Raw genomic sequence first — 143,161 nt, forward strand, 5'->3', positions numbered from 1 at the left:
GTGTTGTGTGTTATGAATGTTTATCTTTACAAAACAAACTAGTTATTCTGAAAAATAATCACGTAGTGGCGGAATCGCTTGAGCTACGTGATCGTTTTGTATGAATTGTAAACACGTGGTGGCGGAATCGCTTGAGCTGCGTGTATAACATGGTGGCGGAATCGCCTGGATCGTATTACGTGTAATGATTGTTTGACGCCGGGCATTGGTTGGTCCCCTTGTTTATTTTTCTATTATGGATTAGCCATGAATTCATGTCAAGGGTTACACTCGGTGCATGCGCAACCGTTTGTTAACGACCATTCTAGTTTACCCAGAATGAGGTCCGAGAGAGATTGGGAGTTGGGGTATTCCGACCCTTGGAGTGATTAGGGAACGGACCAATGCCATGTTTGTTTAATTATTCTGCTAAGCCACTAGTGTTTGTGGTTTGAATTCTGCATGATATGTGATTGATACTTACAACATTTTCACCGAAATGAAATAGGGTAACTTACCCGAGTTTTCGTAATAAGAAAATACTTAATCCCTTAAAGTGGAAACTTGTAAAAGCTTGGCTTTAAACAGTGTTTACCCTACCTTGAGATACAAGAACGTTCTTCTCCTCTGGTGGATGTTACCTGTTAGGAGGGCTATGTTCTTGTAGCTTTGGGAGCCACTCAGATCGTTTAATATTATTATAAGTTCATGCATATGTTTGGGTATTCTTCGAATGGTTAATGAGTTACCTTGCGAGGGACCGTCAGATCTAACCGGAGGTAGGACGCGCCTCAAGACGAGATAATTGTATCGTCGTGGGTACATGGCTCTACTTCACGACGATACTCTTATAGTCGTCTGGGTAAGTCATAGCATATTCTAAGCGTGTCGTTGTTTGGTTGGGATTTATTATTCGATGCGTATTGAGATCACAAGTTAGCCCGATGGGCGATGATGATGAAGGGAGAGTTACGGAAGCTCTTACCGGGGTATTACGTGGATCCATGTGTACACTGTAGTAGTCAACTGTTCGATAAGGCGCCGCCTGCCTACGTACTAACAAAGGCCCAACGGTTCTTCCTAACCGAATAGTAGGACCCCGACTGAGGGCGTATTCAGTCGTGATCTTGGTAAGCTAGAAGAATTATCTTATTGTATTGCCTTGCTTGATGTGCATAATAATATCCTTGTACTATTTATATCACCTAAACTATTGATTTATTAAAATGTTGATGTGTGTGGTGCGGGTAGGATGTCTAGGTATCCTAATGAGCTGACTTTCGAGTCATCTCACTCCTTCATTTGTTTTTGTGTTCAGGTACTATAGTCCCAGATCGATCTAATCTTGTTTGTGAGCAACTGGTGATGTGAGATCGATTTGTGTTTTTTGTATATTTTGAAGTTATGCATATTATCAGAACGAATAACATATATGTATCACTGTAGTATATAGTAGGTGCGAGATGTTTTGAATTTGTAGTTTGTTTTGTCTTGATATGAGTTTATGTGCATGTATATACGTATGTTTTGGCAGGTTTTACAGGTTCTATAGACTCAATTTACAGAGGAAACTCCGCCGAAATTTAGTCTCGTCTTTTCGACTTTTAGTTCGTTTTAAAAAACTATGATTTCTTATTAGATTTCGCTGCTTCATTTTATTTGTTTGATATCAGAGATAAGTGTGTTGGCTTTGGTTTATTTTAGAAACTCTGTCTAAGCGAGAGTCAGACTTAGTTTCTTTTATAAACTGTCGAGCAAACCGTGACTCGGAACTCGGGGCGTCACAAATGTTATTCATTTGATACAGGTAAGTGATAGAGTTTGATGAAGAAAGTGAACAAGAAGTAAATGTGTTGAAGTAGGTGGTTCTTGATTTAACTCACGGTTGAAGTTCATCGTCTCCATTATATGCATAAGAATTGCATCTAACATCGTTGTAATTGGAAGTACCCTAGCATATCAGATCTGGTTGTTGAATGACTTTGATAGTTGTGAAGATATAGTAGTGTACCTATGTAACAATAATATATTAACAACTTGTTTAGTATTTATCTTAAATGTGTTTAAGTAGATAAATTATGATATGTCCACTTGAATAATGTTTTCTTATTCATAAATAATGTATAATTTATGAACAATTCTCTATAATTCGAAAACATGTTTTGTTTTGTAAATGTAAGAACGATAATTATATGCTGAAATATGAAAATTGTTGAGAATAGTCATCATTATGTATCATTTATGGAAGAAACACTATAAAATATGGTGAAGTATGTATAATGTTTAATAAGAATAATCGTGTAATCGATAAAAACATAACTTTAGATTGAATACGACAACTACTGTTATGTGAAATAATACGTGTAATAAATTACACATAATGTTTGGTAAAGTTATTATATTTTAAAATCTGTATAATATAGTAAATTATGTATAATGTGTAATAAAATTCATCATGTGTTTAATACAAACATAACTTTAGTTTGAATAAGAAGGCTACTTTTACGTGAAATAATATGTTATGTTCAAAAAATTACACGTAATTTCTAGTAAATTACACATCGTTTACATTCCATTACAACAAAATCGTACGGAATATTCTCTGGTTCAAAAATAGTACGACTACCTTGATATGACTAAAACAAATGTTCTAAAAGTCAAAATCTGTAACCTAAAACTACTGAAAAGTAACATAACACATGGAGACAAACATAACATAATCGAAGAAAATGAATTGTAAACACGGATTTAACATTAACATCAAAATCGGTTATGAATCTTAGAGATAGAAAATACTGAATAATGATGAAGATTTGAAAAGACGATACAGAGATGAAACCGATTATGATGAAAATCATGGATAAAGTTAAAGATGATGATGAAAAACATTAAACGGAATGATTAAAGCTTGCTACTTTAACCTTACAAGAAACTGTTGTTCTTAACACTAATACGAACCTGAATCTTTGATGATGAAAATCGAAATAATCGATGGAAGTTTCAGCTGGTCTAATAGATTAGAAGGAGGTTTCGGTTTTAGAGAGAGAAAACTAATAGTTTCGATTTTAAGAAGAGAGAGGATAAAGGTTTCTGTTAATAAGATGGAGACTGGAAACAGAACGTGGGAGGTAAAAAAAGGAAAAATGATATTTGGGGATTTTGATTGAAAAGTATGTTTTGTTTATATAGAAGGTTATTTTAGGTATTATGATTTAATATTAAACCCAGGGATATGCGTTTTCTCTAGAGATGGACCTAAATGGACTAAATTTCCATTATCTTAATAATTTAGTTCATAAACCCATATTAGGATTAGGAATGACTAAAAGTATGTTTAGGGGTAGTTTTTGGACCTTGAGCCTAGAAATTGTTGAAAATATGCTTATTCTCTTTGACTGCACAATCTCAGGGAAGTGCACCTTCAAAGTTTCTCGGACAATCTGGATTGACTGGACTAAGAGCATCTCCAACCCCAACCTGTCTTAGGCCGAAAAAACCACTTTTTCACCCAAAATTTTTGGCCTCAGCTCAGCCTCTAAAATTCAGCTCCAACCCCATTCTCTCTTGAGGCCGAAAATTTGAATTAGAAATTTCCCAATTTACTTAATAAAGTTCAATTAAGAAAACATCGATTACAACTAATAATTGATTAAAAATGTAAAACTACTTAAATACGACTAAACAACACTAGAAAAATTAATTAAAAATAACTAGAAGGGATTTCTTGGGTCTCGTGGTACACCGTTGAACCAAGCGTCTCGCGTCGCTAAAAGCATTCGTTGAGCATGTTCGTCGAGAGACCTAATATCGATCTTCATTAAGTTGATCCCATATTGTCGGTTCTTGTGTTCCTTATCTGCTTGTAGATAATCTTGTTGCACCCGTAGGGTCTCTTGTTGAACCCGTACAGCTTCCGTCAAAGTTATTGATCTCTGTTGGGATTCTTCATCTCTTTTTTTCCAATATCCCTCATTGGGAGTTTTTGAAGCAGTAGAATGTGTGGATGGTTCGCCAACTCTTGCATTTGCTTTGGCTTGTTTACGGCCAATTGGTCTTTCCTCCGATAGATTGGTATTGGAATCTCTTTTTCCGGATGTTGACTCTCCTGCATGTCTGCCATCAACTTGTTGTGTGTCATCAAAATTTTGTAGATATGTAGGAACCTAAACCCTTTTCCTTGGTGATTTTTCTTATACATTTCAAGTGCTCTTTGTAACTGAAATAAACAAAATATAAATTAAGTATATATTATGAAGTGAAAAAATAAAAAAATTAAAAAATTTGAAATAATTACCCGGTCATAATCGTTTTCCCCGCTTTTTGGAACTTTATTTATTATCCTCAAAGTTGATATAAAACTTTGACATTCCGAGTTTATCTCACTGAAACGAGATTTACAACTTTTAAGTGTGTGTTGAAACTTTCCACTCGCATTATATTCATCCGATATTTTTTGCCAAAATACTTTATATTTTTGATTATTTCTAGCAATCGCATCAAATGTGATTTTCAAATAACAATTAGCAAGTAAAATATCTTCATCCGGCTTATACGGTTCCTATTTAGTTGTCTTTGTCGAAGTCGTCCCTCTTTGCGCGCAAGAATCCTCACATACTTCATAATCATCAACTCCTAATTGAGCCGACGGGTAAGTAGAATTAGGGGACAACATTAACTTTGGTTCTCGAATTCGTTGACGTATAATGGATCCATGGGTGAACAAATGAAAAGATAAAAAAAAAATTGAAAGAAAGCGAGATAGAAATGAAATGGAGAGAAAAAAATCTGCAAAAATGAGAGAAAGAAATAAAGATGAAGAAAGTGGGAGATGAATAATGGGTCCAACCGTTGGATTTGCTCCAACAGCTAGGGACAGTTCCCAAGTGACTGTTGGGGACCCAACAGTCACTTGGGAACTCCCTTCAGTCGCTCGTAATGTTAGGGGCGACTGAAGGGGAGGTTCCAGCCTTTGCTCCGCCCGACTGGGCTTGGAGCACCGGGCGGAGGCCATAAATTTGAATTTATGGCCTCCGCCCGGCTGGGGCTGGAGATGCTCTAAATTACTCTAGCGCAACGACTATAGCAAAGAAAAAAAAAAGGTGGGGCGCCTTTAGAGGAACCTTAGTACAAATGGAAGATATGTAAGTCATTACTTACGCTTTACAAGGGTATTTTAGTGATATAAACCTTAAGAACCCTAACCCCTCTCGGCGATCTCATATATATAAGCAATGAACTATAGTTAGGGTTTTCTCTCCATACTCTGAAGACCGCATCTCTCCGTTCCTCCACCCACTTGCAGCCATGGTAGGTTACTCTTTCTCTCCAATCAATTTTCTCTTTCTAAACTTGCTGAGACAAAGCTTGAATTAGTTCTTGGATCACTTTAGGTTAAGTACAGATCTAGGTTTCGTTTACGTTGATATTATCTTTGTTATTTCATACTAACCCGTCTATTACAATAAACTGAGGTTTCTGAAACTATATAGCTATTTCGCACATTTAGGGTTAAGATTCATGTATAGTAAGTTCATCTTGCTCATTTGCTTGAACTTTAGCTAGTTAGGGTTTGTTTTATATCTCATTTCTGATTTGACATGTATTTCATTCATCGAACTTAATAAAACATAAAAGATAAAATGTTGATTAGGTTTGATGATTCCTTGATGTATTAAATCTTTGATACTGCAAAAATGATAATGAAATTTATATGGTTTGATTTGCTATATTTAGTTTGGTGAACTAATTTATGCTCCATTATGTTAGTGTTGATCTTGATTATATCTGCAAGAACCCTAATGCGAGTTATGTTTAGTAATTGAAAGTCGTTTCTATTTTTCCTGTTTTTCAAAAACTGTAATGAAATCTATATATCTGATCTCTTTGCCCTAATTAGTATTGGTTAGTCGCCCCATTTTTGTAAAGTCATGGCGTTGCTTGTTTGAAATGATGACTGTTTTAGATTAACTATGAAGCTTTGCATCTTACGCTCTTTTTTCTCTGACAGATGGTCAGAACTTCATCTGGGTATTCTTCATTAGAGATTTGCGATTCTAGTTTTTCGATTATCTTGTTATGTTTGCTTTCTTTAGATGGGAGAACTTCAACATACTTGAAATACAAAATGTTTCGTTGAATTTGGGTGTTTAATGCGATCCTTACTTTGGTTATGTTAGTTTCACATCCTATCCATATTCGTTAAGAAATTCTACGGGTATTATACAGGTGAACGTACCGAAGACCAAGAAGACTTACTGCAAGAACAAGGAGTGCAAGAAGCACACTTTGCACAAGGTTACCCAATACAAGAAGGGTAAGGACAGTCTTGCTGCACAAGGGAAACGTCGTTATGATCGCAAACAATCTGGTTATGGAGGTCAGACCAAACCCGTCTTCCACAAGAAGGTACAATCTATTGCACATATCATTCTTTAATTTGTGTAGAAATTAGTAAAGAAGGCAGTCATAATGTGATCTGCACATCCTAAACCCTAACATTGCTAATTCTTTGTTTCAGGCCAAGACTACCAAGAAGATTGTTTTAAGGCTGCAATGCCAGAGCTGCAAGCACATGTCCCAGCATGCAATCAAGGTTAGCTTTGGCGTCTAGTTTGCCTTTCTTTTCATTATTTTGTTTATTTTTCGGACAAGTGTTTTGGGGATTCTCTAATGGTTGGTTTTGTGTTGTATTTCCAGCGTTGCAAGCATTTTGAAATTGGTGGAGACAAGAAGGGAAAGGGAACTTCTCTCTTTTAGACAACAGTTGTTTCTTGTTAGGTTTTCATTTCTTACTTGTATTCAGTATTGTGTTGATCTACTCTTTTTGACAGAATTTTGAAGTTGGAAGATACTTATGGTTAAATTGAAGTTAAGGTCTTGACTTTTTGTTAGTTGTTACAAATGTTTGATTGCTACAAGTATAGCTTTTCCAAAGTGGGTACTACATTTCTAAGTTCACTTCATCAGTACAATCTATGAGGTGATTTGGATATCACTAGCCCAGTTTCTCTTCCCCTCTTGGTTAAATTGATCGGTACAAAATACAGTTTGGTTAAATTGATCGGCACAAAATACAATTCAAATTTCCACACGACTTGTTTCCTTCTGATTCACCATTCTCTAAAATCGTACTATTATTCTAACTCTTCAATACTTAGCTATAACCTATGTTCAGATTAGAAGATCCAAGTAACAGGCCATAAGGGTACTGAATGATTAGGCTAGAAATTTACTTTCTTGTAACATTGGTCACAAATTTTTATGATCACATAATACATTCACACTAAACTTTCATCATTATGAAATCACTACAAGTCTACTTTTCTATAAACTATGATCACTATCTGGTAAATCCTCTTATTGTAAAAGCAAATACAAACAGACCGAGTTCAGCAGTAATATTGTGAGCTAAAATTTTCTTCCTAAAGGAAGGGGTCTATCCTCTGATCGTGTTCACTTGCCATAGCCATCCCAGTGCACAAGCATGTTGGGCACATCACCTGCAGAAAAAGAATGGCACAAGGGAAGCCCTAATTAGAAGATGAAGCTCATTGTTTAACAAATCCAAGACAAAAGATATCTGCCTCTTGGCCTTATTCTATGCTGCTGCTAAGTCTTTTTGCAGGTGTAAACGACTAAAATCAGTGTCGCCTCTAATGAGTATGATCCTGGTAATTCGACACTAAAGGGTATGCATTACCCAAAAGACAGAGCCATATATCTATTTTTCTTGTACCAAAATGTTCAAATAAGGTGACAGAATAGTCTGGCCCGTTACCGCCATGAGGAAAAATGGCTGCTACAAAAAAAACGGGATTCTGCTAAAAATATTAAAGAGAGCAAGAATGGGTGCTAGAGAAATGTAAAAACAGTAGGGAAAACCAGTGAGAACGTTATATAGAATTGTAACTTACTAACTTATAACGTACAACCATTATGATAGCCCTTTTTCGTTATTTTTCTTTTACTAAGTCATTAAAAATTATAATGTCCAAAATATGCCTGTAACGGGGAAAATGTTATTATAATGGCCTAATGGGTTATAACAATGATTTGGAAACAAGGAATGTTTCAAATATCGGAATAACACTAACATCCGGGACCATTACAAAAGATATGGTTGCTATCATTATAACTTTCTTAAAATATTTGTACTGCAAGGACAAATGAGAAATACTTTCCATTTCTCAACGGACACTACACATGCACATTTTTCATCTTGAAAGGATAACATGAATGCCCTGAATGATGAGGTACTAGTACTACAGAGATAAATGATTTCGAGCAGTTAAGATAAGTTAGCAATAAGGATCAAAAGAGATAAAACAGTGTTACCTTTCCCGCCCCGGAGCAATTTGGACACCTTTGAGTTGTTGGAGCACTCAAAGGACGATCAGCATCGTTGGATATTGAAATTGGTCGTGCACTCAAACACACACCACTAGCAGAACATCGAGCACAAGCCAAGTATCCTGCAACTCACATCAACATATAACAATGATAACATTCAATTTTAAAATAGGTTAAATTTTGCATTTTTGATATTTCCGAGGTCTACAACAGTTGGGTATGTACATTAATCCTATTGGCGGGCTAAGACTTGCCGATTGTAAATGTATCTAATGATGAGGAGATTTAGAAAGAGAAACAACAGATGAAATAACCTACTCATCCCATTAAGTGACCCTGCCCAACTATTTCTAAGAACTGATGTTTTTCTTCTTTTAATCAGTGTGAGTTTTCTAATTGGTAATGTACATGTTCTTCATCCTACTAGAACCGTAAAAGTTTATATAATATCATACTGTTTAAATGAAGATAAAAGCAACTGAGTTTATAAGTAAATCATTTATACCAGTTCCTTGACAGTACTTGCATCTTTTCTTCTCTTGTTGCTCCACATTGTTGGCTTCGATTACCAACAAAGCTGAAATGACTCCCACTGCTCCACCTGAAAAGGATGCCACAATGGGATCGACCTGACTGAACCATATTTCAAAACCAAAACGAATTTCAGGTGAATTGTATAGGACAAGTCAATAAAAACTAAATGAGAAACAAAATGCAAAGTCCGAATGAAATAAGATATTATACTAAATCATTGAAATAAGATATTATTTTCTGAAATACCTCAATTGTAGTGGCAAATGCAAAGTCCGAATGAAATCTTCATATGACGTGCCCCCAATACCTAGTTTCAGCTCCAGCTGCCATGGAAACAAATCTTGATTTACATCCACAAACATCAATTCAACAATGAACTGTTCGCGTTCTCGCTATATAGCCAAAAGCACAATATCTGAAAGCTCACAGTTGGTGCTAGAAGGCCGCCAAAAATAATAATCCCAGAAATGAAGGAAAAGCTTGTCAAGTAGAGCTGTTTCATTGTCTTTGGTGTCTACACAATGAGAAATTTAAGAAACCCTTAAACTCAAACAGTCTTAAACAAAAGAAAATCTAGAAAAGTAACGTAATTAGAGTTTAGTTGGAGAATCACCCACCATATGAGTAAGAAAAGGAATTGTTGATGGGATCTCAGGCATCTCATTTAGCTCCTCATCACTACTCTCTTCTCTGGCATTCAAACTTTTTAGGCGTTGTTGTATACGTAACCTTCTCACCTGAAAAGAACCATCAAGAGAAAAGCATAAACACCAACTAACCTAAATGAATTGAATCACTCTAAAGATAAGACTACTTAATCGAAATTAGAACACAAAATTTTGGATCTTTAAGAAATTTCACCTCTTCCATGAGTAAAAATATTTTGTTTCGTCGACTCCTTATGTTGTCTTCAATCTCTTTCAGTTGCATCTTACCAAAATCCTGAACAGTCTCTGGTCCTTCTATAATACAGAAGCTGTTGAAAAAATAGTTTAACAAAAGGAGGAACTTTTTGATGGATTTTCAATTAATGTATAACTATAGTCTTCCAAACTACTAATCGAAATCCTACAAGCAAAAAATCTTCTTAGAGCTTAGTATTAAACCTAGTAAATATAGCAATTCCACCTAAAAATAATCTCAATAACCCAAATCCCCAATTTACAGGCTCTGGTCCTAATAATCTCAATAACCCAAATCCCGAATAGTCTCTGGTCCTAATAATCCTGAACAGTCTCTGGCCCTAATAATGTCAATAACCCAAATCCCCAATTTACAATATACCCTCTTCAATAGAACCTCCAATTTCAAACTATCTTCAGAAATCTCATTTCAATTTTCGAAATCATGTTTCAATTAGAAGTATTAAGTAAACTAGTTATTATAGAAATTCCACCTAAAAATAGCTAATAAAAGCCCTAATGGAAATCGAAGTACAAAAGCAATAATCATAATTGATAAAATTAAAGAAACCCTATGAATTGGGAGTTCAAACCTGGAGTTGGGGTTATTATTATCTCCTGGTGGAAGTGAAGCAGATGAATTCTGGTCGGAAGAACAGATGATCCTAGATTCATAATTCTTCTTGAATAACCGGAGATGGTTCGTTTTTCTATTATTAGAAAGAGAATTGCTATGGAAAAGAATTAGGGTTTTAGAGGAATCGAGGTTAGAGAGAGAAATAGATGGAGTTTGAGAGAGAAGAGCGACGGAATTCATCTCTTTTCCGTTACTCTGAATTCCTGAGTGTCACCTGGGTTTGCTTTTATTTCTCTTTATGGATAGTACTTACTACTTAATTGAGTACTTCAATTAGTTGACATGCTTGTGGATTTCCAGTCCTACTTTCTTCAACTACCCTACCCAACCCGACTGTGCCATGCGAGGGGACGGATAAACTCTTGTTTCTCTCACATGCAGTTCAAGCGGGAGATTTAGGAGGCGGATTGAGTATACTTTTTATACATTTCTTTTTCTTTTTCTTTCTTTTCTGTCAGAGTGGCTCGGACCCATGACCCAGAAGGTGGAAGACAAAACTGAGATGAATAATCCCGAGTCATCCGACAACTAAATTGTATATGACGCCAACAATTTGCATTTGTAGAGTACTCTTGTGATATTGCACTGTGACTTGGGCATGTAGAGAGAGATTTTGGGTCACTCCAATTCACCTAATTAGATTACAAGACATTTTAATTAAAAATTTATCATGTTTATCTTTACTCTGTATCTATCTTTACCACCACCACCATTTCTCTCGCTCCATTCTTCTTTCCTGTAAAAATTCATCTCATTCTTTTGGCAAAATATTTTCTTCACTGAAACCTCTTCCTCCGAGAACTAAAGAGTGTATTCACAATTGGTAATATTGAGAACCCAAGTGATAGAGCCGAAAATATTAGTTAGATTTAAGAGAAAAAAATGATTAAGAAACTAAGTTTCAATTGGTACTTATTGAATCTTGATTACATTAAGAAACTAAGTTTGGCACTTATTAGACATAAAACCAGAAAAAAAAAGTTGGCGGTAAATTAGTCTAGCAGAGAAGCAAAATGTGTGTCTGTCTTGGGAGCTGAAGGAGCAGGTTGCTCTTTGTTGTTGTGATGATGATCATCATAGTAGTGAATAATAACTTCCAAGCATCTAGCTTAGTTATTTTCCGTTTAAAAACCATATGCATCACTAAAATCCATATTCAATGATTGAATAGATGCCCATAAAAATGTAAAAACATTACGGTGTCGTTTGGCAACCAAAAGTGTAAGTACTTTTGCTTGTAGTACTTACTTATCGTACATTTGGCAAAAATATTACTTATCGTAGAAAAGTCAAAAAATTAGTTCGGTAATATGATTTACTTTTCTATTTTATTTTTCTCGTAAAGATACTTGATTTTGATTTTATTTAGAATTTTCATGATTAGTTTTTTGGAAGAGGTAGTGGCAATATTGGTGGTAGTTGTGGTGGTGGAGCCTGGGAGGTATGGTGATGGAGCGTGGTGGTGGTTATGATATGGTTGAGATGTGCTAGTGGTGGAGTTCGATGGCGGAGGTATGGTGGCGGCGGTGGTTCTGGTGGTGAAGCTGTGTGGATGGTGGTGGATGTACGAGGATGGTGTTGGTGGAGGATGTACGTCGAAGGTGAAGGATAATGGTGGTTGATGTATAATTGTGGTACTGGAGGTATGGTGGTGGTGGAGGTACGGTGGTGGTGGAGGTACAGTGGTGGTTTAGGTATGGTGGTGGAGGCGCGGTGGTGATGGATGTATGGTGGTGGTGAAGGTATGGTGGTGGTCATGGTTGAGATGCGGTGGTGGTGGTGGTTGAGGTGGTGGATGTGTATGGTTGTGGTGGTACAACGGTGTGGTGGAAGTTTAGTTGTGGTGGTGGTGCGGAGATAAACAAAAAAAATGGTGAAGTAAAATTTATGCATGTGTTGAACAAAAGTTACTTTACTTTAAAGTCAAAAGCTAAAAATCTTAACTTCAAAAGAAAGTCAACTTTTAACTCAAGTGAAGTCGAAAATTTTCACGTTACCAAACTCTTTTTTTTTTTTACTTTTCTACTCAAATAAGCAAAAAAGTAACTTATTATAGTGCGACACCATATAATAGGAATGAAGAAAATTCTAGAAAAATGTTTAAAATATTGTTCGCCTAATTTAAATAATATAGGGGGATTAAGAAAATGGTAGAAAAATGTAAGAAATTTAGTAAACATAATGTAAGTAAGTCAGAAAATATATGACACATTATTATGTTGTTGAACGTCGATTCATCACCTAAGTTGTTTCAATTTAGACGTATTTTTGAGTGTAAGTATATAATTGTGTTTTTAAAATCAATAAAATGCTAGAAAAAGTTTTGAAATTCTGTTATATCTAAGAATGTTGTTGCAATCACTAAGATGCTAGATAAATAATCAAATTTTTATTAACGTACTCTAACTAATTCATAACATATGCCACGCATGTTATGCTAATGAAATCAATAAAATGTTAGACAAATATTAAAAATGTCAGCAAAATAAATATTAGTTTACATTATGTTTTTTTTTTATGAAAACAAGATTGTAGTGATGGAAAATTCAACATCTTTTCTTTCGAAAAAAAGTGATAAAAAGTGTAACATTTAAGTATGTTGTTGGAATTAAATAAATGTTTTAAGAAGATTCCAAATTTAATCAACATTTATATAATTTCATAATTATTTTCAAGACAAAATAGTTTGTAGAGATAGAAACGTTGAGAACATATAATTGAAGGATTTCTTTGGTAGTAAAACGAATGAACATACTATTTGGCAAGAAGAACGACAAAATCATTACAATTCGAACAATCAATCTACAAATACTAAAAACTTAGTAAAAGACTTTAAGATGGACATACCTCACTAATGAATATGTTGATGTCGATGTAAATCGAGGTGGGGATAAAAAGTAAATCACAAAGTCATATTTTAATGAAGTTGTAAGAACATCATGAGAGAGAAGGGAATCTTATTTTTAGGACAAGAACAGATGATTTGGTATGTTAATCTTGACAAATATAAATTTTATAAATAAATATTGACAACAAATTTATCTTGGACCTTAGACGGAAAAAATTCATTTGAAATCCATATACAAGTTAAAAAAATGTATGAGTTATGGTGTGTGATTTGGGGATATCACCCTATCCACTCTCCTCTGTATAACCGCTCTGCTTAACCTTAGAGAGAGAAACAGATCGAGATCTAGTACCCGGCGAAGGGAGTCCCTTCGCCGGAATTTCCTCTTCTATGTAGTTCTTTTCTCTTTTTTTGTTGACTAGTATTTCTTTTCTCTCCAAACTTAGCATTATAGAGTAGTATGAGAGGAGGAGATGGAGATGGTGGTTAGGGTGTCGGCTGACTATGGGATCATTAGATGATTGTTGTTTTGTTGTTTTTTCTCAAGTTCTTCCTTTTTTGGTGATGCTTTCATTTAAGAGAAGTAATCAAGAAATGGTTTTTGAAGGTCTTCATCCAAATTCTGTCAAATGGGTCAAAAAGAGGGAACCCCAATTTTGAATTCCAATCAACAAATTAGAATGGATTCTATTATATATGGGTAATGGTGGTAAGGATTTGGTGAAAGATTGGGTGGTGATTATGAATTAGGGTCATATTTGGATGTATCATCCGAATCTGATAGTGAACTTTTTAGTCAGGAGAAGTTTAGATGGGAGAATGGTAGAGACCCATTTCTGAAGAATGAAATGAGAGAAGATGATGAGTGGTCTGATTCTGTTTTATACTCTGATTTATGTCTACTCAGGCGAGATGCAAATCTTCACCATTCACGCCTCAAAATTACAACTTCTACAACTAGTCAAGCATGTAGCGGTAATATCTTTCAATATTGTCTACTCCTCAAATTTAGACATCATAGAATTTAGATAGGATTCTAAGATCGATCCTGATAGTGATGCGGAGCAAGGGAGAAGAGAGAATTATTAGTTTTCTTTATACTTAGTACAATAAAGGTTATGTTTCTTTGTTGGTCTTTAGGGCCTGTTTTGTTGGTCTTTAGGGCCTTTTTGTTATTTTCGTTGTTTATTCAGGACCGAGTGTTTTGATCATGGACCACCATTGGGAGTTTCTTCATCAACTTACAACTCTCTCTACCGATGTACCGGAATCAGAGGCGCAAACCAGAGTTTTGTACGCCGACGGTTGACGGCGAGAAGAGAAGAAGGTGAAAGAGCATCAGTTATAAAACTACCCTCAGATGGTCAGTGGCGACTGCACCAGAAGCAGCCCACCAGTTAGATCAGACAACTCTAGTAGCACCCCCAAGTGGGCATAACTTGTCTTGTTCGTCCGATTATGGTTGTGTCTTTGTTGTTTAAACTTCATGTTGTAATTCTCATTAGCCTATTGGCCTTTATATGAAGTTTGATTTCCAAAAAAAAAAAAAAAAATGGTGTGTGATTTGGGGAAAAAAATCGGGGTGTAAAGTTTTGGGTGGAAACAAAAAAAATAGAACTTTTTGTTTCTCCCAAACACCAAAATTCTCATATTTTTCAACTTATTCTTCACTCTTCTTCCTTTCCCCACTACCACCATTAACTCCGTCGACCTCCACACAAATTCTGGCAACAACTCCACCATTTCCGACGACGCTTGTATTCTTTCTATTTTCCTCCTCTCTTTCTTTCTCTCTCTTCCCTATCTTCTCTTTATCTTCTTTCTATCTCCGACGAAGGGGCTCCTCCCCTTCGCCGGAGATAGAGAGGACAAAGAGTAAAAGGACAGAGAAGAGAGAGAGAAGACGGAAAGGGATGTCGCCGACCAACGACTTTAAGGGTGTGTTTGGAAAAAGGGTTTTAGGTATTTTGGGTTTTCATCTTTTTCTCACAAAATTTTCTTTCTTTCCCAAAACACCCACCATGAATTACTTATTTTGTGCTAATTATAGGTCTCTTTTGGACAAATTATTATGTAATATACAACACCAAGAAAATTAGTTTGTACTCACACGGAGACTCGGCTGTTGGAGTCGGTATGAATTTGTAACGTACCGAAATATGGGTACATTTGTTACCGAATCAAAAATATTTAGTACATTCGATAAAGAGACGAAAGGGGGAGATTACAGCTATATCATCAAAACCCGTAGGTTAGATTTATTATCGAATCAAAACACAACAAAAACACGACTACAAATAAGATCATACACCATGAATCAATCATCCCAAGTTGAGAAGCTAACAAGTTACAATCTTTGCTTGTTAATACATACTAGACTATTTCAAGAAAAAAAATACATACTAGACTAGTTGTTCATCAATTCAATTAAACAAATCCTGAAATTTCTGAAAAAAACACAACATAAACAGAAGTACAAATAGGATGATGATACACAGTCATGAATCAATCATCCCAACTTTTATCTTCGTTAATTTCACAAAGAATAACAACCAGAGAAACAATGAAAGCATAGTCAATGTTTGGGTAAACAGTAACCATGAAACTGTCTTCTTTCCCCATCACAATACTCTTCTCAACAACACTTTGTTTCTTGTGCATTTGGGCAACAATATTATTAGATTCTCCAGAGTAAATAATACAAGATCTCTCTAACCAGCTTCCTTTAATGGTGAAATCAGGTACATTATGATTTGTATTAACGTATACACACGTATACACAAACACACCCGACCACTTGGGTGTGTCAACACTCACCAACACCCTCATGTATAACAGCCTAAATGAATATATAGAAATCATTTTCAATATCTCTTCTTTACTCATCCTATTCGGTTCATCCCTCTCTCTCCTTCTCGATCTTCACTTCACACACAGACTCGGTTGAGTCTTCATATGGTATTAGAGCATATTCAGTTTTTTTTTAGTACTAATGGCTTCCTCAACTGATCTCTCGGGTTCCAATCCCTCTGGTTCTATCCCTACCAATGGTGCTCAATCATCTCCTTTGTTTGATGTTCACCATTCGGAATCGCCAACAACAATCTTGATCACACCCCTTCTATCGGGAGACAATTATTCTTCTTGGTCTCGTGCCATGAAGATGGCTTTACGTGCCAAAGACAAGTTTGCTTTTGTCGATGGTTCTCTCCCACGTCCAACTTCTCCAAACGATCTCCATTCATGGAATCGTTGTAACGACCTTGTTACTAGCTGGCTAATGAACTCCGTAGAACCGGATATCCGTCAATCGATTCTTTACGATGACAACGCTGCAGAAATATGGCAAAACTTACATGAACGGTTTTATCAAACCAATGCCCCGAAGATTTTTCAACTCAAACGTGCTATTACATCTTTAAGACAAGATGGATCCGACGTTTCCGCATATTTCACACGTTTGAAGTCTCTTCAGGATGAACTTCAGTCATTCATTGTTTTTGAACCATATATGTGTGGTCATGGCAAAACAATGATGGATCGCTTGAATCAAGATCGTGCCATGGAATTTCTCCAAGGTTTACACGATCGTTTCTCCTCCATTCGAAGTCAAATCTTGCTTATGGACCCGTTTCCATCTATATTACGTATACATAGCTTGGTCAAGCAGGAAGAAGTGCAACAAAACATTATGAATGACAATGTTATTACTCCAGAAGGTGCTGCCCTTTCGGTTCATCAATCGACTCATGGACATTTTAATCGATCGGACAAAGTTGACAACATTGAGAAACCACGTACTAAACGTCCACGTCCATTTTGTGAAAACTGTCGTATGCATGGTCATCTAATCACTACTTGCTATAAGATCCACGGATACCCACCTCGTCCTCGACAACACCATACTGCTGCTGCTGTCTACTCGGTTCCAGCCAACAAGGAGGCGCCCCTAGCCACATCTATGTCCCACGAGCAATATGTGAACTTATGCAACTTACTGTCCCAGCAGTCACGGTCCTCTGTAGGCACCCCACCGGTCCAACCTTCAACGTCTTCTCCTGGTCCTTCCACTACCGACCCGCATGTGAACCTTACAGGTAATTATTCTAAACACACTCCCTGGGTTATAGACTCGGGTGCTTCCCGACATATATGTTCGGACTTATCTTTGTTTTCTATTTATTATCTAGCTCCGCCTAATTTCTTTGTCCGATTACCCGACGATAGTCGAGTTCGTGTATCTCACATTGGTTCGGTATCTTTTTCAAGCTCTCTCTCTTTACAACATGTATTACATATTCCATGTTTTAAATTTCATTTACTCTCCATTTCCGAAGTATCTAAATCACTTGATTGTGAAGTGATTTTCAATTCTTCTTCGTGTAACTTTCAGGACCGAATAACGGGACAGAAGATTGGACATGGTGATCAAAGGGACGGCTTATATTTTCTTCACACGGAACCTAGAATTTTGTTTTCTTCGTTATTTAATTGCAATAATATTTCGGATTTATGGCATTGTCGCCTAGGACATCCGAGTTTTTCCCGTTTCAAGTATTTAGTGAATAAAATTCCGTGTATTCCGTTTAATTCATTGAATAAGAATTCTTGCAATGTTTGTCCATTATCAAAGCAAACTAGATTACCATTTCCCATTAGTACGTCTACTTCTTCCAAACCATTTGAACTTATTCATGTTGACCTATGGGGTCCTTTTTCTCTCCCTTCTCTTTCCGGAAGTCGTTTTTTTCTTACCATCGTCGATGATTTTTCTCGATGTACTTGGGTATTTTTTCTTTCCTCTAAATCAGATACTAAAAATTATCTTATGAATTTTTTAAGTTTTATTAAGACTCAATTTGGTTCTTCTATCAATACACTTAAATCCGGTCAAGGAGACATCCATTTTCCTCAAATACAACCAATCCGTTCCGACAATGGAACTGAATTCTTAAATCGTGACATCCAAACTTGGCTCCACGAAAATGGTATTATTCATCAACGATCGTGTCCTTACACCCCCCAACAAAATGGGGTTGTCGAAAGGAAACATCGCCATATTTTGGAAGTTGCCCGCTCACTACGTTTACAAGCAAATCTTCCACTTGATTTTTGGGCCGAATGTATACTAACGACCGTCTATATAATCAACAAATTACCTACACCTCTTCTCGATGGGTTATCCCCACACGAGAAGCTCCTCGGTTCTCCTCCAACCATTTCCCATCTTCGGGTTTTTGGTTGTTTATGTTTCGCCCGTCATCCCTCACCTAAAACTAAACTTGATCCACGTTCGATTCCGGGTATTTTTTTGGGCTACCCTCATGGTCAAAAGGGATACAAAGTATTTTCTATCCAATCACGCAAAATTTTTATATCTCGTGACGTTATTTTTTATGAGGACCGATTCCCCATGTCTACCGTCGGCAGTCCTTCTCCCGACCGGATTCTTGTCCGTCCATTTATTCGAATTTCGGACGACGGTTCTTTCCAATTCAATTCTACTTCTCAATCTCTCTTACATTAGTCGGTCAATATAATGGACCCCTCCACTGACCCGTTGGTCCATATAGGCACCTCGGGAGAACATCACCCATCTTCTAGTTCGGATTCTGTGGGCACCCCCACCACCGAACCCATCTTAGACACCAACGTTAATATTGAATCTCAAGATTCTGGAGGCACCTCACATCAAGAGGTCACTCCCGGTCCAACAGATACACCAGTCCGTTCTACTCGGACTCGTCGACCACCCATCCATTTAAAGGATTATATTTGTACTGCCATCCAATCTCCTACTCCCGAGGTTGATCACCCTTTACCTAATATTATAAATGTAGACTCAATCTCTTCACAACATAAAGCTTTTCTTACTTCGGTAATCTCAAACATCGAACCAAAATCTTATTCTCAAGGCATGACATCTCCTCACTGGCGTGACGCTATGGCAAAGGAAATTTCTGCATTAGAATCTAATAATACCTGGTCCTTGGTACCCCTTCCTCCTGGTAAGAAACCCATAGGCTGCAAATGGGTCTATAAAATCAAACATCGATCTGATGGTTCAATTGAACGGTACAAAGCTCGTTTGGTTGCCAAAGGCTATACTCAGGTCGAAGGCCTTGACTATAATGACACATTTGCCCCTGTAGCTAAACTTGTCTCGGCCCGAGCACTTTTGTCTATCGCAACAATTCGAGGATGGTCTCTCCATCAACTTGATGTCAACAACGCTTTTCTTCAAGGGGATCTTGAAGAAGAGGTATTTATGAAACTTCTGCCTGCATTTTCCAGTCAGGGGGAGACTCGTGTTTGCAAATTAAACAAATCTCTTTATGGTCTCAAGCAGGCCTCTCGTCAATGGTTCGCCAAGTTTTCTTCGGTCTTATACAAAAGGGATTCACCCAGTCCATGGCCGATTATTCTCTTTTCACTTTAAAAAAAAAATCCATTTCTATCTATGTTTTGGTTTATGTTGATGATATCATCATCACTGGATCTAATGAATCTGCAATTTCTGATCTAAAGTCTTTTTTGGATCACACTTTCTCCTTAAAAGATCTGGGTGATTTACAATATTTTCTCGGGATTGAGGTGTCCAGATCTTCCAAGGGAATTTTTTTATGTCAACGTCGTTACACACTTGACATTCTTGAAGATTCCGGTCTCACTGCTTCTCGGCCTTCTTCATTTCCGATGGAACAGAAACTTCCTCTTCGTCCGGACGAAGGTTCTCCTCTTACTGATCCTACCGTTTATCGACGTCTAATTGGTCGTCTCATTTATCTTACGGTAACCAGACCAGACATCATGTATGCGGTTAACACGTTAAGTCAGTTCATGCAAAACCCTCACACGTCACACCTTGATGCTGCACATAGGGTTCTAAGATACCTTAAAGGATCTTTTGGTCATGGTATTTTCTTATCTTCGACAAGTTCACTTCATGTGTCTGGTTATTGTGACTCCGATTGGGCCGGATGTCCCTCCACTCGAAAATCAACCACGAGCTATCTAACAATGCTCGGTAATAGCCCGCTATCCTGGAAATCTAAAAAGCAATCGACAATCGCTAGATCGTCTGCTGAGGTCGAATACAGGGCAATGGCTTCTCTTTCTTGCGAACTTCAATGGTTGAAATTCTTACTCCAGGATCTAGGTGTTGATCACTCTGACCCTATGTCTGTCTACTGCGACAACCGTGCTGCGCTCCACATTGTCGATAATCCAGTATTTCACGAACGAACGAAGCACATTGAAATTGACTGCCACCTTGTTCGGGAGAAGATAAAGAACAACTTAATTGCACCACGATTCACTCCAACGACTGAGCAACTCGCCGACATATTTACAAAACCTTTGGGTGCGGATCAGTTTCAGAAGATCATTCGCAAGTTGGGCATCACTTCGATTTCTGCTCCAACTTGAGGGGGAGTATTAACGTATACACACGTATACAAAAACACACCCGACCACTTGGGTGTGTCAACACTCACCAACACCCTCATGTACTTAGTCAATCAACAAACTCTAGTTGTTAAGATTACTTTAGATTGTATCTTGTTAATATCTTATCATACACTAACCTATATATATACATGTATAACAGCCTAAATGAATATATAGAAATCATTTTCAATATCTCTTCTTTACTCATCCTATTCGGTTCATCCCTCTCTCTCCTTCTCGATCTTCACTTCACACACAGACTCGGTTGAGTCTTCATAATTTGTATTATTAGAAGACATCAAGAACACATCAAGATGAGTCTTCATGCTAGATTTCTTCACACTAAATAATATATCATTAAGGTATTTGGCTTCTCCCCTGGACACTTGCCAACTTCTACGTACAGCCAATCTCTGTAACAAAGGTGGAGTGAGAAAGACAGAAAGAGAGAGAGAGAGCTATACACTATATACTTACCCACCCACTTAAAAATGCTCAAGGAAGTTGATCTATGGATTATATAAAAGTAAAAGTAAAAAAATTGTTACCTTTTGTTGGAAAGAGATGAGAAAGTTATCGGAAGCATCAACAAGGATAAGGGGATCACGGATACTAATCGCAGAGCCTTTGACTTTGAAGATTAGTTTACCATTAACGTCGAGAACAACAAAGGTAGCTTTTCCTAGGGGAACTACTTTTTTCATGATTGTTAGATCTACTGTATAAGGAGCACAGAAATGAGGAGCTATTACTGCTACCTGATTTGGTATTGGTGGATTGCCGGGGTAAGCCATAGGTGCTGCTGGTGGAATGCAAGATGAAGACTGGTGACTGTGCCTGTGGGGCAAAAGTAGTCTTAGAGAGAGACAAATGGAAAGAAAGAGGGGAAGAAAAATGCTTTGTTTCCTAGTTCCCTTTTACATTAAGAGCATATACATTAACAAAGATGTAATTAGAACATCTCCAACGGGACACTCAAACTCTAAAACTTAGAGTTTCACTTAAGATTTATAGATATTTTGTTAAAAAACCTTCTCCAATGGAATACTCTATAATGATGTGCATTAAGGAGAGGTATTCTAGAGATCTCTGTTGGAGACAAAAAAAAAATTAGAGTTTCTTTATATTGACACTTAAAAAAAGAATCTGCATTTCCAATGGACAACTAGGACTTTTAGAGTGTTTGTTACAGTGTCCCTTGGAGATGCTCAAATGTACGTATTGTTAGGTTATGGTGTCTCCTAGTGATGTTAGCGGAATCTCAGACATCTAATATGTCTAACTGATGTAGACGCAGCGGAATAATTAAAGAAGAATAAAATAAACTAAGAATAATTAAAGAAAACTGTAAGATACGATAAAATAAACTTAAATTCTTAATAACTTCAATGGTTTTTCTCTTCAAGGTGAATAATAACATAGACTAGATCTCCTTTTATAAGATAATAAACCTTCCTAGATAGACTCAAACTAGGATTCCTAAAATAATAAACTACTCAAACATAGAAACTTTAAAAATAAAGAAATATCAGATTAAAGTAACTTCTCCTATACTAAATAAACTACTATTATAACCAAATAGGATGTGGGCACGCGTGGACGTGGGCCCACACGTTTATGCGCCTGCATCAGCACCCTGTTCCCCAGAAGGTTCGTCCCGAACCGATTTCGATGAAGAAAACAAGTTGATGCACCCGCAGATGATGAACTTTGACATGGCGATCCGTAATTCCCACTTCGAACGAAGTTTGCACTGGAATGGAAGGATACTAATGTGCAAGTAATCGTCAACCTCGTACCCAAACTCATATGCCAATGATTCTCGCAAAATTAACCTTAGTGAATAAATAATGTTCATCTCGCCATCTTCCCACGGTAGGCACAACCACTTAATCTTCAAGAAAGTGTGAAGTACTATGAGCAAGTGTGAAGTAAGAGTAATTGTAACAAATTTCCAAAATACTTCATCAATAGCCAAAGTATAAGCATAACCATCGCTAACTAAGATATCGATATGGAACCATGTAGTGTAAATATGCCACGCAAAATTGACTTTTCCAAGTTCATCTTCATGTAGTTTATGTACTCTAACGTGATCAATACCTGGAGCCCACAGTTTGTTTTCTTCAATTGATATATGAAACCTAGATGGAAGTTGTTCAATTGGTATGTGAACTTTGACCATTGAGTATAGGTTCATTGTAAGAATTGGGAAATTGATCTTCTTTTTCTTAATTGTTTGAAGAAAATTTGGTAGGAAGAGATTTGATAGAGAAAGCGGCGATGTGGGACATAATTGATTCGGAAAATTCTGGGTTGTTCCTCTTTTTCTTAATTGTTTCTTTTGTTGTTCTTCTTCTTGGTTGTGATGGGTTTTGGTAATTGCTTTTTGTTCTTCTTTTCCTTCACTAAATTCTGGGTTTGTATATGTGTGGTGGAATGTTTGGTTGGAGAAGGGTTCCTATAGAGAATGAGGAGAAAGATGATGTGGAGGTGCTTGTAGTTGTTGTTCCTCATTGTAAACTTGTGGGTGGTTATAAGAGTTGAATTGGGAGAAGCTGAGCTGGTTATGGGTTGAGTGGCCCAGGGTGGTTAATGGTGTTGTAGGGTATGTGGCAGTGGGTGGTGGGTTTTCGAAAAAAGTAGGGTTTGAGGGCTGATGGTCGGGTATGTGATGGTATATTAGCATGGGTTGGCCAATTGTTCCAATGTTTGCGGAAGATTCGAGAAAGAGTGGGTTTGAGAATGGAGGGTAGGGTGCGGTTATGTGGGGGCTAGTAATGTTGTGTGGAGTTCTATTGGTGGTCTGAATTGGTGTAGAAGATGTGGGTGGTATACTGTTGTAGGTAAAGTGGAATGGTGGGGGTGTTGTGGGACATGGGTTGTATATTGTAAAACCAAAGAGTGTGTGTGTAGTTGGATTAGTGGCATAAGTGTTGGAACTTCCTGGGATGTTGAAAGTGTTGGTGGGTACTGTTGGTGGACTAATGGAAGTCGGGTAAGAAGTTGGTTGTTGGGCGGTGGATGGTGGTGGTGTCGGTATAGATGAGGGTTCGGGGTTGCGGTTTTGGTGGTGGGTTTCGAGTGGAATGGTGCTTGGCGAATAATATTGCCAAGGGGTCTGGAATGGGTATGGTTGGGTTATACTTGAGTTGGTAGTAGATTTGTGGTCGTTGAAGGAAAAAGGTGGTGTGGTTGGAGTGGTTGTAGGGTTTATATATGTTAATGGGAAAACCGGTAAGAATGGTGGTGTAGTGTTGATGTGAATCGGTGGGAGGAATGTGGTCGGGTATGGGTTAGTGATAGGTTGACCGAATAGGGGTATTGAAATTGGTGTGGTGGTTGCAACGGTTGAGTTTGTGGTGGTTGGAAGTGGTTGTGGTGATGATGTTTGAATGGAAGTAGTAGATGAAGGAGTGGTGGTAAAAGAGGGAGACTTACATATGCCTTCGAGTTGTTTAGATAACTTCATGATGGAATCATTGACTTGATCGAATTTTTCCATATTTTCCTTTTTGTAATTTTAGAAAGCTTCTTCCAATTTTGTAACCGAGGATAACTTCTTGTTGATGTTGTCCCATTCGGAGGCAAAAGTTGGTGTCTTCTCTTTGATTGTTGGAGTAGGAACGGTAGGATTAACCATTGTGATTGGTTAAAAAAAATGGCTCTGAATACCACTTGATGTAGACGCAGCGGAATAATTAAAGAAGAATAAAATAAACTAAGAATAATTAAAGAAAACTGTAAGAAACGATAAAATAAACTTAAATTCTTAATAACTTCAATGGTTTTTTCTCTTCAAGGTGAATAATAACATAGACTAGATCTCCTTTTATAAGATAATAAACCTTCCTAGATAGACTCATACTAGGATTCCTAAATAATAAACTACTCAAACATAGAAACTTTAAAAATAAAGAAATATCAAATTAAAGTAACTTCTCCTATACTAAATAAACTACTATTATAACCAAATAGGATGTGGGCACGCATGGACGTGGGCCCACACGTTTATGCGCCTGCATCACTAACACTAGTATCCCCGGGATCTCATGCATAAGCTAATAATGTAACTAAGTTAACTAGTTTAGAGATTAGCTTAATCGCTAATTTTTCCTCGAACCTTTCCAATCGTTTTAGAAAACCAAGAGTTCTAATTGTAGCTCCTCTACTTGAGACACCGAGCAATCAACTTGATCTCCCACCTTTTTGTTAGCTAGAACTCCAATGGTGGTTAGATTGAAGAACACTTCTTCTTTGACTAGATAGATAGTTGAGAATTATCTTTCTTTCTCTACTTGACGTTGTAGAGTTAGATAGCTTCTTAAGAATTTTCCGCACCTTATTCAAGTCTTAAATGACATTATATAGAACCCTAAGTTAGAGTCCAACCCTAATTAGGTTTCCTAAAAGCCCCTTTTGAATAAGATTTAGGAAATACATGAAAATAAAAACTAGTTTGTATTTTCTAGTTTCCCTAGTTATGGCCAGCCAAGATATGCCTAAAAGGGCAGATCTGACCGGTCCACTTAAGCTGGTCTTCCAAGCATGGCTGACTCCTATAATGGGCCCAAAAGGCCCTTTAGGTGCCCGACCCAAAATCCCTCTATTCGGGTCTTTTATACTATCTTTGTCCAAACTTCCTTTAGGCCTTTTGTACATATTTATGGGTCTAACCAATGTTTGTATGTCCGATCCCTCTAGTCATATCTTCTGATCAAGTCGACACTCTTTGGTGTAACCTGATGTAGGATCCGGACGAAGTTAGCCGCGAATCACATCGTGATTCGACGATCGTAGTTGGTTTCTAGCTAAACATTATGATCTCGAAATCATTCGAACTTGATGATCTTCTTCATCAATTATCCTATCCGAAAAATTGCTCGCATTGCATCTTTGGTCGAAGGACATCTCCTTTATGTATTTCATTTCATTCCAATTTGGTTGGCCTCGTATTTGTAACCCAATTCAACACTCATATTTGCTTATCATACTACTCCACTAAATTAGCCTCCAAAATCATATCATATTTTCGTTCGTTGACTTTAGCCATAGATTTTATTCTTTTCCTCCCCTATCTTTTAAATGTATTTTTCATTGTCGGTTTGGATTGCCAAGTAACCCTCTCTCGTCTCTCGACTTCACCATTGTTGTTAGATAGTTCTACGAATTTAATGTTATTGTGTAATAAAGAGTGTATTAGCTTCTTTAGATGTAATTTTACCCTTCCTTCCAGAAGTGAAGTTAATCTTTTTATTCAGATGCAGGAGAACACCTTCCATATGAAAAGAGATACGATCCTAAATCAGAACAACAAGAAAAAAATACTTTTTGAAAAAATAAATTTTTAGTCTTAAGCTCCCTGAGATATCTCTAATTGTATAACTCGTCAATATTTGAACGTGGCCAAAACTTCCTAAAAAATTTGGACTTTGGTTAAAAAGAATCGGTCAATTTTTTTTAGTCTTCAGCTCCCTGAGTACTTTTTTAATTTGCAACACCTTGCGATAGCTTTGCAACGCCTTGCGATAGCTTTGCAGCGCCTTTCGACAACTTTGCAGCGTCTTGCGACAGCTTTGCAACGCCTTGCGACTATTTTACAACTGTTTTGCAGTAGTTTTGGAGTGTCTTGCAACACCTTTGCGATGTCTTGCAACACCTTCGTAAAAATATTAGATTTTTAGACAAATAAAATACAAATATTTGGGTTTTCAACAAAAAAAATACATAATTTTGGTTTTTAACAAAAAAAAATCTTAACTTGTCTTTTTAACTGAAAAAAAGTTTAACATTGGGTCTTCGGCCCAATTTCCAATAGAATCAAGTCTTCGTAAGTTCCCGTAATAATTAATTATTTCTTTATAAAAATAACCTTGTCACCTAAATAAAAAACAAGTTTAGATTTTTGCATTGAAGACGCACAAGAATTGAGGATCTCCATATTTACCACATAACAAAGAAAATCTCAAATGGAACTTGACAAATAAGACTAATTGAGATATTGTTGAGTTTTGCATTAGAGATGGTCTAATTATGTCAAACTACAAAGTCTTTGGGTCTCTCATCAAAACGGAAGTCCTAAAGAACTGGCCTTTATAGTGCATATGTCAGTTTGAAGAATTTCTTCACAATTTCAAAATTAGTTCAATATCGATTTTCTTACGAAAATCGATTTTCCCAGTTGGTTTTCCCACGTTACAAAAGGACTCTAAGTTTGAACTATTTGGTAGGAATTGTAAGATTATGGTATCTCCTAGTATTCTAAGGGAATCTCAGACATCTAATGTCTAACACTAGTATCACTGGAATCTCATTGAATAAGCTAAATATGAACGAAGACCAAGAGCTCCAATTGTTGCTCCTCTACTTGAGGCACCCGAGTAATTAACTTGATCTCCCACCTTTAAGTTAGCTAGAATTCCAATGGTGGTTAGATGAAGAACACCTTCTTCTTTAGACTAGATAGATAGTTAGGACTAATTCTCTCTTTCTTTCTCTCCTTGATGTTGAAGAGTTAGAAATCTCTTTGAGAATTCTCCACACCTTATTCAACACTAAGAGGGTCTTATATAGAATTCCTAAGTTAGAGGTCAACCCTAATCAGGTTTCCTAAAAGCCAAAATAAAAGTAGAATAAGGATTTCTTCAAAAACGGAAACCTCTTTCTATTTCTCTTTCTCCTTTACTCTGGTAGGGCAGATCTGGCTGACCCTGTTAGTATGGTCGGTCAAGCATGGGAAAACGATTATGATCGAGCAGTTATCTAAACTTTTAATCCATTTATTTCATTATTTTTTTTATTTCATCGTATAAACTTAAAATAAATTTTGTTTCTTTCAGTTCCATAGACACACAACAAGTGGATGTCCGAAATGTCAGGTGAGACAACATCCTGCAAAACATATTCTAATTCCTATCCTACAGAGGAAAAACCAATTGACAGTAAACAAGCTAAAACAAATGCAAGAGTTTGAGAAAATTCTACAAATTTCATTGCTAAAGACAAAGAAGTCAGTGGTTCTTCAACAGCTCCAACTAAGGGATACTGGTAAGCGAGAGACGAAAAAGGACATCGGAGAGCAATTGTAGTGGATGAAGTTATCGAATTAGAAGGGGAAAGTGCACAGGTACAACTGAGGGATATTGGAAAGCGAGAGACGAAAAAGCACGTCGGAGAGCAATTGTAATGGATGAAGTTGTGGCATTATAACGAGAAAATGCACGGGTACAACAAGAAGCTCTACGGGTTCAACAAGAAAACCTACGAGTACAACAAGAATACAAGAACCAAAAAATGTAACACGCTACAGATTAATATGGGGTTAACTTAATGATAATTAATGTTAGGACTCTCGATGAAGATGGTGCACGATTTCTTATATGGTTGGTCTTCCACAAGACCCAAGAAACCTCTTCTAGTTATTTTTAGTAATCATTGTTATTTAGGGTTTATTAAAGTAAATTTAAATTTTTAAACAAGTAGTTGTAATCAATGTTGTTTAATCGAACTTATTAAGTAAATTGGAAAATTAAAATTTTAAATTTTAGGAGTAAGCATAGACTGACATTGGAGCTATTTTTTAGGTTGAGCTGAGGCGTAGAATTGTAGGTTGCAAAAGTGGTTTTTTTAGACCTAAGAAAGGTTGGGATTGGACTTGCTCTTACTGTATTACATAGGAAAATCATGTAAGAAAATCAATTTTTAGAGTAAAAACGATTTTGCACTGTTTGGTAAAGGCAACTAAGTGGGAAAGTCAATTGTTCGTTGGTAAAAGGTACGAAGAGGTTCATAAATTTTTTCAGTAAAAAGATTATTCGTCTAAATGAGATTCTCATTCTTAGATGACAAAAGTAGAGATGCTTAATTCTTTTATGTCTCTATCACAAAACTCTGAATTTGTTTTATTTAGTTACGGAACATGGTTATTTTTAGAAAGAAAAATTTTGTCATTTTAAAATACTTGAGTACTTGATTTCTATTGGTTCAAATTCAAATACTAAAGAGTTTAACAAATTATACATCATTTTTTTAGAATGACACTCTAGAAAACTTTAAAAGTTGAGTATAGCATTGGAAATTTATTAGTCAGCTTCTCTCTCAATCTCTAATCTCTTCTTCAATGGACAATTCAAGTAGTCATGATTTTGAATTCTTAATTGAATCAGTCTCAAAAATGAAAACCCCAATAAAGAAAATGATTAGTTCTACTCTGTCTCCCTATAATCGTTCCCACACATGAACAAATCCAAATTTCTTGAATCATTCTTCACTTAATTTCTTGTTATTCGTTTATCTAAATAGTTCTTCACCTAAAGAGTTCTTCACAGATGCTGATTAATAATGGTCGCGGCTGGGGCATAAGAAAAAGTCTTTTAAGATATAAAGACTTAGTCAAGCAAAATTGAATTTGGGATCCAAAAACTAAGTCATATTTTCCCTTTAATCTTCGTCTTTTCCTCTCTCATTGTATCTCTCTTACTATTTCTCCATTTTTTTTGTTGAGAGTACTATTTCTCCATTTGGGTGTTGTAGCACCTTTTTGGCAACACACTTATGTCACTTAGAACTGATTAACTTCAGTTTCAGTAAACCAAAGTCCTTATCTTTCCTTCAATCAAAACCCTTTATTTCTTTTGCTTCAAATCTTCAAATTTCTCTTGCAATTTCGATTTAGATATTAATCCCTTCCTAATTGATCATGGTTGAAGCTCTTTTCAGTAGTTGGATTTCCCACTAAAGACAATAACTCAAGTTGTATATTCCTGATTGAAACCCTAATTTCTTCCCCAAAGTTTTCAACTTTTTAGTCTCATTGACCTCATCGTCTTGTAGGTATGGGAGAAATTCGTTCTTTGTCTTTCAACCAGATAATGGTTGAAACTTTCTTAATTGAAAAATTTTACGCTCCAAGACACGATTTCAAACGGTGGATTCCACCTTTAGTATTACCTTTAATAAAGAACATTTTCACAATTCTATAGATTTCAGGGTTTGCTTTATATAGCAAAAATGGTGGAAACAATGAGAGACCGCGAAAGAGAGAGAGAAGCAATGAGAGTGAGTGGAAGAGACAAAGAAAGGAGAGAGAGAAAGATATAGAGGAAGAGATGAAAATTAAGAGGCAAAATATTATTCAGTCAATTGTTTGACTCAAAATAAATAAATCTCTAGATCAAATCTTGTTGACCAAATTCTTTAGAGTTAATTCTTATATGGCCCCCTACTTTGTGACCAGCTTCCTTTATGGCCCCCTTTTTTTTCGTAAATTTAAATATGGCCCCCTATTTTCAAGTAAATGTCGTTACTACCCTTCTTAATTCTAAATTTAAAACATTTAAAAAAAGTTATTTCCACCTCACCCCTCTCTCTCTCCACCTCATCTCTCTCTACAACTCACCCCTCTCTCTCTTTCCAACTCACCTCTCTCTCTCCAACTCACCCCCCTCTCTCTCCAACTCACCTTCATCTTCTCCGATTGAAGTCGCCGGCCGGAGATTTTTCCGGTCGCCGACTTCCAAAAAAAAAAAATTTCTCTCATCTCCTTCTCTCTCTAAATATCCGGCGAAGGGGGTTTCCCTTCGCCGGAGCCGTGAACAGACCAGATCGGTCTATTCACGGCTCCAGCGAAGGGAAACCCCCTTCGCCGGATTTTTAGAGAGAGAGAGAAATAACCGATTTTTTTTTTTTGGGAAGTCGCCGGCCAGAAAAATCTCCGGCCGGCGACTTCAATCGGAGAAGATGAAGGTGAGTTGGAGAGAGAGAGGGGTGAGTTGGAAAGAGAGAGGTGAGTTGGAAAGAGAGGTGATGTGGAGAGAGAGAGTTAACATGGAGAGAGATGTGTGGTGGAGAGGAAATGAGGTGGAATTATAATTTTATTTTTATTTTTAATTTTGAAAAAAGATTTAAAGGAAGGGTAGTTAGGACAATTACATCAAAAAAGGGGGCTATATTTGAATTTACAAAAAAAAAGGGACCATAAAGGAAGCTGGTCACAAAGTAGGGGGCCATATAGGAATTAACTCAATTCTTTATTCAGATTTTTTAAGATGCCCAAAAGTGACCTTAATAATACTTAAATTTGCATAGAAAGCTTCCCTTAATTTAGATTTTTTTTTTTTAGGAAGTCGACTATGATCTACGTTAATCATTACAATTAGCATTGATACATCATAGATGTGATAAGTTCGATAACCGCTCACTCAAACTCAAACAAGACGGGCCTATAACCCGACTAGACAACGACCTAAAACCCAAGTACATTATTTATACCGTAATAATCCCAATTCAAATAACTAAAAATTTCACCTTCTAAACCACTTGACTACTAACTGTTCACACTTAATTTAAATTATTGACACTTTTCTTTCCCCTTTCTTAGCAATTAATTTAGGGACCTAAAGATTTAGAGAGGACCATAAGAGAATTTAGAAAAGCCCGACTTGCCCGAAGTTCGACTTGCCCGAAGCCCGACTAACCCGATACTTTGGTGGGCTTGGGCGGGCTTTGATCATAAGAGAATTTAGAAAAGCCCGCCCGAGTCCGCCCGAGAACCCGAGTGGGCAGAGGAGAAATTTACCCGACCCGCCCGAGCCCGAAACTTAACTACCCGTGAGTACCCATACCCGCCCGATTCCCACCCCTAGTCTGGTTCAAAACCGTGTATTTAGTTTTTTTTTTTTATGAAGAAAATCGTGTATTTAGTTAGTGCAAGGAACTTATAATGAAAATTAAGTTCCAACATTATTTAAGGATAAATCTAAGGCCCAAAAAGGAGTCCAAATAGGAAATCCAACCCAATAGGGAATTATATTTAAAAAAAAACCCAAAATGTTAGATTACCTCTCTATCCCTCCAAAAGAAATTGTTCCCTCTCTTATCCCTCACTCATTTCCCGTCCAACCAGCCTCTCTCTTTCCATCCCTGACTTGATTTGACCCGACCCATGCCACCAGCCTCTCTCTTTCTCTCTCGGTCACCGCGCTCTCTCTCTTCATTCACACCCTTTCTTGATTAGACACAAACCCTCTCCATCTCTCTCTCTTCATTCAAACGATTCCTCTCTCTCCTCTCTATCTCGATCAAACGATTCCTCTCTTCATTCATTTGAAGCTGCCTCTCCGTCTCTCTCTCTATCTCTTTTTCAAGCGAAACGATTTCAGCCATTAACCCCTAGAATCGAAACGTTACCGGCGATTCTCTCTCTCTATCAAAGCTATTTAAGCAACTCGATCTACTCATTTATCTCTCTATTTCGCTCTCTTTCAACGAATCCTGTGTTTCTCTCTCTATTTCGCTTTCTTTCAAACACAGGTACGTCTCTGTTATTCATCTAACTCTTGATCCTCTATCTGTTGTTGGTAAATTATTTGGATTGTTAGAACATTTTTGGGGTTTCTTGTTTTAGATCTTTGTTTGTTGGTACTATTTTAGTGTTGTTGGTACAATTTTAGGGGTGTTCGAAAATTTGGGGGTGTTTTCAAACAATTAGGGTTTATTATTTCAAGTTCAGTACTCTGATCTTGAGTTTGTGATAAAACATTTTGGGTTGTTTTTCAAAAAAGTTTTAGGGTTAAGTTGCTCTACAGTTTGTGATAAAACATTTTGGTTGTTGTTTTGTGATTTCGGAAGCATTTGGGTGTTTATAGTTCTTCATCAAGCTTCTAGGTTAGGTTTGTTCTAACATTTAGGGTTGTGATCCGAAAGTTAGGTTTCCGTGGAGACATTTAGTACTTTGTCTTCGATTTTGGGGGGTCTGTCTTTGTTGATGAAGTGAATGATTTGTTTTATCATTCTGGGTTGTGTTGAAGAAATGTAGGATTATGTTTAGACATTTTGATAGTTGTTTGTGATTTCGGAAGCATGCATCTTCACAGAAAGGTCATTTGGGTGTTTATGAATCTTCATCAAGTTTCTAGGATAGGGTTGTTTTAACATTTAGGGGTGTGATAGGAAAGTTAGGTTTCTGTGGAGGAATTTAGTAATTTGTTTTGGATTTATGGGTGTTTGTCTTTGTTAATGAAATGAATGGTTTGTTTTAACATTCATGGTTGTGTAAAAGAAATTAGTATATGTTTAGACATTTTGGTTGTGTACATACATTTTGTGTTTGTTTGAAACATGTGGGTGTCTAATACAAAACATAACAAATTTTGCAGATTACAAAGATGGTTAAAGCTACAACAAAGAAAGGAGATGGTCCTGAAAAAAGACAACAGACTCCAGTGAGGGCTAGCCCTAGAAAGAGGGCTAGTGAAGAGCCATCATCTGCTGGGCCTAGCAAAAAAGGCAAGAAAGTTGCTAGTCCTAAACAGGCTAAGGTATGTTATTGTATACACATCTTTGACAATGTCCTGTAATTAATGTTTGTGCTCTCACATTTCTTATAATGGTTTGGCATATTTGTTAGTGTGTTGTCATTCTGTAAAATGTTGCTTCAATTAATGATCTGTCATTATTGTGTAGACCATCATTGGCCTAGGCTTTATTGTGTAGACACATTCCAAAATGATCTGCCATTACTTATAGTGATGTAGCATTCAGTGTAGTGTTGAACATTTTGTTGAATGCCCTGACATATTTGTTACTGTTTATGTGAAGCATCGAGGGTATACTTCGAAGACGAGAGAGCCGACGGTGGAGCCTCAACCAACAGAGGCTAGGGAGCAGAAGAAGAAAACTGCTTTAAATTATAAATGTAATTTAAAAGCAGTTTTTAAGGTGGCCCGGGAATCAATGATGGACATTACTGAGGAGCAAAAGAAAATGTTGTTTGCTTCCCCATTCGGGGCATTCTTCAAGGCAGTGACCAGTGGGACATTTCGAAAAGAGAATGTGATGGAGAAGCCGAACAAAGCCATATTTGATCTGCTCAACTGCTTCGACAAACAGAGGCAAGCCTTCAACATCGGAGGGAAGATGATTGAGTTCACTCCCGGAGATGTTGCTTTGCTGTTGGGAGTCCCCATGGAAGGACAAGTTTACGAAGCATTCCTAACAAATGTCACCATAGATGTGGCTAAGGACCAGTTTCTGAGCAAGTATTTCAGAGACTGTATTGTAGAGGGGAAGTCAGCATCGTTTGGGGGCCCGAGCATCGAAAGGGCACTGAGTGTGGCTGCCAGAACAAAGGCTCCTGCCATTGAGTTCTTGAAACTCTGGATCATGTACATGGCAGCAACCTTCCTCTTTGCTTCAGCGGCCGGCTCCTCGGTGGTCGGGAGTTTTTATCACAATCTTCAAACGGAGAGAATGATAAATAGAGTTTCATGGCCGAGAGCTATTCACTCCTACATGATGGAGAGAATCAACAAGCACTGGGAAGACCCGGCCAAAGCTTCAGGCTGCCTGACTCTGCTGCCCGTAAGTATTCCTCATCATGCACTTAAATGTTTCATAATTTCTTATAATGATAAAAGTCAAATTAGTTTGCTCTGACATTCTCTAATATGTTTCATCATTATCTTGGGGGACTTATATAATGCTGAAACATTTTGCAGAATGTTTGAGAATTTTATAATATTTTTTCCCATTCTTTGTGATGATACAGAAAAACACTTCTGACCTATTTGTGTTTAATTTATTTGCAGTATTGGTATTGCGTGCACACCAGGATCCATGAGGACCTGGTAGAAGAAGTAGGGGTAAGTCCTAGAATAGCTCGATGGATGATCGAGCCATTCTTCCTTACAGGACTGGAAGCAGAACTGGATAGCATTTCAGAGGAGCAGGTAATGTGTTTTAACATTTGCTATAATGTCTTTGTGATTTGAATAAATGTTCTAACATAATTGATGTCTGAGTGACATTGTGTGAAATGATGGAGCATTTTCATGAATTTTAACACATTTAATTAAATGTATGCATTTTTTGGAAGGTGTTGAGATAATAACCATTTGTATCCCTCCTTGTAGGTGAAGGTGGAGTTGGTGCCGGAATCTGTTGAGGAGGAAGATTTGTTAAAGTTCACTGAGAGGGTGGTGGTGGAGATGAATGATGAGGAAGTTGAAAAATTGAAGGAGGAAGTTGAGAGGTTGAGAGAAGAGAATGTGTTGGTTAAGAGAGAGAATGAGATGGTTAAGAGAGAGAGAGAGAAGTATTAAGAGAGGAATTGGAGAGGATGAAGAAAGAGAGAGGAGAGAAGAATGATGTTTTGGAATTTGATTTTGGTGTCGGAGGGGAGGTGGATGTTCGAGACGAGGTGATTGGTCGAGATGAGGCGATTGGTGGAGAGGAGGTGGAGGGTGGGCAGGACGTACAAGGTGGAGAGGAGGTGGAGGTTCACGAAAAGGAAGAAAGTGGAGATGGTGGAGATAAGGTAGTGGAGCAGGAAGTAGCACAAAAAAATTCCGAACAAGTAAATGTAGAAGTCCGCAACGAACAAGAAAGTGATGCCGAAGCCTAAACTGGAGAAGCTGAAATAGACAACAAGGGTAAGAAAGCAATTTCTGATGAGTTTGTAAAGGGTCAATCTTCAGGGGATGTGCAAAACCAGGAGCAGACAGAGAGCCAAGTAGCTGGGTCAAGTGAGTAAATGCTCACGCAATTTTTTACTTCTGTTGACATTCTTGTCTTTGCTTGAAAAGAAATTAGAAATGTTGAAGCATATACCAGAATGCTTCAACATTTAAGATAATGTTTTTAAGTCAGTCTACAATGATAAAAGTAATGAATATTGTTTTTTTAGATTTAAGTTGGTTTTATTTCTACTTTTTTTTTAACCAACGTATTAACTTGTGTGGAATCATTCTATCTTCTCTGAAATTCTTACTTAATTGTCAGATGATTGGTATGAACATAAATTGTTCTGCCATCGTTACAAGTTTTTTGATAAACGGTAAGTAAAAGAGTTCTATCGTACTCCCACGATGTCTTTTACCACGACAATTGAAGACTGTCTTTTACCACGAACGACAATAGACTGGTCGGCTAAGTAATAAATAAGAAACAAACAAGTAAGTGTTCTTCTCCCACATAAATACGTAAAATGTTAGAACATCCTTGATAACGTTTATATATATTGATCAAGAATTGGATAATCATTTATGTTAAGATTTGCGGTTCTATCGAATTTTGACTAGTTAAACGTGTGGTGGTGGGAACAGGTGAAAAGCAATTTCCAAGTTTTTTGAATGTAGGTGAAAATGAGACGGAAGAAGTTGACTTTCAGCTGACTTGGCCTTCAGCTTTCTTTTCAGAGGTTTGTGAGGTGGCAAAAGTATATGATAACTATGAGATCGTGGAGAATGAAAGTTTTCTGAAGACGATTTTGTAGATAAGCCAAAGGTTGAAATGGCTGAAGTTGTTGAAAAGAAAGAGAAAAACAAACAAAACTCTTTGGTTAAGAGGGTTAAAACTCAGCCACGACCCGAACTATGACCGAGAAAGCAAAGCAACTCGAGAAAAAAAAACAATTGATGTAGAAGACATTGTAGAGTTGGGAGCCGGAAGGTCAGAAGAGGAGAAAGGTTAGAAGCTTGGAAACTGGAGAAGAAGCCCAGTCTGGAAGAATGTGAAGGAACAAGAAAAGGGTATGTTGGAAGAATTCCTCAGGAAAAGTGACAAAAGGTACGAGTAGGTTACTGTAATGTTCATGCACTGACAGTAATGTTTGAACATTACTGTTTGTGTTGCAGCATTTTTATTCGCTTACTGTAATGCCTTAGCTTTCCCTGAAATGTCCTAACATTAGAAAAGGTGACACTGTTTTTTCCAAATTTTGCAGTACGAAGGTCTGGTTTAGTGACGGGATTAACGACATCTGTGGGAAGCAGCTCAATATGTTGATGATGAATCTCGAATGCGATTCACAAATAATTAACTGGGCGAGTTCCTTCGTCATTAATCACAAGGAATTGAAAGAAAAGAGTGTGCTATACCTCCCATCCGAAATCTATGTAAGTTAAGTGATTAGGATGTTTTCCTATCATCATCTATTATATGAGTGAACATTTTGATAACTTTGTGTTTGTTCTACAGACAATGATAAAGTCTGAGGTAAACCAAGCTTCCATCGAACAAATGCTCAATCGTACGTTGAGTAATAATGCTGGGAAACCGGAAATATTATTTGTGTGTGCACCAATCTGCCAACCAACAACGGGACACACAGCAAGGGGGGGCACTGGACACTCTTGATATATAATGTATTTCTCCATCGGTGGACCCATTATGATTCGATGTCATTTGATAAGAAGATGGCCAAGGAGTGTTTCGAAAATGCCAGGGAGTACGCGGCATATGTGGAGGATGTAATGGAAGAGATGGGATTCACAATGTTTGGAACCCAACAAAAATATGCAGATGTTCTTGGGGAGCCAGAATTCGCTACTCAGAGAGAAAAGTAAGTGTTTTCACTATTTATTTGTTCCAACATTATGATGCATGCTTTAATTTGTTTGAAATAGTTCCAACATTCCGCGAAATGTTGTTCCAAAAACGTTTTATGTTTTCAGACAATTGATAAAAAGACACGTAATTATTATTAATGTAGTCTCATTTCACATTATGTTTCAGTATTGTCTGTGACTGTGGAAACATTATTGGTTATGCTTTAACGTTTCATTTGTGTCTTGAACAGCCCGGATTGCGGTCTCTTTGTAATTTTGAAAATTGAAGAGCTGGTGGAAGACTGCATGACATCAGGACCCAAAGAGCGTACACAAAACCCAGATTGGGTTTCCCTGGCACAAAGGAAGAGGGCTAAGCTCACCCACAACATATTGAAGGAGAATACGATATCTTGGAGGATTGCCCGAGCTTGAAAGTGTGGTTGCCCCGACATGTTTTTTTTGTAAAGGATCTTTTAATCAAAAATGAAGTAGTTGTTCAAGTAACGGGTTATGTTCATTTCACTAAACCCGAAACGACTTCATTATTGATTAGATTACAAACAAATATGGTTTGTAAATTATTTTGGGATGTTAACAACATACAATGATTTTGAATGGGATATTTATGTGCAAACAATATGAAGTAAATTTGAATATATTATTATTTTTCTTCAACAACATATGTGACATGCATTGTCCCCTTAGAGTTTGTTTCAGGGAAGAACATACATAGACATGTTAGAACATTCCTCTTAATGGTGGGACATATTGACAAATGTCTTGGGAAATATGTAATAATGTTCCTTCATTAATGAGAATGTATTCAAAAAACTTCATAATGTTGACACATTGTAAATAATAGCTAGACATGTAAGGATTCATTCACTGAACATTTTGTAGAATGTTAGGATTAATTCACTAGACAAAAAAATATGTACTAAAGACCAAAAGATTTTACTAAAACATTCAACACAATGTAGAGACAGTCTCTTACATGTTGAGACATATCGTTGAATGTTAAAGCATTCAGAAAAATGAGAACTACAGTTGGGTTCGACATGTCGCACTTTTGTGATAAGCGGGTTGGTTGCACCTGCGACATATTCTTTTTTTCCAGGTAACATCTCCGGAACTCTGCAACCGTGTTGTACGTGGTCTGTCGGGTGCCCTTTTAACTAGTGGAGGAAGAGTCTTGGTTAATGGATCAAAAGTATAGGGTTCGTCAAAATTTGGAACGAGGTAAACACAATGTTGGTATGTGTTTCTGTAAGCCTCCACCATCCAGACCGGATCGTAAAAACATGTACTATCACCACGAGTCTTGTTGATGCATAACATTGCATGTTGACACGGAAGCGAATCTACTTGCCAACGCCGACAAGAGCATGTGAGAGTACCAAGATTTACGGAATGGCGTGGAGTCGAATATACTTCATAAATAAGTGGGGCTGCCTCAACGTATCTCCAAGTCTCCGCAACTGTGTATTTCGCTTGTTGCTCCAAGTTAATGGATGGGCAAAGAAATGTATTCCATCCAATAACGGCGTCTCTATGCTTTCTCATCTTGTTCATAATCTTCTGTCTTATGGCATCCAACAATGTTGTAATAGGGAGGACGCGGGTTTTCTTTACCATGTTGTTGAAGCTCTCAGACAGTTGGGAACTGATGGCGCCATACCTGTAAGAAAACATTATAACGAATGTCACAACATTTATCGGATGCTTGCAATAAATCGTCTCGTGTAAGAACAGCACACTAAATGTGGTAACATGTATCCGAGTGACGGAACATTATAAAGAAGGGTTAATTCCGTTTTGGCCCCCGATTTGTGACCAACTCGCCGTTTTGGCCCCAATTTCCTGTTTGGCTCCCACATTTTTTTATAAGCTTCCCCATTCTATCCTTATGGCAATTCTGTAATTTAATTGTTTTTCTTTCTCCTTGTCCACCTCACCAAATCAATTTCCACTTCACATTTGCCCACATAAGCTATCGCCGGAAAATGTTGTCGGAGAAGGTCACCGGCCGACAACTTTTTCCGGCGACCTTCATTTTTTTTATCTTTCTTATTCTTCCCCAATCTTTCTCTCTCTATATTCCATGTCTCTCTCTCTTCCATCTTTCTCTCTCTATCTTCCATCTCTCTCTTTATTTTTTTATCGTCTGGATCTGGGGAAAGAAGCAAGAACAAGAATTTAACAAGAATTAGTAAAAACCCCCTATTCAGGTCACAGTAACAAGATCAACAATTAGTAAAAACCCCCAAAATAAAGAACAAGAATTAGTGTTTCCCTTCGTTTACTTGAATTAGTAAAAACTCCCAAAATTAAGAACAAAAATTGAACGCAAGAACCACAAGAAAGAAGAATTTCAGCTAACCCCACCCAATTCGTGATCGTTCCCTTGACGGAATGTTAGTTTCTATATCAGTTGCCTTAGCTAACCCCACCCAACACAAACAAAGAACTTTCTCTCTCTACCACCTAAAATTGATGTAAATCTCTCTCTTAACAGTAGCACAAACCCCATCTGTGAAGGAGGTGCTTCAAAATTGGGTTTATGTTTATGGAACGGACATGGATTGAAGAAATTGGTTGCTTCAAAATCGGCCTCAAAATCTCTCCCTTCCACCTAAATACTTGATGTTGAATTAACAAAAGAATCAATTGACTGCAATAAACCCATGAAAAAGAGATTCAAACTTTTTTTTTGTATAGGTAAAAGATTCAAACTTTGTCAAACCTTATCTCCAAATCAAACAAAACTAATCAATACCCAAACTCAAAATTTATCAAACTCTAACTCAAATTCAAACAAAATAATCAATACCCAAAATCAAAAAATTCTAATTAATACCTCAAGTGAAGATTCAAAAAATTCAATTTCTTCAATCTTGTTTGTTTCTGAAATCTTTGAGATTTCTAGAGAGAAACCCTAAGGGGATTTTTGTTGTGTTGAAATTGCTACGTTGAGGGGAAATGGATATTCAGAGGAGATGAAGGAAATACATAAGATGGAGAGAAAAAGTTAATGAACAAACTTTCAATTGTTCAAGATTTTGTTGATGGGTTAATGGCGTTTTCGGATATGCGAAATGGAAAAGGGTTTTATTCAAGCCCACTTCTGTTAGCATCAGCTGGATTTCTTTCAGCTCTTATTAGTACTCATAAAAACTGATTGTCTTGCTGAAAACAAAGAGAAGATAGAGGGAGAAAAATAGAAGATAGAGAGAGAAAAGATTGGGGAAGGAGATAGAATAAAAATAAAAATAAAAATAAAAATGAAGGTCGCCGGAAAAAGTTGTCGGCCGGCGACCTTCTCCGGCAATATCTTATGTGGAGAAGGTGACGTGGAAGTTTGAGGTGAGGTGGACAAAGAGAAAGAACATATGAATTAAATTACAAAATTGCCATAAGGGTAGAATGGGGAAGCTTATAAAAAAATGTGGGGGCCAAACAGGAAATTGGGGCAAAAACGAACTGCCGGACACTTATTGGGACCAAAACGGCGAGTTGGTCACAAATCGGGGGCCAAAACGGAATTAACCCTATAAAGAATGCCCTTCCATAACAGAACATATGATTAAATGTGAAAAAATAACTGAGTAAACTTAAAGTGTGCCGGTAACAGGGTTAATGGTGTTTCAACATTTCAACTGAAAAAGAGTAAACAAAATACCTATCCCCTGGGAAAAAGGAATCTGCCCATGATTCCGGATTAAGGGATTGGAAAAACCTCTCCACATTGGTTCCACCCATCTCAACCATTTGTTCAATGGTTGCGTGATACTCGCTCTCGGGTAATGCCCGTGCCGCCGTAAACATAAGACTCTGAAAATAACGTGACTGGCGCGCCCCGTTACGTATTCTCAAGTTCAGATTACATCGTAAGTGCCAAGCACAGAATGAGTGATGAGCGGTGGGAAAAACATTCTTCACGCCTTTTAGAATTCCAGCATGTCTATCCGAAATAAAGGTGTAACGTTTTATCGGATCCACCACTAATTTCAAATTTTGTAGAAACCAATCCCAATTATGATCATTCTCAATGTCCACAACTGCGTAAGTAATGGGGAAAAGACCTAACAAAAAAAAAAAAATACAAAATTAGTTCTGTTGATGCATAAAGCAATATTGCATAAGCATTTTCTGACATGTCCACACATACTTGGGAATGAGGAATGACATCAATAAATGACGCAGCATCTCACTGTATGCCGCGTCATTATAGATCAATAAATGAGCAGGAACATTAGAATGTTAACGTAAGATGTGAAAATGAAAACATACCGTCGTTTCCGTCTTTGGTAACCGCAGCTAAAATGCAGCCATTAAAACGAGTTTTGGCGAATGTTCCATCAATATAGATCACAGGGCGACAGTGTTGAAACCCAAGGATAGATGCGTGAAGGGCAATAAAAACTCGGACAAATCTGTTGGTAGTGGGTTCGATTTGCAAATCAATTATGCTATTGGGATTAGTAGTCGCCAAAGCATCTACGTACCACTTCAACTTTGCATAGGAATCACCCTCTTGCCCAAATACTTTGTCCATGGCTACCTTCTTACCACCGTAAGAAAAGTAATAGCTCAACTCAACACCGTAATCGTCTTAAAACTTTTCTTTAACTTCAGCCGTACTCCAATTTGGGTGTTTTCTGATGTTTTCATCCATTAGGCTGCCAACAAGTTTACTAGACGACTTGGGATCCGCAGGTTTAAGAACAACATCGAGACAATCGTGTTTCGGTTCGTACTCTTTCAACAGAAACACAGATTTACATCCCAATGGTGCAACCCCGTGGACTCTCCAATTACATCCGGGTTTGGAACAAACGGCAGTCACACGACCTGGTTCATTCTTGATATATTTGTAATTGTTCTTGGTTGCAATGGTATATCGACCAAGAACGTGTCGAAAAGCTTTGACACCACCGGGAAATATTTGCCCAATCTCTGTAAATAAGTCGCCCCATGAGTCACATACTAACTTCTTGTCATTATTTTGAGATGTAGAAAGTGACCTTTCAGTTTCCATACTGTAAAATTGAATAAAATGTTATGAAAGTATCATCAAATGTCTTAACAGGTTAACAAATGTATGAACATCTAGTGTAATGTCGCGGCACCAAACAGAATGTACTGACATGCGTGGGAATGTAAAATTAACAAGGAGAATGTTTTACAATTATATGAAATGTGTGAGTTTATGTGAAAATGATAGATAACATTCTACTGAATGTTTCGAATATGTGGTATAATCAGGTGGTCCAAGAAGCAATGTCTGATCATTCTATCAAATGTTGGTCAAAGTGATAATTTCATAGTTATGAAACAAATGTGTTAACACATGATAAAGTACTGGTAACATGTAACCAAATGGTCAAAAATTTTAGTAAATGTTAACAAACTTTAAAGTTGTACCAGAAACCAAAATAATGTACGGACAACGAAAGAACTGTACGGACACTTCAGAAACTAAGCATTAGACAAGAAGGATGAACAAGAGTATAAAATCTCATAAAAAAGAGTTTCATCATCAACAGTTACCTGGATTTATAGGAAAAGAAGATGGTGATTCGAACAAGTTGATGGCTGAAGCAGAGTCTAGAAACGAACAAGTTGATGGCTGAAGAAGATGACTCGATATGATGAATGAAGAGGGTTTGTATCTCGGTTTGTGTCTGTAGGTGATGACTGAACGAAGATGATGAAAATATTAGAGAGAGAAAAGTGAAAACGAAGATGATGATTGAAGAGATGATGACTGTAGAGAGATGAAGGTGGAAAATAGGGTTTGTGTTTCGGTTTAGGTAGAGAGATAAAAGTGAAACGGATTTTGGAAAGAGAAAGTGAATCGGATTTTTGAGAAAGAAAGATATGATTTGTTAGGAGTTGTTAGATATATACAGGAAGGCAAAAGAGGGTTTAGAAGAAAATATAATGTCTTAAAGATACGAATTGGACCCGGATTGAACATTAGGATGTGTATTTAGGTTTGATTTGAAATATTAGTTGTTTTTTGGGTAGGTTAATAATCCCTATTAAGTTTTTTTTGTATTTGGGCCCAAAATTTGGGCCTTTCATCAAAATTGACTTCATGAGAAGAGATTTGGGCTGCACATGTTTATCTTATCTATTCATGTTGTTTGTTATTATTAACTTTGAGTTCAGTATTTTTGTTTGTTATTATTAACTTTGAGTTCAGTATTTTTGCTTGGCTACAGTAGGTAACACTAGTGGTAAAATGATAACTCCTAAAACCAATTTTATTGGCATCCAATCAGAAATATTAAGCCAGAAACAAAAATGACTTTGAGAGCCATCTCTTAATAAATGGTGGTCACAATAAACTTATTTATCAAAAGTAAACAGATTGACAAATATTTAGGCAAAAATCAAAGCGGTTTGTTGTAATAAAACCCAATTTCACTTGACCAAAAACATGAAGATAGTTTTTATATAAATGATACAAATAACTTAAATAGCAAATCAGACTATTCCAAATGCCTCAAATATTTTAAGTTCATGAAGGAAAAATAGATTTCTCTATTTTTCTTTCACACATCTAATTGAATCATCACTTTTGCTATTCTCTCTATCAATATATTACCAACAATTATGAACAAAAATAATCAAAAAAACAAAATGAAAAAAAAAGAAAGAAAAAGATAGCAAGTCAGACTATTCCAAATGCCTCAAGGGTTTAAGTTCATGAAAGAAGAAAAAATTTCCTTCCCTTCACACATCTAATTGAATCATCATTCTTGCTATTATTACTTTCTTCCTCTAAACAAAAAAAACCCTAAAATAGTTTAAGAATATGAAAGAAGAAAACCATTTTCATAGTAAGTTGATTCATGTATCCCAAATCAATTTGAAGCATTTCACACTGTTTATTGGTAATGAATCCCCTTAATAGTAAAACCCCAGAAATAAAGATCAAGATCTAAATTTTGGGATTTCAAAATATGGGAAATCAAAACCAATGTGTACAAAAAAATGCAACTTAAAGAGAGATAAATGGGAGAAGGTTTTCAGAGAGAAACCTCTAAGAAAACCCTAATTTTCAATTTTGCACAGCTATGACTCAAAACGCTTCCATCTATGAAAAAAATTTCTGGAAGGCGATCTTAAGGGCTGCGCTTAATTTAAGTATAAACGATGAACAATAAAGATTATGGAAAAGCAGAAAAGAAACTCAGTAAGAAAGAAAACTGTTGTGAATTGATTTCTAGGGTTTAAACGCGGCAAGGAAGGAGAACCTCTACTCTTTCACAAACCCTAGCAAGAAGGAAGGGTATAAATAGCATTTGCATATTTTGACGATGACAAAAAGGGCCTCCTTAATGTTTTAATTATCGACTTTACCCTTCCTATATCAGGGTAAATTTGAGACGGCCAAATCGCTCATGAGCCTTTTTTTTTTTTTTTGTTGAACTGCTCATTAGCTTAATTTATGAAAAAAAGATTGAACAGGGCATGTGTTCGACGGTTCCGTCACGTACCTACGTCGGAATAATTGGGTAGAGCATTCACCTTTTCGGTGGAATGGTCCGACATTCTTCTTACTATGGTTTTAAGATCGAATCTCGATAGATTATCCTAAGGATTTTTATGTAATGAAAGACAATAATTGAAGTAAAAGTAGCCATAGATAGATTTTCAGTATCTCCATGCGTCTTTATATAACCTTTAGGACCAAAGATATCTTAACAACGGAGGTTATAGTGCTCATTATATTCATGATGCGTTCAAATGTAATGACTTTAGTAGTCTAATGTAAAACAACTGATAATGTGACAACCAATAGATGATAGTCGCAATAAACTTACGAAGTCTTTTTCAGACATAATTGAAGGCAGGGAATGATGTTTTCTGTTAGTTATTTGAGGTGTTTGGTCATTGGAATAGAATCTTGAGAAAAAAATTGAGAGGATACAAGCAGGAGTTAATGCTTTTGCTTGAAGCTCCCATGGGCTCGAGCCACTGGACCAATGGATTTTTTGGGGAAGCAATAATAGGTTAAATCAGCCTCCTCCTCTAGACAGGTTGGAATCCTCCAAATGATTACTTAGCTGACGATAGTCCTGGTTCTTCCAGGTTGGTCGCTAATCCTGTTTCTTATCAATGTAACAGGCTTTGCAGCTATGAAGCAGTTGGATTAGGACCTTGATCCTGGCTCAACCTCGGTCATGGGCCTCGCTGCTGAGCAATTCCAGAAATTGTTCAGTGCAAAACTAGTCGGCTCGCTAAGAGAAGACTTGAAACGATTTCAGTCAATATCATCGATTCATCAAATGTTCATCACTTACACAGGTTTACATCAAGACTACATTTACACATGAGCATATGAAGACTGCTTTTAATAACAAAATATTTGAATAAGTCTGTGTTTTTCTTCATCGTTTATGGATATCTTCCTTTTACAATGATTTGGGAGATATCGAACTGTTGTCATCTCTTATTTTCAGATATTCCTTACCAATCATCGTCGAGGCTAGCATGGTGAAAGCAAAGGACAGTGCATACAAGAATAAAGAAAGATGTGAACTCAATGAACATAGCACCTCTTTCGATCATATCTGCGTGCCTAAGGATAGCAGGAATAGCAATACTTCCCACGGCAGAAGCTCCTGTCAAGAACTTCGCAGCGTCTATCCACCTGCAAGAACAGGGCAAAATCATCAAGACAACTGTGTGTTTTAACAAAAGCGAATGCTACCAAAAACTGGCTCAGTTATGCGTTCTCTACGGTCATCACGTAAGTGAATGCATAGAGGAGAAATCAAGAACAAAACAAGAAATGTGCTTCAATGCTAACTAGCAAGAGTATTAATATGCTATTTGCTCGACAAACACTCCATATCCTCCAGAGTGTACTGATTTGGCGGCAAAAGATACTCGAAAATGTAAATTGTAAGATTAGAGGTGATAGTACATATAGCCAATGCACCGTGGCAATCGAAGTTAAAACCAAATTTCTCTAAACTCACCCTCCACCATCGCGGCTAGTAAGGAAATGAGTGGATCCACCTCCAAAGAACATACAAGGCATAGGAACCACCACATACATGAGGGCTGCAGAATAAAGTAAAATTACATCATCAACAAGTCAATTGACAACATCGAACATGATAAAATCACAAAAGAGCATTATCTTTTAGCTACCTGATAACATTGGCCACCAGTTGCTGTATAGGGCACATGCCTGCATAGAATGAAATGGTTCCAATAATCAGTGGCAACAAAGAAGAACAAATATTTGAACCTCTATCACGTCTAGAAATGGTAAAGCCCCCGTGGTTAATCATCTAAGATGAAAACTAATACTTCACCAAAATAAAGGTTCAAGCGCTTGGTGTTGCTAACAAACCACAAATGCTAATCTTATGGTCAATTGACAAGGAATGTGTTTTCTTTATTCTTCACTTTGACAAGAAAAAATCAAGTGAAATAACAATCAACTGGAATACGAGCGAAAGATATATCATATATACACATCACCACCAAAATTTCTTACTTCAAATGTACCCCTTACTCATGAAAGTCACATTTTATCGCTCGCTTTGAATCTGAGTGAAGTCTTTTTAGCATTTCTTTCCAATCACCCAAATTTTTTTAGCAGTTGGCCATTCGTGTACATGCATTTCCATAATCTGAACTACAGGAATGCAGTAATTCACAATAGCACTATACCCATAAAGATTAAAAATAATACCAATATTTGTAGAAGAATGCTAGCCGAGAACATAAATGCAAGTCCACCCAGCCTGCATTTCAATGAAATAACATTACAATTTTACAAGTGTTTGTCCAAGCTGAAATGATCGTATAATAATAAGAAATCTCCTAACTTACACTGTAGATACGAATACATCACCAAGCAAGAGTCCCAAGCAACAAAAGAAACACGAAATAGTTAGATTAGAATAGCAAGACATCTATGAAACAAACAAGTAAGAGTAGTGCTACACTCCACACTCTGTAAATACATCAAATAATAAGATTACTCCTTAGAAACGTTTGTGGGTAATGAGCATATAAATCACTTGAATTTCCAAGCCCTAACATGGGTTTCTATCAGTGGTAAAGGTTATAGATTTAGGCTAATACCATCTAGCTGCACCTATACGAGTAACAAAGACAATAGAAATTGGCCGCATAAAAGTTTACCTATGCGAACCTCCGAATGATAAGCAGTACATATTCTTAGGGAAATAATATACTAGCAAGCATCTTCCACGGAATCATCTATCCACGTCACAACTTTAAGTAACAAGGGAAAACAAATAATGTGTGAATCATAAGCGCTAATCATGTTTTGCAAAATTGTGTCTTCTTGATCTGGTTGTTTAACACTACACTGAACCAGGAGCTACGTCATTTCTATCCAACTCATCGATCATCACATTAATATCGGTTTAATCCAATTAAGGTGTTCCTCCCAAACATTTCCCAATTTTCCTACTCGACCTCGAATACCAGTTCTTTACTTCTTTACCCTTCAATTCAGACCCAAAAAGGAGAAACTTTGTCCCAGTAAAACCCTAAAGATATTGTTATTATGAACTCCACATACACCTCAAATTTTTGGGCAAAATACCAAATTATACATCAAAATTCATGAAACGCACTAACAATCTCGAATAATTGGATACAAATTTATTAAATAAATAAACTAATAGGAAGATCAAAATGGGAATTTAATCTTGACCTAACTAACTTTTTTTTTTGAAAAAAGGAGATTGATTTTGATGAAGAAACCAAATATTCTATTAGATGTTAATTAATGGAACAAGACAAATAGATCATACCTTCTAACGACATAGCCATGTCTCTGTGTTGAGAGATTATTGAGATCAGAAAGAGTCAGTGAGGAGAAGGGGAAGTCAAGCTTGCTATCCTTTCTTTCTCGTCGGCTCGGTGGAGAGAGAAAGCGAGAGTTTGAGAAGTTAAGATGACCAAAATACCCCACTATGAATTTCATTTTTATCGCTAGTCCCTTGTTATTGGCAGCTGATTTGGGGAAATAATTATAATATCATTAGTATAATAAAATTCTATAGTGTCTGGAATCCAAGGGTCTTCAAAGATGCGAATCGAAGCGCCATTACCCAAAGACCAAAAACAATAATGTTGAAAAATTTCTCTTGTTGCTAACATCGCTTGCCAAGTACAAGAACTATTCGGACCACGATTAACACTCCAAAAATTAGAATTTCGAAGATATTTAGCCTGAAGAAGTTGTGCCCATGTTGATGTGGGTTTGGTGAGGAAATTCCATGTCAGCTTTGCGATTAATGATAAATTTACCATTTCTAGATTCCGAAATCCCTGTCCTCTCTCTAATTTAGGCCGGCAAATAGTTCCCCAATTTATGAAATGAAGTTTATGTTCATCAGGGCCATGTCCCCACCAAAAGTTTCTTTCCAATTTTTCAAGTTTTGATATAACTCCTTTCGGTATAATTGAGGTACCCATAGAATAAATAGGAATAGATGACAAAATAGTCTGAATTGTGATACCTCTTCCTGCTTGAGACATTAACCTTTGTTTCCAACCCGCAAGTTTAATAGAAAATTTTGACTCAAGAAAATCAAACGATGCAATTCGGCGAGGAGATTTTAACAAAAAATTCCCCAAATATTTGTCATCACTTTCCATACGTTGTACCCCCAATGAGTTGATGATGTTTTCCTGTTGAAGATGTGGTATCCCTTTCCCAAAGTGTATTGAAGATTTTTGATAGTTGATCTTTTGCCCAGAAACCAAGGAATACATTGATAAGATGTTCAATAAGTTATTTATATTTTCTTCACTGCAAATACCAAATATGAAGATATCGTCTGCGAATAGTAAGTGTGTCACTAGGGGTGCTCTATGATTTAGACGAATACCTTCATATAAGCCAATGTCAACCATCAGGTGAAATAAATTTGACAACCATTGTGATGTAAGTATAAACAAATAAGGGGATAGTGGACACCCTTGCCGTATCCCTCTAGTCCCTTCGAACACTTTCTGAGGAGACCCATTTAGCAGAATCTGGAAAGAAGTAGAGGTTACACAATTCATGATCAAAGATATAGTATTCTGATTAAGACCCAAATGTTGTAAAGTTGAAAGAAGAAAATCCCAATCAACTTTATCATATGCCTTTGCCATATCTAGTTTGAGGGCGAACATCTTCTTTGAACTATTCTTCATTGAGTGTAACAGTTCTCTAGCCAGTATAATGTTATCAGCAATTTGTCTTGATGGGACAAAAGCCGTTTGAAATTCTGAGATGATTTCGTCTAAGTATGGTCGAATACGTGTTGCCAAAATTTTTGTAACAACCTTATAAACCACATTGCATAAAGCTATTGGGCGGAAATCATTTGGGTATTCCGGACTTTTTGTTTTGGGTATTAAGACCAAATATGTATGATTAAGAGGAGAGGGGATCTGGCTTTCATTAAATATTTTCTTGATAAGAGTAGAGAAATCTTGTTCAATAATCGACCAACATCGTTTATAGAAATCCGGCGGAAAACCATCGGGACCTGGCGCTTTTAGTGATCCCATAGAACCAACAATGGATTTGATTTCATCATTTGATGGAGTCTGGCTGAGAGTATCAATTGCCGAGTTTGGAAGACCCATATATAAGTCACTAATTTCAGTAGGTAGAGAATATACTAATGGATCCTTTGTAAATTGGTCTTGGAAATGGGCAGTCAATAAATCCCCCAACTGTTGCTGATCAGAAGTCCAGTTGCTGTCTAAGATTCGGAGATGTGATATAAAATTCTTTTTTCGACGATTGGACACCGAGGCATGAAACGCCTTGGTGTTTCTATCTCCGTTATGTGCCCATTTTTGCTTTGTTCGTTGTTCCCAATATTGCACATTCATTTTTTCTAAACCTTTTATATCTTGTTGAAGTTGAATATCCAGATTGATTGAAGATGATGTTGGTGGCAGAGATTGCACTCGGAGTAACCTATTTTTCAGACACATTAAACGTTTGCGAATATTACCTATGTTCGCTTTACTCCATTGTTTCAAATTTGTACCTAATATATCCAATTTGGATGTAAAATTTTCATGTGTCGATGTCCATGATTCAATTACCTTATCCATGAATTGGTGATGAGAAGACCATTGGTACTCATATCGGAAAATAGGTTTAGATTTAGGCTGAGAATGCTCCGTATTGAGAAGAATAGGAGCGTGGTCGCTATTATATCGCGGTAGATGGTAAATGCCTGTATACGGAAAGATGGTACACCAGTCAACAGTAGCCATTGCTCTATCAAGCCTTTCTCGGGTATGATTTCTATTCGACTTTTGGTTCGACCAAGTGAAAGCTGGCCCTATATATCCTAAATCTAGCAATCCATTATTATTCATAAATGATTTAAAGAAATCGATAAGTGGTATTCGGAGCGAACCTCCTACTTTCTCATTACGATTACATAGAATATTAAGATCGCCTAAACAACAGTAAGGATTGCTAGAAGATGAAATAATATTAGAAAATGATTCCCAAAAAGCTCTTCTTTGGGCTACAACAGGTGGCCCGTAAATACAATGTAACTCCCATGTGGGGTGTGGACCTGAAGCTTGAATCTGAAGAGTGATAAGGTTTGAAGATTGTCTTTTAATCATGCCATCAATTGAATCTTTCCATATTAGCCAAAGTCCCCCACTCCTTCCATTAGCAGGGACCATACAAGAGGTATTGAAACCAAGATAAGATAGAGATGGTAGAGCCGTTCTTGATGATATACGTGTTTCTGATATAAACACAATGTCCGGTGAAACCGAACGTAGGAACGCCTTAAGAGTGTTGACTGTCGAGTCGTTCCCCATGCCTCGACAGTTGATTTAATTCGCGGTTTTTTCGATCCAAGTACTGCTTCCAAAATATTTAGTATTTTTATACCTCATGAAGATATGGAAGACTGTCTAATTTGGACACCAACAAAGAATGGCACATTCAGTACCAAGTCTTTTTATAAAAGCTTACTGACCCTACATCAACCTTCGTATCAAGCGCCAACTTTCGACTGGAAATCATTTTGGGCGAACGATACATTATATCCTAAGGTGAGAAATTTTATATGGAAGATTGTTCACGGTGGTTTGGCAGTAAAAACTAATATAGGTCGATTTGTACAAAATATTCATCTCCTTTGTCCGTTTTATAACACATTTGAAGAATCGACATCCCATCTCTTACTCCATTGCAATCGGGTACAACACTTATACCAACAAATTGGAGTTACTATAGAAACGGATGGCCCATCAAGTATCATCTCGAATCTGTCCATATGGATCGCAAAACCCGATTCCTACTTAATGTTCAATAAAGCTTCCCTGCTTATGTGGAGTATATGGAAAGAGAGAAACAATATGATTTTTAACTCGACTACCTTCAATACAAATACTATTATCAGTCGTTACTTATCAGACCTTTTCTTCCTACCAATTGCAACACCCATATCCTTGCCATCAAACAGTCGACTATTACATCATGAATGGATTCCACCCGAGCCGGAACAATATAAAATCAATGTCGACGGGTCGGTTTTACCACGAGGATCAACATGTGCCGCAGTAGCCAGAAATTGGAATGGGGATTTAATGGGAGGTTGTTCGAAACACATTGGAAATGTGTCTGTGATAGTAGCTGAGGCTTGGGCGTTTTACATGGGAGTCGAATTGGCACATCGGTTGGATATACAAAACTGTATTGTCGAAGGAGACTGCAAACTAATTGTTGACGCAATTAATGAAAAGGGAGACACAATACCTTGGGAAGCTAGATCAATCATACTCGACATTCGTCATTGTATTGAAGAATTTGATTCGATCCACTTTGTTTTTTGTTATCGACAATGTAACACCTTGGCTCATAACTTGGCAAACAATGCCTTGTTGAACCATGCTACTGATTTTTGGGATCGTTTTAACATCCCAACTTGTATTACTACTAGTAATTTATGAATGAAGTATATCTTCTTTTTCAAAAAAAAAAAATTCTATAGTGTCGACCATTAGCGTCTTTTCATTCTCGATCTTAAAGATCTTTTTTCTCGGTCTTTAGGGTCTTTTCTTTGAGTCTGGGTATTGTCAAGTCTTTTCCCTTCATTAGGCACTTTACATTCGAAAATACTGTATTGAATTTACTTATGTAACTCTCATGTAGTTTTCAGAAGAATAAGAATTATCTATCATGTAATTTTGTGATCGTTATCACTTATGAATGAAATTGTGGTTTTAATAAAATAATAATAATAACAATATAATTCTAGGGAACATGTGAAATTTAAAAGATTCTCTCGAGAAACAAATTTTAAGAGGAAATAAAATATTTTTTCTTCTTCTTCAATTCCGGCCACCACCACCATTTTTTCTTCTTCTTTTTCTCTAACCTTTCTCCCTCTCTTTCCTGTTGCTCTCTGTCACTCTCTCTCCTTCTCTCACTGTCTTCTCTCTCTCCTTTTCTCCTTCTGTCACCCTCTTCTCACTCTCTCTAGCTCTCTCGCCCTCACGTACTTCATCTCTTTCTCGCTTTCTTTCTCTTATTCTCCCTCTCATTGTCTATCTCTCCCCCTCCCACTGTATATCTCCCTTTCTCATGGTTTCCCTCTCACTGTCTCTCACACATACTGAGAGAGAGAGAGAGAGAAAGGACGAAACTCATCGGACCCTCTAGTGGGAAGGGTAGGTTCATCTGATTATTGTTATCTTGAATTTCTGGATCAGTTTGAGGAGATGTATAGAAAAGCAATAAGAAGATTGAGTATGTAAATTCCAATACCATAAGAAACGATGTAAAATCCTTGAATGAAGTAAACACGAATCATATAGATCAAAGCAGTCAGTGAGAATGTGACCATATTCTTAGAACATGTGGGGTTGATTTGTCGAGAAAGTATTGGTATTTTCTTGAAACCCCATAAAACCATTCAGATACTATTATGGCATACCAGATGAAAAATATCGGAATTTTATTTTAGCATTAGGCTTTAGGGAGTGCGACTCTTAACAAGACAGAGAGAGAACGAGATACAGTGTGAGAAAGAAAAGGCGAGAGACAGATGGAGACACAGTGAGAGAAAGAAAGAGAGGGAGAGATGCAAATGATGATGGTGGTTGCCAGATTTACTTATCGAAAAAAGAGAAACGAGAGAGTGATTCGCCGGCAATGGCAGTTTACCGACGACCTTGCCAGTATGGAGAAGAAATGGCGAACAAGATTTTATTTCCCATAACAGTTAGAAAATATACTGATCAACTACTGTTGACCCGTTTTTTATGAAGTCTTTGCATCCCGGATAATTTTCTTATTTTCCCCAATTAGCAGCTTTGTTATTAGTATTTGAATATCTGATCCCCCCATAACTTGTAGCCCAGTTGGAAGTACATCTAATCCGTAACATTGATGTTTCAGGTACGATCCCATGCAAGTGCAAATCTAGTGTTATTAAATTTGATGTGCTTTAGACCCGTTAGTCCGTGAGATTTTTCCTCCAAAGTCTCAACTAGACCTAAATTATTTTCAGTTAACGGTGGAGTCGCAGAGATTAACCTCATTATTTTGAGTAGCTGTCAGAATAATCTATAGGGAGATGCTAGAGAGCCCAAATTTTTTGGGCATTTTAATGCCCAGCTGATGTGGAATCACTAAAAGACAAGGTTTTTTCAAAGTTTGACTGCGGTGGGGACCGCTTTTATTTCTAAATGAGGAAATATGTCACCCTCTAAGTACCAATTTCTAAGTCACTCTATCATTTCCCTATAATCTATATTGTCACTGAAAAAAATATTATTTTTTCCAAAAAATAATAGATCTGATCGTACCATAAAATCAAAAAGTGCAAATAGTGACAATTCTAGATAAAACTCAAATCAAACACGTACTTTTATCAATTGTTTTTCAAATTTTTGTACTACGAAATTGAAGATAAATATTGTATCAACTCCCGATAAAACTCGAAGTAATTGTAGTTCTATCCAACCCACCCCACTCCTTGTTAGTTATACTGAGACATGTTTTTTAATGTGGTAAGTGACTTCAAATCTCTCAATCACATAATAAACTCAAATGACTTAGATTTCCAGAGTGGGAACCCCAACAACTGAATATGAGTCAACACACATCCCTATAACTTAATAGAGGAGTATATATCTTAGAACCTAGATCTAGGTACCAAGGTGCTGTGTAGTCGGTTATCACGTTAGTCCCAGCCTGGGCTGCTGGGCAGCACCACATTAAATTAATTTTCCTGCTTTTTACTTCAAAAATGAAGATGTACACAAAAATCTCGTCTTTCCATCTCTTCTCTCTTAATGAGTTTTGAATTATTTCTATTTCTCAACTCCTATTGAAAGTCGAACTATTCTACTAGTCCTGGTACATTTTTTTTTTTTATTTGTACGCGTAGGGAATGTGCTTCCAGATTGTATTTAATTAATTTAGTTTGATATTTCAAGAGCACGTTTAAGACTGGCCATTTCCTTACCGCCTCTTCTAGGTTCTTTTGAAATGTCATTTAGAAGAGTTCATTTCAATTTGGTGTTAATATATGTGTCTCCTTGTTGTGAATGATACGAATCAATCAATAATCATATGATTGTTAATTTAGAGAGGGAAACAATTTGATTGACGTGAATCATGTTTTATAACGCCTTTTTTTTATTTGACTTAGGACAGATGACTCTTCTTGTTGTCTGATTTGAATTGAAATGTATGTAGACTAATCTAAATCAAAATTTGAAGCCTAAAATAATTTGCATGAGTTACATGTTGACAAGAACAAGCAAAGTATCTCATCAAAAAAAAAAAAAAGAACAAACCAAGTTTGAACACACAAAAAAAAGAAAATAAAAAGACAAAAAACAGACAAAGAATAGTCTTATTTTATGAACGAGACAATATACTCTCATGCATCACATTAAGGACTTAAGGTTGTGTGTTTTTGTTTGAATAATGGCCCAAAATCGATCCAAGCCGTCAATAAGACGAATCACCCAACAATGCCAACATAAATGACACAAAAACAATAGATCCAAAATCTCTCTCTTTTAGACTTGGATAAAATTTCACAACTCACATAAGTAGAAAGACTATCTTAACAAAAGTTCCAAATATTAAACAATTTTATTATTGATTGACACATCATCCAACCCTAGTTTGTCATAATCTTTATCAACTTGTTAATGGCTTATTATATTGGGAGGGATTCATCGACTGTGGGTGACGTGCAAAACGAAAATCAAACTTATCCAAACCACACAAGTTAGGTGGTTGCTTTTTCTTTAAGTAGCCGACTTCCAATTTCATGGACCCCAAATGGCTCAGTGATACCCACATATATACAAGGAAAGTTCCATTCTTTTGGATAACTTCCACCCAGTCTCACAAAAGAGGTAATGCCCTAATATGATTACGTGGCACCACTATGTTTCTCCACGTCAGCTATCAAAGCTTTGAAAGATGACATATCCTACTTTAAGCCAATTTTATATATTAAGACACAGTTGACCTCTTCCAGAATTTGGTTCTTAACAACCCTCCACATTAGCTAGAGACATAAAGTATCCCATCATGGTCTTAGAAAGCCAAGAAGCTAGTAAGATTTAACCACTAAAATGAAAGACAAACAATACATGATTCATAAATATGTATGGTAGAACTAAATAGCCGTAGAGTAAGAATTCGGGTTGTAGTATGTAATTTTATTCTTTATCTGGATTGTATGTTTCATCGATTAGATCGAGTTAGTTGATTCAACAAAAAAAAAGTAACTTGCTCGATTTGATGGGCGAAGCTCAACCTTTTGAAAAGATAGGTATTTTCTTCTCTATTAATCTTAGTACATAACACAAAACCTGAAAAAACCCTAAGAACCAAACAGAACCACAATCTGAATGGCCTTTACTATTCCACCAAATCAGAACCTAAAAAAGTTGCAAGAAAAAAAAATCTCTACTTTTTTGTTTCTAATGAAAAGTTAAACGATATCCACAACTCAATTAAATATACTATAGTACACATGTAAATCTAAGGATAAACCCAGTCCCTGAAAAATAAAATCTATAAAAGCAGAAAACGTGTTGAATTCAAACTCAAACTTTCCACAATTCTCTCCTCTCTCTGATCTGTAACCAAAATCCATACCACACCCGCCCAAAAAGAAACACTCAACCTGAAACCCAAGAAAGAGGAATTGAAAGAAAATGTTTAGAGATGATTACTTAATGATTAGTTCTTATTTCCCATCTTCTTCTTCTTCATTTAGATCACCATGGTCTCGTTCTCAAGATAAGTTATTTGAGCAAGCTATTGCTATTTTCCCTGATGGAACATATGATAGGTGGAGAAAAATTGCAGGTCATGTTCCAGGGAAAACGGCATGGGAGATTAAAGAACACTATGATGATTTAGTTTATGATGTTTCAGAGATTGATTCTGGTCGAGTTGAGTTACCTCGTTATGATGATGATTATTATGATGGTGGTGGTGATGAATTGGTTTTGAAGAATTGGGTATCAGAGAAAGTAAGTAATGAGATTTCATTTGGATCGAAGAAGTCATCTAAACATAGTGAGATGGAAAGGAAGAAAGGAGTTCCTTGGACTGAAGATGAACATAAGTGAGTAAATTTAACAAGTCTTTCTACTAATATCTAATTAACGGTTCAAAGAGTATTGACCAAGGTCAATTGCTCTCAAAAGCCCAAATTGTTTAATAAGCACAGAATTTAAATTGGAGTTCGCGACATAACCCAACAATTAAGTCCACGAGGTAGACAAGTTCGAATTTGGATTGTTTGTTTTGAACGACTGTTCAGATCTCGGGCGACTTGTCTAACTAGTGGGATGAATTGATGAGTTGCTTAGCATTTCCCAATTCAAGTAACACTTGCATCCGTAATAGTATGGCGTAAATTTTAGAGAATGCGATACAATGTTGTTATTTCCATATGTACCACGGCACTATTAGCCGGACTCAAACATCAGGGTTCGAACTAGATCTCAAACATCAGAGTTTGAGTTCGAGTTCGAGTTCAAGTTATAGTTCAATCTCTGATGTTACTTCAAGCTCAGACATCAGAGTTCGAGTTTGAGCTCAGACACCAGAGTTCGACTTTATCTCAGTTCTAGCTCAGACGCCAGTCTTCGAATTTGAGCTCAGACATCAGAGTTCGAGTTTGAGCTCAGACACCAGAGTTCGAGTTTGATCTCAGACACCAGAGTTCAACTTTATCTCAGACATCAGACTTTGAGCTCAGACATCAGTCTCAGAGTTCGAGCTCAGACGTCAGTCTCAAAGTTTGAGCTCAGACGTCAGTCTTAGAGTTCGAGCTCAGAAGTCAGACTTCGAATTTGAGCTCAAACATCAGAGTTCGAATTTGAGCTCAGACATCAGAGTTTGATAGACTTGACCACATAAATGCCTACGACCATTAGCCCAACCATCAGAATTTGAGCCCGATACAGCTATCATAGTTAATTTGAGTTCGACCTCAAACATCAGAGTTTGAGTTCGAACTCATTGAATTGTGAACAGCTGAATTAGTTGACACAAGCTTAAATCCGTGATTGCTATTCTATTGGAATCTAGGTTGTTTCTAATTGGACTTCAGAGATATGGAAAAGGAGATTGGAGGAGTATATCAAGAAATGCAGTAGTTTCAAGAACACCAACTCAGGTAGCTAGTCATGCTCAGAAATATTACCTTCGTCTGAATTCTCTGAAGAAGGAGAAGAAGAGATCTAGCATTCACGATATAACCACAGTTGACGATACATCTTGTTCTTCTGTTGCTCCTCTACTTCGACATCAAAGTGGGGTTGAAGTTGGAACATTATCTGACATTTCGAAGACGGCAATGGGTCCACCAAAATCGATTAAAAGGTCACAGGAGTAGTTTCTGAAATTAGAGTATGAACAATCTTTTGACTTTCCTGCCATATGTAAAGATGATCAAATATAAGATGTAACATGGGTGTAAATAATGAGCAGTGAACTAATCTAGATTTACAAGATTCTGAATGTTATGTAGTGTTTGGTGTGTTTGTTTTTATTTTTCTTCTACTTGTAGTAAGGAGTGTCAGAAGTAGATGTTTGAATGTTCTTCTGAAACACAGATTTGAGTAGGATAAAGTAATAAAAATATGGGTATTTGTAAACGTTATACTGTATATGATAATTAGTAAATCATATTAACAGATGAATAGAAAAATCCTGTATAAACAATACTTCCAGAAATTTGGAATGATTTTGTTTATTTCGAATTTGAGTAAATTAGAGCATCAACGTTCTACTGATTCCTGCAATATCTTCACGTCATGGATGGTGTGAATTAAAGAAAGATTAGGTCAACTCTGTTGCTTTATACCCAGATCAAGAAAATATCATAACTTTGATATAAAGAGCAATCCTATAATTATACTATGACGAGAGAACAGGCATGAATTTCAGCTGGACCAGATAGCTTATACCAGATGACGAAATGCATTAGCATTGTGTGACAGTGGACTTTTTTCGACCTTGCTCGACGCCATTTTATGTGGGTCAAAATAAACCCACGATATAATTAGTGGAGACATGAATAGTCTTAACAATAGATGCTATGAAGAAAAAGTCGGGATTAATCCCCGAGTACACCCCGACTACTCCTCAGTCCCCATCTTGCCGACTCGACTAGGAGCCAAAACCCTAGTCCCGTGGAATTCCGAGTAAATCCCCGACTTGGTCCGACTAGGACCAAGTCGACTAGTCGGGCCAGTCGGGATTATTTAGCTGAGCCTTTTTTTCTTTTGCTCAAATTGACAAAGGTGGTTTAGGATTTGCTCATTCGTCTTTTCACCCTTCCTCTCCCCTCCAAATATCATTATAACCAAATTGAAGTAATTTTGAAGTTTTCTTGCTCTCCAAACAAGATTCCAAGTTTCTCTATCTTCTCAATCTTTTTTTACTATTTCTTTTTAGAACCCATATTCTACTCTTTTTCTCTATAAACTCAAATAAATGTTAGTTGTTAGTGTTTTATACTTCATTAATGTTGTAGAACTTGTTGATAATTATATGTGTGCTTCTTAGGGATGAATTTTTAGTGTTTATACTTCATTAAGACCAAATACTTATATTTATACCTATATATAATTATATTTATATATTTATATTCTACGACTAGTCCCGTGTAAATACGACTAGTAGCGACTATGCCTAGTCCCAAGTCCGCCGACTAGTCCCCCTTGCCGACTTTTCCAACATAGAATAGATGATGACGGAGTTGACCATTTCGTACCATCAATCGAGTCCCAATGATTATTCGGTGGTCCTTCCAAGCCCATGTTTGAAGGCGGGGAAAAACGGTGAAATTAGCCGCAGACGGCACGGCGAATCTTAACTATTCCTCCGCATCTTTTCCTTTTTGTGAAATTCGTCCAACTTGCAAAATTATTTTTTTATGAAAAGGCGAACGGATATAATGAAAAGGATCAGAGAAGGAACAATGATTTCCTAAACGAATATCCAGGCTATTACTGACAGACGAAAAGTAAGGGACCAAACAAATCGGTACTAAAATGTACTAGGAGTCAAAAAAAAGAAAGAAAAAGAAACCCTAAAGAAACAGAAAGCTTTAAGAAGGTACAAGTCCTATCGTCAGTACGTCACCATCGAAGGTTCCAAAGAATATGCAAAATTCCAATAAAGAGACTTGCAACATCAGTATGACAATAATTGTGATGCCATTAGGTGTAAACATATCATATAATGGAAGACCACTCATGGTACAGTCTGACCATTTAAGAAATTCAAGCTACCAAGGTGGCCAAATAAGTAGATAATCATAAACAATTGCCAAATGTGATTTATGATTTTTCATTAATCTTAATTAGTGGGTCTCAAGAAATTCGATGTTTTCATAATCTAAAGAACACAAACACGCACAAGGTTAATCCCGAGGAAGTGTACCTATAGCTGTCTACATTATCAGTTTGGATATAGCCAAGTCTTTTGATGATTTGCATTCCCTCGCAAACCCTCCCGAAGATTGTAGGCTTTCCTGGAAAAACACCATGAATAGAAGGTTAAATTGTACAAAACCCAATCTGTTAAACATAAAATAAAAAACCCAATCAGATAATAGAAAGAGGAACAAGTTAACTGAAAAACTAGGGTTTCACCCAATTGTCGACTAGGAGAGTTTGATTCTGCATTGTGCACCTATCAATTTATCTTCTTTCTCAAAACATTACCTATCCATCCAAATACCTAATGCTCCCATCCAACGCTAAATTCGTATATGAGTAGTCGAGAGAGACGCATAAAAAATACATGGTTCTTCAATGGTTTATTTCGATAGATTCAACTTAATATACTTACTCAAGATATCCACATGAAGGTGAATTGTGAGCTCAAGTTATGAAATCTAAGGCCCGCCCAATTTAAGCAACTTTATAAGGAAAATGAGAAAAAAAACTGAAAAAGGACATCAACCAGTGATTGAACAGGTCAAAGGTAATGAAGAATTGATTTCATATTATTACTTTGGGTAATGGTTAGTATATTTCAGTGCCCTAGTCTAATGTCACAAAGAACTCCTAGAAAAACTAATAAATTTCTAGAAATTGAGCAAACAGAAACCATGAACCGGTATCAAACCCTAAAATCTTATACGAGAAAAGTTACAGATTGAAATATGAACATCCTCTAAACAAGATCAACAGTTAGAGAGAGAAATAGAGTACCCAGGCGGTGAAAGAACCTATGGAGGTTTCAATAATGACCTAGTGTGATGATCTTCCTCAACTTTCCCGCATCTCAGTGACTCCGTCTTTTTCCCGCTTCTTCTCAACCAAACAAGTATTTGTGGCGCTAAATACAAAACTCGGTACAACATTTGTCGGCCCGCCGACCTCGATGCCTCTCTCAAAATGCAATTGGGGAAAATCACATGTCTGACTTGAGTCCCAACACTAAAAAATTCTATTTGAAAGGCTGGAACTCTATCTGCAGACCAAAAACTATGGGAGGATTGGGGTTTAGAAACACACAAATAGATAATATATCTCTCAAGAGTAAGCTTAATCGGGTTATCAGAACTCAACCAGATAATACATGGGTAAAGTTCATGGAAGCTATATATGGTTTCTAGTCAATCTAATTTACATTGTCCTTCCAATTCTTCTTGGGTCTGGAAAAATATCAGTAGAAATCAGGAACAAATCGACAAACATATCAAATGGGACATAGGAGATGGAACTCAGGTTAACATTTGGACTGATTCATGGATACCAGGTATCCAGTTCCTGGGTTTCACAAATAAGAGCATGGGTTATTACAAAGTTTCTCAACTCATCAACAATGACAAAACCTGGAACCAACATCTTCTGAACACTCTTTTTCCTCCAGAAGTAATCACTAAAATCCTTACCATCCCACTAACTTCTGGAAAGGATACAAAAAAATGGAACCTTGCTCACTCAGGTTCATTTTCAGTTTCATCTTTATATAAGCATCTGATTCACAGATCAGACACCTACTCCAACAACAGAACTGATCTCTGGAAAGCTCTTTGGAAGTTAAGAGTTCACCCTAGAATTCTCCCTTTTCTATGGAAAATTGCTCAAAATGTTCTTCCACTGAATAACTTGCTTCAAATATACATGAACAACATCCGAGCTTTATGTCCTTTGTGCCAAGAATCTAATGAATCTACCATCCATCTGATCCATGAATGCAGAGTTACTACAGCTTTGTTTGGCCATTTTATTCCATCCCACCAGCAGTTAGATCCAACCCCCACTTTTGTAGATTGGTTTTTCAGATTGAAACTCATTGATCAACATATAGAACTACCTAACACACTCTCTATCATGGAAAAAGTGTCAATCCTTCTTTGGGAATTATGGAAGTACAGATGTGAGATTGTCTTTCAAGGAAAACAGCTTAACTTGAATAACATTATAGCTTTGATCAATAGTTCGATTAACAGCCAAACAACTTTACTGGGAACTTATCATATCTCACAAAATTCTAAAGCTAACACCTGGACTCCACCACCTATAGGAACTTTGAAAATTAACTATGATGTGGCTTGGGATAAAGAATCTCTTCATTCTTATGTTGCTATTATTATTACTGATTCAACAGGATAAAAAATTGCAGAGCAATCAAGATTCAACAGCAGCAGATCAGTAGATGAAGGGGAGGGGAAAGCTTGCTTGCATGGGATCGAATGGGCGAAAGAACATGGTTTCAGAAACATCATTTTGGAAGGAGACTCAGTGAACGTGTGCAACTTTTTGAATGGAAGAAAGAACTCAGTTCATTGGACTTCAAAGCATACTCTAATCTCTATTAGGGATCTTGCTCCTTATTTTGATAAACTATCTTTTGCTTATGTTAATAGAAAGTTCAACAGTAAAGCTCATAATCTTGCTGTGAACTCGAGGAAAACTAAGACTTGTGTTTCATCATGTTTTCCTTCTTGTGCGATATCACAATGTAACATCTCGGACATGTCCATATCTAATTATCAATAGATGTTATTTTGTTAAAAAAAAAGTCCCAACACTAAATGTTTTTAAAAGGGCCAATGTTTTGAGGAAAATGTGTTTCTGTCCTATCTAGGCTGAACCCGACCAAAATATGTGTAAGATATAATTTAGAGAGAGAAACTCTCTAAATCCTAACCAGTCACATTTCAGGTAGAATTAGACCGAGGTAGTGGTGGAGAAGACATATTTGTTTTTCACATGTCGTGGTTATAACCGTTATAACTAATGATTTATGTTCATATATTTTACTATTCTATTAAATTTAGAACGGTTACGGTAGAAATTTTCGTTTATTGTAGTGATACTCTATTTTGATGAAAAAAATATTTGTTTCAAATATTCTCTCCTTACACATAACAATAATATTCATGAATCATTACCACTTTGTTAGTGTTTCTTTGCACACATTTGCAACTTTGAAGACTATGGATTGTAGTTCGACCTATCGAGACTTCAGTTGTAATGGAAAAAAAAAGATTGTATAAAAGAAGTGGTTGCCATATCCACTAGGATTACATCCATTGTTTTACTCCCAACAACCAAAATTTGCCGCGTGCAATCCGAATCGATTCCCTCGCACATCTTCCGATTGTTCAATTAGTTAGTTGGGCATCGTTCTAAATAATGAAGAGATGATGAGTTCAATTAAGTGCGGTAGATTACCTTCTTAGAAGATCCCATGTAATTTAAGATATAAACAAAGTGACTAGATTTTTTTTTTTTTGTTGAACTAACAAAGTGACTAGATGACCTTTGGGCCGTAGTACCGTAGTAGTTAGATTACATTTTAAGGACTTTTGTGCCCTTTAAGGATCCAAGTACTAGTGTTACAACGGAGCATATGTTCATTCAATTCATGTGTATGTTCTCGTGACATATCAATGTCATGTTATGTTGTAATAAGAAAGTCTCAATTTAGTACAACGCCATCATCAGTAAAATCAAGTCCACCATAAAGACATTCATAAAACGCTCAGTTGTAGTTCTTAACTGATAATCTTAATTTCAACTTAATAGCAGTGCACTTCGAAAAAAGAGAGTTTGACTACAAGACCCACCTCGATGAAAGACAAAAGTCGCCCTTAGTGATCTGATGGTGTCGAGTGGAAGGGTCGTCGCTCGACGGATGTGACCGTGTTAGTGCACACGAGTACCCGGTCCGTTTGGATTCCCACCCCTAAATCCTAGCCCATAAAAATGTGAGATGGACACCTAGACGTTGAGTTGGAATACTTGACTTACGGGTGAGCCAGCGGGCTTCCCTAACAACTCCCAAATTCTAACATTTCAAATCCAAATCTCTCTCTCTCTCTCTCTCTCAGATCTTTCTCTCTTCTCTCTTCTTGACAGAAGATTGAGTGATTCCAAATTAACGAAATCAATGGCGATTCTATACGCAGTAGTAGCGAGAGGAAGTGTAGTAATGGCAGAATTCAGTGCCGTATCTGGTAATCCAGGTGCAATAGCAAGAAGGATCTTGGAGAAATTACCATCAGAAGCAGATTCAAGGCTTTGTTTCTCACAAGATCGGTATATATTTCATATACTCAGACTCAACGGACTCACCTTTCTTTGTATGGCCAACGATTCCTTCGGAAGTAAGTCTATCTTCTTCCTCGTTTTTTTCTTCCTTTTTTTTTATTACTGATCTGATCTTTGTGAATTCTGTATATTTCTTTGTTAATATTGTTAAAAGTCTCGATTTTGAACTGTATAAGAGGTATTATTACTTGATTGATATAGGAATTATTACGGATTGTGAACAACTTCGCTGGTATATAATTCAATTTTTAGCTTTTAGTGTTTAATTCGTTAGGTTTTTGTTGCTGGATATAGGGTTTTAGGTATAATTTAATTGTTTGTAAAGTGATGGTCCGGGATCATTTCGTTTTGTTTTCTTTGTCTATTGGTTGAGGATAAGAACTTGGTATTGTTTTAGGTTTGAATTTTGAGATGGATCAATTAAATTTGGGGAAAATAGGGTTTTACTATTAGTAGTTCTATTGATTGAGTTAGAACGACCCAAGCTATCTAAAAGTTGCTAAGAACAGTAGATTGACTCAAAGCATAGTAGTGTTCAGACCACCATTTCTTGCCTCATAGGACAAGATTTCTAAAACCTTAGGATGATCACACTACAGAGTCTGGATATTGTGTCACAGTAAGGCATCTCAGGATCTTGACCATCATTTCATGCTCTTCCTTTATTGTCGACAGATTAAGTATGGTTGACGATACCGATTTCATCGAACTTAAAACAGGTGTTAACAAAAACCAGATGTTTCAAATTTGAAAACTTGTCTTTTATCATAAAATTATCATTGTTCCAATCCTCACCTTGAAATTCGGATTTGGCAAATGAACACTATTTTGTTATCTCATTACAACATAAATAATACTCCGATTCATACTCCGACTATCAGGTGATAATACTTATGTTTTATTTGTATTTCTTGCACATGATGCGTATTCTTATCAAGACAACTAATGTGCCCCTTGTAGTGGACTTCTTAACCAAGCTCAGATTGTTCCCACAAATTTTTCGTGCTGTTGGTACTTTGGTGTACAATTTATTCTGACTTTGTCTGTACTTATGTTTTTTACTATGGATCAGTGGTTTTGGTTCATTACTTTTCTTGCCTCCTCTTGTATCCACTCGTTTCTGTTGTTAAGATTTTTTGTCACTCTAACTGATTCAAACCTTCACTATATTCACGCTCATCCATGTTTCATCACAACTGACATGATCTTTACAATTCATTCTCGGCTCCAGGAAGAGTTCCTTTTTCATACTTGGAGGACATACACATGCGATTTATGAGGAACTATGGCAAAGTTGCTCATTCCGCACCCGCTTATGCAATGAATGATGAATTTTCAAGAGTTCTACATCAACAGATGGAATTTTTCTCCAGTAATCCTAGTGCAGATACTCTTGACCGTGTAAGAGGAGAAGTTGGTGAGGCAAGTATCCTTAATATGCTTCACTTGTACTGTTGATATTATACGTCTAATTCATGAAGGTACCCGTCTGAAACTCCGAGTAGTCTTTTTTGTCATCTGAACTGTCATGGAAGAGATGCCAATATGCCCTAAATGCTGTTACCGGCAAACCTGATCTCTCTCAATTAGGGACGTTCAAAATCCACGTAGCCGACAAGTTATTGCTATCAATTTCAGGATGTTTAGTACACATTTGCTCTTATCAAATTACCTCTCTTGTTATATACATTGGTTTTGTCTCATCAAATCATGATAGCTTATATACTGATCACAAGTTGCCATTGATATTCAGATACGTACTATCATGGTTGACAATATTGAGAAAATACTTGAAAGAGGTGATCGGATTGAACTTCTGGTTGATAAAACTGCCACAATGCAAGACAGTTCGTTTCATTTCCGGAAGCAGTCTAGGCGCCTCCGCCGAGCTCTTTGGATGAAAAATGCAAAACTCTTGTGAGTAAATCCGCCAAGTTCTTTATTAGTATATATAGTATATCAGTATGTGATATAAAACCCTATTAATTCAACAATCTTCTAGTCATATATAAAGGGAATTTAGGATAACTCATAGATGTATAAGATTACAGAAATTGGTTTTGGTGGTTTGGCCACAGAAAACAAAGACCGACATGACAACAATGAGGAAGAGAACTTGAATGCTAGTTATACTTCTGAAGATTTGAAAGGCAAGATGTTGATGTGAAGTTAGTAACCACAGATATAAAAACATGTTCCATGATTGAAACCTTGGGGTCTGATGGAACTGAATATGAAACAGAAATCATGTTTCCAGGTCTAGCTTTAAGAGCATTAGTATCGTGGTGGAAGTCATTTCAGACACTTGGGTGCATATTGTCAATTTTTCCTTCTAGAATATAACCTTATGTATCAGTAACAGCGCCTCAGGAACTACATTTGCTAGCTCTTTGGATTACTCTCCTAGTGTTCTGATTAGACTTCAATTTTTATCCTCATCCACCCCCTCGAACCCCTCAACCGGGCTCCATCACCCCCTTCCACCCCACCTGACTCTCTCTCTATCTCACTGCAAGGCCCAAGTATTTGCCGTTAATTTTGACCCTCGTGGGTGCCCAGTCTGTAAAGTATATGCATGGCTATAAGTTTTGTGTCTCATATCAAACATGGAAATGCTTCTTCACCTAAGCGTTTCTCTCAGTCTTACTCGGACCCTGATGTGCCATCTCGTCTTCGCTACGTACTTTTATCAACTACTTTTTGAAAATCTCAACGGCTTCAAATTTACGGTGTTAATTGTGCCATCAATGCTCTGAGCAAAATGTTAAGTGATTGTAGCACTTCAACTAACTACCACATCCTTGTAATATATTTCCTTATGCTTAAATGCAAAAGGAAGATCTTGAGCCGTCACGATGAAGAGTTTATCTAACAGCTATAGACACTAGCAATTATATTCATCATATTTAACCATTATTTTATCCTTGGATTCAAAATTATCAATAACTGGTGGTATGAAATTGTGAAGTTTTAGAGCATATGTATATCTCGTGGAAAATCGTAACACTTTCTTTGTTCAAATACAGGGCCGTTTTAACAGCCTTGATAGTTCTACTGTTGTACATCATTATAGCTGCTTGTTGTGGCGGTCTCACTCTTCCATCATGCCGATCTTGAATATCAACTGTTCCGATCTTGAATATCAACTGTTTCGATCTTGAAGGTTTGCATGGGGTGGATTTCAGAATGTTGCTTATATCAAGATATAGATTCTTTTAAGTGCATCAGCATGAGGATAATAATCAGCATTAGTTCTGTATCGAGGGAAATTGATGTTCTCTTTGCTTGGTTACACTTTATCACGATCGTTGAGTCCTTTTCATTTTTGTGCTGATTGATTTACTCCTTGCAGATTATGTAGTCTTGTGTAAAAAGAATGTTGAATCGTCTGTATAGCTGTCTTAATAAAATACAGTAGAATTTCGAAGCCGATCTTTCAGCCTGTCATTGCTTACTATAGTCCTTTATCGTCACAGTGAGTCTATTCTTTGTCCAGGCTGCATAAACTTATATATATACAAACTCGCACACGAGGCCGAGGGTATAACCCGTGCCCGCCCGGCATAGACAGTTTCATAGTCTTGGAGCTAATTTTGGGAGGTGTAATCTTAGTCATTGAAGAGGAGGGTCATTCTAAAAAAGATACCATCATCCCCTATTTTATATATATAAGCACTTTGGGGAAATAAGAATATTTTTCGGGATGCAAATATTTTGTAAAAAATTTGGTGAGATTTTATTTTCTAATTGTTATGCGGAAATAATTTCGCGTGAAACTTTTTGCCTTTTTTCCTTTTGTTTTTCCAATATTTTTTATTTCTTCGGGTAATGGTGGCCGACAAACAACCACTTTCGACAACCTTTAATTTTGGCCGGCATTACGGGGAAATAAAGAAATTTTCCGGGGTGTGAAGTTTTGGGTGGAAACTAAAAAAAATTGGATTTTTTTTTATTTTCCCCAAACAACCAAATCCTTTTCAGCTTCTTCTTCCTTTCACCTCCGGCGACTTCAATCTTCTTCGGCGACTTCCACCATCTCCGGCGATAAATATATACTCCCTCTGTCCCAATTTAAGAGGCCCGTATTCCTTTTTCATTAGTCCCAAATTAAGAGTCCCATTCCTCTTTTATCATATAAAATCCATAGATTTTCCAATTATACCCGTGCTGATAATATATAATGTATTTATTACTTAATTAAAACAATTCGTATTTTGGCAATCTTTTAGAAAGAGATGAGAATAATTTGTGTTTATGGAAAATAATCTTATATATAGTACTAATTCTTTTGAATTCCACAAAACATGTTAAAAATTAATGTGGGTAAAAATGGAAAGTAAAAGTTGTGAAAAAAAGTTACGTTTTTAAAATGAGACTCTTAATTTGGGACGGAGGGAGTATTTTTTTCTTTTCTTCTTTCCTCCCCTTCGCCGGAGCTCGTCTTGTTTGCAAACCATACGAGATTTGGTTTGAAGAAAACCAGTCTCGTCTAGTTGCACAACCAGACGGGATCTGGTTTGAATAACATACCAGACGAGCTCCGGCGAAGGGGCTCCTCCCCTTCGCCGGAGATGGAGAGAAGAAAGAGAGGAAAAGAGAAGAGAGAGAAGAAACAGAGGAAGAGAGAGATAGGAGAGAGGGAGGAGAGATAGAGAAAGGGGAGAGAGAGAAGATGATGTCGTCGGCAACACCCGGCCGGCGACTTTCTGCCGGCGACGTTTAAGGTGCGTTTGGTTTCATTTTTTTTGTTTTCCACCGTCTTCCCCGGAAACGTTTCTGCTTTCCCCAAAGCAGTGGCCTTAATTTTTTTTTTTTTTCTGAATCTTTCTTTTCGGCCCACCACCTTCGACCATAATTTTTTTTTTTTTGAATAATTTGATTGAATTGAAGGAAACGAGGAAAAAATACACAACCCCTAAAGGCAAGTAAGGGAAAAGGAAAAAAAAACACAAGAAACAAGAATAAGTCTTGGGAGCCCGTCATTTGGGACTCCCAAATGAACCGTCCAACCCATTTGGACAAAAAGACAAAACCCAATTCTAGAGAGAGAAAGTGGATTGGGTTTTGTCTAAAGGGGTTACACAACTCATTTGGGAGTCCCATTAGACGGATTCCTTAGGCGTACTGTAGAAACAAACTGAAAAGAAGAGGACTAAAAAGAGATTACATCGAAAGAATAAACGACTCCCAATTCCCAACTATGTCCGCGAAAGACTTAAACTTGACCCACGGAATATTCCTACTCCAGTGGAAACGAAACATTTAGCCGAAAAAACTATGTCTTCCGCCGAGATTGACTTGTCTGAGAAGATAACTGACCTCCTGATAGTCCAAATAACCCAAATAATAGCTTTAGGAACTATGTTGAGAATGGTTTTTCTACCTTTGATGCCTCCCTAAACAGTCATAAGGTCTTTTGACACCTTCGACCACCATCACCACCATTATTTCACTTTCTTCTTTCCTCTTCCTCTCTTCTCCTCCTCTTCGTCTCTCTTTAGCTTTTCTGACGAAGGGGAATCCCCTTTGCCGGAAATTGGCATTGGACTAGTTTGGGGAAATCTCCAACCAGTTCATAGTAAATAGAGATTTTGCCTAACCAACCAGTTTTAGAAGGCTAGTTTGGGGATCTCAAACTAGTATGAACTGGTTGGAGATTTCCCCCATCAGCGTCCTGGTTTAGGGGGTCCCACAAACTAGTCTGATTTGGAATCTTTCCAAAATCGAACTGTTTTGGGTATCCTTGCAAACCAGTATGAATTGATTGGGGAGATCCCCCACTGGTTTGAAAGATAGAGGGAAAAGAGGAGAGGAAGGAGTAGAAAGAGAAGGATAAATGGAGGTTGTATTTTTCTTAGAGTAAAGAAAAAAACAAAAAAAAGGAGACAAATGGTGGTGGTGGCTGAAGTTGGAGGTGGTAGTCAGAGTGGTGGCAGTGGCGGGAGTTGGTAGTAAGAGATGAGGAAGATACTCTTTCCCTCTAAAATTTTGCATTCCGAAAAATTTATCAAAATTCACATTTTCTCTTTAAAGTTTTGTACTCTGAAAAATATTCTTATTTCACCAAGCCGACCTACATATATACATTGAGGATGTAGTTTCAGATACCTTATGAGATTATTCTCAATGAAAGAACAAAAAGTTCACTACATTGGAACTTGCATCAACTTTGTAGATGGAGATATTTTACCACCAAGGATGGCTTTAGGTCTGTAAAAGACACTAAATCTTAAATTTGGTAAATTCATGCTTAATTCTTTACTGTCCATTATGACACAGTGAGGTAAAATCCATGTCTATAGAGTGCAAACAGTTACGTCAAATCAATTAGAGAGAGAAAAGAGATAGAAGAGGGAAAGAAAGAGATAGAGAGAGAGGGAGGGAGAGATGGGAGAGAGAGAGGGAGAGAGAGAAGAAAAGGAAAAGAGAGAGAAGAGAAAGAGAGAAAAACAGGAGAAAGAAGAGACAAGAAGTCGTCGCTCATTGCTGGACAACTTCGGCCGACGACATTTTACCACGACTATAAGGTGTGTTTGTTTTCTGTTCTTTTGGGTTTCCACATTTTTCCCCAGAAACTATTTTTGTTTCCCCAAATCACCGACCTTTTTTAAAGCAGTTGAAAGAACCTATATTAAGGGGGCCAAATTTATAAATGGCTTCAATCCTCGTAGTTGCTATGGCTGGCTCCGTACCTCCCTTTCTCTTACTTTCTTCGTCTTTCTTTTCCCTCTAAAACACCCCGACAGATCTCAATCTACGGGAAGATATCTTCTTTGACATAGATAACAAAGGACTTTCCTCTTTCATCATTCCCTAATAGATCTAAAATTTGTTTGGTGTTTAGAGAAATAAAGAGAAGGAGAGGAAGGGAAACAGAAAGAGAAAGAAAAAGAAAAGGGAAGGAGAGGAAGAGATAAGAAGAAGAAATGGAGATAGGAGAGAGAGAAACTGTAGTGCTCCTACTAATATTTAGGGTGCCTATAGTAACACCCATTTAGAGCCCCACTTCATTGAAACCCTACGCCCACTTTGTCCCCTCATTTCCCTTTCTTTATTTTGAAACTTAAGCAGCCTCATTTTGAGTATAGAGAGGGAATGAGAGTTTAAGGGTTCTAGAGAGAGAAAGGCTAAGAAGAAGGAAGGATTGGAGCTTGGTGATTGTTTTCTTTATTTTTCTTGGTGTGGGGCTTACATTGCTTTGGATCTAAGGTAGATTTCTACTCCTCTAGGGCTCGATTAGCCATTTTTATAGAAAACCTAGACAAATTAGATAACACCACAAACCCTAGATTTTAGTATTACTTGAACATAGATTAGGGTTCTTGACATAAATATATATGCTAGAAGTAGTAGATCTATATTTGTACAAACTCATTTTTTTTGGTCACTTTGAATCTCATCTATGTGTTAGATTTTGAGGATATTTGCTATAATGACATACTTGATGAACCATACAACCTTCATTTACATTTCCATGCTAGATTCATGTATTACAATGATATTTAGGGCTAAACCTCTATATTTTCCATGATTTTAGTATATAGCTCTTATAATTATATGGCTCTCACTATTGGACAATACTCTTTATATAGATACATGAACATGCCCTAGAACTCAACATGATATGAGAATTTTAGGCTATTATCATCATTGATTCATTACTTGCAAAATTCCAAATATGGAACTCGTATGTCGTAATATGCTATCGAATATGATTTTGATTTATGTATGTTGTGGTGTGATGATATTATGTATGTGTGACGTGATGGAGTTGGTGAAGGGTTGTAAGAGTAGTGTGGTTGGTTCGACCCTCTCTACCGGATGTGACATAGGTATGGAGCGTATGGGGTCGGCGCTAACACAATGGATGACCTTGTGGACCACACTCTCATACAACGTGGATACCAACTTGTCATATTGCTTTTGGTTGTTTATTACAAATGGTGTGATATTATGTATGTGTGACGTGATGGAGTTGGTGAAGGGTTGCAAGAGTAGTGTGGTTGGTTCGACCCTCTCTACCGGATGTGATATAGGTATGGAGCGTATGGGGTCGGCGTTAACACAATGGATGTCCTTGTGGGCCACACTCTTACATAAGGTGGACACCAACTCGTCATGTCGTTTTTTGTTGTTTGTTACATATGTGGTACATTTTATTTCTAATGGTCACAAATCGGATACTATACTTGGACATCTTCTCATGATAAGTGGTTGTCTATTTGTTTTGGTAGCTCTTGAAACTGTCTATTGAGGCTTTAGAGGTTTCGAAATCTACTTGTTGGGGTCTGACCCAACCTTTTATTTTTCAGGACAAGGAAATCGGGAAGTGCCACCTGCTTGAGTCATAGTTAGCCTTGGAGGAGTTTCTTTAGTGATTTTCTTTCTTTCTTTAGGTAGTTATTTGGAGTTGTATCTCCTAAACACTTGGTGTTATTTATGTTTTATCTTGTCCGACATTTGTGTCGATGATTTAGAGACATCCTGTGAGTTTTGAGAAACTTGGTAAAGTTTCAGTAGTTGATTTATTGTTACTTTTTGAGCTTCATGTTCGATACTATACCCTCTCCTTGATGAGTATATCGTATATGTTTACTGTTCTGCGGAGAAATACTTTAAGTTTAGGTTTTCATGGCGGCCGACGTGGAAATCTGGATTTGGGGTGTTACAGAAACAAATTGGTTGTAAGTGGTTATAGTGGTGCTCAATAGTCAGAAGCGATAGTAATGATCAAAAGTTGTGATAATGGAGATGAAGATTAAAAGACAAAATATATAACGAAATTTATTTTTAGTCAAAAACAAATATGTATTCTGAGTTGATCTTTCTTCTTTTGCTGAAAAGATAAGCATATAATACTAAATAAGAGTATAATTACATCCCAGATTGAGAAGGGGGGGGGGGGGGGAGTATTACAGACTAAGTTCTATTACTATCATGGACAGGAGCCCATTTTGCAAGTTTGTCGGCATGAGCATTGCAATTGCGGCGAATCTGTGAGAAGGTAATGCTTAGAAATTTCGGAATGAGATTTTTGATTGTTGAGATGTGATCTTTTGGTTGCCATTGTGTCGTCATCAACATTCATTTTTATATACGGGTTGACAGGGGGTTTCCATGAGCTTTCATTTGAAGAATTTGTTCGGTTATTAGTGATTTTGAAGGATATGAATGCAAGAATTCAGTGAATAACCAACATAAGAGAGTTAATCGTGTTTTGAAAACAGTTGTCACATCTGGCTTTCCAGATGAACCAAAGTATAGTGGCGTAAAAACTAGCCCAGTTAAAATCATTATTATGTTGGTTTTCATTCCAAGATGTTATCAAATCTTTAATAGAAATAATATCATTTGTACGTATGTTAAAGTAAAACCATACCGATCTCGCAAATGTGCATGCTCAATCGTTTCCGTGCAATCACAGTACAGGCAGGTAAGGACATTTCCAATGTATTTACTGATTTCAATAAATCTAAATGAACCGCCATTTGGGGACTCCCTCTAAACCGTCCTACACCATTGGACAAAAGGACAAGGAAAATTTTAGAGAGAGAAAGTGATTTGGTCCTTGTCTTTTTGTCCAATGGGGTAGGACGGTTTAGAGGGAGTCCCCAAATGCGGTTCATCTAGACTTTTTGTTACTGATTTTATTTCTGACTGGGAGGCATTTAGTACAATATTTTCATATGAACAATTGTATTCTCGGAATCGTTTTAATTTGTCATATAAAGTGCCAATGAACCTCAACATGTTGGAAGTTGCTTTGTTCTTCCCTAAGTCGTCTATACATAGAACCTATAGAGTAAATACCTGAAAGTCATATGTAAACATAATGATAAATCTGATCTCTTTTAATATGGGAGATTTACTCAAGAGCCACAATTAATATCTGGACTGAATACTGGATCCCCGATCACCCCCTCCTTTAAACAATCCTATGAATTCACACCTCACTTGGGTCTCCCAGCTTATAAGCAATAACCAATGGAATGAATTTGTTCTTCCCTAAGTCGTCTATACATAGAACCTGATGATATTACACAAAATTGTATCAAAAGTATTAGTGAGAACAAATTCATTCCATTGGTTATTGCTTATAAGCTGGGAGACCCAAGTGAGGTGTGAATTCATAGGATTGTTTAAAGGAGGGGGCTGATCGGGGATCCAGTATTCAGGCCAGATATTAATTGTGGCTCTTGAGTGAATCTCCCATATTAAAAGAGATCAGATTTCATCATTATGTTTACATATGACTTTCAGGAGTGTGCTGGCTTAAGAGGACCAGTCTTAATGCTTTTGCATATGCCTTTAAGAATGACGAAACATTGCATCTGGTATTGGAGAACTCTAATCACAATTGCCGAGACAACAACGGTACGACCAGCGTGAGAGAGAAGTTTATTATGAATCAATCTTGCTTAACTATAAGACAATTAGATGTCTCAAGCCCATAATAATAATTCAAATGATTTTTTGAATCCCTTTCCAAGAAAATTTGTGTCCCAACGTGAATGACTTTTTCCCCAAGCAAATACCAGCACAATTCATAAGCTTACAAGTACAATTAATCAATTGATCGTTATGTTGCCGTTTTAGGACATTCCAAAGAGTCTCCGAATTGGTCCAAAAATTGGACGGGTTGGAGAATTTGGGCTGCTCACTTTTTTTTTTCTGAAATTAACCTCTTCGGTTAAATCTCGTCCGAATAGGGATTTGAAAAGAAAGGGGTTTGAATCTCGTCTGAAATCAAACATCAAGTCGGTTCTGCCACTACTTGGTTGGTTGTATCTCGCACTAAACCGATCTCAACACCCAATCAAAACCCTAAAATTTTATTTTTCATAGCCCTAACCAGGATTCCAATTCAATCCTTCTTTTATTTTCTTTGAGATATTCAACTGGTATAATCGAATAAGAGAAGATTCTTGCAAGGTTTCATCACTATTTCTTGAAGTTCCTGATTAATCCGGTTCAGAAATTGAAAGCCATGCTTGTTTATTGAAGAGAAAGAAAGAAATTGTTAGGGTTTGAGTAATATTATTAGATGAGGACAATTAGGCTTCCAGAACCGCCTAGCGGTTCTTTAGGTATGCCTGAGATCTTTGAAGGTGGGGTTTATAGTGTTATTAGACGTGCTGTTATAATTGGTAATGGATTTGCTGGTGCTGAGAATCAAAGTGTTGGATTAGTTCGTGCTCTTGGTCTTTCTGATAAACATTCATTATATGTAAGTCTCAATTCTAGAATTTGAATTTTTTGCATCCTCTATTCAATTTGATTATAGCCATGAACTTGTTTGAAACATCTATGATTATTAGTAGTTTACCCTATCAAACATGAAATCATCATGGCTTTAATTGTATTATATTGAGGTGGTAATGTTGAATTACGACTAATTATGATGTGATTTTCTATCTTGAATTGGTTTAGGAAATCTGGAACAGTTTAAGCTTAAATTCATTGTAAATTGTGTGAAATTTGTGTTTTATAATCAAAGAAGCTTCTTGTAAACATGTGTAGTGGGTCATTAGCTTTAACCCATGTTTCCGATTCTTAATTATGCAGCGAGTTACGAGACCACGGGGAGGTGTTAATGAGTGGCTTCATTGGCTCCCAGTTTCTTTCCACCAAAAGTTAGAATATGTCATAAGGCGGATATGTGGTGATTCACGATTTGCGATAATGTTGAGGGGGAGAAAACAAATTCCTTTTCGTGTTGAACCTAGTGCTAGCGCTGGTTTATCTTCAATTTTAGAAGCTGATGCAAAGCGGATTGCTACGATGGCTCGTGACACTTTTGAGAAGTATGTCTTCCCGCTAATTTCTGTGAATATGTCAATCTTTTTTAACCCATCTCATATTTTTTCAGTTTGATTTCCTCTTGTTCTCCACACTATTGTTTGAACAAATCTAATCCATTATTACACATAGAATTTGATTAGTTATTTATTAGATTCATCTTTTGGGATGGAATTTTGCTATTTGTATGTGTCTTAACGAAAACCAATTATATCTTCAAGTGAATGAAAATGACTAGAAGTAGATTTCAATGTAGATGCATCATGCATAAAGTTATCAAACTTTTCTGGTCACGGAAACGGCAAATTCCCAGGCGAGAGATTGTAATTTTGGTTGTTTTTAGCAGTGCTTCTTGACCACCAGCCGTCCAAGTTTTCAATTCTGGACAGGTTTTAACTTTAACATCTTTTACCAATCAATCTTCTTATCTCTAAGAACAGGGTAGTGGTCAAGTCAACCAGGAGTTGTTAGAAATGTGAAGAATGGGGATCGATGTCTCGCTAGTCTGACATGCATTGTTGTTTCAGTGAACTGCTTCAGAGGCTTTGTTCTTTGTGCCTAGGCAATAAGAAATCCGTAATTTCATGAAAATCTTCTTTAACTATGGTAGGCTCGAATAATGATGCAATTCTAGGCTTCTTGTTCCCCATATCAACTTCCTCTGGTTAAAGGGTAATGTTTATATTGCATAATTTTGCACTATAAAATGAGATATGGAGTGGCTAAATTTACCAATTGTGAGGATTACAAGTCAACACATGAAATTTATCAAGGCAGTTTACGTTTCAAACATGAATCTAGAGATATTATCTATTTCTAGGACTCTTACGTTGCGGTCACATGACCACCTTAAAATTCAATGCAATCTTCTCTTGATAACTTATAGATTTACTCTTTTCCCAATTCAAATAGGCAAGAAAAATGTAAACAGTCGAGACTCTAAAAAAGGAGGCAGTAAATAAAAACTGAAAATGACTAACGGGAAGAATCTTAGAGTTAGCATCCATCTCAGCTAGGTCCTTCATTTGAGTAGGGGTTGTAGTCTGTATGCGCCTTAGTATCTGCAGAAAATATGCACCATTCTAGGACTTCTTTGTTCTCTGATGAAAAGTGAGATGAAATTTAGCTAGACTCATAATTCAACTAAAACATGTAAATCCTTCTTTCTTTCAAATAAGCGTGATAGTCAGCTTCGTATGTTTTATTTATTTAAGTTCAAGTTACTTCCTTATAAATTTGGTTAAATTATTAATTCAATATAGGCGAGGGCTGCGAGGCAAAAGTATAAAGTTACCGACTTATTACTTTGTAGAGATTGTACTATCTATTTATCCTTTTATATGTAGAGATAGTGCACTATAATATTTATCTCGATTTTGTCAGGGATGGGCCTTTGTTGGTGGTTGCATCTGGTCGAGATACCATCTCCGTCGCAAGTTCCATTAAGCGTTTAGCTCCTGAAAATGTGTTTGTGGTTCAGGTTTGTCAACAAAACCTTCTATTATTGCTAGTGACCGCTTGTTGTATCATCTATGTTTTGGAAACTATTGATAGAACTGTGGCTTATGTGAACAAATTCATTGATTTCGTGTTGCATACTTGCATGTTATCTTCTCTTTTTAACATTGTTAACCTCGGGCGGAAGAAGTTTTTTTGGAGACTTTCTGTCTTGTGTGGACGGTGTTAGGGGTTTATATTTTTCTTGTTCATATTTCCATTTATAAGGTTATAATTTATGGTTATTTTCTTCCATGCTCAAAATTGAGGTTCCGTGTGTGAAGATTGTGGTCTTGGTTTTGTATACCTCTTTAGCATTGTATGTGTAGTTACAAGGAAATCAGCGAAGTATATGGTAGGAGTGATAACACACCTTTTCTCGCAACTTTTAAAACTGATGATATTTTTCAGTTGTCATTTAAAGTGGTAACAATATAATTCTTCACACGCTAATTTGACATTCATAAGTGTCATTATGCTAGCGAGTTTTATGATCTATCTGCTTGTTCTGTTGTAGTTTTTTGGATTAATTACGCTCTCTAAATTCACGATTTCTCGGCATTATCAGATACAACATCCAAGGACGGAGCTGAGTAGGTTTGACCTAGTAATTACCCCCAAGCACGACTATTACCCTTTGACTCCTGAAGCACAGGAACAGATCCCTCGGTTTCTTCGGAGTTGGATAACACCTCGTGAACCACCTACCAAGAATGTGGTACGTTCTAGCTATGATACCCATCTGAATGAATTTACTTTTCGGCATCTCATTAAAATAAAAAATAAATGATTATATGAAGTCTCTTATACGATGAATTATGCATATCCTGTTCACTGGTTGAGAATATGCATTTTAGGTCCTAACTGTGGGAGCGCTGCATCAAGCTGATTTTGCTGCATTACGGGCCGCTGCTGCTGCCTGGCATGAGGAATTGGCACCTTTGCCGAAACCTTTGCTTGTGGTTAACATCGGAGGTCCTACAAGTAATTTTCTGTTCCGTCCTGCTTATTTCAGATTTAACCTAGAATCTTCATATGTATTAGTATTTTTGTGCAACTTTTCTCCTGTTTATGAGTGGAGTGTGGACTGATCATACGACCATATTCTTATATATCTGTCAAGTGGTCACCCAACTGAAAAATTGTCTGATTACTTAATATCTCTGTGGATATTCATTATGGATGCGTTTATTCTATATTCCGTGAATGTGTCTTTTGTATGTTAAGCCTCTCATCATTTTAAATTAATTGGTCTTCATCTGTATCTCTATCAATAGTGTTTAAAAAGGCTGTTGAGGTGTTATTCATCACTTCAAGCTTAGATGCTAACGCCTCAATGTCGTGTTGACTGATTGATGATTCCTTGATTTTCTTAATAGTTGTTGATTCTTGTTAGTTTGCTTTAATGGTCATTTGGTTTTAACACTGTGACGCTATTGAAAGCTAAAAAACTGAAAAGATAAAGATAGCAAGTAATGAGTTTTAAACTTCAAAGAACACTTGGCATATGGGTGATGTATCCACTCTATGATCTTTTGTTTTGTGAAAGGAAACAAGAGAAAAAAGTTAGACGTTAGCAAGAAAATGTTCCTGGCATGAGTACTAGATGAGTTTGCATGTATTGTTTCCATTCTTTATGCTTGTCCTTTGAAGTATCCAACTCCGAACATGGCACATGCACTCTACTATCTTTTGTTTCGTGAAAGGATTCATGAGAACAAAAGTTAGACATTAGCAAGAAAATGTTCCTGAAATGAGTACTAGATTTGTTTGCATGTATTGTTTCTATTCTTTATGTTTGTATTTCGAAGTATCCGACTCCCAAAACTGAAAATGTACATGGCATATGCACTCGTCATTTCTTTTCTTGCTTCGTTATTTCTAGTGGCAATCACAACTTGACATATTCTATATAAATTGTTCAAATTCTTAATATGAACAGGTCACTGTCGTTATGGAGCTGACCTTGCCAAGCAGCTAATTAGCTCTTTACAGGAAGTGCTACCAACCTGTGGAAGCCTTAGAATCTCTTTCTCCAGAAGGACCCCTCAGAAGGTACAACTGAATAACAATGCTTTTTCCGATTTTTCAAGTACTCAAATTTTACCTGCTATTATTACAGGTATCTGACATAATACGTAAAGAACTTGATCAAAATCCAAAGGTTTACGTGTGGGATGGAGAAGGTAAAGCCCTGGTGCCTTTTGTTTCTAATGGGGCATGTATAGACTATGGAAATTTTAAAGATTCTAATGATGTGATTATCTTGTGAAATCTACAGAGCCAAATCCACACATGGGACATCTAGCTTGGGCTGATGCTTTCGTCATAACCGCTGACTCAGTTAGTATGTTAAGCGAGGCATGTGGCACGGGGTATACTCAAACAGAACCACACTTGTGATTAATGATGAAAGTTATGAGGCACTGGATCTTATAGTCTAGTTTTCTTTATCTTGCAGGAAACCTGTTTATGTCGTTGGAGCTGAGAAATGTACATGGAAATTCAAAGACTTTCACAAGTCTTTACAGGAACGAGGTGTGGCAAGGCCATTCACGGGTAAAGAAGATGTAAGTAACAATTCCTCTTCTCCGCTCCATTAAATGTACACTCTTTTACTTAAAATGCCAGGAAAATGGAGATTAAAAATTTGTTAGTATAAAGATGTGAAACCACGAACCAAAAAAGTTTGCTTGCTTAATGGGCATAAGATAGCATTAGACAGAAGTAGATGTGTGAATTAATGGGTTGGGTTCTCTTTTCTTATGAGTTGCTTCTTTTATTTGGAAATCCTAGATATCAGAGAGTTGGAGTTACCCTCCACTTAACGACACAGCAGAAGCAGCTAGACGTGTAAATGAAGCAATTGCTGAGCGTGGCTGGAGATTGCGACCTTGAGACAGAGAGATAGCTTATTTTTAGTGTCATCCGGGCTAAGAATCAGAATTCTCATTAAGATGGTTTTCCAACTGCAACTTTAGAGTTTCCTGGTTTTGATGGCAGCTTTCCACCACTAAAAGGAAATACAGTGTGAGTACTTCAAACAGTTTTTCTGTGAACATAATTTTTATTTGTACCTTACACAATTTTTGTTGGATTTAGATGTTTTCGACCTGTTAAAAATAAAATGGCAGCAACATCGGGAGTCTCAGCTTGTGGAATCTAGGTTGAGTTTTTTATCTGCTCATATATTATATCTACAGAATGTTGAAAGTCGGGGATAATGACATAAATACTTCTAATGTGAGTGCATTTAATATACGACTTTACGATGCTGGATTGTATACTAAATACTGTCATTTTTGTGCTTCTAAAACGCGGTTGTGCTTTACTTCTTCTGAACAATGAGTAAATAATTTGTCTGATAATTTCAATAAAACCGGTCGTACCTATAATTTGTCATCACTCATATTTATACATGTACAAATCATCTAAAAGTAAGCGGAAGCATCCAACCATGACATCTATACAAGCTTTGAACTATCGGAACTATTTACACATTCTTTATAAATTCAAAATATTTTATATACAGCCTATGTTTTACGTTTATATATCATTTGAGTTAGAAATACACAAAAATATAACTTGAAGTAATCAAAAGATTAAAACTCATATCCCCGTGTAGCTTTTCCTTAGCAATCCAAGTGTAGCTTTCCTTAGCAATTCCATACTCGGAGGGTATCTGCAATCCAACCACGACCATACGACGCAAAAACACTGGTATCTGCAACTAATACACAAAACAAAGTGACGATAAAATCTTTTTCGCGGATAAAATGCACATGAATATATGTATCAATCCTTTTTTTTATTGAGTAAAGCCCATATCAATCCTAATACAAGAATATAATAGCAGACTTAACTGCCTGCCTCTGATATGCTCTCGATCAACAGAGAGTTACCCAGAGAACTCTTTAGTAATTTGACAAGTACCATCCTATATCGGCACTAACCAAGGTACTAGCATGTTCACGAGAAAACTTATTACCCCTAGGCAGGTAAGACACTCTCCTGCTATGCGACGTTGCAGTCACTGACAAGCTAACCTCGTGATAATATTTATCTCTGACTTAACTAGATACATCTTAGCTTCACTAAATTCAAATAGTCAAGTCTTCCTTCCAGTATCCGGACGAAACGCTTATTCTCTACGGTACCCTAGCATGCAACTACTTTGTGGCGTTTCATCAAAAATATTCATTTTATCAAAAGCTGAAAACTTTAATTTGTTTCTGGCAAGAAAATGCCCTTTTATCTGTAATCTTAGAAGATGCAAAGCTCGCTTATTCACTCTCGACTGAGGTTCGACTTTTTAACATGTTATATATATCATCACATACATAAGAAACAAAGAGTCATATAAAAATGCGGAGGGATCTGAGTTTGGGGTGTACATCCCCAGAGCCCCGAGTGTCAGAATGTAACAGGCTTACAAGCTAGGCGAGCGGTTAAAGGTAACAAATCCTTGAGTCTGAGGGTCAATGTAAACGAGAATCTTAGCCAGAGAGTGGAGCACTACAGCTGCCAAGACACTCATGACTCGTGCCAACCCACTTCACCAATTCATACAACATACGAAAATCTTTAAGTTTTCAAAACGTCGGTTATCACAAATCATGTCAAAACTATCTTTCTGTAAGTAATCCTTAAGCCATTTTGCATATACAACCCATAAAAAAACCATCACATCAGTATGCCAAATTTACGACAACTTTCATTAAAATTGAAGATTTAAATCACGCAAATACGATCACCTACCATTTACACTTAGTGATGAACGCATATCTCCTAACCCTAGCGTGGTTCTAGACGTACTATATATAAGAAAATAAGAGGTCTCTCCTACTTAGTGATGTGGGGCTCTGACTTGCAGTGCGGCCCCCTCGAGCCGACCTATCCGAAGTGGGCACCTGAATGGACTGGGCGGCCCACCTACACGGGTTGGCTGAGGCCGGTTTAGGTATGGGATGGGTTGGCCTATGGTTTTCTCAAACAACACAGAAAAAATTCAAGGGCGCGGCTTTGGGGAAAGAAGAAAATCTCTGCGGCATAAAAAATTAGTCAATAAAGATTGATTTAGAGGGCATATTCATCTTTTAATCTAAAAATTAACTTGATCAAACATTGTCCCTAATCTTTATCTCTCTTCCTCCTTCCCTCTCTCTCTCTCCGTCTCTCTTGATTTCTTACTTACAACTTTTCTCTCCATCTTCCTCTCGTTTTCTTACTTACAATTTCTCTCTAGTTTTCTTAATCTCTCTCTCGGTTTCTTACTTACAATCTCTCTCTCTCTCTCTCCCACTATCTCACATTATCTCTCTCGTGTTTTCTCTCTCTCATTATCTCTTTCGTTCTCACAAACTGTTTCTCTGTCGTTCTCGCTCTAGATATCCCTCTCTTTCATTGTAGATCACTCTCATCTCTCTCGTTGTAGACATATCTCTCTGTATATTAGTTTCTCTCACTCACTCTCTCTCTCTCGCAGTCTTCATCTCTCTCTCGCAATCTTTATTTCTCTCTCGCAGTCTTTATCTCTCTTTATCGAGTCTCTATCTCTCCCTCTCTCTCTAGCGATCTGTATAGATCACTTTGTAGAGATCACGGAGTTAGTGGCCACGAAACATTTTGTGGCCACGGAATGGTCAGGGCCACGAAATGTTTCATGGACACGAAATCCTCGTAGGGTTTCACCAGAAATCCTCGTAGGGTTTCACCAGAAACCCTCCTCGAGGTCTGGTTCCGGCAAAGGGAATACTTCCCCTCGCCGGAACAGTGTCTGAGAGAGAGAGAGAGAGAGAGAGAGAATGAGATACCGATTGAGAAATAATGAAAGATTGAGAGAGAAACAGTGAGAGATCAAGAGACATAAATAGTGAGAGCAATAGAGAGAGATAGGGAGAGAGAAAGAAAGAAAGTAACAGTGAGTGTGAGAGAAGAGAGAAGAGGTGGCAATGGTGGTGGTGGAAAGTTGTGGTGGTGAAGGTGATAGAGAAGATTGAGATTAGGGGGCAATGTTTGATCAAGTTAATTTTTGGGTTAAAAGATAATATGTCCGAGAATGTACAAAAAAACATGGATTACCAAGAGAATTTATTCCCCTAAGATTATTCTTTATGCCCCAAACATGTTAAAGGCAATGTGTTTGTCACTCAAGCCTTAGTCAAAGTAGGTTGACCAAGTATGGTTAGCAATGCTCAAATTTGAGGGTGTTTATCACCCACTTCCTCTTTTCTCTCCCTCTTGTCGAAAGTCGTCGGCCAAATATTACCGGTCGACGACCTTAACTTTTTTTTCTTCCTCCTCCTTCATATTCTTCATCCCTCTACTCCCTCCTTTCTTCTCTTTCTCTTTTTTCTCTCTCTAAGACCCCCTTTCGCTTGCCGGCGAAGCGGATCACAGCAATGGACCCTTTGTGGAGGAGGGTTTCCAACCTGGAAACCCTTAGCCTTCACGGAGAAATCAGAGAATCAAAATGTTTCATGTAGTTTATAGTTGTGAAGTTACCTTAGAAATCAAATCATCATGATTACTCTCATGACAAGCTTGAAGCTTTGTTCTTACGGGAAGGAATTTTCTGAAAGTGATCTAAAAGTAACTTATGCGATAAAATCCCGACATGAAATTTAATGGAATTCTAAACAGAGTCTACTTCAATTTCATTAACAGTTATCAAACAAATAATTTCACAATGACAATCAAAGTGAACGTAACAAGGGCGATTCAGTTCTAATTTGAAATCTCCATTTTCGGAAAGAGAGTAAGATTTTACAGAGTCCGAAAGAAGACCCTTTGGGAAACCGAATTAGTAAGAAGTTCGGGAACATTAGATGGGTCTCAATTCAATTCGATTTAGATGGTTTCTAGAATGGTAGAAGCTTGGTGACAATGGGTTGTTGCGAGGAAGGAGAGAAAATACAGTTGGTCTTTCAGAGAGAGAAAGTCTAAGGGAAAATGTCATTTTTTCAGGTTAGGTGGTCGGCCTACAACTTAGACGTCGTTAGGTCAAACTCCAATTTAGGCATGGCCTACTGAACACACATTGCCTTTAACCAAACTATGATTTGCCTTTAGCAAAATTGCCTTTAACAACTTTGGACATTGTCTGTAAAATCTCCCAAACCTTTTCAAGACCACTTCTGTCATAAGACTTCCGGACTTCTTAATGATTTATCTTGAGACATTTTCGCCAAAATCAAGTAATTGGCATAAATGAAGCTGACACAGGATTTTGCATGAAAAGAACTGTAAAAATGAAAAAAGATTTTGAGAAGATATTTGTGAATTGTGAAATCATTGAACACATTTTTTTTCCACTTCAATTTAACAGTTCAATGCTTCAAGAAATATTTGCTTGCCTTGAGCAAACTCTCTGCTCTATCACTACAAATAAATAAAACTCGAATTGCTGCACTAAACCGATATCAACTGACCTACAGCAGTGGTTAATGGATGTCAAACCTAACCTACGGTTCCACCACCAAAAATCTAATCTCTTCTAGCTGATCCAATCAAACGGGTAAACATCGTTCACGGGGTAGTGTTATGCTCAGCTAAGCTACAAGATAGGCCAACCATTCCACCACAAAAAGAAAAGCTAAGAAGGGGAAAAGGAAGAATCAAGATGATGACGATTTAGATCAACCACAGTTTTGCAATATCACTCCTGTAAGAGCTCGCTCTAGGGCATAAATTATCTCTTTTGCTAACTTCAGGCTGTTTTCATCTTTCGAGGGGGAGGTCGTCGAAAAAGACCAATGAGATCATCAACACCCTGTTCATCAACAAAAGATTTTTATTGATGTATATCTATATACTATATAAATATATACACACATAAATAGAAATGATTGGTAATGGCGGGCGGTTGAGGAAGTATACCCTAGTTGTGATAACAAGGAAACTGAATAGCAGAATTAGATAAGATCCCAAAACCAAAAGTAAGAGCAGATCAAATGTTACGCTCGCAACCTGCAATACAATTTGACACGGGTCAGACCTCACGTTAACTTCCCTTTTTTACCACAATCAGCGATTGTTATACAAGATTGTTTACGCTTATATTTTACAAGAAAAAACAAAGATCTGTATATCACAAAGGGGTTAGAAGACGTAAGTTCCTCAGTTAAGTGAATCAATCATATTCAAACATATTAAATAAGAAAACATTAAGAACGAAAAAAAGCTGTATAAAGAGAAAGTAGACCAAAATTCCGAGTTCATCTTATTATGGGTCTCTTTTTCTTGTTTCATTTATAAATATGGCAGAAAAGAAAAGGTACTCCTCCCTAGAAATATTCTTTCCGTTTAACTCATCCACCCATCGGGATCTAAGCTACTATCACCGTGAACCACAATTACGCTGTGGTATTTAGTTCAAAAGAAGATATGATAATGTCTAAGTCTCTAAGAAGGTGAAGTGCAAGAAATCAGACCTGGTATACGTTTAGCTGGGCTTTAGTAGAATCATAGAAAGTGAACAACCCATCAAGCACCTCATGCTGTACATTCACGTCAGTAGTATGATCCTCCAATTCCTGCCAACAATAAAAGCAAACAAAAGTTAAAAGACGTAATTGAACTCCATTTATATGTAATTCTTAAGTTGCCTTGGTTCCTATAAGTCTTCTTCTTTTGGTGACAAAGGATACATGTCCTACTCTCATCGGCAGACACATTATGATTTGCTAACAATATACACCGAGCCTCCCCAAATTGTCAATATTGCAATAAATGAAAATATCCATTTTCGAAAGTGAAATGAATCAATCTCTAACTAGAAGTTTTTTCATTTTAGAGGGAAGACGACTCCAGACTAAAATAAGACAAAATTAAAAGAAATGGAAACTAATAAAGTTACATTACCTTTTTAAGTGCCAAGATAATTGGGTCGTTCTTCGAAAGGAATGGCGCTACCCTAGGAGTCCGTGACAAAAGATCCAACCATGACTTTATGTAAGAAGAACTCGCAGCCAAATTACTACCATCCTTGAAAATTTGAATTTCCTTTCCTTGGTGACCATAAATATGCCTCTGTTAAAAAGAAATCGGACTTGATCAAAACCACAGACGGAACTTCCTAAATATCATAAACAGATATGGTAAGGAATAAAATGACTCGGAAGCTTTACCGCGAGACTCTCAGCAACTAACTTAACACTTCTGAGAACTGCATCACTATTCACAGAATGCCTGCAATGAACTTATTTTGTCATTGCATAGTCATCAACCAAACAAAAATATACAAGAACTCGAAGCAGCGCTAGACTGCCATAAACCAATAAATATGGAAACTTCACCTCCTATCGTGCAGACCTCCAAAGCTTTCTAATAATTCTGGAGCAACAGAAAGTTCAGAAAGGGTGGCCGCTGTAATTCTTGCCCTAGAGAACTGCTCGTGCTCCCATGCGACCTACAGCATCGCGATATAAACAATAAACATTATCATAGGAGCAAAATGATTGTGTCGTATTTGATGTATCGTGTGACAGAACTATAAACAAAAATAGAACTCATATACACTACACGAGGATAAAAGTAAGAACTTATTTTCTGCAAAAAAAAAAAGTAAGAACTTATTTGCATGATTGCTACAGACTACAGTCACGAATGATAAGCTTACTCGTGGATTTGAAATATTTATCTTTTTGTGCTTTACACCAACTTTAACACCTAATTCTTCCGCTACATCTGAGAATCCCTGCCAAAACAAGTAATAAATCGCATGATTAAAACTTCACCAATTACGGGCTACCATAGTCTCATTTATGAGAAAAAGTAAACAAAAACTTACTTCAAATAGTTGCTTTATGTATGCATTTTCTGGAGGCTTAGACACATGCATCCATAGTTCATTGCCCGAGGATCCAATACTATTCAAACAAATAGCATAATCGACACTCTCACGTAAACGTTGATCAAAACTTCTGAGCCACTGAAAAATGAAAATGTATGAGCAACTTCGAAGTTAACTCAAGTCAATAACGGATTCGACTAAGAGACCAGACAATATCTCTATAGGAAGCAGATCACCTTATTCGTTCCATTGTAGTTGTAAGGTCCTCCAGATGTTAGCCCAAAGAGCAAATTGTACCTTCCTCTGGTCTTTGGGTTTGAGTAAAGACGAGAGAACAATCTTGCTAACTCTAGGAGTGCCACAACTCCACTACCATTACTATCACTTCCTACTGATAATGCCTACAGAATAAAATTTAACAAAGAACAAGGGAAAAGAAACAAATCAAACTTTATACAGCTTCAACATAAATAGAGAAGGAAAAGTGATAGTCTTCATACCGGTGCAGCGCCAAATGTGTCATATGATGCAACTATTGCAATGGTTGGAAGCTGGTTAGAATCTCCATCTGCTTTTAATCCTGGCAACCAACCCTGCCACGAGGAGATAAACCTTCAACGCGAGCATTTTAACTTCCGGGGAGAGTGACTCTACAGACTCATAAGTGCACTTCATATTTCACAGATTAAAGATACTATTGGGTAAAGATCTATCCAACTTTTCAAGTACTGAAAATGTCATATACTTAGATTTTAAACTTAGTGTTGTGGCCTATTAATAGTGCTAGAATATGTAATTTTATATGTAGTAGGGCCTATTTGACATAATAGCTCAACTTATTATTGAACAAATACAGTTAGCAACATAAGAAATCAGAACCTGAATATTTGTGATGGTTGAGGAAGCAAGCTTCTTGGGTTCTGGTACAGAAACAACAAACTTGTACCTGTAGATTGCACAATAAATATGCAAGACACTTCAGCCACTATTTAGGAAAACTAAATCTGCTGCCAGACTTTCAAGAAAATTTATTCAGAATGAACATAGTTTGAGATCGGACGTACTAAATATTAATATAACAAATTGACATATGCTACATCTTGAAAGAACAAGAAAGCAAAATAATACATAACAAAAGGAAAAGGTAAGGAGCATGGTCCAGAACACACAACTTTAACTTGAGACTTTCAAGAAATTTTATTCCTGATATAGGCTCTACTGTTTAAGATGCTCCATTCATCCCCGTACTATATGTGTGTTCCTTACATGTACAGGCAGGACCGCAGGAGTCCAGAACACAACTTTAACTTAAGGCAAAACCCTAGCTGGTTGATATGTGCCTAAAGACTAGAGACTTAGCAGTTACGCATCATGACTTGTGCATTACATCAGATAAACTCCTCTTTCAAATGTTGAACCTCATCAACTTCAATTGAATATCAAAGGAATAAAGATATAACATAAAAGTAAATTAACCACACCACTTCGTATATGAAGTAAAGTTGTCATAAAAGCTAGGACTTTCCCCAATTCTTTTTTAAAAGTAATAACGAGACTCCCAATCATTTATAAACTTAGCAAGAAGCAAGCTATTGCAAAAGGAAAGTACTAGCAGTTGAGTAAGCAAACAAAATCAAGTTTCAAATATTTCACAATCTATCGCGTATCCCATATGTTTAACTTACCCTCCTGTGGTTGCTGTAGCTGGCTGGCCAAGAGCATCGTTCCTCTTTATATCAGCTAATACAGCATCGATCTTTTCATCCTCAAAAGCAAAATAAACAGGATACTGAAAAAAGAATAGAAGTACACAATTGTCATCAAATTAAGTTTACGGTGAGGAGAAATTCAGGGTATATTCTCTTCATTTAATTCGTTTAATAGATTAAAGAAGAAACCCAAAGAAATTATTTTGAAAGTAAGAGAACTCCAATGAATTATCATTACACAAACAAAACTTCAATTTTCTAAATGAGCATAACGCCACAAATGAGTGGCGAATCATTGAAGTAACAAACATTGATTGTATGATAAACTGGCTAATGGGTAGGATAAAAAAGTAAGAAACTTGAACCGCATCACTATAGTGGGGGTCTAGGGATCCTAAAAACTTTAAGATACGCTGAAAGAGTAAATACTTACTATAATACTAACACGAGAAGCTTAACAATATAAAAACATATTATTCTTTCCTCTTAAGTCGGAAACGAAATGGAACGATCTAGAATATAATGTAATTTCTTTGTTTGACTTACGGGTATATTAGCATGAACTAAAAATTGTTCCAATTCCTTCAATACATCTGTCGTCGGATCTTCTCCACGAGTTTCACCATCTTCCTCTACATCTTCTTTAGTTGCATAACTAAACTTCTGAGGCAGTAAAAGTAACAATCCTCCCAATTGCTGCTTTTGTATCACATATTCTTCGAAATTCATATCCACAAAACAATAACTAATGTCAGATAACAGAAAACCTAATAGCATTAACAAATCTTAGATCTCAAACTTCACCTAAACGCCACTAATTAAAAAAATAAATGTTCATTTTTTTTTTTGACAATTATAGTTATGTGTTCTTAAAGCAAGATAATTAAATTATCAACTAATCCAAATTAATAAGATGAAATCTATCTTAGTACCTTTAATTGAAGTGAGATTTAAATCTCGAAAATGAATAACGAAGACAGTACGAGAGAGATCTGCTCCAGGAGCGAAAGGAAAAGAACCAGCGTGATGATTGAGACTAGCGAGACGAGATCCGTAAGGAACACCAGAAATATCGTACTGAATAAGTCTGTAAACATCAACAACAGTTGCCGCATCACAAAGTTCAACACAAGCTACGAGTATGAAAACGAGAGCGATAACTGAGTAAACAGATTCAAGAACTTCTCCTTCGCGCCCTTTTCTCCCCGCCATTGAAGTGTTTCTAGGGTTTCTGAATCGATCTGTGAATAATATAAACAAGAGAGTGTGTGTGTCTGTCTCTCTTATCGAACTTGATCGCGATTGCCAGATTTATTACTTCCGGTCGTCTACTTCTTTACTTTATGATCTGGTGTGGAGAATATAATTGTAGTTAAGTTACTACAGGCACTGAAAACCGTTCGATCAAATGATCATTTTGTGTTATGGGTTGCAAGTAGAAGTAGGTATCCAACGGCTCTGGTTTACGCTGATGATTGATAGGCTTTTAGGGTAACTGCCTTAACATATCTAACGGGAACAAAAATCATGTATTGCTCAATCTGGGCCAACCGTATAGCCCTGAGCTAAGCCCATATTTGGGCCATACATTGTAGGAATGAAATCCCCGTTTTCATGACGGGCTTGGAATGTTGGGCTACAAATTATGGGGTTTTGGATTGGGTTCTCCAAAGTTAGGCTTTTTGTATGGGCTTCCCTTTGATGGTTTTCTAACTATTGGGCTTCAAATTTATAGTTCACTTTGTTGGGTTCATATGTCAATACATTTATTGGATCTTATCGGGCTTTTAGTAAGATGGACTTTGTAGACCATCCAATGTGGGAAAGTATGAGGGATCTTATAGGGTTTTTCGAACCCCTCTAATTTCTCTTTCATCTTCATCCCCTCCAATTTATCTTCAGTTTCTTTTTTTTCCTTTTCAATGAAGACGGTGGTAAATGACGTGTTGGTTAGGTTTGCTTATCGGGTTGATGCGGACTTCAATTTGGGCCTATTACGTTTCAGATTCAAATAGTGTCAGGCTAAGCCGGTTCGTTGAACCTCAAACCCTACTCGAGCCTGGGACCAAGATCGTGCTTGCTAAAACTCAGGGCAGGCGTAGACGGTCGGGCCAAGTTGGGCAGGACCACTTGGCTGGTTCGTCAGTAAATTTATAAAAATTAGAAACTTTCAGTTTCTTCTTTAAACCTTTAAGTTTCTTCTTTAAATTTTGTTATAGAAAAAACAAAGAGACATTCATAAGTATAAGTGCATGAATCATCAGTGTCCTAGCTTACAAATAAACATGACTACTTATAAGTGCACAAATCATCAATGTCAAAGGAAACACAACATGAATACTTCTAAGCACATACATAATCAAACTTGTATGATTGCTTGCAAGTGTCTGGGAACAAAAATTGAAACAGGTCAGGACCGCCCAACAAGCTTTGCCCCAACCCGAGCTCACTGCCAAGGGAGGCCAAAGTCAAATCAAGCTTAGTCGGGGCCCATGATATAATTTGAGGTGGTTTGGCTCGTTGTACTGTTCAGTTGGGGAATCTTAAAATGGGTCGGCCCAGGCCAATCCCGCGCCGACTCGATAAGCATTAAGCAAATTAGTGGTGATGGTGGCGCTGAAACTGAAGATGTTGAGTCGTCCGCATTTCCTTTTTTTAAAACAGAATTGGGGTGTATAAAGGAAGTTGTCATTCTGTAGTGTTTTTCTTTGAATATTAACTACAATGGTCATTACAAAGGCATTCATACATCGATAAGATGTGATAAGCCCGATAACTGTCGAATCACTACTAGTCTAAAGACGACGAAATTAAATGGCCTAAAGAACGACGAAATTAAATAGCCTAAAGCCCACAGAAATTACCTTATTTATATCTAAGTTTAATATTCCTCGATTTACATTTCCTTGGAATCGAAGTTAGGACTTCCGCATTGCGAAGTAAATGCACTTACCAACTGAGCCATCAGTTGTTGGCGTCATTTTGTAGTGTTAAAGACGCCTCCCCAACACTTTTAAAGAAATAGAAAAGAAAAAATACCTTTAATAATGGGGAACGCTTGTAACTTTTCCCACTATGAAAAGGATCCAAGTTGAAAGGAACCCCAAATTTATAAAATCCAAACTCCCATCTATAAATTGACTTTGTTCATTCATTTGGACCAAGGAATAAAATGTCGACATATTTCGGTCGAAATGACCGAAACATGTCCTAAATTCACATCACCGAAACGAAATTTCCACCGAAATCTGATACGAAATTTCGAAACAGAGATTTAGGTTTAGGGTTTCGAAAGATTCTATAATCATAACTCATATAATACCTTAGTCGTTTATCTTCTACCTTTTTGTTAATTTGTTTCATCTTTCTTGACTACTTCTTCTCAAATCTTTTGTTCTTCAAGATATTCTTCTCTTCTTTAGGTGATCTTTAACTTCAGATTTCGATTTTAGAGAGAGAGAGGAAGAGGGAACAGTCGGTTTCGGTCGAGAAGTCTTAGAAATAGGGACTAAGGGTTGTATTTAAGGGGAAAACAATTTTTACTACAATACAAGTATGTTATATTTTATTTCTGGTTAGCCCCCTAACTATTACTATTATAGCAGATTGGACCCTAAACTAACTGTTTTAGGTTTACATCTGATAAATAATTCAATGTACCCCCTAAACTAACTGTTTAATTGCAGATAAACACTTAATTAACTGTTTTAGTACTAATAGAGTTAAATAACTCAATTTATCCCCTAAACTAATTGTTTTAGAACTGTTTTATTATTCCGCAAATTTGTAAAATTTCCACACAGACCGAAACGTTTCCACGAAACGTGTCCACTTTTGGACCGACCGAAATTTCCATCGAAATCGAAATTTCATTCCTTGATTTGGACCAAGTATTTTATTGTTGAAATGGGACTCAGTATTTATTAAGTACAATTTCTGTTCTTTCAACAAAAAAAAAAAGGTACAATTTCTGTTAATTTTTCTCCTGTACCTTAGATCTTTCTAGCCTCCATTAATGCCTAATGGGTCCATTCTTCAAATTGTGGAAAAAAACACCTTATATTATTTTATCAATTGCCTTAGTATCTCAAAATTGGACTAGCTAATATCTTTCTATCACATTTTTACATGCGTTGCCAAAGTAAACGTGTTTTTCGTGAAACGTCTTTATTCTTCGTCTAGACTTTGAAAAACTTCCCCTAAACAAACTTTATGTCACAATTGGTGGTCCAATAATTTATTTGGTGGGACAAGCCCAAAACTCAGTCTAAATAATCACATACTTATAATGAGTCTGGGTTTGATTTGGATTTCACCAATACATATCTCCAAAAGGCTGCAGCTCCATTAGGGCTCCACTTCCATGGAGTATTTTACATCCCAACAACCATTTTGTGTGGCCGTGTGGGACAGTGACCTAATTGTTTTTCCATAAATGTCAGACTTTCTACCAATCAAAAACAAAATCAGGGTAGGAACTTCTATACAAAAAATAAAGAAATCCCACACCTTACAAGAAAATGAGAAAAAAAAAACCATTTTGACTCGAGTACGTATTTTCTGACTTTGAACAATCCTATCCTATTCAAAAAAAAAAAATAAAAAAAATAATGAAGTACCAAAGAACTTACAAGTAGACAAGGATGGCTTAACCTTCCTAAACTTCATATATATACTTGTAATTCTCTTTACTTTAGACTCAAAATATAGGAACAAGAAGATTAGGATAAAATCCATTCAATTTTGATCTTTTCAAATGGTCAGCTTATCTTTGCCACGAGTTGCCGATCAAATATCAGGCGATGGAGGAGGCGGCACAACCACAATCTCATCCGTCCCAACGGATGTTCTTCTCTCCCACATCCTATCTCGTCTTGATGGCCCAACTTTAGCTTCGGTCAGTTGCGCCTCTTCCCAACTCCACTCTCTTTCTGCTGAACAAGATCTTTGGTCTAACGTGTGTCGTGACACTTGGCACTCTACACTCGATCCACGTGTACAACACATAATTTCTACTTTTCCCAACACCCATCGTGCGTTCTTCTCCGATTCATTTCCTCTTCTCTCCGCTTATCCAACACCAACAATTACTTCTCCCCAACACCCATCGTCATCTTCGATTCGCGAGATAATATCAGCTGTTGATATCCACTATAAAAACAAATTAATCTTCTCAAAAGTTCAAGAAACCAATACCCAAACAAGTTGGTTCAGTTCTTCACCGTTTGGGATTGATCTTTTAGACACAAAAGACATGATTGAAACAAAAATTCCTCATCACCAAAATATACCTCAAGATTTGGAAGAAAATTTGACTTTAAGTTGGATAATGGTTGACCCAATCCGACGGCGGGCAGCTAATCTATCAAGCTGGAGGCCTGTTTCAGTACAACGTCATTGGTTATCCGAAGAAATACAAGTAAAATTCGTGACAATTTTGGGTGGAAATAGTAAAGAAACCACAACTGATTTTATTCAATGTGGAATATTAGTGGCGTTTGGGGGGTGTGAAGATGGAATAAATATGCAAGTAAAAGAGGTGAGTTTACAAGTTGAGGATAAATATGGAATTAGTTTGAGTGGGAAGGATAGTTTGGAGATCTTACAATTAGCAATTGAAAATGGGAAGAGGAAAAAAGGAAGTTGGAAAGAGAAGAAGGAGATGTATGATGAGTATTTGAGAATGAAGAGAGAGAGGGAAGAAGAGAACATGAAAAGAGAGAGAAAGGTTGATTCTATGTGTATGGCGTTTTGGATTTCTATTTTTACCCTTTTTGTTGGGTTTGCTTTATATTGTTAAATTCTTTTTCATTATTATTTTATAGTACCAACAAACTGTAATTTGAACAAAAAAAAATACCACCCAACTGTAAACTAAATAAAAAAGGGTGGTTTAATCAATTTTTATATATTTTTCAAAGTGTAATAAGAAATATTATACAATTTTTGTATATTTTTCAAAGTGTAATAAGAAATATTATATAATTTTTGTGTGCAGTGGTTGAACGCTCGTTTCCGAGTCAAGAAGTACTCAGTTCTATTCTTGAAAGAAATTGAAATCCATGATTTATTGAATCTAGGTTAAATAACTTAAAGTTATAAATAAATGGGCTTTAGGCTCATATGATGATTTTAAAGTCTTTAGATGATTGAAGATGTTTTTGACGATAACAACTGTAAAATTTATTTAATTTGTGATTTTTAGACTATTTAGATCTTTCAAGCAAAAATATACATGTTACGACAACAAAATAGACTTCACTGATTTTTAAAACGATGATCCTTCACTTCTCCGGGACAGTCAAATTGAACTTCATTTTGGGTTTTGGGCTTAACAAACTTGGGTGTCCACAATGGTTTGGTGTTGCAGGACCTTTTTTCCCAGCCCTATGCAGCTATGCGCTTCAAGTTGGGTAATGGTCTTACGGTCATAGACAAAATGCCCCCAAAGAGAAAAATACCCTGTATTTCAGGTTTCTCATTACGCCGTGTCTATACTGTTTTGGAGAGCTAGATTTTTGGGTGAGTTCACACTTGGCCTTTCAGTGTGGCAATATTTGTTTCTTTTATTATGATTTTGAAGGATGACAAATTATCACACATTCCATTTCCGCGGCAAATCCTTTATACGTGGTTCTATGTTGCATCATTCAATAGGACATTGGGAAAAGTTCATGAGTTATACCCATTTAACTTGTAAAATAGCAACATTGTCACTATTATAACAAACTTAATACCATTTGGCAGAGAAACAGAATAAGCTTAGTAACAGAGCCATCATTACAATATTCATAAGACAGGCAACATTATTAAATACCATATGATCGACTAAACTATAACCTTTAGTTAAATAACGATGAGACCCATAGGTAAAAGGTCAAAGTTATAGAACAAGCTGTCTCGTTTTCACTCCAAGTAAACATGTTTAACATTAATCTTCCTACAATTTGGAAGGGCGAACTTCTTAACCTTGACCAATGACCATAAGCACATTACCAACAAAAGTTGCCGTTATTGTATCAGTATTGACATATTTCGGCATTTCAAACTTCCTCGAAAATGGGACAGCCTTAGTTTTATAATAATATTCCCCGCTGATGGTAAACTTGTTATCCACCTCTGTGTTAATTGTAGTCTCCCCATAAAGTTTACCATGTAAATGGATAAGAAACAAGTAGTGATTACCTTCGTCAGATACAGTAGAGTAAATATCAGTCGACATTTTCACAACTTAACCACCCGACTAACTAATATTTCAACCACTTCTTTATAAACAAATGACAGTGACACTTAGTTTAGTACAGATTTGGGTATTTATAGATAAACTTGGTGCCTTTGAAAGCCATTTTGAGAGTTTGGGTAATAGTGTAGGTGCTTAGGTTAATGGGAGTTTTGAGGGGTCGTTCATGAACTAAATTTAATTCACTTGGTGCAGAATTATACTACATCTGTGGTTTAAGGAGGTTAATTTTGGTATTCTTATGTAGGAGATTTGAAGGGTCATTCGTGTACCAGTATTAGATTTTGGTTAAGAATGCATCAATAATCTCTGTCTGGTTCAAGCACCAAGCACGTTTTTGATACGTACTAGGGTAACCTCGATTTCCCGATTTAAAATGGGTAATGCTCATTTGGCTCCCTGATTCTGATTAACATATCCGTTTTGCCCCTTTATCGACACTCTCACGATGTCTTTGGTTGAGTGTGTCGTGTTTGGCTAAGACAAAATTAGAAGAAATAATTATTATTTTTTAACAATTTTCGTAAATTGATCAAAATTAAATAGTGGAGCTAAACAGGCGATGAGGCGAGTTGGTCCTTAAAAGAAAGGAGGGGTTGGGTATAATATAATATGACCGAAAAATGGGAAATAAACGTGAAAGGATGGGGAGGAGGAACATTCACTATTAGTTGCCCAAAAACCAATCAACTATGCATGAATGAATGAATTTGACCGCAATTGGAAACTTAACAGTCTTCATCCATATCTCAAAGACATTCCCAATACATATTCCTATTCCACTTCCTATAAACCTAGAAGTTAAGTTAAATATAGTAGATTACTTCATCAACCATTTCCTGTCTGGACTTGAACCATCCATATCTGGTTAAATTTGGCTGATAATGGCAGATAAAATTTATCATCCCGTTGAGACTGCTAAATAGTATTTGTTCATTATAGATAATGATAATAAGATAGAAGTTTATGTGGAGAGGAGTAAGACATGGTTCTCTTTAGTGGCCAATTTAATTTATTTAAAGGACGTTGGATTTTCTTCAAAAAGAGATTTGAGCTCCATGCGAATGCGAATCGTGAAGCTGTATCTGTGGTTTTCTTAATTCTGTGCTGCTTGTTACTATTAACAAATACAGAGACAGGGCTGGCACGACCAGACCAGAGAGGTTAGAGTTGCTAACTTGGGTGGAAAATTTTAAATTAAATAGATTAGAGCATCTCCAGTGGGGGCTCTCCCCTTGGCCCGACTTAGAGAGAGAAAGAGAGAGGAGGGTAGGGTTGGGAATCGGTCCGGACGGACAGTCCGCGGACAGACTTGATCCGGGTTCGGACGGAACGGACAAAACCTCACATTGACCGCTCGGACAAGCGGACTAAACGGACGGACTAACCGGAATTTTTATCTCAAAATGTCCGCCCGTGTCCGTATAATCGATCCGGACATCCCGGACAGCGGACGGTCGGGCTTCGGGTATGAAGAATTAAATAAAAAATACAAAGATGCAAATTTTTTTGACACACCATTATGTTGCCAATGAATGACCCTCATAGGCTTCAAAATTTCAACAGCCACAAAGGTCGACTTCAATCAAACTCAAGAAGCCTAACCTAAGTAACAAACCATCATAATCAAAAGTACGAAGATTCAGCCTGTAACTACTTGACATCCGTAGTCCTTATGAACAAAAATTTAGAAAATTACATATTCAAAAATTTAATCAATAATATCATCATTCCGCCGTCACTTTGGATGCATTCTTAGACTGTTTCAAAATCAACATTGTGCGTTTTCGAACAAACTTGAGTATGCCTGAAGAAATCAAGCGTACCAGTCGTAGACTCGCATATCTTTCTTTCACCACAAATTTTACATTGCGCGACTTCTATAATTCTACCAGCGTCATCGGGATCAGATACTTCAACGATGTCCCACATTTTCCAGATTTTGGCAGTCTTCTTCTTCATGTGTTGTTGTTGTGTCCTGAAATAACAAATAAGATATAAACTGAAATCATTCAAACATAATACAACAACATACACACAAAACATACATCTTGTAGATCTTATGATGTAAAATTGTCAGTCCATGTAAGATGAAGAAGATGAATAAAAAACAGAGAAAATGAATGAATCAGTAAACACTATATTTCGAACAAAAGATAATTTGTTGGAACACAAAATATTTCTAGATCTTAAACAAAAAGTTACTTAAAATTATTTCTGGATCTTAGAAACAACAAAAGAAGAATGAATATATTTAGATCTTAAAAATTAACAAAAGAAAAGATTAATCAATAAATGCTACAACTCAAAGGGAGTTTCTGTCCATAACCTAACTAAACCCAAAATCAATAAGGAAGTTTATAAGAGTAAACTAACTAGACCCAAAATCAGAACACAAAATATAATAAAGATTAATCAATGGAAGCTTTTGTCCTTAACCTAACTAGAAAAAAATAACAAAGAAGAATGTAACAGTATACTAAAAACAGGAATATAAAAGTTAATACCTTTAGATCTAGCAGATCTTGCATAACGAAGAACAATATTTGTATCGCAGCCCATGTAAGACGAAGAACAAGTGAATATAATAAGTAATTATTTCTAGATTTTTATTATAAGTAAACATAGAAGAAACCACTGAAGAGGGTTGAATGAATCATACCTTTAATCGAACAGAATCGAAGGTTGAAGAAGATAATAACGAGTAACGACTTCACCAGTTCACCACTTCGTTGAAGAATGAAGACTAAAAGACTAAAGAGGGTTGAACTTGAACATTCGAACTTCAAAAGATTTGGAAGCTTAGGGATTTAGGGTTAGGGTTTTTCTTTGTAGCCGAGAAGCTATAAGAGAAGAACTGAAGATGAAGAAATAAGATAAAATGACTTAGGGTTTTCTTTGGGTTTATATACTAAGCCTTACGAAAATCCAACGGCTTTAACATAACCCTATAAAATCTAATGGTCGATAGTGTTCCGGTCAAGGTTCGGGCGGACGGGCAGTAACTAAATCGGACGGTCACGGGCGAACCTCCGGACAGACCCTTTTGTCCGTGACCGTCCACTAGAGCCTTCTCGGTCGGACGGGCTTTGCCCGATTCGGTCACGGGCGGTCGCGGTCCTTTGCGGACGTGGGCGGACGCGGGCGGATTCGGGTTTTCGGACCAAATTCCCAACCCTAGAGGAGGGAGAGAGAAAGAGGAGAGAGAGATAAGAGAGAAGAAAAAGAAGAGATAGCCGGTTTGGTGGTGGAGTTCGTCGGTGTTGATGGTGGAGGTCGCCAGAGTATGGTAGAAGTTCGTCTGAGTTGATGTTGGTGGAAAGGAAGATGCAAGAAGAACATAAATATTGGGTAGTATGTGGAAGAACAAAAATGATTTGGGGACTCCCTGGACATAGTCCCTGGTGTACTCCCTCTCACAAGACAAGAGTATTCTGGTCTTTTCAGTCTGACAAAGACTGTGAAAATATCAAAATGACCTTGTCCTGTGAGGGGGAGTACACCAGGGAGTCCCTCCTATCAACTCTGTTGAAGAAACAAAAAATTTGTTTCCACCCAAAATTTTCTTCCCCGAAATTTTTTCTTATTTTCTCAAAACATCGACCTATAATTAAGTGATGTTCTTGACAAGGAAATAAGTATAACCAGAAAGGAAATGCTAAGTGTACAAAGAATCTTTGACAAAATCTTTGACTCGATGAGTCACACGGTTAAAAGAACGGTCCTGATCAAAGTCAAACTTTGAAAATCTTTCGTCTTTTAGTAAATGAGTCATTAAGTCAAGAATTTTATCAAAGATTTTGTCATTACAGCACTCCCATAAACAAAATAGGTGGCCAATGAAGAAGTAGCATCAGAGGGCTGAGAGCCAATTCGAGATTTCAAATGTAGTTTCACGAGAAACCAAAATCTAACAATTGTCTACCGAGCCAAAGCAAGTAGAATCACAACAAGCACTACACGGACAAGCTACACTTCTACCTTTGCAAAGATGAAATTATGGGCATGGCCAAAACCAAGATTTTCAGCTAGCATATAGTGTATCTCACAAATTTAACTATTTAGAAAGGAATAATAAATTGTTTAAGGAAAAAGAGTGAACTTTTTTTATTCAAGTCATTCATGAAACAAAAGGAATCCATGATCAATCACTATTCTAATTCAATTTATGTTATTGTCCTTCATCAAAACAATTTATGTTATTGTCCACGAAAATACTAAATAAACACGTAGTATCTAAAATCTAGATGGAGAAACACCCGATGCTTATTAAAGCGATTCAATGGTCTAAATCAAATCATGCAACCTCTAATAGAAACATATGATGGGCTAAGAAAGAAAGTTAGAAATTCAAAAGTAACCAAATTCACAGAAACAAATTAACTACCAATCAACAAAAAAAACATTAGAATCGCTCTAAAAATCACCCAAAGGAACAACCTTTGTGTCAGAATTCAGTCAAGTTTGATCTTGTAAACCCAAATCAACGAGTTTTGTGATCGAACAACAAAGATATAGACAAAAGAGAACCTAGATGACAAAAATAATATGCAAGCCACCCTGCCGGTAAAGAAATAGATGACTTGCAAGTATCAAGAAAGTTGCTTAGATTCTGCTAACCAGATTAAAAAAAATCAAACAAATTCACAAGGGTCAACCAAGTTTAAGAAGACGACTTACCTCTTGATGAAGCGTCTTATGTGTAGATGAGTTTTCGAGGAGGTGATTTTGATATCCCTTGTAGGATTTTGTCTATACTAGAATCTACAGGTCAAAATCAAAGATAATTTATGGTGAGGGAGAATTCAAGATTTTCTATACAGGTAGACGAGGGTCAAAGTCGAAGAGAATGCATAGAGAGGGAGAGTCGCATCTTCTGAAGATAGAGAGAGAAACTGATGGTGCATTTGGATGCAGAATTCCTACCAAAAATGGGATTTGATAGGAATCATAATTTCTGTTTGGCTACCAAAAATCCGACTCTTGAATCCTAAAGATTCCTAAGTCCAAAATTTGTATTTGACCAAAACCTCACTCTACCTCCTAAGATTTGGTAGGATTTCGGATTAATAAACCAAAATTAATTATGAGATTGTTTTGTCTAATTTTATTATTCATAACTTATGTAACTAATTGATGTATGCCAAACTATTATAGATTGAGGAGTGTTACGAGAGACTATTAGTTAAAGCTTACACCAGAACTACACAAAACCAACAGTCTCCATTATCGAGTCAACCTACACAAAAATAACGACCTCCATTATCGAGTCGACTTTCTTTCTTTCTCTTGATGAACTTTTTCACTCCTAATGGACGGTTGATTCCTCTTTAGGTCTAGGATAAATCTACTTTTGTTCTATCAATTAGTTTTGTTCAACCATAAATTTACTTGAGGTACTCATAACTCTTTCTTCTTATTGTTAACACCTTATTTAATTTTTTTTGTTGAGAAAGTACAGCTGCAACAAAATATTACGTAATACTAGAAATGTAATGTGGGATGGAGTTTTATGTAATTCAAATAGTATGAGGTCGATTTCTATACTGAAATTGCAATTTACAAGTTAATGGTAGTTGCGTCAGTTGAGAATATCACTATAAAATTATAATCAGTTAATTTGAGTGTCGCATCAATACTTTCGACTATTTACAATTGTTTATTATTAAGTAAATGTGCCCCCACAAGGAATTTTTTCTGGGTCCTCCACTGACTCAATGTCTTTGTGAGAATATTCCCACACAAGAGAATGGGTAACTAACAACCAAGAATATAAAGTATAGGTCCTCTCCACTCATTGCCAATTGGTTTGAAGTTGAATAGCCACAAATTTAACCGTCTTTTGTGGGTAAAGGTAATATTTTGGAAGTTTCACATTTTTTTACGTGTGAAAATTTTGACCCGACAATCACTTTTTTTTTCGGAAAATAAAATTTTCTCTCTAGATCTTGGTCTGACACCTCAGTCTGCCGGGATTCTACCAGGATTCGTACTTGATATACCATCACATTGTGTTTTTTAAGAGGACGAAAACAAATTTTTTCTTACAGAAATTCAATTTGTGTTTGGTATGGAGATTTTGACATACACCCCCACTATTGTAACAATATTAGGACTACACCCCCGTTTTTTAAAAACTTTTGATTTACACCCCCACGTGGATGGAAACCGTCAACTTGGGGTTAAGTAGAGCGTGTGCCAAAGACACATGTGAATAAAGACAAAAATACCCTCGTTAAATTTCAATTTTCAACTTAAGCCCATCTTCTTCTTTCCTTAATCATCTCTAATCATCTCCATCACCACAACCACCTTCATCGACCGACCACCACCGTCATCGTCATCTTCTCCGATCACTACCAACATCGTCTTCTTCATCTTCATCGCCACTATTGTTAATGGCGTATGAACAACTATATTCAGGGAAATCTTTTAAATCTCCAAAAGTAAGAACTTCATACCCAATACTTCCTTGTTCCCACTCTCTAACAAATCTTTGAACATAAGTTTCATCCAAATGAAATCCAACCCAGATCAATAGGTATAATTTCATCCACTCTCCAAAAATTCTTTAAAACTTCTAATTGTATCCATCACCCAAATACCACAAGCTTACTGGATTTTGATTTCCATTGAAGCTAGAGAGATAAAGTTAGAGAAATAAAGTTAGAGAAACAACTAGTTCCTTACTAGATTTTGATTTTGAGTACAAACCGAGTGTATGATTTCATTTCAGGATCGGGTTGATTACAAAAATTGGATTTGTAAGGTTTTATATTTATTTCAACTAATTGCTTCACCATGGTCTTCTTATTGATGCAGTCGATTCGTTAGGGTTCCGGAAAGCGAAAAGAGAAAATTGTTCTTCGGGGACTAGAGGTGATCAATCTCCATTTAATCACGTAAATGTTCTTCGAGTACTTAACGAAGGTGGCGGCGGCAGTGGTGATGTTGAATCTAGGGTGGAGAAAAGAGGAAATTTCATGTGGAATCAAACCATGGTGGTGCCGGTTAATGGTATTGGCATCCTCAAGTAAGTTTGATTTAGTAATGGGATCAATTATCATAAACTGAGATCAATGGCATTGAAAATCCATGTGATTGCCCTCAAACAATAAAAGCAACAGTTGAATCAATGGCCACCACTCAAATAGGTGATACCCATATCTCCATTAAATATCATTGTTGTTTGTACAAAAGCTTTTGAGCTTGGATATGAAGCTCCTGAGATGCCTTATAAACACATTTATCATACATATTGTACACTCCCATGACTTTTTTAAAGATTGGGAAGAGATTAAGAGAAGAGTGATGGAGAATTGAGAAAAAAAGATAATAGTTTAGAGAGAGAAACTTTATAGGGGCAAAACCGTCCTAGTTGGCACGTGTGTTTCTCACACACTCAACTTAACCACGAAATAACAGTTTCCGTCCACGTGGGGGTATAAATCAAAAGTTTTTAAAAAACGGGGGTGTAGTCCTAATATTGCTATAATAGTGGGGGTGTAGGTCAAAATCTCCCTTGAGAAAATATAATGACAAATTCTAAAGGCACCTGACAGTAATATTTTTGGCGCTCTTTTTATCCATTAAAATGGGCACTTAAAACAATAAGGCCAGGTAAAGAGAAAAAGGAAATGATTGGTCATCATGTGATAAATATTCAAGAGTAGATGATGACCATCATCATGATAATTAAAATTCACAAGTAGGTAACGGTGATGTATTAGATGTGATGGTGAGGAACTAAGGATGATGATCGGCCAATATATTTTATTAGACAAAACTTAAAGAACTAAACCCCTCCCATGGGGGCGCATTGCCCGCTCCCCCACCACCCGGCATTGTCTACAGTTCCATTTTGTCCCCCCACCATACGGGCATGTGTTTACATGTCCATTTTGTCCACTCTAAGATAAAGTTCAAAGGTGCTAAAAGAACAGAGTTCTATAATCATGTTTGTAAAGCAAATTATGGGTTGCAGATATTGGCTATTGCATATATGACTGCAGGTTCAACTTTTGGTCAAATTAACTCGACATCTAACAAATATGAGAAACGAAAATTAGTCTAGGCTAGGGGTGGGAAAAAGGCCCGTGAGCCCGGATCCGCCCGCGAAACCGCCCGCGAACCGCCCGTGTTCGATCTGACCGTGGGCGCCCGGTGTTCGAGACGGACACTACCCGACCGGACCGGAAAATTTAGTCGGACGGACACGGACAAGAGGCTCTAACCGACATTCCGCCCGAGTCTGACCGATAAGCCCGACCGATTGATATTTTCGACTTACTTAGACAATTCAATCATGTATAGATAGTTATAATCAATTAATATAGTTAACATTTAGACTACACACTTACACGTGTATGCAAATCAATTGATTTAGTTAACATTTAGACTAAATACTTACACGTATATGCATGGAAAGACTAAGTTTACAATGTGGGATTATGTTATATCGACTTTGCTTGGGTGAAATCTTAATGAATATCTTTCATATGCATTCAAGTAAAAAAAAAGAAACATTGTGCCCGAGTCCGACCGGTCCGGTACCCGGATTGTCCGACAATTTAGGCGGACACGGACGGGCAACAGACAACTAAGTTTTGTCAAGTAACCGCCCGATTTGTCCGGATGTCCGAACGGACAAATCGAGAATTTGTCCATTCCGCCCGGACCGGAAGAGTAAGTGACCGTGGACTACCCGTCCGGTCCGTTTCCCACCCCTAGTCTAGGCACAATGTCGGATCATGAAAAATTTCTTTGTTGGGGCACATTTAGAGTTCAGTTTTTAGGTGAGAAATTGTAAGATGTGAAATTGATTTTTCTTGATGAGAAAAAGTCACTATTTAACATGTGAAATTGAACATTTCAATGTTTGATAGGACTGTAGGAAAGGTTTGGGTGCCTTTAAAAAGTGACATGCATTGTGCTTCTAGGGTGTTGGTCTTTTGGGGTGCCTATAGTATTGGTTAATTTTTTCAATAATCGGAGCTATTTGTGTCATGAAAAAAATTTCTACATTTACGTTCTTAACAAACTTAAGGAAAAAGAGAAAATAGTAATTTTAGAAAAAAAAAAAAGGTCAAAATCAACTTTAGAAAAAAAAAACTAAATGGTGAATTATTTGAAAATAAGAGTCAGAAGAGATAAATATATAACTATAGTGCAGAGGCCATAACTTTTTTCTCTTTAATTGAAGTTAACCACCGGCTCCCACACTGACAAAAACATAAGTATATTTAAGTACTAATAAAAAGAACACAGGCTAAATCCCCAAAAATGTTTTTCCCTATTTAAGGGGTTGTTTTAAGAGGATCGGACGATGGTATGCGGTTATCTCTACCTTCAATTATTTGTTTTCCATCATAAACTATATCATAAAATTTCATCATATTCGAAAGAAACCCTTTTGAAAGGAATAACACGTTCACCTATTTCTTTATCTAAAACGAACTAAAGATTAACAATTAGGTGCTAAAAATTCAGTAATCAAAACCTATGTTACCTATTTAACATATATACATTGCTGAAAAAAACATATTTGCTAGGAGAAGAAGGGAAAATAGTCTCCAACCTGTATTTATTAGGATTATTTACTAAATAACCCCCTAGTCAAGATAAAAATTACATAAAAATAAAAGTTTTATAAATAAAATAAAAGTTTTATAAAAAATATTTTATACAATAAAGACTATTTAAAAGAGATTATAAAATAAGTTTTTATAAGATAATGATCATGTAAAATAATAGTTTTATAAAATGAAGATTATTTAAAAAAAACTTTATAAGGTAAAAGAGTTTATAAAACAGATATATAAAGATTTTATAAAAATCTAATTATTTCATAAAATTAAAGTTTTATAAAACAAAATCTTTTAATTCTTTTCTTTTATCATCGAGAGGAAGAAGGCAAGATTGTCTCCGACCTCTTTTTACTAGCGTTAGTTCGGCCTTCTAGTTCAAGATAAAGATTATATAAATAAAAGTTTTACAAATAAGATTTTATAAAATAAACAATTAGTTTATAAAAAATCATTTAATACAATAAAAGTATTAGAAAAATTATAGAATACGATTTCAATAAGATAAAGATTATATAAAATAAAACTTTTATAACGAAGATTATTGATTTTACAAATTTTAAAAAAAATTAATAAACAAATTAATGACTTCATAATTGCTTCATCACCTAATCTCCATATATTAGCTTTTAAGATGAAATCACGTATACTTCTTTTTTATTTCTTTGTTGAAAAGAAAGTTTGGTTGCAACAATTAAATGAAGTCTACAAAACTTTCAAGCTGATTTTCTTTTAATTTGAGAAAAGATTATTTAAGTGGTTTACATTTTATCTTTATTAGAGTCAATGCCTAACGATAGTTGTACAATGATGTTCAAACATTAAAATGATAAATTATAACTAAAACCACCAATAACCGCAGATGTTACTGTACTTTGAATAGTACTATAATAGGATTATAGAATAAGATTTTATAAGATAAAAATTATAAAATCAGTTTATATAAAATTATAAAATAATATTTTATAGAATAAGATTATTTAAAAGATTATAAATAAGATTTTATAAGATAAAAATTATATAAAAAAAGATCTTATAAGATAAGATTTATATAAAATAAAAGTAATATAAAATGAAGGTTATTTAAAAAAACGTCATCTGCTGAAAGGTCTTAAGTTATTTTCTTCTTGGCCCCGTACCTTTTTATGAAATGGAGACTATTTAAAAAATATGAAATAAGATTTTGGAAGATAAAAATTATATAAAAACTATTTTAATAACTGAAGACTATTTAAAAAAAATTATAAATAAGATTTTATAAGAATTTTTTTTAAAAAATAAAATCTATAAAAAAAATTATTTTATCAAATAAAGACTATTTAAAAGAATTATAAAATAAGACAAAAATAATATAAAATGAAGATTTTTTTTTGTTGAAAGATATAAAATGAATATAACTTTAAAAAGGGTTATTTTCCAAATAACCCCCAAGTTTGTGACCATCTTTCTGCTAGCCCCCTACTTTATCAAAAATATCCAGATGACCCTCTTTTTCAATTACCGTTATAGCACCGTTAACTAGACATCACTTCTCTCTTCTTCATCTCATCACCTCTCTCTGTCACCTCACCTTCTCGCCACCTTACCGTTTTCACCAAGCAAAGGTCGCCGGCCGATCAATTTTTCGATCGACGACCTTCAAACATAAAGAAAAAAAATTCCCGTCTCCTCTCTCTCTAGAAAAAACCTCTCTCTAGATCTAGGTCTGCGAACAGACCTTTAAAGGTCGTCGGTCGGCAACTTTTGCCGGTGAAGACGATGGGGTGGCGAGAAGGTGGGGTAGCAGAGAGAGGTGATGAGATGGAGGAGAGAGAGGTGATGAGATGGAGGATAGAGAGGTGATGATATGGAGGAGAGAGAGGTGATGACTAGTTAACGTAGTTATAACGGTAACTGAAAACGAGGGTCATCTGAGTATTTTTTATAAAGTGGGAGGCTAGGCAGGAAGCTGGTCACAAAGTTGGGTTATTTGGGAAATAACCCTTCAAAAAAACTTTATCAACTAAAAGATTTTGAGTTATTTCCTTCTGGACCTCCTACTTTGTGACCAATTTCTATTTTTGGCCTCCTTTTGTTAACACCGTCAGTTAACTTTAATGGTTAACTTTTTTTTTTTTTTTTTTTAATCAAAACCATGCTTTCATTCATCAGTGAACATCGCAAAGTAGGTAGAATTCTTATTCCTCTCCTCTGAAAACTTCATGAGAGTTACATTTAAATGTAAAGTGCCTCATGAAGGGAAAATAATTGACTAGACACAGACACAAAGATCTTATAGATCGAGAATTAAAGACCCTTAAGGTTGACCAAAAGATCCTATAGATCGAGAATTGAAGACCCCAAAGGTCGACAAAAAGAAAATTACAACAATAATATTAAACTAATAAAAGTGAAATCTTGATAGTTCTTTTCTCTTGACTTGTAATTTCATCTTCAATCTTTTTGAATTGTTCATCGTAGAATTCAACGATGTTGAATCTTCTTTTCTCACTGACATCTTTATCTATACTTACATTTCTTAAACATATAAAATCACCAACAAATGGATTAAATCCTTCATCGAATTTGATTTTTGTAACTTTAGGAAATGAATATGTGATCCATGTTAAAGAGAGAAGAACAAGGAGAAAAGGAAGAATCAGTAAGAAGAACTGTGTGGAATAAGATTTGATTATAGATATGATATAACCAACAAAGAGTAAAATCCGGAGTACGGATCCCTCCTCTAGAAAACACCAAGATCTGAAAAGTAGTTTAAGAGATTGAGAGAAGAGAGGAAACGATTATTTTCTCTTGAAACGAGAGAAGTGTGTTGGCTCATAATGGTTAACTTTTTTGTATCCATAATTGCTCTTCTTATAAAAATAATTTCGTAAATTCAAAATTAGCTCCCTTTTAAATATGATTTAATTCCAAAAAAAATTCAAACTTTTTTAAAACAACCCAAGGGGCCAAAATGGTATTTATTTACAAAAATAAGTTATTTCCTTTTTGACCCCTACTTTGTGATCAGTTTTTTTTTGCCTCTTGTTTTTCGTAAATTCAAATTTGGCTCCCTTTTGTTAACACTGTCAATTAACTTTAGTGGTTAATGTTTTTGTTTCCATAATTGTCGTTGTTATAAAAGTGATTTTGTAAATTCAAAATTAGCCCCCTTTTAAGGGGGGGGGGGGGGGGGGTAGTGGTTGGGGACCAGTGGGGGACATTTTCATGTCCCCCAATGTCCGTGTTATTGGTTGGGGACATTTGAAATGTCCCCAAATGTCCGTGTTATTGGTTGGGGACATTTCAAATGTCCCCAAATGTCTGTGTTATTGGTTGGGGACATTTCAAATGTCCCCAAATGTCTGTGTTTTTCGTTCGGGACACGAGATTAGGGACATTTGAAGACAAATTGGTTTGGGGACATTTGGAGACATTTTAATGTAAATTTGGAGAGCTTTTGGAGAGAAAATTCTCAAAATATGGAAGACACTTGTGGACACTTGGGGACATTTGAGTAAGGAAGATAATAAAAATAATAATTATTATCAAATCATATTAGAATAATATTATCTTATTATTATATTACTACATTGTTGTATTATTATATTATTATTATTATATTATTAGATTATTATTATTATTATTATTATTATTATTATTATTATTATTATTATATATTTGAGTAAGGAAGGTAATAAAAATAATTATTATTATCAAATCATATTATTATAATATTATCTTATTATTATATTACTATATTAGTGTATTATTATATTATATTATATTACATTATATTATATTATATTATATTGGAGTATATTATATTATATTATATTATATTATATTATATTATATTATATTATATTATATTATATTATATTATATTATATTATATTATATTATTATTATTATTATTATATTATTATTATTATTATATTATATTATTATTATATTAATATTTAACTATATTAAATAATAAATATTTACCAATTTTCCATCAATGTCCACAGATATCTACAGATGTCTACGAAAGTCGAAAAATATATATTTGGATATATTAATTAATTTTTTTTATTTCATATGGTAAGACAGTAATAATATTAAAAATAATAAATATCTATTAATGTCCACAGATATTCACGGATGTCTACGAAAGTCGAAAAATATATTTTCAAAGTAGTAGGGCAAATTTATTTCGTATGGTTAGACAATAATGATTACATTAAAATAATAAATGTCTACCAATTCCCATCAATGTCCACAGATATTCACGGATGTCTACGAAAGTCGAAAAATATATTTTCAAAGTAGTAGGGCAAATTTATTTCGTATGATTAGACAATAATGATTACATTAAAATAATAAATGTCTACCAACTACCATCAATGTCCTCAGATATGCACAGATGTCCACAAAAGTCGAAAAATATATTATTGAAATATGAGTACAAATATATTATATCATATTGTTTGACAATAATGATAATATTAAAATAATAAATGTCTACCAATTATCCTTCAATGATAATAATAATAATAATAATAATAATAATAATAATAATAATAATAATAATAATAATAATAATAATAATAATAATAATAATATCCACTACACATTTTGTCTATGGATTCAATATGTTGAAATGTCCCCATGACATTTTGTCCATAAACCAAATGTCTTGAAATGTCTCTGAGACATTTTGTCTATGAATCAAATGTCCACAAAGACATTTTGTCTACGGACAAATGTCTTGAAATGTCTCTGGAACATTTTGTCTCTGAGTGTCATCCAATGTCCTGAACCACTACCCCCCTAAATATAAGTGATGCCAAAAAAATTTCAACTTATTTAAAACAAATTAGGGAGCCAATAAAGAAATAACTCTACAAAGATTAGAGACAGGGGCGGACCCACGTTGGGGCCCGTGGGGTCACATGCCCCCACAGGCCCAAAGTTGAGTCCATTTCCCAATTCAAGTAAAGATCCAGTATAAAAATTAATAGAGGAACCATTATACTGTAATCAATCTTGGCTTAGTGGATAGAGGAGTGATGGAGTATGTAGAAGGTAACGGTTTCAACTCCTTCATCCCCCTTTAATTTTTTTTCAACTTTTTAAGGGTATATTTGGATCTACCCCTTTAATTTTTTTTCAACTTTTTGAGGGTATATTTAGATCTTTTTTATCTCTTGTTTTCAAATAAGTTTTTTCTTTAGTTTTTCATTTTTCTTTTTGTAAATTCTATGTTGACTACTGTCAACTTCTTTACAACTATTTGTGTCCAGATTATTTGTTATGTTTTTTTTGTTACAAACACCCATATATAATACTTTTATATATTTTCTGTAAAAGTACTCATCTCTCTCTTTTCCAAACTTTTGTAATAACATAAATTGATCATTTTCAAGACATAAATGACCCTCAAACTTATTTTTAATTGTGAAGATTACACCTCTCAAACTTGTCTTTACGAGTTGAGATTATATAGTTGTTTGAGCCCATCGGGCACGGGTTGTAATCTCGTTTCATATAATTTGAATGTGTATAAAACTAATTATTTTCATTGATACTATAGTTAGTACAACTCACAAGTTAGTAACAGTCGAGTTGGTTGAGAATGTGGCTATGATATATAAATCACTCGCTTGAACATCATACGAAGATTTTCGAAAATTTACAATTGTTTGTTATAACTAAAAGTGCCCCCACAAAGACATTTTTCTGGGTCCGCCACTGTTTTGCCCGAAGATTTGGTACGAGACTTTTTCACACCAGAAGAGGACGACATGTCATCAGTCCTACTCCGTTTCCCCAAGAAAGCTGAAAAAGAAAAATGAGATCAAGGAAATCAGACGCATGAAGAATACCAAAAAATGGGAAAAAAGACATCTTCAACCAAAACTTACTAGGCACAGAAGAGAGCTTCTTTTGCTGATAAAGAGCCTGCAGATCAGCAACGCTCTCAGGAATAAGGCCCTCCTTGTCTCTGACTAAAGCATTTAAATCATCCTAGACACTTAACGTCTCTTTCATCAGGAACAAGAGTTGGACGAGTATAGGTAGGATCAGGCGAACGAAAATCATATTTTTCAGTCACAAGGGAAGGACGAATGAAAAAGAACCTATCCTTAAAAACCTTCGGAATATTCAGAGCAGAGAAGAACGGACCGACGCGAGACGAAAAATAATGCCAACATTTGTCACTGGATTTGAGGGAAAAAGTCTTGTCAAATGCAAACAAGCTCGCCTTCTCACCAAGATGAAGACAAAGGAAGTAAAATGCCATGATGGTCATGACGGCGTTGGGACTCATCTGAAAGAGTCGCAATCCATAAAAGTTCAACAAATCAACAAGAAAAGCAGGGAAAGGAACCACCAACCCTAGATTGGAGAAAACCTCATATACGCCAACACGACGATCATCGGAAAAGTGGATCTTATCGTTAGGAGAAGGCAAAAGAAGTTCGACGGAAGCAGGAATCGCATGATCACTTCGCAGAATGTCAAGATCACCTTGAGTCATCTGGCTTGAGAAGCGATGTTGACCCGCAAAATCAGCAGCGGGAGAAGAGGTTGTCATTTTCTTGAAAAAAAACAGAGAAGGAAGGAGAGCACGGAAAAGAATTATACCCTTATACTAGTGTTTATAGCGGATAACGACATCTAATGTCTAACACTAGTATCCCCAAGATCATCATGCAAAACTAGTAATTAACTAATAGGAAGATAGTAGATTATTTTAATCGTTATTTCCCTCGAGCTAGTTGAATAGCTTAAAGAAGACCAAGAGCTTCAAACGTATTTCCTCTACTTAGGACATCGAACGGTGTATTTGATCTCCCTCCTTGAAAGCTCGCTAACACTCTAATGGTGGTTTGATAATAAGACCTTCTTCTTGCTTGACTAGAAGATAGCTTGGGAATTAGCTCACTTTCTCCTCTCTACTTGATGTGGTAGAGTAAGAAAGCTTAGAGAGAAATTCCACACCTTATTCTCTGTCCTAAGAGTGTTTATATAGAACCCTAATGAGAATACACCTCCTCAAAGGTTTCCCAAAATACCCTTTAGAATAAGATTTAGGGAAATAGTCGAAAAAAGCAATTAATTATATTTTCTCAATTCCCTAAGGAGGAGGTGTAAAAACACCACGATATTTTGCGTGCATACTACTGGGTATGTCAGCAACTCACCCTCCAAAATTCAGCCCAATCCGAGTCTCGGAATTACCCGAACCGGCCTAGGTCCAAAACCCTTATTTCGGGCCTTTTTGCTATATTTTGCCCAAATTCTATTTAGGCCTGTGAGATATGCTTATGGGACTTTCCCAATGTTATATCACACTCCCACTAGTCATATCATCCAATTAAATACCCATTCTTATGTGTAACCCGGTGTAGGATCCGATCGAAGTTAGCCGCGAAATACTTCGTAATTCGACGATCGTAGTTGGTTTCTAGCTAAACACTACGACCCTAAATCAATCGGACTTGATGATCTTCTTCATCAATTGTCCTATCCGACATATTGCTCGCATTGCCATCTTGGTCGAAGGACATCTCCTTCAGACTCCCACTTGGACTTAGAACAAGTGCAATGCCTCGATTCCCGTGTCAATTTAGTATCCCATCTGATACGTCACGTCATTCAGACTTTCTTGATCTCCAAGTACAACTGTAAAAGACAAACGATTAATTCTTAATCCGTTTGAGCGCGGGCACGCATTTTCAGTTGTCACTCATCAAGTGGCCTTGAGACACTTTTGACCTAATGTGATTAGGATGACACAGTCCATTCTTATGCTCCCACTTAACTTCATGTCTATCCTGCCCTTCCCAGTATCTGTCTTTATAACCTCCTTTTACGGCGCGGTGTTTGACGGAACCAAATCGGGTATTCCTTACATAAGATGAGTGGAGCACTCATGTTTTGAGGAATCTCTCCAATATTGTCTTTTGAGAAGTATTTGACGTTCATCAAGAGTGATGTACTTCTCATTAGAGGGTTATCCAGTGTATAAACCTTTTACACACCCACATAGTCGAATCGAATACACTATTCCTATAGCCCATGAAACTGCGATATCCCATCGACTCCCGTACTAGTCTTCATGAGTCATTGTTGTCCATGCAATGACCTGGACTAGGGATTTGACAATAAATATTCCAAGTTCACTTAATAGGATTTCATTCATCAGATCACGTATCTGACAAACCTATTCAGAATGTTTTATCATCAATGGACTGTCGTTTAAACACTAAACCAAATTTAGACGACTTGTGAAATCACTCTATTATTTCTGATAACGAGAGTTGTAAATCTGAGCCTCTTCCGTAAAACTCTTTTTACCCACTCAGTTTTACTTGTCGAGGTTTATTCTAAATTTACGTCATGTCTTAGACTGTGTATGAATCTCATACTATGTCTTAGGTGACCGTTTAGTTTGACTACCGTGGTAGTCGGTTTTAAACTTTGCTTATTATCAATTAATTTGAAGATTGCTATATTCAACCTTGATAATATCTAGTAATCTTTACTAGAGTTAAGGCTTTTTAATTTCTTATGTAGAATTTGGAACGGTTACGGCTTAAACACTTTTAAGCCTACTTTCCTTCCTTGTCTGGAAGTTTGCTACAATGACTATTTGTACTACTTTCATCCTTTAGCCTCCTAGGATGTTTCAGTAGTGTTTCGGGTTTCCAATCCGAATTGCATGTCTAAATGCTAATCACGTTCAACATGAATTGACTTTATGTTTTCAAACATAAACGTCTCTCTCATGCGTGCTTGCTCATCGGTGTCTTTTCAAACTCCGATTTGGCAACGCTCTTTGTCATGAGTTTTGGGTCGAAATTCTTTTAGACTTTTCCGGGTCTTAAATTTTCTGTTTCGAATCTCAAGCATCTAAGCGTACTATCCTATCATCTTTTCGATCTATGCTTATAGATCTTCATATGCCCAAAATGGCATTTCATCCTTGCGTGTGGTCCTTTTATTGAGTCAGTGTGTTCACTGTTACACAACATCTTATGTCGTATTCAATCTTTTGTATGTACTCTGCATACGGACCCGGAAGGTTTGTTTCTCCCACTTACCTTCTTGAAACTCGTGATTCAAGATTTTTCTTCATTCCTCAGGAATTAAACTTCTTTGATTGCCTCTTTGAATCGAAGATTCTAACTCTTGCGTTCTTTTAATCCGTCGATGGATTTCTGAAGCATGCCTATGGACATAACTTGACTGGAAGAATCTTATTCTTCTTGTCTAGTTTCGGGAAACATGAATGTTTCCATCCTTCTCAGTTTTTTACTTTGGAAAACCAATTTAGGTCTTCCGTTGACTTAAATTATCAAGCTTCATTTCTTGACGAGATATGGATTCCATGATGATTTTGGCTTTTAGCCAAAATCTAGAGTCAGTTTCCGTTTCTGCACAGGTCTTTTATCTCTTCAGAAATAACCTTTATTTTCTGAGTCTTTGAGATTTTACTTTTGACCTTTTAGGGCTTTTGAACAACAATTTGGAATTTTGTCAACTACTTTGAGATATTCCTTTAGAGACACTTTCACTTGCTTTGAGAGTTCTCCTGCGAATGACGTTCGCTTTTGTGCGCTGGGTTTGTAAGATCATATCTTTAACCTTTCCTTTCCGAGGAGCCGCAGTTTGTTGCTCTTGGTCGAATTTAATCGTCGTGTACAAGTTTCATGATTGTTCTTCATGACTCTTCATGATTTTTCTCATGATCGAATTAAATCGACTTGTACTTTTCTCCCACTTATTCTTGTAATAATTAGTATTTTTCTCCCAGAATACTAGGTGTGCTAATTACTAGAAGAATACTATCATGAGCAACAAACACTTTGTTCTATTGATTGGTTGTGGAAGAAGCCCAACTTTCTTTCAAAAAGAAATAGTGTCAGATATTAGCTAGTTTTGTAACGCTTTTTACAAGTTTTAGCTTTAGACGGAATTTTGGTAGTTTTGTGGGAAGCTATGTCTAGACTAGTGGATTTTAGAGGATATAGTTTGATTCGTGTTCTTCATCTTAATCCTTTTGGACACTCCAAATATGGATAGGTTAGAAGTACGTTTGAAGATCAATCTCTGTTTCTGACTCAAGACTTTCTTTCTTGTCAGTTGATTCATGTTTTGGTTATTTGAACCTATCTTGTAGGTGTTTAACCAAGTTTAGAATCCTTACATATAGATTGTTTAATTTAGCACTTTTAATAACATCTCAATTTAGAAATAAAGTTCTTTATGGATTCTCCATCATACTTAGTATAGAGATGATGTTAAAAACTAAAAAAACGCTTAATCTAGTTTAGTGCCTAAAGTAGACTTCGATCCCTTTCAGCATCCTTAGCAGTCGAGGCTTCTGCTCCCTCTTGGATCTTGTCTTCCTTAGCCAAATACTCAGTTCCCAGCTGCACCTGTACATTCACAATGATAGGGAAATTTTAGGTATCATATACCAAAGTTTGGGAATTTTACAGTATTTGATAAGTTAACTGTTTATACCTGAATTGGAAGCCACTGTTCCATTCTTTTTGTCCTCCAAGAGCTTAGGGCAGTTTCTTTTCCAGTGGCCCTTGCCATCACAGTAGAAACATTTGGTGTCAGGAGGAGGACCTTTGTCTTTAGGTTTGGCAACCCGTTTGCCTTTTCCTTTTGACGCGGGTTTCTTCTTCTGTTTACCACCTTTCTTGAACCCTTTGCCTTTTGTACCATAAGAACGCCCTTCTTAGTCTCCACTATACCGACGTCCTTTTCGGCTGTTAGAAGCATAAAATGAAGTTCCTTCAACGTTTTATCCCATCCATTCATGTTGTAGTTCATCTTAAACTGATTAAAACCACTATGGAGGGAGTGAAGGATAGTGCAGGTAGCCGTCTGTTGGCTATAAGGGAAACCTAGTTTAGCCAGCTTGCCTATGAGCCTGATCATTTGACGAACATAGGCCCAACTGGTTTTCCCTTTTCAAGGCGCATGTCCATAATTGCTTTAGAGGTTTCAAACCTCTCCAATCTCGACTGTTTCTGGAACATTTCCCAAAGTTGTCGCATCATGGAGTAAGCATCCATGTCAATGAACTGCTCTTGCAGAGTCGGTTCCATGGTTGCTAGCGTTAAGCAAGTTACATGCTCTGCCTTTTTCCGCACACTCCTTTCTTCATCTATCTCTTCTTTAGTCGAAGTATCATCCAATACAGGAATTGGATTTTCTAGTACATGTTGCTTGCCTTCCATCCTGAGAACTATTCCCAGGTTCCTCTCCCAGTCGAGGAAGTTGTGCTCATTCAACTTCTCCTTGTCGAGAAGTGAGCGGAAGTTGAAAATATCTTTTGTCATCTTTAAACTACATAAAAGAAATGGCAAAGTTTTAAAACTCGTTATCATTGTGAAAAACTTAGTTTTTCCACATTATTCAATAAAAATCGTCCCCGATTAATAAGTGATTCCAAGATCCCAGTTCTTCGGAGTAAAGCGGACGAAGGCCCTACCCTTTGACTCCGTCGTTCCGGGTGAGTGTACTATTTCACTGATCATACCTTATGACTCTTGGTTGATAGATTTCATTAATGAATGACTAATCTATCCTTTTGCCTCGAATATCCAAGACTCTCTTGCTGATCTCGTTGAGTAGAACCATTTAGACGTGTAGGCCTCTTCTATAGACCTACCCGCATTGTCCCAAGGTAGAGGAGGTACTTTGCGAATGCCGACCCACCTTCCTCGAACAAGGGCCTTAATCTGGATAGGCGATTACTCAAGATTACGTTTTGGAAACTTTTACGCTAGTCTGGCGTTTGTTATAGTGAACTATTTAGCATAACTAACATCCACGTCATAAAGCGTAAATAAGTAAGTAAATGCGCGCGAGAAAATAAATCAAGCAGACATGGATCCTAGTATGACCCCTAACCTAGAAGATCTAATTGGTTTGCTTCTTGTTTCGCCTTTTGGTTCGTCTAGATCTCCATCTTTGAACCTTCATTGATTTCTCTCACTCGCCTTTGGATTCCTTCCTTGAGTTTCTTCAATGGACTCATAGACCCTAAACTCTAATTACAAGACTTTAACGATTCGCAGATCGTATAAACTTGAAATTAAAATTAATTACAAATATGCACCCATCCGTGCTTAAAACAAGAATATAGAAACAAATCTATGGCCATACTAGTTTCCCGCATTCACATCACATGCATTCGTATAATATATTAAGGCTAAGAATTATATATGCATGATTATCTTGGGAGACACTTTTGTCGACATCACATGTCACGTTACGGACCTTAAGTCTAAATTCGACTAATGGTGCGTTCCGGTTTTATCTTTTATGATTTCTAAAATCAACTTCAAGAAAAACTCTGTTTCGGGTTTTGAAAGCCCGGGTCACTTGCAGAAAAAACATTGGTTCGATTCTTAATGATTTCATAAATCAATTTAAAGAGAAATCCGTTTTGGCATTTTGGATGGCCCGGATTAATTTTGGAACTATTTGGTTGGAATCGGAAGAAAATTTCTGCAAAAACTCCCACTCGAATGATGGTCCCTTTTCGTGGTCCGAAAAGCCTCGAAAAAGTTCGGGACAAGTCCTAGACAAGTCCCAGCCTAAGCAGGGCTCGGACAAGGTCCGAACATAGCACGACCCATAGGGCCGTCATGTCCTGGCCGAGGGCTATCAAGGCCTGGTCTCATCCTGGTCGGAGCCAGGACTCTAGTCCATGCACCAGATGCGTCTTAGACGCGTCTGGTGCTGGACCGGACCAGCACTAAGTGTCTCGGACCTAATCCGAGACACCTAGAACCTCCCAGACGCGTCTGGTCGAGAGCTCTGGTCGCGTCCTAGACGCGACCTGGACACGTCCCAGTTGCTTTAGACGCGTCTCCAAGACGTGTCCAGATGCTTCCATCGCAGCTGGTGGTCGCGTCTCCAAGACGCGTCCCAGCTGCTCTGGACGCGTCCAGCAGCTTCCTGTCCGGACACTAGGGTTTCCAAAATTTTTTTTTTTTTTTTTTGCAAATCTCTATTTGCTATTTTTCAAATTTTAAACTCTTTCTAAATTTTGAAATCCCTTTTAGAATAGTTCTAAAATTTCTCAAAACTTTTAGAAACTTTTAAAATTTCCAAACTTTGTTTTTGGGAGTTTCTTAAAACTCAAACACAATTCCTTTTAAAATACTTCTAAAATTCCAAATTTTTGTTTTTTGGGAGTTTCCTAAAACTCAAAAACAATTCTTTTAATCAACCAATTTTGGATCAAAATTCTAGGTTTTTGAAACTTTTTCAAGAACAATTTTGAAAACCAATTCAAAATCAATGAAATTCAATGTTTTGAAACACTTTCAATCATCAATTTTGATTTTTTTAATTTGAAAAACTAGTTGAATCATATTCATTGTAATCAAATTATGAGTTTGAAGTACTTTTAAAACACTTTTAAAATACTTTTATAAACTCAATCTATCAAACATATAAAAAATTAATTAGTTCGATTCTTAGCAAAAACTAGTTAATTGCAAGAGGCTCTGACGCCACTGAAGGGTATTATACCCTTATACTACTGTTTATAGCGGATAACGACATCTAATGTCTAACACTAGTATCCCCAAGATCATCATGCAAAACTAGTAATTAACTAATAGGAAGATAGTAGATTACCTTAATCGCTATTTCCCTCGAGCTAGTTGAATAGATTAAAGAAGACCAAAAGCTTCAAACGTAGCTCCTCTACTTGGGACACTGAACGGTGTATTTAATCTCCCTCCTTGAAAGCTCGCTAGCACTCCAATGGTGTTTCGATAATAAGAAGACCTTCTTCTTGCTTGACTAGAAGATAGCTGGGGAATTAGCTCACTTTCTCCTCTCTACTTGATGTGGTAGAGTGAGAAAGCTTAGAGAGAAATTCCACACCTTATTCTCTGCCATAAGAGTGTTTATATAGAACCCTAATGAGAATACACCTCCTCAAAGGTTTCCCAAAACACCCTTTAGAATAAGATTTAGGGAAATAGTCGAAAAAGCAATTAATGATATTTTCTCAATTCCCTAAGGAGGAGGTGTCCAAACACCACGATACTTTGCGTGCATACTACTGGGTATGTCAGCAACTCACTCTCCAAAATTCAGACCAATCCGAGTCCTGGAAGTACCCGAACCGGCCTAGGCCCAAAACCCTTATTTCGGGCATTTTTGCTATCTTTTGCCCAAATTCTATTTAGGCCTGTGAGATATGTTTATGGGACATTCCCAATGTTATATCACACTCCCACTAGTCATATCATCCGATTAAATACCCATTCTTATGTGTAACCCGATGTAGTATCCGATCGAAGTTAGACGCGAATTACTTCGTAATTCGACGATCGTAGTTGGTTTCTAGCTAAACACTACGACCCCTAAATCAATCGGACTTGATGATCTTCTTCATCAATTGTCCTAGCCGACATATTGCTCGCATTGCCATCTTGGTCGAATGACATCTCCTTCAACTCCTTCAAGCACAACTCAAGAAATGAAGAACTAACTAGACGAAGATAGCAAAAGAAGGAAATATGGGCAAATCCGAAGGTTTAAAAAGACTCAGCTTGAGGGTGTAAGATAACGTGCACCAAGCTAATAAGAAAGAGACACATGATAGCGGCCACACTGGAAAAACCCTAACAACTCTTCAATCAAATAACTAGAAAATATCGACGGTCCAGATCAGCCCAAAGATAGCGCAAGGAATTAATAGAACCTTAAGGAACGCACCCGCTCTCCCACTAGCAAGATACCACGTGTCCACGCATGCCGAAAACGCTGCCCCGAATAGTAATTCAGAGGGATCAGTGCCGAAAACAAGCGATCAGAAAATCAAATATGTGACGTCACAAAATCACGCATGGAAAGGAATTAATTACTTACGCAGGAGACGAAACGTATCTCGGAATAACAAATCACGCATCAAAATGAGAGCACAACTGGGTCAACTCCGGTAAAGATAACACCCCGTAAGGAAATCTCCAATTCATGAACATCAATCAGCTCTGGAATACTGACAGTAAGACAAAACTCCACCAAACGGCCACGGGCCTGGTAAGGCCCAAAGAGCTTCATGATACGGCTCTGGGACAGGTAATACTTTCGACTTCTGGCCTTCAAAGTAAAACACACGAGTTACTTTTACCCCTTAGTCTTTTTACTTTCAACTAAGGAGTGGCGGGACTCATGATGATGCACAAAATGTCTAGACATTGACTAACGTCTGAAGAGTCAAAGATCAGACCAGAAGTCTCTCGGAACAGCACGGCTTAAGGCAGCAGGACAGCTAAAACCCATGATGGTCCCCCACACATTCCCACAACCGGGAGGTCGGCCAGAAGAAACCAGCTCTGTACTAAATGCCCTTGGCATGGATAGATCAGCTATAGGATCTCTAAAGGAATAAGGAGGGTCTCCACAGGTTCGGCCCATATCTTACGCCCAGAACTGGGAAGATATCAGCGTTGCACAACCTAATGACTTAATCCCGGACTTTCCAAAAAGATCTCAGTCGGTTACACATCTTGAAGTGTTTAAGCCCGGTTGGACTCCACGTATCTAAAGGAGGAAACTTCTCCTTTAGAGTCTACCACTCTGGCAAGATATTAACGAAGTTTCCTTGAACTTATGAACTTTCACTTATCAAAGATCCGGGATAGACTCGAAGAGAAATCCTAGATACGCAAAAGAGGTAACTTTTATTACGGTTTCACGGCCACCGCCTCACCACCGCCACTAAGGACGGTCGGCCTACCTTCACCTATAAAAGGCCCCCACTTCGTCCTTCAGAGGACACGATCTCTGGAGAAGAAACACACCATCTCTCAAACATAAGATCTCTTCATACCAGAAGGATCACCCTAAAAAACAGAGTTCTCATAACTCGCCCCCCAAAAAGATCAATCAATATTCATTCTTTTACTGCAAAGAGCACCCTGACTGTCTTAAGCGTCGGAGCGGTTTTCAAACCCTTTGCAGATTTTCTCCCCTCGAGAACAGATGAACAAGAGCAAGGAACAGACGAATAGGAGCAAGGAATCAGGAGCTGGAGCAAGGAGTCAGTGTAGGGGATTACTAGGATATCTCATACACCTAATTGTCTAGTGTTGGTAGCGGAATCTCAAACATCTCTATGTTTAACACTAGTTTCCAGGGTCTATACATGAACATACCAATGAACTAGTTTGGAAAGATGATTACCTCTTTATCGCTTTCCCACAAACTAAATCCCGACCAGTATTCGGAAGATAAGAGCTCCAAGTGTAGCTCCTCTACTTGAGACACCGAGTAATGACTTGAACTCCCTCCTTTCAGTCAGCTAGGACCATCCTGAAGGTTGAGATGAAGAACTCCTTCTTCTTGACTCGATACTCGAGAAAACTCCTTTTCTCTCTCTCTCTCTCAGATGTATATTCTGAAACTCTTTCAGAAAATATTATAACCTCTTTGAGAATTGTCTCTCTCTTTAGGTTGTATAATTAGGTATATATAGAAATCCCTAGAAGAGGTATTAGACTCAAATTAGGATTCCTAAAACCTAATTATAAGGCAACACCCAAAATACCCTCCTTTGGGTCACTTGAAGTGGCCGGCCAACATAGCCCTTTATGGGCTTCCTTGGCCGGCCCACTTAGGGCCTAGCCGGCCATCACATGGCCGGCCCTATTGCCTAGGTCGGCCATCACATGGCCGGCCTACCTAAAGCCTTTCTGGGCCTCCCTTTTGGGCCCGGACATGTATATATATTTATTCGGACTTCTCCGAATATATCTGGACTTACCAATAATAGATCCAATCCACTTATTTGCCATTCTCCTTCAAGTCAATTCCCTCCGTTCAAATCATTACTCTGATGTGTAACCCTTGTAGGATCCGGTCTATGTTAGCCGCGAATCAACTCCTTGATTCGACGATCGTAGTTGGCTTCTAGCTAAGCATTACGACCCCTAATTGGACCGGACTAATGATCTTCCGAGTAAGGTCATTAAGATCCTATTCGCCAAATTGTACGCATTGCAACCTTGGTCGAAGGACACTCCTTCGAAAGGATACCATTCCTTCAGACTTAGGCAATATATCCTTCAGTCAGGAGCTGGAGCAAGAAGCAAGGAGCGGAGAAGCAGAGCAAAGGAGCAGAGCAGAGCAAAGGAGCAGAGCAGAGCAAAGGAGCAGAGCAGAGCAGAGAAGCAGAGTAGAGAAGCGGAGCTGAACAGAGGAATCTCACCTCTCTAAACAGAATATTCTATCATAACGGAGACTGTCATGTATCAACTCCCTTTTTCATGCTGATTTAACCGAGAATCAATTTTCGACATCAGCAGTAGATATGGACATAGAAAAATTTGAAATATTGTACCATCTTTTATTTCTGGTTTACACTAGAGACCTTGTAATGCTGTGTTTTTTAATATTAGTTTATTTCATCAAAAAAAAAAAGTTTTTTCTAAAGAAAAGCTAGCCACAATTTAGTCCAAAATATTTGGTCTAATGGTCAAAACTCAAAAGAGCCTATTAAAATAAAAGTATGGCGATCATTGCAAGAGATGTAGACAAAAATATTGTTAACTCAAGAACATTATCTTTCATCCTTTATCGCCGCTATACAGTGACTTAAAAGGGTTTACACTGGGTTGTACTCAGGCGGATGAGATGGTAGTGCTAATTATATAATTGAAGGAGACTCTAGGATTATGGTCCACCTAATATCCGACGGTCAGATAGAGATTCCCTGACGCTTGTACCACGAGAGCAGCTACATGTAGGAGCAAAAAGGCTTCACGTGTCGTTTCATATTGTACACGAATTTGCAACTCGAACGCGCATAATTGACCTGGCGACTTCGGCACTAGTATAGTAATTCTTAAAATTTCCGTAAAATCCCTTTCGGTTAACTTTGTAAGGGGAAATCTGTTACAACTCTCTGTTACTATTTGTAATTAGGTTAATCCCTACAATTTATTGAATGAATTAATAATTTAATGAAAAAAAGAATAAGTATGACCACCGAATCCAAAATAATATGCTACAATGACAATTTGACCGAATATAATTTAATCTAGTGGTAGTTATTCAAAAGAGAAAATGACAATTTAGGTTGATAAACTTTTCATAATAACTAAAAAAGCCTACATCTATTACTATTGACTAGAAATTACCAAAATATTATGGGTAATGATAAATGAAATTCAAAATAATTTGAATAATTATCAATTAGGTCAATTTTTAATTTTTTGATTCCTAAAATAACCTTACATATCAAAATTAACTCTCTCTGAAACAAAACTAGAAATTTCAACACGGAGTAATTTTGTGGTTCAAGCATTCGATCACAGAAACCCTAATCCCCACTTACAAATCCCATCTTCTTCCACTTCTATTTTGTTGCAGAATCTCATACTCAAGTATAAGAGATGTTGATATGATACTCAAAACCAAAACCCCGATTTGAATCAAAACGAAATATGGTTAGTGGCTTCTATTCAAGTCCTGAAACTTCAGAGAATCTCATCCGGCGGCGACAATAAAGTAGTTCCAACTCTCAACTAAGAATGGATTATGTACGAATTTAGTATTATCTAACACCTTTATGATAAATTTTTATGCTCGAACTAGTGATATGGAATCTACTCAGAAGGTGTTCGATAAAATGTCTGGAAAAATGCAACCACATGGAATTGTATCATGTCTCGTGATATGGGATCTGCTCGGAAAGTGTTCGATAAGCCGTGAATTGCTCCATGTTTTGCTCGATTAAGCACTGACTTATTATTCATTTATTGTTATTCTTCGCCCTCGCCAGGATTCTAGTCCTGAAAGACCAAAGGGTCGGGATGCAAGTTAACACTTTGATTTCTAAAACTCAATATTCATTTGATGTTGCAATTTGTAATGTGCAGATTTCATCCTATCTTAATTGGTTTATTGTACAGACACATAAGTAGCAAGCTTGGAGAAGACATTGTTGCATAATAGGGAAGACTATGGTTCTTAAGGACCGGCGAAGATTCACATAGAACGTGTCAGCAGAGCTAGTTCTTGGATGAGTGGGAAACCAGAAACAGTTCTTGCAATGAAGAAGACTACCCAAGAAGTTGTATATCATCAGTGAACTATCAAGTGAGTGCTTATTTATAGATTGTGAGGCAAATATGATTATGAGCATTATAAGATCTATATGTCAATATTTAATTGAATTATATGTATGGTTGTTGACTGTTGTAGTACGAATCTAACTTCAGATGTCTGCCATGTTTTTGATTACGTACAAATAAAAAATTCAATAGCTTGGAGTTCGATTTTTTCAATATGTTTTAAAAATCAAAACGTTTTTTCTGTTTGATATAAACCAAATGAATATACTTTTGGTAGTTTGATAAGGTGTTCTTTTCTGTTCTTTATAGGAAAATAAATTCGTTTAAATTTTGAATTTAGTTAGGAAGCTAGTGTTTCAAGAAGTCTATTGCCTGATCTTTTTTCTTGGTATATTTGGCCCAGATGTTTGTATAGTTGGTATTGCTCGTACACCAATGGGAGGATTTCTTAGTACTCTATCATTCCTACCAGCCACCAAGCTTGGTGCCATAGCTATCCAGAGTAAGCTTATATTGGATCGAATATCACTTTTTTTTATCTGCGAGTACATCCAACATAACTCTGAAATGGTCACTTTTAATCTACAGGTGCTCTTAAGAGGGCAACTGTTGACTCATCTTTTGTGCAAGAGGTCTTCTTTGGTAACGTCCAGAGTGCAAATTTGGGCCAAGATCCAGCTCGACAAGCTGCGATTGGGGCTGGGATACCTAATATTGTTGTCTGCACCACAATTAACAAAGTTTGCGCATCAGGGATGAAAGCTGAGGTTCCTATCTTCTGGGAAGTGGGAACTATATTTTCTTGTCTGACATGTGAATAAAATGCACATAACATTTTCGTCTTGGTCATACAACAACAATGCTTGCAGCACATATTTTGAAGTTTGGATTCTTGAGAAATTTGTACGTTGGAAGTGCTTTAGTTAAAGGGTTTACCAGGTCTTGCTTACTTGATAATGCTAAGAAGATGTTTGAACAGATGAGATAAAGAAATGTTGTTTCTTTGAGTGGTTGCAAGGTTGGATTGGTAAAGCAAAAGAGAGGAGAGGGTGTTGCATAATGTTTTATATACCACAGACAAGAGACTCAGTTGGCATAAACATTGATACTTATGTAGTTCTTCTAAGTGTGCTTTTGCCGAGTTTTCGATTCCGGATGTAGGAAGGCCAAAGGGAAGGGAGGTTCATGAGTTTGTGCTCACAAACTCTTTGATGGATTTGAATGTCGCAATTTCAAACTCAATTTGCTATAAATGTTGAATTAGAGATGTTATATAAACTACTATTGTTATTGTCTTGGTGGGATTATTAACAATTAATCGTTTGAACGGTTGTCCTTTTTTTTTTCTTATTCTTCTGATGCAAGAAAGGAATGAGTTGTTGGTCAATCTTTTTTTCTTCTCTCTAGTTTTTTTTTTCAAAAAGGATCCATATCGCGATTTTATAAGATGAATGATGAAATCAATTCGAAACTCAAGATTTCACAGATACATAATCTTATTTATATTCTCGATTTGCAAATCGAGTTTGCAAGATATACAACCCAAGATAATATTCTGCAAAGCTTGCAAATCATGTTTACAGTCTATATTTTGCAAATCATGTTTGCAGTCTATATTTTGCAAACCATGTATGCAGTCTATATTGTGCAAACACTGTTTGCAGTTTACATTATGCAAACACATGTTTGCAGAATAGATTGTTGCAAACACATGTTTGCAGAACTTGTTTGCAAACACATGTTTGCATAACAGATTGTTCCAAACACGTTTGCATAACAGATTGTTGCAAACACGTTTGCAGAAAAACGTAAAGGAAAAAACGCCGTTTTTTTCTGGGTTTTTTTTTTTTTTGAAAAAAAGTATTGAAAGTGGATCTTGTTAGAAAGCTAATGAAAAATCATTTCTAAACATATAATTTTTATAGAAATCCGACATCTCAAACAAAAGTTATATCGATTTAAAATTTAAAGAAAAATAAAGGAATTTAGTTACACAAAATGACAAAAAAAGGTATTTTAGTATTTGCACACTTTTTGACCTGAATAATAATTTTCAAATGTTTTGTGCTTTTCTACTCGTTTTCAATATTATTTTGACCTTTCTAGAAATTACCCCTATTCAAAATATTCTTTTGGAAAATTATTGTGGACAAAAGTAAAAAGAAAAAAAAAGCCGTGCACAAAAGTACACAACGTCATATCTTAAACACGTCTCCTACACAAAACAGCCCCGAGCCAGTCCAAGTTCCCTTGGATTGCCCTGTCCGGGGCTTCCGACGAAGCGACAGAGGGGCCTATGACAATTTTTGGGCCCCTATAGAGCGTCCCTTCGTTAGTTCGTTGTATTGCCAACCAGTTTACCATCCCAAGGCATCATCGGCCTTTATTAACAGTTTGTCAGTTCACCCTTTTTGGATGACAGCCACGTAAAAGTTCTGCATTCTTTCCAAGTCTCTGAAACAGACAGATATAGCGCGCGAAATATTTCATCTTCCTTTCCCACCATTTCTTCTCTCTTTCCTCCTCCTCTCTCTCTATAATCGATCCATTTATGTTTCTCTGATCAACAAAAATCAAACAAGAAATATTTCCATTCTTATCCTTATAATCTTCGCGAGTAATTTCACTAGTAAACCTTCACCGCTTCAAGGTAATTCATTCATCCTTCGTTCTGATTTTTCATTCTGGCATCTGTTTTCCTTTTCATTTGTTGTATTTTTAGTTTCTTGATTAGTACAACTTTTTAAAGTTATTACTATTGGGCACAAAAGATTAGATTGTGTTTTGTTCTATAGAATTCTAGGGTTTCGATTAAAAAAGATTCCGACTCTTTATGTTTTAAATTAAATTGTTATACGTTGCCTTTAGATTTCCTTACGTATAATTGAAGATTAGGATCGATCAAAGTATTTGAAGTAGATATTGTTCATTTTGGTGAATTTGAATTTCCAGTTTAAACCCGACTCTTGTGAATTAGGTTATAGATTATGTTTCAAGCTGATGAGTAATAAGTGAGTTAGGTTATAGTTGAATGCATGCATTATAAATTTTGTAGTATGGCATTGTCTTTAGTGATGTCCTTTAAGAGAACAATTTGGATTAGGGTTTCTATAAACTAAAATTCGGTGTGTGTGTGTGTGGGATGAGGTTGGGTAGGGGGAGGGGGGTATTTGGGTTTGAATGTGCTTTTTCAAGGTCGAATTAGGTTTATTTTGAATGAGAATTTTGTGGGCCTGGTTATTGGTGGATTTTTTGTTTAATTACAATGAAAGAAGACTGCAAAACTAAGTAACGAGAGACAAAGGGAGGGAAAACTACTTAATTTAGTCTGTTTGCTACTGTAATTGGAGGTGGTTGTTGGTGTCTGGGTGGGTTACTTATAACACTCAAAGAAGAATGTTCGAGAAAGAAAGAGAGTGAATTACATAAATCAATCTCTTGCTACTGCGAAGGGATAGGTTCATGTCAAACAGAATTATATATAGGGGATGATGATCGGTGTTAACACCAGCGCTGAGTTGGGGAAAATTTTGTAATGTTCATGAAATCCCTAAATTTATTAGACGAGAAAAATTGACAGGCACTCAAAAGTAAAAGAGATGCAATCAAATTGTGGCCGTCTCCTTTTTGCCAAATATTGAACTCGAAATGTTGCTTCTTTTACTAGATGATGACACTTTTAAGTTTTAACTGCTTCAGAAATGTTTTTTTCAGTTCTGCATAAAATTTTAAAAGCATGGCCATGGACTTTTTTGCTGCACTTCATCCATGGCTGTCATGAAACTATGAAACCCTAGTAGAAGTAGGAGTAATTTTTTTTGCAAGAAAGTGGTACATACAAATCACATGCTGCATAACTGGGGTTTTCCAAGGAAGAAATGTTCAAAGAGGCATGACTTGTTGGGGTATAATACTAAAACTATTCATTGTGGCTTGCCGTGCTTTCTCTACCTGCGCTTCCCCTGACAATGGTGTAACCATTCATCGTAGCCCCAAAATCCTGTCCTACCACTGACTAGATGAAATGAGGATGCAATTAAATCAATCTTTGCTAGGGAGGACTGCACTGATGGTGTAGTCAAGTCCTTACTTGACACAGCCTGGGTTTTGGAGTTGGGCATAAAACTATGGAGTTCCTTACCGGAAACATCTTGGTTTACAACCGGATGGCTTGGCGTAGACAAAAATGCATGGGTGAAATCACTATCTTGCCAGGTTGATCATTTTTCAAGTGTTACTAACATTTGAATTTTTGATATGCGGGCATGCAATCATTACCGTTTCTCGACACTTCCATTACCAACTAAAACTCAAGAGACCTGCAGGTTGGGCTAATAAGCAAAAACTTTTAGTCCAAAGAAATTTAATCTGAACAATGCTATACTGGCCTTTTATGTTTCGGGTATAAAGCAAATCCTATTCTTAAGCTCTTTTTTTTACTCTGTTATGGCTGACTTTTCGCGACTAACATGCTTCTCATAAAATTCTAACATTATAATTTAAACAACTGAGTTGCTCTTGATGATTGTAGCAAGTTATGTTAGAGATACAACAAGAACTTTTAGCAGAATTGTAGAACGTAATCTTGCATGTCCCTCTTACTGTTCCGACACTACATTTCTCATTGATAAAATCACTGAGTTACTGACACTATATTCCTATTTACCGACGAACACTTTCTGGTCTGATTTCGGAGATACAATGGAACTGCTTCAGTTTTTAGCGTAGTCTCCTTAAAATGAACTCTTACTGGGACCAAAGTCACAATATGTGATGAAGCAAACGCTTCAGGCGTGTCGTGGGATGAACAAAGTGCTGGACCAATATGTTTGTGCTAAATAAAAAGGCGACAACAATTGCTTCAGGAGCAGATGAAACTATGGAGCTCGAACAGGGGAAATCAAATCAGAAACTGCGGAGAAGTCTGATGTCTAATACTTGGCTAGGAACTGAAATATCAGGGTACGGATACGAGATAAGAACAGTTCCCATGGAATGCTTGACAGACCCACTGATGGATTTGTCCTTGTGAACCTCGAGAGTCGCAAGAACCGGTTCACTGTTCTTACCCAGTTTTAGCTTATAGGTTAAAATTTTATTTTACTATTCAAGGAGTTTGTAATCTTCATAACTGGCATCCCACATTATCATTTCAATGAGTTGTTTGTGTATTGCCTCTGACGGTAAAAAAGATTAGGGTAAGAATCGGGTAAGTTCAATTTTCAGGAGACATGAACTGGCCATTGCTCTCGGTCACATTGGCAGGTGATACACTTGAACGAATTTTCCTTGGAATGTGCTCCGATGATTTCTCTGCAAACAACTTAACAGTAATTTTTCTTTGTCACAGTCCACAACCCGGGCATCTTTTTTCTTTGGGTCATAGTAGACTGAACCATCCATAAGGTTCCGTTACATGTTTCATGGTATTACTACAATGAAGGAAATAAGGAATGACTGCGAAGAAGAAAATGAAAGTTGCATCTTCAGACACTAAACCATTTATCTTGTCATCCTCGCATGGTATTAATGTTTCAAGGTATGACGAGCCTTTGGTATATGCCGTTCTGATTTAATCCGTTTATCTCATCCATTACATTTTATGTTTAATTAATCATTACGCTATTTGTGTAAGTTTGTGTCCACTCTGCAGCAGTAAGAAGGTCTCTCTGTCGCTCCACCTCGAAATCTCTCTGTTCCACACTTCTTTGCTTGAGAAAGGAAGATGACTTATGGATTTACATTCTACAGTTGATATTTCATATTAACAGGGATATACTATATTAATCTGCTCAAATTCACTTGCAACATTGGAAAATTACATGGATTTTTGCAGCAGAATAGGTTCATAATTTCATTTGTGTTTATTCAAGACCTTGTTAAAATCGGTGAACTTGTGAGCAAAGATCTATGAGTCATTCTAATCTCCAAACCTGACATTATACTTTTGGTAAGTTTTTGCTATCCATTTTATCTTTTAAAAAAATCATATCATTGTAAGAATCAAATTAGTTCCAATTGTAGGCGCACTCCTTTTAGTGCCATTAGTAGGTTAAAGGTGTAGTTTGTATAGGAAAAATTTCTGTGATGACCCGAAAAAATAGTTTATGTAAACTGATGAAAATGTGCGGGCTTTCTTATTACACATTTCTTTGTCATAGAAAACAACCTAAAAGTTCTATAGTTTCCCGAGCTGATGTGGAAAATAATGGTTTATGTCTAGGCATGCTCTTATTTGACATTATATTTTCACTTTTGTGTTAAATTTCTCGTCTTGAGAAAAAATAGAGATGCATGCTTGAAAAGAACTCAAATGTGATATATTATTAGCCCTCGTTGGAAGTACTGAGATACACTTTGTGTTTAACCTTTTTGAAACTTCTTTTCTTTTTAATATTACACCTTAGTCTCTTATTCACCTAAAGGCCAAGTAGTTGGAATCGTCTGATCCACCCAATTAACTCGGCATTGGGCCGGAATTGGAGGTAGACCTATCTAATCATGTCAGCGGGCTTCGTTTCTTTTTAAATCTCTAATTTTTTGAAATATTAGGAGCCAAATACAATTATACAGTGCCTCTCCGTACAAAAACGAATCCGCATAAGAGCTAGTTTTTCAATTTCTCTAATGCACAAGAACTTAAGTGTCTGTAGCCGAGCCGGTTCCTCCTTGGCTTTACAGATGTGCTACAACAACTCCCACTATGACTTCCTACTTAATCATGTTCAACTATCTTATTTTATAGTCATGTCTAATTATTTAATAATTAAAGTTGGTTTGTCTTTACTGCTTTAAAAAGTTCATTTTGATACAGATGAATCTGGGAATTTATTTGTAGGAGTGGCCAGGTAGAAAAGTAGATGCTGGATCAAATCGCAGGGAGTCATATCAACAGAATACAGTGAGGTTTCATGCTTGGTTGACTGACATTTCTTGAAGGAGCGGGAGTCCTTTTTTTGGTATGTTACTTACTCTTTCCCATTATCCTCATTCCTCACCTCAGGAACAAAATTCTCTTTGAAATTGCTCTTTCCCCTCAATGTCACAATTCTACCATCGAAAACTTATCACTAACAGCTGCGGTAAAAAGAAATAAGATTCAACTGGGACCCACAAAGCAATTAGTGAAATTGAAATGGTGTTTATATTAGGTCGTTCTATTGTATAATCCTATTGAAAATCGATAATTGTTATTTTGGTCCCAAGAGCAGGTGTACCTGGGTAGGAAGCTATCCAGTATAGGGAACCTACTAAAAGTTACGGTTCCGCTTTCAAGTTCCTAACAATTTTGTTTTTGGTACTAATATAAAAAACCTACAAAATTTCTCATAAACAAAGCAGGTTGAAATTACTCAGCGAATGTTTCTCTAGAGTTTCTTTAATTTGAAATTGATCATAAAGAAACGAAATTTAAAAACATTTTATACATACCCCTATGATCACAGATTCACAGCAGTACCGAACTTTAGTAATGTATGTATCATTATTGGTCATCACTTTTTGGAATTCATATTACATATTTACACACTGATGAGATGGGCTACATGTATAACAAAAAATTCTCGACGGGTTAAACAAGTGGAAATTCAGAAAGTTGGAACATTACTATTGCAATAATTTGATTGCATATATAAAATCCTTGTATACTGATGAAGTTGCTCTACTACCTGATGACCACTAAGAGGGCATCATCATGCATACTTGCTCATCTTCATCTTCCTCATTGGCCTGCTTGGGCTTGTTTTCTCGTCGTAGACCATAACCATGATGGCGTTTTGCTCTGATTTTAGAGGTAATCACTTGATAAACTCTTCTAGACGTTTCTTGAGCCAATGGTAATAGCTTAGTATAAGAAAGATTGGAACCTAACTTTCTTTTTTTAATGTATTGTTTTTACAAATGGAGTGGATATATATTCAATCTTGTCATGTGGATGTTCACTAAGATTAGTACTATGTTTTGTATTGTCCACTTCATCATATTCATACCAGGGATCAGTTTTGGTTCTTATTTTTTGTTTTGACAGGCAAAGGCAAGAAGGGTATTGGTTGGATAAGAACTAAAAAAGTTTTATAATAGCTTGCCCAAAAATAATACCACTCCATGTTCACAAAATAGTACAGAAAATATATTGGGGTCAAGTCTAGCAGATCCGAAGGACTAATCTCCACCATCTTTAATGCCCCTTGAAGGCTTGTTAGCTTATATAAAAAAGAAAGGGTTATCAAAGATATACAATTGAGAGCATTGGCAATTCTTATATGAAGTCATCTTGGGTCAAGTCTATCATTATTTTCTTAAAAGAAGGAAGAGAACTTGTTGGTTGGTGGACCCAACACTAAGAGGACCTACCAAGAAAGTGGATCCACAAAAGCATAAAGGTTAATTGACTCTCTCTCCTTCCACCTCCAAATCTCTCTTGTTCACATGTGACATTTTTGCTTGAAAAAGGAAGATGACTGTTTTGGTAGTTATGGTTTTATGTTCTATAAGTATATTTCATATTAGCAGGGACCCGCCATGTTAATCTGATCAAAATCATTTCCAACATGGAACAATAGCATGGATTTTTGTACCAGAACCAGGTTAGAAATTTCATTTCCTTTCATTTCTGTTTATTGGACAGCTAAGGAGCATTTTTTTTTTGTAAGGTTGGGAACTTGTGAGAAAAGGTAGATGATCCTAATAATCTCCTAATTTGTCTCTATTATAGGGGTGTTTTGACTGTGGATCTTATTTTCTCTAAAACTAGTTCGTAGTTATAGAAGTTGATTTAGTTCAGATTTTTTTTTATCCTTACTCTTACTTCGCTTTGTATTTCTCCCTAAAATCAGTCTCCAAAAAAGAAAATCAATTTTCTGTGACAGCAACTTTCTTTTTGTGCCACTGCAATTCTTACTTTCACTCTCTAATTGATCGTATTTTGTCATTTTTTTGTTTTAATCTCGTATTTTATTGAAATTAAGAAGCGGCGGTCACTGATGGAGTCAATTTAGTCAACTCGAACTGACCAATAAAATTTGATACAGAAGAATGTAGAGGTTTTTGTTTTGTAGGAAGGCCTTGCCCCCCTTGCTCAATCAAAATCCGGGAGGTCACATCAACACTTGCTTGACTGGAATCATGTGAAGTCTTCTTGGTATGTTACATATTACCCATTCCTTTAATTTCACCTCATCTGAATTATTTTTCACTCATCCTCAAGTTTCACAAAGAACAAACACATTCAACCAACCCACCTGAACAATCATTAAAATTTGGATGGTGCTTATTTTAGGTTGTGCTTTTGTGTTTAGGGGTACTATATGGCTGCTAGTAGAATTTGTACCTAAGCGGAATGACAAATTTTACAGGTGAAGAGATCGTTAATTAGTTACAATCAGTTGGATATATGAACATTGGCACATGAACTTTGGGAAAAAGAAAACAAGGTTTATGGGTGCATAGTTTTCATAGCAGCTTGGGAGTTATTGTAGTTGGAACCTGTAAGTGGAATTTCTATTTGAAAGAGACTGGCCTCCTGAGCCATTAGGAGGTAATTCCTTTGCCGACACTACTTGACTACGTAATGAGACTTTAAGAGGCGTGAAGTTTCTTTTGCCAGTCAAGTTTTGCATCCGAATTTAGAAGAATTGAGAGGTCGCTCATTTTCTTCACAAAATCTTTTTCTTTTGTTCGTGGCTCCTATTTTCATATGCTTTTGCACCCTTCATTACCTAAATAGCCCCTAAAGATTGTTCATTACCCAAACCTTTTATGAGCTTAATTTTTGTAATGAAGCATGATGCTACATCGTCTTCAATAAATTTTTTTCATTGATCGATCCAAAAACATACAAGATATTAACTTTGATGCACTAGTTGAATAAAGAACTTGCATGTTAAGCTACATTCCCTGCTGATCACCAAAACAAGCAAACCGGAAGGGGCTGGTTTTACCGCACGGTCTGCACCAAACCTGAACTTTATGCTGGACCACACAGGATGGTGTTTGAGAAAGTACTTGGATTTTCATTTTTACATTTGATCCTCCAAAACAACTACCCATCACTTCCTATTGGGGTCCGGACCATAAACTTGTTGAATATGATGAAATTTGAGCTTCACTTTGGGACAAATAGTCGCTACTAGATGGCTCAGACTCCTCATCAATTTGGCAATCGAAATTAACCCCAAATAATCTCAATCTTCTTGAATTTACAGGCACTTCTGGTATTGTCGTGTTTTGAGCAACTGGTTCCGCTGCAAATTCCAATCACAGTTAAACGGCGAGAGTAACTTTAAATTACTACTAGAGTATAACTATAGATAGATTTGTTTGATCTTTCAGTATTTCCTCAGTAAAACTGTATGGGAAATTCTCAAAGGCGGGCCCTGTATTCGCTATAGGCATATCCTGCTGCCAAATTTTGTGGAGGGTTCACAATAGAACGAAGCACCTATAGCAATTCTGGTGGGATGTTCCGCCTTTCGAACTTCCCGTGTTATAAAAGATTATATTAATTTTTTGAAATATAATAAATTTATTAAATTATTATTTTTTCTTTTTAGGAGGAAAGAGATATAGTGTAGTTAGTAGTTAGTACCTGCATGGAGATAGGGGGTTTGGTAGAATATTTGCATATTATTAATATGATGAGGGTGTGAAGGATAAGGATGAGCAGAGTAGAAAGATTGGGTCCATGGAGCTGTAGAATTAGGCACAACTTGTGCCAATTCGCCATCTTGGACCACCGCGGTGGCGGTGGTAGTAGTGGCACGGCGTCTCCACCTGATAAATAACCGTTCACCTGGGAGTCGCTCAAAAGCCACAATGTCACCTGATTCGAGCTGCTTTTCTTTAACATAGCGGCTCCAGCCTTTAGTCAAGACATAACTTTGACTACTATTCCAATACGAGTAACGAAATCTCCATTGTTTACCTGACTCGTCTTCGAAACTCAGTAGAGAGTCATTTCCACCAAGTGGGAAGTATTTTTCTGCGTGTTGTTTTGGTATAACAAGTCGATTCAACTTACCAACGTCGCTCGGTGTTAATGGCTTCTCGAACAGGTACTCTCTCTCTTCCTCTTCTTCATTTTGTTTTTCATCTTCTTCTATTTGTTGTTGTTGTTGTTGGAAGTTAGAGAGAGAATGAGCTTGATAGTTAGATAGAGAAACATTTCCTTGAGTGTTAAAATTAGTGGGTAGCCAAACAAGTTGATGATTTTGTTGGGGATTATGAAATTGGGTTCCTTGGTGATGATGATGATCAGGGACAATTGAATCTTGGAATCTTGAATATGGATTAATTTGGGTTGAATCCAAATTGGGTTGAGTAGTCCAGAATCCTTCATGAAATTGATCTGAAGAGATAAACTGGTTATTCCTAGACATTGTTGAGTTTTCAGAATGTTGTCTTGTGAGTTTTTCTCTCTGTTCTAACTTGTAGAGAGAGAAAGAGAGAGAAAGAGTGAGAAAGAGTGTAAGAGAAAAGGGAAGTTGTGGTCTGTTGGTGAAAGTGCAAAAGAGAAGTAGTACTTTTAAGGATTTGGCGTGATGGACGTATATCAATCATTTATTATATTTAAAGGGTGTAAAAGAAGTTACCTTAATTAAAGACTGACATTTTTACTTAAAATACTGAATTCCTATAAAAACAAGTTATGGGATTGGTGGAAAAACAAGCAAAAGTCGAGGGAGTCTTGTGATGAAAAAATGTTGAAAAACATGCATTTAGTTTTAGAGAGAGAAAAAAAGAGAGAGAGAGAGAGAGAGAGAGAGAGAGAGAGAGAGAGAGAGAGAGAGAGAAATTGGGTAGAAGGAAATTTTGGGTAGTTGTTGTTGATATGACCATATATATATTTATTTACAGCTAATAAAGTTAGAATATAAAATGCTTGTTAAAAGGAATTTCTGACGTGATCAAGATTTACTTATCTGATGTGAGAATAACCTGGTGTGTGATTATAGTTTTGCAGGAGTAATATATCATTTTCACCATCATCATTATGAAAACTTCTGCTCCCAGGTATGTAATTAACTGCATGTTTTATTAAAGGAGATTGCTTCCTTGGGTCTAAAGTGACGTATATGAAAGGGACTCTAGATTCAAAACATTTTCATCTTTAACTTTGATAAATGGGTTAGAAATTAGATAAGCTCAACCATTTATCTAATTAAACTTAGTAATTGGAATACTTTAACTATAACTCGTAATATTGAAAACGGGGATTCACATGCCAATCTTCGTGGTCACTATAACTCCTAACTATTGAAAACGGGGAGTACGGTAACTATAACTCGTAATAATTCGTAATATAGTCTATGACAACCCTTTTCTGGAAAGGTCAGTATACTTTTTAAGAAGGCTAGAAGGTGAAAACTAACTTGGTAACAACTCTAGTCAAGGGTTGTTGACGACAACATGTCTATCTGTACATACTTCACAAAGTTTGTACATATAAACTCTTGCTTTGAAGTCGTCCTCTATCTTATTTAACTTTCAGATCTCGATGCTATTGAGTATGAGAAAATCTAAGATTAACTTAATCCAAAATTTATCGCGCCATGTCGGGCTGTTGGATTTTGTACAGACTTCAAAGTCTGTACATTTAGATTTTCTTGTTCATGACACACATGAGTCATGACCTACATTATTGGTGTTGGGCCTATTGGCCTTCAATTGAGGAGGACATTTCATATTTATTTACTCCTTATAGAAGGTGAGGATCATGGTTGCACTTGGATCTGCCAAAAATTCAGAGATCCCTTACTTTCCCAATATAGATAAAGATAGAATATAAGATAAGATATATTCAGATACTTGTAGTAGTAGTCTTCCTCTTCTCTTCCTCATACTTTCTCTCTCTAAGATTTGGTGTTTCAATCCTATCCTCACAAAATCATTAGTTTTTATTTGCTTCTTAATCAAACTTTTTGTCCCATTGATGTTATCAGAAACTTGGTCCTTTTTGGAATTTTTTTAGGATTGCATGTTAGTTTGAGACAAAACCCAATCTCAAGTTTTACAGGTGGATTCATGGCCACTTCTCTTCCAACAAAACCCTAAAAATGTATTTGGTCCAGGGTGAACATGCTATTGTGTGGGCCAGTAGCATGGCCAACCCTGAGATATTAGGAACTAGGTGTAGTCGTATGTGATAACCAATATGATGCCGATAATGTTATAGGCAGATAATTGTACTGTCACGTAATAAATGATATTGGCTTCGAGTGAAAAAAAAAAACAGTATATATGAGAAATCATTCAAAAGTTTTTAGTTTGACCTTTTTCTTTAGACTTCAATTTTTGGTGTTAAGTCTTAGTTTGAAGTTTTGTGGTTAAATTCATAGAAATTGTAACCCTGTACAAAGTTTTGAGTATGGTTGATGAAAAGTGTTGGGGGAAGGTCCAAAATATGGAACCTAATAGCACAATAAGTCTATTATTAACACAAAATAGGGTAAAAGTCCAAAATATGGACCCTAATAGCACAATAAGTCTACTTTTAACACAAAATAGACTTAAATTCCAAAAAAGTACAAATTTTGAAATGTACCAAACAAATCATTTTTGCATATACTACTATTTTTGGGATTCACTAAAAAAAATCATTTGTACATGACATCGTTACTTCATTGCATTAAACAAACCGTAAATAACTCTGTACATTTTGTAGTTGAACTTCACGTATTTTGGCTTGTGTTGCGTATAAAACAAACTTATTCTTACACATACCTACACATTTACTAAACAATTACTAAACAATCAAAACATTAGTCATACATTTGTGTATTTGTACAAGAAAAAACAAATATTAAAAATATAGCTCTTTTATTTATTTTATATTAAGTTTGTACTTCAAACCTGATTTATTTTTTATTTTGGACTTTTTTCCATGACCCTACAGGATAACAAGGTAAATATGATTTTGACTATGTGACAGGTAACTATGTTTTGACAAGTTAGCTAGAGATCATGTTGCCTGCAATAGTTGAACTTCATAAGCATTCACATAGCTTTGTCAACTAAATGAAGCATAATACCAGTGAGTTATACCTATAAGCATTGGCAAGGTAGTTCTTGACTCTGTCTCTCTCTATCTCAATCTCTATCTCCTCTGGCCTCTAGTGGGGGTTTACAAGTGATTATAGACTAGTGATAGAGAGAGAGAAGTTTTATTGGCGCCACATCTATGTGATTAACTCCGGGGTCCCATGGCCAAAAGGGCCCCCGCTCTTGTATTTGACCCCAAAACAACCACTTCCACCTTTTTGTTTTCCAACGGGCCTAAACCTAAGTAGGCAAGGGCGGCCCGGACCCAAAGCAACCAAAGCGGTCGCTTTGGACCCCGACGTAGTCAAGGGCCTTATATATCGAATGATGTATGTTATTTTTGGAATAATAATTACGTTTTGAAGGGATTTTGACATAAATAAAATCATAGCTCAGTGATTCAAGAGCTTAAACTTTGTATGAGATGTCATGAGATCGATGCCACCTTTAGTTTCGCTTAGGGCCCCATATTTTAGTTTCGCTTAGGGCCTCCCACATGTTGGGGCCGGCCTTGTAAGTAGTGGTTATTTTGGTTCATAAAATTGATTCAACCCTACCCATTATATATGGATGGGCACAAAATACTTTCCCCTTTGTTCATCTTCTTCTTCATTAGTTCTTTAGCCCAGGTTTTAAAATTACAAATGTTATTTACATGACTGAAGTGAAAAACAAAAATCAGGTTTGAAACGATTATCTTCTCTCTATAAAGAAAAAGAGAAGATCAAGTTGTGGGTATTAAGGGCGAACAGAACAAAATGAGCGCAGCAACCATGAGAAATAAAGTTTAGATTGTGTCTTCATTGGCTTTAGAATCCATGGAGGGACGAAGTTGTTATTTGGGTTGTTTTGCTGATAAAACATGTTAATGGAAAACAAAGATTCATTTTCTAATATATCAATTTGCCTCTTACTTGAGCCAAAGAAACTCTCTATTTCTTTTTGTTCATCTTGTTTTGTTTTGTTTTGTTTATGAAAATTTCACAATAGGAATGACAGTGCCAATTGGGTGCGTGCTAATCACAACTTAATAGATCTTGAACATTATACAATTGGTTGAACTAATTTGAATTCAAAGAAGCTAGGATCAAATTGTCTTTGGGTAAAAAAATTTAATGGGTTCGAAAGATTCCAGATCACAAAACCACATAGAAAGCGGACCTTCAATAAAAAAAAAAAACATAGAAGTGGACCCATCCAACGGGGGACATGCACTAATAGAGTGGGGTGATCCAAGCGAACAGGGGAGTAAAGATGGCTCAATTCTCAAAGTAGCCCTTCTCACTGGGGAAACGTGTTCAAATTCCACTTGTTCATCCATAGATAACGCCTTGATCTTTCTGGTGTTGGACCACCTCTCACTCTAGACCCTGACTCACAAGTATGGTCTGTTTAACACATACGTCTTGTCCCATGTCATCTGCCATGCTACATGGTTTTTCCTATATGTAGTCGTTTTGTTCTTGGGTATGATGCTCGCTTATTATATTGGCATGTCAATACTAGTGGTGGGAAAAAGACCCAGAAGACTGCTACTCAGATCTGTTTGACCGAGACAAGTAGTGGCAATGGGCACCTGATGGTCATAACTGTTAGTGTCTGATCGATCCCAAAAAATTGGTGGACGGTCATGGTTAACCGATTGACCGCCCGCTAACCCATCGCTAACCAACCAACCAATAGGCACAAGACGGTCTGTACGCAAAGTTTACACCTCTATTTGATACAATGTAGAATAAGATTTTTTTCAGAGGAGTCAACAACCCTTGGTTTGAGTGATAAGAGGTTAATCTTTCCACCTTAGAGATCAAGAGTTCGAGGCACATGTTGAACAATTAAATTTTTTTTTTTTTTTTTTTTTTCAGAGGAGGCGATGTAGTTGTATTTATGTGAAGAGTTTAAAAGTCTCGTGGGCTGTATTAGTTAAACTAAGTCAAGCTTCACAGTAGTGTATAAGGGAAATTGAAGTTATGAAGATTTGCTAAAGCCTAGCACGAGGGAGTTAATAGAGCCAAGTCTTGGACATGGAAGACCCAATCAAACACTACTTACACAAGTTTATAACTCAACTCTCCTATTTATACCACACTACTTGCAAAAAATGAATGGAGCACGAGCAGAATGCGCCTTAATCTACTACGGAGTATTATATAAATCAGCACAATTGAAGGGACTTTTGTCATTCACAATATCAAAAGGTGTAGTTTATATCTATCTTGCTAATTAAAATAAGATGTATAGACTCAAACAAGAGACCTTTTGTTACAATTTTCTAATATAATCAACGGTTCTGAGTTGAGTTTATGTCGTTTCTTTAACCATTTTCTGATATATTTTCTATTGACAGTATCTTATATTTGGGCCTAAAAAGTAGTTGGTGGGTTTTCTATTTAAATAACTTAACCCATGTGGACACATCGCTAACATATGGAGTAATACATTGTTTAACAAGTTGACATCCTTTTATCTCAAAACAAAGGATCCTACTCCGTTTGATGCATATTCGAGATGCATATATATGAAGCCATCTAAACCGTCTTAAACAATTTTCGTGTTTCATTCGGGATATGGTATGTCCGAATTGGTTTATTCACACAACGATTAAGGCGTGTACCTTACTTTTTCATTCTTCTCTCTCATTTATGATGTATATATCTAGCTATACACAATATGTGTTATCTACCATTGAGTCATTAAAATCTTTCACTTGGTTCTTCTCTTTTTTTCATTACATTCAAGATGAGTTCTTCTGAATCTCCCATTGCCAAGAGATTAGAAGGTAAAGTAGCAATTATAACTGGTGGAGCAAGCGGGATCGGTGAGAGCACAGCACGATTATTCGTTCGCCATGGAGCCAAAGTTGTCATTGCAGATATCCAAGACAACCTCGGAGACACCCTATGTGAAGAAATTGATCCGACTAGCGAAATCATCTCTTACGTTCACTGTGACGTTACTAAGGAAACAGACGTTGAAGCTCTAGTTGACACGACGGTTAGGAAGTACGGAAAGCTAGATATAATGTACAACAATGCTGGAATGGTGAACAATTTCCGTGTATCATTACTAGATACTAAATACGAAGATTTCAAGAAAGTAATGGATGTTAACCTAGTTGGAGCATTTTTTGGTGCTAAACATGCAGCTAGGTATATGATTCCTGCTAAAAAGGGAACCATACTTTTCACTGCTAGTATTGCATCGGTACAAGGAGGATTAACCCCGATTTCGTATACGACATCGAAGCACGCGGTAGTCGGGTTGGCAAAGAACTTGTGTGTTGAATTAGGGGAATATGGGATTAGGGTTAATTGTGTATCTCCATTTGGATTAGCAACACCATTACTGAGAAATGCAGTAGGAGGTGTTGAAACAAGTAGACTAGAGGAGGCATTAAGTGATAAAGCTGCTGTTTTAAAAGGGGAGGTTTTAAGGGCTCAGGATGTGGCAGAGGCAGCATTATATTTGGTTAGTGATGAGGCTAAGTATGTAAATGGCCTTAATCTTGTTGTTGATGGAGGATTTACAACTACTAATCCTTCTTTTGCTACTGCTGTAACTGCTAGTGTGCAGTAGTAGTAGTAGTTCTAATCTTCCTCTCTCTAAATCTCTTAAATTTGTTAATTTGGGGTTGTAATCTTTTTTATGTTATTTTGTGTACTTGCCCAACTTTTTCCACTGAATAAATGCTTGAGCAAGTTGTTGGTTGTTTATCAAAAAAGATAGTCAGGCCAAAGCTAAGTTGAACCAAATCGGTCGTGAACACCTAAGATCTTCGGGCATCTAAAAGTGAGATGTTGATCGACTCTGTCCTCGATCCAATTTTGGCCTTGACCTTTTTTGTTCTTTCTTGTTTATGTCTTTCTCTTTATTATATTGAGAAATATACCATTTCAGATGTGGATTCCAAAATGGTGATATTTTAAAGTAGACATTTCACCTAAAAATTTGGTATTCTCATATGAGAAGTTCTATTCCTTCTTTCTACTAGCTACCTCCCCCAACTCCGTTCCCCAACTTCCTTCCCCAACCTTCGGATTGATGTGAAGATTACACAACCCCTTAAAGATCTCAAGAAACCGTAACTAAATATCTTTTTATCAACTTTCTATTCCTCTTTCGATCAAGAAACCCTAACTAAATAACTGTCTGGAGTCAAACGATATTGACTTTGGTCAATCTGCTCTATGGGACGCGAAGAGCAATTACTGAGGGTGTCTTTAGCCGCTCCGATTGGTAGAAAATGTGAAAATACAATATTA

The 143,161-nt window shown here is 36.6% G+C and overlaps 9 protein-coding genes, 4 long non-coding RNA genes, 2 other non-coding genes and 2 pseudogenes across 16 annotated transcripts; 8 read left to right on the forward strand and 9 right to left on the reverse strand.

Moving 5' to 3' along the window:
* Positions 1 to 5,019: 5,019 nt before the first annotated feature.
* LOC147568375 (large ribosomal subunit protein eL42) lies at positions 5,020 to 6,912 on the forward strand. The gene is made up of 4 exons (XM_086654828.1): positions 5,020 to 5,286; positions 6,205 to 6,384; positions 6,497 to 6,571; positions 6,676 to 6,912. The coding sequence occupies exons 1-4, from the start codon at positions 5,284 to 5,286 to the stop codon at positions 6,733 to 6,735; spliced, it is 318 nt and encodes a 105-aa protein (XP_086510954.1). The 5' UTR covers positions 5,020 to 5,283; the 3' UTR covers positions 6,736 to 6,912.
* Positions 6,913 to 7,194: 282 nt separating this feature from the next.
* LOC147568376 (protein ORANGE-LIKE, chloroplastic-like) lies at positions 7,195 to 10,816 on the reverse strand. The gene is made up of 8 exons (XM_086654827.1): positions 10,358 to 10,816; positions 9,724 to 9,838; positions 9,480 to 9,599; positions 9,290 to 9,376; positions 9,109 to 9,185; positions 8,834 to 8,961; positions 8,314 to 8,450; positions 7,195 to 7,478 (listed from the first exon to the last, which is right to left on the reverse strand). The coding sequence occupies exons 1-8, from the start codon at positions 10,579 to 10,581 to the stop codon at positions 7,401 to 7,403; spliced, it is 966 nt and encodes a 321-aa protein (XP_086510953.1). The 5' UTR covers positions 10,582 to 10,816; the 3' UTR covers positions 7,195 to 7,400.
* A 4,938-nt stretch (positions 10,817 to 15,754) lies between these two features.
* LOC147568377 (protein LURP-one-related 10 pseudogene) lies at positions 15,755 to 21,492 on the reverse strand (annotated as a pseudogene).
* A 22,016-nt stretch (positions 21,493 to 43,508) lies between these two features.
* On the reverse strand, positions 43,509 to 43,621 carry LOC147568378 (small nucleolar RNA Z266). The gene has a single exon (XR_015231621.1). It is a non-coding gene; the product is annotated as a small nucleolar RNA Z266 (small nucleolar RNA).
* A 74-nt stretch (positions 43,622 to 43,695) lies between these two features.
* LOC147568379 (small nucleolar RNA Z266) lies at positions 43,696 to 43,802 on the reverse strand. The gene has a single exon (XR_015231620.1). It is a non-coding gene; the product is annotated as a small nucleolar RNA Z266 (small nucleolar RNA).
* Positions 43,803 to 45,299: 1,497 nt separating this feature from the next.
* LOC147568380 (Vacuolar protein sorting 55 (VPS55) family protein) lies at positions 45,300 to 48,001 on the reverse strand. The gene is made up of 5 exons (XM_086654823.1): positions 47,844 to 48,001; positions 46,748 to 46,799; positions 46,198 to 46,237; positions 46,023 to 46,107; positions 45,300 to 45,691 (listed from the first exon to the last, which is right to left on the reverse strand). Exons 2-5 carry the CDS (start codon positions 46,778 to 46,780, stop codon positions 45,508 to 45,510), a joined length of 342 nt encoding a protein of 113 aa, XP_086510949.1. The 5' UTR covers positions 46,781 to 46,799; positions 47,844 to 48,001; the 3' UTR covers positions 45,300 to 45,507.
* Positions 48,002 to 55,844: 7,843 nt separating this feature from the next.
* On the reverse strand, positions 55,845 to 61,003 carry LOC147568381 (uncharacterized). Its single transcript, XR_015231035.1, has 3 exons — positions 60,787 to 61,003; positions 60,011 to 60,101; positions 55,845 to 57,993 (listed from the first exon to the last, which is right to left on the reverse strand). It is a non-coding gene; the product is annotated as an uncharacterized LOC147568381 (long non-coding RNA).
* On the forward strand, positions 56,263 to 58,218 carry LOC147568382 (transcription factor SRM1-like). The gene is made up of 2 exons (XM_086654824.1): positions 56,263 to 56,678; positions 57,650 to 58,218. The coding sequence occupies exons 1-2, from the start codon at positions 56,263 to 56,265 to the stop codon at positions 57,954 to 57,956; spliced, it is 723 nt and encodes a 240-aa protein (XP_086510950.1). The 3' UTR covers positions 57,957 to 58,218.
* Positions 61,004 to 63,699: 2,696 nt separating the features above from the next.
* VAMP714 (vesicle-associated membrane protein 714) lies at positions 63,700 to 67,570 on the forward strand. The gene is made up of 4 exons (XM_086654825.1): positions 63,700 to 64,196; positions 65,372 to 65,562; positions 65,894 to 66,057; positions 67,167 to 67,570. The coding sequence occupies exons 1-4, from the start codon at positions 63,980 to 63,982 to the stop codon at positions 67,255 to 67,257; spliced, it is 663 nt and encodes a 220-aa protein (XP_086510951.1). The 5' UTR covers positions 63,700 to 63,979; the 3' UTR covers positions 67,258 to 67,570.
* Positions 67,571 to 74,598: 7,028 nt separating this feature from the next.
* ELM1 (fission ELM1-like protein (DUF1022)) lies at positions 74,599 to 80,815 on the forward strand. The gene is made up of 10 exons (XM_086654829.1): positions 74,599 to 75,367; positions 75,706 to 75,944; positions 77,323 to 77,419; positions 78,005 to 78,154; positions 78,294 to 78,420; positions 79,379 to 79,491; positions 79,559 to 79,622; positions 79,718 to 79,811; positions 79,898 to 80,006; positions 80,233 to 80,815. Exons 1-10 carry the CDS (start codon positions 75,185 to 75,187, stop codon positions 80,332 to 80,334), a joined length of 1,278 nt encoding a protein of 425 aa, XP_086510955.1. The 5' UTR covers positions 74,599 to 75,184; the 3' UTR covers positions 80,335 to 80,815.
* A 3,895-nt stretch (positions 80,816 to 84,710) lies between these two features.
* LOC147568385 (M28 Zn-peptidase nicastrin) lies at positions 84,711 to 90,478 on the reverse strand. The gene is made up of 14 exons (XM_086654830.1): positions 89,871 to 90,478; positions 89,485 to 89,654; positions 88,915 to 89,018; positions 88,109 to 88,175; positions 87,730 to 87,822; positions 87,466 to 87,630; positions 87,227 to 87,367; positions 87,056 to 87,133; positions 86,733 to 86,845; positions 86,565 to 86,625; positions 86,299 to 86,466; positions 85,869 to 85,970; positions 85,315 to 85,404; positions 84,711 to 85,207 (listed from the first exon to the last, which is right to left on the reverse strand). Exons 1-14 carry the CDS (start codon positions 90,148 to 90,150, stop codon positions 85,145 to 85,147), a joined length of 1,695 nt encoding a protein of 564 aa, XP_086510956.1. The 5' UTR covers positions 90,151 to 90,478; the 3' UTR covers positions 84,711 to 85,144.
* Positions 90,479 to 93,653: 3,175 nt separating this feature from the next.
* On the forward strand, positions 93,654 to 94,757 carry LOC147568386 (putative F-box protein At2g36090). The gene has a single exon (XM_086670891.1). The coding sequence runs from the start codon at positions 93,695 to 93,697 to the stop codon at positions 94,736 to 94,738; it is 1,044 nt and encodes a 347-aa protein (XP_086527017.1). The 5' UTR covers positions 93,654 to 93,694; the 3' UTR covers positions 94,739 to 94,757.
* Positions 94,758 to 97,801: 3,044 nt separating this feature from the next.
* On the reverse strand, positions 97,802 to 99,019 carry LOC147568387 (uncharacterized). The gene is made up of 3 exons (XR_015238211.1): positions 98,841 to 99,019; positions 98,686 to 98,702; positions 97,802 to 98,156 (listed from the first exon to the last, which is right to left on the reverse strand). It is a non-coding gene; the product is annotated as an uncharacterized LOC147568387 (long non-coding RNA).
* A 25,785-nt stretch (positions 99,020 to 124,804) lies between these two features.
* On the forward strand, positions 124,805 to 126,381 carry LOC147568388 (uncharacterized). Its single transcript, XR_015238213.1, has 3 exons — positions 124,805 to 124,887; positions 125,266 to 125,364; positions 125,451 to 126,381. It is a non-coding gene; the product is annotated as an uncharacterized LOC147568388 (long non-coding RNA).
* Positions 126,382 to 130,212: 3,831 nt separating this feature from the next.
* Positions 130,213 to 139,827, forward strand: LOC147568389 (uncharacterized). The gene is made up of 12 exons (XR_015231037.1): positions 130,213 to 130,401; positions 130,519 to 130,812; positions 131,701 to 131,821; positions 132,889 to 133,243; positions 133,374 to 133,447; positions 133,919 to 134,001; positions 134,216 to 134,397; positions 135,065 to 135,314; positions 135,413 to 135,913; positions 136,814 to 136,871; positions 138,790 to 138,919; positions 139,565 to 139,827. It is a non-coding gene; the product is annotated as an uncharacterized LOC147568389 (long non-coding RNA).
* Positions 134,658 to 136,392, reverse strand: LOC147568390 (B3 domain-containing protein At3g11580-like). Its single transcript, XM_086654831.1, has 2 exons — positions 135,448 to 136,392; positions 134,658 to 135,103 (listed from the first exon to the last, which is right to left on the reverse strand). Exons 1-2 carry the CDS (start codon positions 136,235 to 136,237, stop codon positions 134,916 to 134,918), a joined length of 978 nt encoding a protein of 325 aa, XP_086510957.1. The 5' UTR covers positions 136,238 to 136,392; the 3' UTR covers positions 134,658 to 134,915.
* Positions 139,828 to 141,551: 1,724 nt separating the features above from the next.
* LOC147568391 (secoisolariciresinol dehydrogenase pseudogene) lies at positions 141,552 to 142,790 on the forward strand (annotated as a pseudogene). Its single transcript, XR_015231038.1, has one exon. The product of XR_015231038.1 is annotated as a secoisolariciresinol dehydrogenase pseudogene (transcript).
* Positions 142,791 to 143,161: the final 371 nt, after the last annotated feature.

Source organism: Eschscholzia californica, unplaced genomic scaffold (genome assembly GCF_041429995.1).
Source record: "Eschscholzia californica isolate CP2 unplaced genomic scaffold, dmEscCali1.0.p SCAF_1, whole genome shotgun sequence".
Taxonomy (NCBI): Eukaryota; Viridiplantae; Streptophyta; class Magnoliopsida; order Ranunculales; family Papaveraceae; genus Eschscholzia; species Eschscholzia californica.

Excerpts from the sequence above, each read along its gene's own strand:
- LOC147568382 (XM_086654824.1), top strand. The coding sequence starts at position 56,263 with ATGTTTAGAGATGATTACTTAATGATTAGTTCTTATTTCCCATCTTCT. Across the intron at positions 56,679-57,649 it reads TGGACTGAAGATGAACATAA|GTTGTTTCTAATTGGACTTC; the intron begins GTGAGTAAATTT and ends ATTGGAATCTAG.
- VAMP714 (XM_086654825.1), top strand. The coding sequence starts at position 63,980 with ATGGCGATTCTATACGCAGTAGTAGCGAGAGGAAGTGTAGTAATGGCA. Across the intron at positions 64,197-65,371 it reads GGCCAACGATTCCTTCGGAA|GAAGAGTTCCTTTTTCATAC; the intron begins GTAAGTCTATCT and ends TCTCGGCTCCAG. Across the intron at positions 65,563-65,893 it reads TAAGAGGAGAAGTTGGTGAG|ATACGTACTATCATGGTTGA; the intron begins GCAAGTATCCTT and ends ATTGATATTCAG.
- LOC147568375 (XM_086654828.1), top strand. Across the intron at positions 6,385-6,496 it reads AACCCGTCTTCCACAAGAAG|GCCAAGACTACCAAGAAGAT; the intron begins GTACAATCTATT and ends TCTTTGTTTCAG. Across the intron at positions 6,572-6,675 it reads TGTCCCAGCATGCAATCAAG|CGTTGCAAGCATTTTGAAAT; the intron begins GTTAGCTTTGGC and ends TTGTATTTCCAG.
- LOC147568386 (XM_086670891.1), top strand. The coding sequence starts at position 93,695 with ATGGTCAGCTTATCTTTGCCACGAGTTGCCGATCAAATATCAGGCGAT.
- LOC147568376 (XM_086654827.1), bottom strand. The coding sequence starts at position 10,581 with ATGAATTCCGTCGCTCTTCTCTCTCAAACTCCATCTATTTCTCTCTCT. Across the intron at positions 9,377-9,479 it reads TTCCTTTTCTTACTCATATG|ACACCAAAGACAATGAAACA; the intron begins GTGGGTGATTCT and ends CTCATTGTGTAG. Across the intron at positions 9,186-9,289 it reads GCGGCCTTCTAGCACCAACT|CTGGAGCTGAAACTAGGTAT; the intron begins GTGAGCTTTCAG and ends TTTCCATGGCAG.
- ELM1 (XM_086654829.1), top strand. The coding sequence starts at position 75,185 with ATGAGGACAATTAGGCTTCCAGAACCGCCTAGCGGTTCTTTAGGTATG. Across the intron at positions 77,420-78,004 it reads AAAATGTGTTTGTGGTTCAG|ATACAACATCCAAGGACGGA; the intron begins GTTTGTCAACAA and ends CGGCATTATCAG. Across the intron at positions 79,623-79,717 it reads TTACGTGTGGGATGGAGAAG|AGCCAAATCCACACATGGGA; the intron begins GTAAAGCCCTGG and ends TGAAATCTACAG.
- LOC147568390 (XM_086654831.1), bottom strand. The coding sequence starts at position 136,237 with ATGTCTAGGAATAACCAGTTTATCTCTTCAGATCAATTTCATGAAGGA. Across the intron at positions 135,104-135,447 it reads AACCCCCTATCTCCATGCAG|CGGAACCAGTTGCTCAAAAC; the intron begins GTACTAACTACT and ends TGGAATTTGCAG.
- LOC147568385 (XM_086654830.1), bottom strand. The coding sequence starts at position 90,150 with ATGGCGGGGAGAAAAGGGCGCGAAGGAGAAGTTCTTGAATCTGTTTAC. Across the intron at positions 88,176-88,914 it reads GCTACAGCAACCACAGGAGG|GTACAAGTTTGTTGTTTCTG; the intron begins GTAAGTTAAACA and ends TGCAATCTACAG. Across the intron at positions 85,208-85,314 it reads TCCTTGTTATCACAACTAGG|GGTGTTGATGATCTCATTGG; the intron begins GTATACTTCCTC and ends GTTGATGAACAG.
- LOC147568380 (XM_086654823.1), bottom strand. The coding sequence starts at position 46,780 with ATGTTCTCGGCTAGCATTCTTCTACAAATATTG. Across the intron at positions 46,238-46,747 it reads GCATTCTTCTACAAATATTG|GCATGTGCCCTATACAGCAA; the intron begins GTATTATTTTTA and ends CATTCTATGCAG. Across the intron at positions 45,692-46,022 it reads ACTAGCCGCGATGGTGGAGG|GTGGATAGACGCTGCGAAGT; the intron begins GTGAGTTTAGAG and ends CTGTTCTTGCAG.